We start from the raw sequence: 142,139 nt of genomic DNA on the forward strand, positions 1-142,139 counted from the left end.
AGCATCCTACTAAAGAATGAATGGGTCAACTAGGAAAATAAAAAAGAATTTAGAAAGTTCGTGGAAACAATGAAAATGAAAACACAACTGTTCCAAACGTTTGGGATACAACAAAGGTGGTCCTAAGATGGAAATACACAGCAATACAAGACTCTCTCAAAATATTAGGAAAGTACACGAGTTAACCTTACACCTAAAGGAGCCAGAGACAGAACAGCAAATAAAGCTTAAACCAAGCAGGAGAAGGGAAATAATAAAGATTAGAGCAGAACTCAATGAAATAGAACCAGAAGAACAGTAGAACAGATAAATGAAACTAGAAGCTGATTCTTTGAAAGAATTAGTAAGATCAATAACCCCCTAGACAGACTTTAAAAAGGAAAAGAGAAAAGACTCAAATTAATAGGATCATAAATGAAAGAGGAGTGATCACTACCAACACCAAGGAAATACAGGGAATTTTTAGAACATATTATGAGCAACTATATGCCAGTAAATCAGGCAATCTGGAAGAAATGGATGCATTCCTGGAAACTTATAAACTACCAAAACTGAACTAAGAAGAAATGGAAAACATGGACAGACCCATAACCAACAAGGAAATTGAAACAGTAATCAAAAATCTCCCAACAAATAAGAGAACTTCCCTGGGGAATTCTACCAAATATTTAAAGAAGAACTAATACTTACTCTTCTGAAGCTGTTTCAAAAAATAGAAAGGGAAGGAAAACTTCCAAACTCCATCTCTGAGGCCAGCATTAATTACCTTGATCCCCAAAACTAAACAAAGACCCCATCAAGAAGGAGAATTATAGACCAATATCCCTGATGAACATGAATGGCAAAATTCTCACCAAGATACTAGCCAACAGGATCCAACAGTACATTAAAAGGATTATTCACCACAACTAAGTAGGATTTATTCCTGGGCTACAAGGGTGGCTCAGCATTCATGAATTCAACAATATAACACATCACATTAATAAAAGAAAGGACAAGAACCATATTATCCTCTTCATTGATGCAGAGAAAGCATTTGACAAAATACAGCATCCTTTCCTGATTAAAACTCTTCAAAGTACAGGGATAGAGGGAACATACCTCAACATCATAAAACCCATCTATGAAAATCCCACAGCCAATATTATTCTTAATGGGGAAAAACTGAGAGCTTTTCTCTAAGGTCAGGAATACAACACAGATGCCCAATCTCACCACTTTTGTTCAATATAGTACTGGATGTCCTAGATTCAACAATCAGACAATGAATAGAAATAAACGGCATTCAAATTGGCAAAGTAGAAGTAAAACTCTAATTCTTCACAGATAATATGATACTATATGTGGAAAAGCCAAAAGAGTCCATCCCCAAATTGCTAGAACTCATACAGGAATTCACCAACATGGCAGGATATAAAATTGATACAAAGAAATCAGTTGCATTTCTATACACTAATAATGAGACTGAAGAAACGGAAATTTAAGGAATCAATCCCATTTATAATAACACCAAAAACCATGAGATATCTAGGAATAAACCTAACCAAAGAGGTAAAGAATCTGTACTCTAAAAACTACAAAACACTTACTAAAGACACTGAGGAAGACATAATGAGATGGAAAAACATTCCATGCTCATTGGTTGGAAGAATGAATATCATTAAAAATGTCTATGCTACCCAGAGCAATCCATATATTCAATGAAACCATGCAATCCCTATCAAAATACCATTGACATTTTTCACAGAGCTGGAAGAAGCAATCCTAAAATGTTTATGGAACCAGAAAAAACCCAAATTACCAAGGGATGTTGAAAAAGAAAACCAAAACTGGGAGCATCACAATGACTAACTTTAAGCTACATTACAAAACTGTGATCATCAGGAAAACATGGTACTGGTACAAAAACAGACACATAGACAAAAGGAACAGAATAGAGGCCCCACAAATGGACTCCAAATTCCATGGTCAACTAATTTTTTGATAAAGCAGGAAAGAGTATCTAATGGGAAAAGGACAGTCTCTTTAATAAATGGTGCTGGGAAAATTGGACAGCCATATGCAGCAGAATGAAACTGGACCATTCTCTTACACCATACACGATAAACTCAAAATGGATGAAAAACCTAAATGTGAGACAGAAATCCATCAAAATCCTAGAGAAGAACACAGGTGGCATTTTCTTTGACCTTGGCCACAGCAAGTTCTTGCAAGACACATATCTAAAAGCAAGGAAACAAAAGTGAAAATGAACTATTGGGATTTCATCAAGATAAAAAGCATCTGCACAGCAAAGGAAACAGTCAACAAAACAAAGAGACAACCCACAGAATGGGAGAAGATATTTGCAAATGACACTAAAGATAAAGGGCTGGATATTCAAGATCCATAAAGAACTTATCAAACTCAACACCCAAAAAAACAATCCAGTCAAGAAATGGGTAAAAGACATGAACAGACATTTCTCCAAAGAAGACATACAAATGGCCAAGAGACACATGAGAAAATTCTTCACATCACTTTGCATCAGGGAAATACAGATCAAAACCACAATGAGATACCTTACACCAGTCATAATGGCTAAAATTAACAAGACAGGAAACAACAAATATTGGCAAGGATCTGGGGGAAGGGGAACACTCTTACACTGTTGGTGGGAATGCAAGCTGGTATAGCCACTCTGGAAAAGAGTATGGAGGTTCCTCCAGAAGTTAAAAATAGAGCTAGCTATGACCAGTAACTGCACTACTGGGTATTTACCCCACAGACATAAATGTAGTGAAAAGAATAGGCACATGCACCCCAATGTTCATAGCAGTAATGTCCACAATAGCCAAACTGTGGAGGGAGCTGAGATGTCCATCAACAGATGAATGGATAAAGAAGATTTGGTATATATATGTATGTATAGATATGTATATATGTGTATGTTTATATAGATATCTATCTATACAAACATATATGTGTGTGTGTGTGTGTGTGTGTGTGTATCTATAATGGAATATAGATTTCTGAGCCATCAGAAAGGATGAATACCTACCATTTGCATTGACTTGGATGGGATTGGAGGGTATTATGCTGAGGGAAATAAGTCAATCAGAGAAAGACAATCATATGGTTTCACTCATATGGGGACTGTAAGAAACAGCACAGAGGATCATAGGGGAAAGGAAGGAAAAATGAATTGGAAGTCATCAGAGAGGGAGAAAAACCATGAGAGACTCTAAACTGCAGGAAACAAACTGAGAACTGTTGGAGGGGAGGTGCCTGGGGGGATGGGTTAATTGGGTGATGGGCATTAAGTATGGCATGTGATGTGATGAGCACTGGGTGCTATATGCAACTGATAAATTGTTGAACACTACATCTCAGACTAATAATGTACTATAAGGTGACTAATTGAATTTAAAATTTTTTAAAAAGAAAGAAAATCTGGGAAGACTATGACAAGTAAATAAATTAAATTAGTAACTTTAAATTTTGCCACAAAGAAAAGCCCAGGCTATATACTTTTACTGGTCAATTGCATTGAACATTTAAAGAAAAAGTAATGCCAATACTCCCAAAGCCCAGAACAGGTAGTGGGTATTAAGGAGGGCAACTATTGTATGGAGCACTGGGTGTTGTACATAAACAATGAATCTTGGAACACTGCATCAAAAACTAATGTTGTGGTGATGAGCATAATACATTAAAAAAAAAAAACAGACCAATACTCATGCTAGCATGACCTTCTGATTATTGACAAAGGTAAGAAAACAATTCAGTGGAGTGAAGATAGACTTTCAATATCTGCTGGATTCATTGGATATCCAGAGCCACATACAAACAAATCAGCAAAACAACTCAACCTAGATTTCACACAATATGTAAAAATTAGCACAAATGGATCCTGAGCCTAAATGGAAAACTTAGAATTATAAAACCCTCTGTATTATTTCTTATTTCTTACAGCAACGTGAAAATCTACAGTTATCTCAAGATAAAAATGTAATTGAAAACACTCCTCAGCAGAGCTTGAGGACAAAACAAAACCTAAGTGAACAAAGCCTTAGAAAGTGCCAAACATTTAATAGAATAAAAAAATTCCACAGCTGTTTCCATCTTTGGCATAACTCTGTAAGGAAAAGAAATCCATTGTAGAGGGGGAAGGAAGATACAGACAAGCTTTCCCTGAATTTTAGTCATCTCATCTTGCTGGCATGGGAAATGGAACCTAAAAGAGTCCCAGCCATGAGTGGAATTGCAGCCATCTGGAAACTTACAATCATGTCTTCACCTAATACAGGGGGTAGAATGCCAAGGGGCGAGGGGTGGGCAGAGAATGAGTTGGGAGACATCCGTCCTGCAAAGGCATACACATGTGTGGGGTGGTGCCGTGTTGTTAGAGAAACCCATCAGAGGCACTCATGGCTTTAGGCTACAGAAGCTCAGAGCATACAGCTTAATTGAGAACTCTGCAGATTCTTTTGTGTTCCTGCTAGGAGAGGCCAAGGGCGAAGCAGGGAGACTGAGAGAAGCTCCTCGACGTCATTGCCGGCATTCCCAGAATTGACCCATGGTGTCCACAGCACTCTGCCCACACACAGAGCACCTTGGCTCATTAAATATCCTAAACTGAGGGGTGCCTGGGTGGCTCAGTTGGTTAAGTGTCTCTCTTTGGCTCAGGTCAGGATCCCAGCATCCTGGGATTCAGCCCGGGTGATGGGCAACCTGCTCAGCAGGGAGTCTGCATCTTCCTTTCCCTCTGCCCCTCCCCTGTGCTCTCTCTCTCTCTCTTTCTCTCAAATAAATAAATAAAATCTTTATAAAAAATAGCCTGAGCTGAAGGAATTTATTTATTTATTTAGATTATGTTATGTTAGTCATCATACAGTACATCATTCGTTTTTTAAAAAATTAATTTATTTATTTTCAGCATAACAGTATTCATTATTTTTTCACCATACCCAGTGCTCCATGTAATCCGTGCCCTCTATAATACCCACCACCTGGTACCCCAACCTCCCACCTCCTGCCTCTTCAAAACCCTCAGATTGTTTTTTAGAGTCCATAGTCTCTCATGGTTCACATCCCCTTCCAATTTCCCCCAACTCCCTTCTCTTCTCTAACTCCCCATGTCCTCCATGCTATTTGTTATGCTCCACAAATAAGTGAAACCTTATGATAATTGACTCTCTCTGCTTGACTTATTTTGTTCAGCATAATCTCTTCCAGTCCCGTCCATGTTGCTACAAAAGTTGGGTATTCATCCTTTTGGATGGAGGCACAATAATCCATAGTGTATATGGACCACATCTTCCTTATCCATTCGTCTGTTGAAGGGCATCTTGGGTAAAGGATCTGTACTCGAGGTACTACAGAACACTCATGAAAGACACAAAAAGATGGAAGACCATTCCATGCTCTTGGATCGGAAGAATAAACATTGTTAAAATGTCTATACTGCCTAGAGCAATCTATACTTTTAATGCCATTCCGATCAAAATTCCACCAGTATTCTTCAGAGAGCTGGAGCAAATAATCCAAAAATTTGTATGAAATCAGAAGAGACCCCGAATCGCTAAGGAAATGTTGAAAAACATCATTAGTTTTTGATGTAGTGTTCCATGATTCATTGTTTGCATATAACACCCAGTGCTCTATGCAATCTATGCCTTCCTTAATACCCAGCACTGGGCTAACCCATCCCCCGCCCCACTCCCTTCTGAAACCCTTAGTTTGTTTCCTGAGTCCACAGTCTGTCATGGTTCATCTGTCCCTCTGATTCCCCCCTTCATTTTCCTCTTCCTTCTCCTAATGTTCTCTATGCTATTCCTTATATTTCACATGTGAGTAAAAACATGTGATAATTGATGTTTTCTGCTTGACTTATTTCATTAAATATAATCCCCTCCATCTCCATCCATGTCGATGCAAATGGTGGGTATTAATCCTTTCTGATGGCTGAGTTCTGTTGTATATATGGACCACATCTTCTTTATCCATTCACCTGTTGAAGGGCATCTCAGTTCCTTCCACATTTTGGCTATTGTGGACATTGCTGCTATGAACATTGAGGTGCATGTGCCCCTTCTTTACACTACATCTGTATCTTTGTGGTAAATACTCAGTAGTGCAATTGCAGAGTCATGGGGTAGCTCTATTTTTAATTTCTTAAGGAATCTCTACACTGTTTTCCAAAGTGGCTGTACAAACTTGCAGTCCCACCAACAGTGTAAGAAGGTTGCCCTTCTTACACTACATCCTTTCCAACATTTGTTGCTTCCCGCCTTGTTAATTTTAGCCATTCTGACTGGTATAATGTGGTATCTCAATGTGTTTTTCTTTTCTTTATTATGTTATGTTTGAATTTCCCTGGATGGCTAATTGTGTTGAACAGTTTTTCATGTGTCTGCTAGCCATTCATATGTCTTCTTTGGAGAAGCATCTGTTCATGTCTTCTGGCCATTCTTTAATTGATTACTTGATTTTGGGGTATTGATTTTTGAGAGTGGAACAGAATAAAGAGGCCAGATAAGGACCCTCAATTCTATGGCCAACTAATCTTAGACAACGCAGGAAAGAATATCCAATGGAAAAAAGACAGTCTCTTCAATAAATGGTGCTGGGGAAACTGGGCAACCACATGCAGAAAAATGAAACTAGACCATTCTCTTACACCATACACAAAGATAAACTCAAAATGGGTGAAAGACCCAAATGTGAGACAGGAAGCCATCAAAATCCCAGAGGCAGTAACTTCTTTGACATTGGCCACAGCTACTTCTTTAAAGACAAGTCTCAAAAGGCAAGGGAAACAAAAGTGAAAAATGAACTTTTGGGACTTCATCGAGATAAAAAAAGCTTCTGCACAGCAAAGGAAACAGTCAACAAAACAAAAAGACAACCCACGGAATGAGAGAAGATATTTGCAAATGCCAAATACTTTACTGCAGATAAAAGGCTGGTATACAAGATATATAACGGAATTTTTTTTAATGGCAGAAACAGGAAGGTCACTCCGACAACCCCTTCTCACAACTCTTCCCTGAAACGGGTCCTCAAATATCCATGCCCTCCTTGTACCAGGAGGTGGGAAGAGGTTCTTTTCACCAGAGATAGGTAGTTGGTGACCAAGAAATATGTACCAACAAACCTTGTTAAAAACACCCTGATCTTCCTATTTACTTTTCCACTATTGACCACCCCTAGCCCAAGCCCTTTTGTCAAATCTTCACAAATTTCCTGTGTCCTTTACCATGTAAATCTACAAAAGCTGCCTGATCTGGGCACTACTTTGTGTCTTCATTCTATCATGAAGTTTTCCATGTACATGTAAAAATTCTATAGAATTTGTGTGCTTTTCTCCTGTTAATCTTTGTCAGTTCACTTTTCAGGTCCAGCCAATGACCCTAACAGGGCTGAGGAACACTGAGACCAGTGGAAGGCAATGCTACTAAAGCAATCTCTTCTGGCACCGAAAACAGGTATGTGACTGGAGAACAAAGAGAAATTCCTCTGTGACCTGGAATCCTGGGTACTGTGGTATAAAGTGTGAGGATATTTCTCACAGTTTCTTAAGGAGGTACTCCAACTGCAGGTCCCTGGAAATCTCACTAATCACAGACCCTTGATGCCACTACCACCCTCAAAACATTTGATGCTCATGGTAAATTGAACCAAACTACAGGGGCCACACCTCACCCAGTTATAGCCAGACTGGCTCATGTCCCACTTTCATACACCCCAGTCAGGGTGCTGAAAAACTAAAACAAAGAGCAGATCTTCATAGCAACCTGAGAGAAAAGACACATTACATATACTAGAATAACAATAAAAATATTTCTGACTTATAAATGAGTCTGAGGACAGGGGAGTCTCACTTATAAATGAATCTGAGGGCAGTGGAACAGCCTCTTCAAGTTGTTGAAAGGAAAACACTGTCAAGGTAGAATTCTACATCCAGCAAAGATATTCTTGAAAATGAATGCAGAAATGAAGACATTATCAGGCAGAGAGAAGCTGAGATAACTTGGGGTCCACAGACCTGTACTATGAAACATTCTAAAAGAATATAGCTGCAATGTTTGCAAAACCCAAAGTATGGGAAAAGTTCAGATGTTCATCAACAGAAAAATGGATAAAGAAGATGTGGAATATATGAAATATATCAGCCATGAAAAAGAATGGAATCTTACCATTTGCAGCAACATGGATGGAACTACAGGGTATTATGCTAACCAAAATAAGTCAGTCAGAGAAAGACAAATGCCATACGATTTCACTTTTTTGATTTTGATTTGATTTAAAAAAACAAAACAGATAATGGGCACCTGGGTGGCTCAGTTGGTTAAGCATCTACCTTTACCTCAGGTCATGATCCTAGAGTCCCAGAATGGAGTCCCACATTGGGCTCCCTGCTGAGTGGGGGAGTCTGTCTACTTCTCCCTCTGACCCTCCCCTTCTTATGCTTTCGCTCTCTCTCACTCTCTTTTTCTCTCTCAAATAAATAAGTAAAATCTAAAAACAAACAAACAAACAAAAAAACCAAAACACACAGATGAACATAGGGGAAGGGAGGGAAAAGTAAAATAATATGACAACAGAGAGGGAGGAAAACCATAAGAGACCCTTAACTGAGGGTTGCTGGAGGGGAGGGGGAATGGAGTATCTGGGCATTAAGGAGGGCACTTGTTGGGATGAGCACTGGGTGTTATATGTAACAGATGAATGGTTAAGTTCTATCTGTGAAACGAATATCTCCTGGTAGAAAGAAAATGATATGAGATGGGATCCTGAATCTTCAGGAAGGAATAAAGAAGGCAAAGAGAATAAGGCTGAGCATATGGGAAATATAAAACCAAGTTTTAGAAAATATAAGATAATAAGAGCAAGCAGAATCAAGAGCAAGAAGTTCAGAAGGTAAATGAATGGAATCAGATGGATGGAATACTCACACTGCTTTTGTAATGGTGTAATATTAACTGGAGGTAGATATACTATATTAAAGATACATGTCTCAATTTCTAGAATAATCCCTGAAACTAACCATATTAGTTTCCTGTTACTGCTATAACAAATCAACACACCTTTTGTGGCTTGAACCAACATGAAACTATTATCTTGCAATTCTGGAAATCAGACATCCAAAAAATAGGTCTGATGGAGATAAAATCAGGGTATACAAAGGTTGTGATCCCTCTGGAGGCTCCAGGAAAGAATCAATGCCTTGCCTTTTCCTGCTTCTGGAGGCCACTGGCATTCATGGCTCATGGCTTGTGGCTTCTAGTGGTGGTACTCTGATCTATGCATCCATCAGCACTCTTCCTGCCCTTCCAGCCATCTTTTAAGGATCCTTGTGGTTGCATTGGACCCACCCAGATAATCCAGGATAATCTCCCTATCTAAAAAGATCCTTATCTTATTCATATCTTTGCAATGTAAAGTAACATTGACACATCCCAGGAGTTAGGATGTGGGCATAATAGGGGGACATCATGTGAAGTCATCATTGTTATTCTGTCTACCACTGTTATTATGCCTACTAAACAAAGAAATAGAGCCAAAATATCCATATGGACTATAAAGTGAAATTCTAAAAAATTCACAACTTACCCAAAAGAAGAGAAGAAGAGAGAAACAGAGAAACAAAGAACAAAGGGAGTAAATAGAAAACATGATACTAATGTGGGACACTTAGAACAGAACATGACCTTAATTACATTAAGTTTAAATGGAGTAAATGCTCAAAATAAAGGATAGAAGGTTGCCTTTGTTTTTAAAACACATGTTCTAATTTCTAAATCAATAACCTTACTTTAAAAAGGCAGATTGTTTTGAAATCACTGTTCACTCAGTTTCTCTGTGCTTGTCCAAGAATTGCAAGATGCCGGTCTCTTTTGCTTAGTGGTTTCCTGAGCTCTGGCATGTGCAGCCAGTATCTTTCTCCTCAAATAAATATCCACTGCAAAGGCTGACTAGCATTTAATTAGCATTTTCCCCTTTGCAGAAAGAAAGGGGAATGTAGGCCAAGTAAAGTAGAAGCTTTCTCCAAACATCCTTGACTGTGAAATTCTCAGCCCAACACAGGTTGAACTGCCAAAACAATTTTCATCCTACCATTAGTTTCCAAATTCAAAGACTTTGTAGACAAACCTAATGAAATATACGTGGTTAGTATTAGTAGCACATTGCTTAAAAAGGGAGCTGTTCCAGTAGGATTCTCTCTTCTTCTAAGTCCCAGAAACCTAACATGTAAAGTTGGCCAAAAACATTTCCCAAGGAAACTACCCTGGTCCTCTGTGGCACTCACCCATACTTCTCAGCTCAGTATGTCTTACCTTGCTGAACTTCCATGAGTGTGTGCTTTGAATGAATACTGTCACCTTCTTACATATTCAGAATCTTGGTGACTCTTGTTGTGAGAAGGCACCAAACAGAAGGTGGGACGATGAGAGGTCTTCCCACCAGAAATTTTAAAATGGGTGTAACTCACAATGCCCTAAAGAGGTGAAATAGGAGATGTGGAGCATGGAAACTGTTGGCAGCAGGTCTCTACTATGTAGACAAAGACTCTTTGGTCAAAAAAGTTCATGGGCAGAGGAAAGCAGAGTCTAGAAAGAGAGAAAACATCCCTGAGCCTGGGAAGCCCTGAGACCAGCTGGTCATGTGCTCTGCCGCCTCTTCCTTAAATCCATTCTTCAATGTCTTAGCTACCATTGAATTCTCGGCCTTTTCAAGATATGATCTCTCCTTCCACTTCTCCTTTTTCTTCATGGGGCAGTCTTCTCCAAGCCACCACCAAGTTCTCTCCAGCTAGGATATTCTCCTCCAAGGAGCTCAGTTATTCCAGTTAAAGCTGAAGTCCTCAAGCTTTAATTTGCCTTTCTGATGTAATACGAACTTTAAACCTTCTGAGTTTATAATCAGTGACATTGTTTTTATTTGCAGCAGAGTTTCTAGATGTGGCAAAAATTGCTATTTTTTTAAATTAAGGCAATTTTAGAAAGTAGAAGAAATATATATATTTTTCTCTATACCTAAATATATATATTTTTATCTAGCCATCTATTTTGCTGTATCAGTAACAGCTATTCTTGAAGATGTTTGGAATTGTAAGAATACTAGGCCAACAAATTTCACAATGTTGATGAGAAGTCCACAACTTTAACGATTCACCTTGTCAAATCTGACACAGGCACAAAAGAATATCTCAATAGCTATATTTCAATTAAATAAATAGAATTTGTAAATAAAATCTTCCATACAAAGAAAACCCTAGGTTCATATGATTTGACAGAAATTGCTATCAAAACATAAAGATATCAAAAGAAAAGAAGATTATAGACCAAACCCTCATCAACATACTCACAAAAGTTTCTAAAAATATTAGCCAAAAGGTCTAAAAATGCATAAAGAGTATCAAGTAATAATCAAGTAGGGTTTATTACATGAATTTGAGATTGCAGAACATTAAAAAAATTCATCATTGTAACTCACTATACTAACAGAATAAAAGAGAAAAAATATAATCTTTTAACAAGTGCAGAAAATAAATCTTTTGAAAAAAAAATCAATACCTGTTCAAAGTTAACAACTCAGAAATAGGAATATTCCCTTGAGCTGAGAAGGACATCTTCTCACTTATAGCTAATAAACATGACAGTAAAAAATGAAATGTTTTTCCCTAAGATCAGACATGAGGCAAGGATATCTGCTGTCATTTTTCTCATTAAACACTCTGCTAAAGGTTTTAACAAGGTGAAGAAGACAAGAAAAAGAAATAAAAGATACAGAATGAACAAAAAATAATTAAAATGTTTATTCACAAATAACATGAGTTTCTATGTATAAAATACTCGGGAATTTACAAACCAAAATTGTTCAATCTAATGAGTAAACTTGGTTAGGCCATAGGATTCAACTTACACAAAATTAACTGTTTTCCTATGTACTAGCAACAAATAAAAGGAAAATGAAAAAAATTTAAGTCATTTGTAATGCTATCACCAAAAATAAGGGGTAATCATTTAGTAAAAGCAGAAAATGTCAGCTAAAAAACAAGCAATAGATGTCAACAAAATTTTATCATCATTTACATTAAATGTTAGTGGACTAAATATTCTATTGAAAGGATTAGGGGGCGCCTGGGTGGCTCAGTGGGTTAAGCCGCTGCCTTCGGCTCAGGTCATGATCTCAGGGTCCTGGGATCGAGTCCCGCATCGGGCTCTCTGCTCGGCAGGGAGCCTGCTTCTCTCTCTCTCTCTCTCTGCCTGCCTCTCCATCTACTTGTGATTTCTCTCTGTCAAATAAATAAATAAAACCTTTAAAAAAAAAAAAAAAAAAAAAAAAAAAAAAAAAAAAGAAAGGATTAGGATTATTAGATTGGCTAAATAAAAACCCTATATGCTTCTTACAAGAGACCTACCATAAATATAAAGACCAAGAAAAAAATGCAAGTGGGAGTGAGGGGAAAATGTACATCATGTAAAGTTAAACAAAAGGAATTGTGTGTAGTTATATTAGTATCATATGAATGTACTTTAAAGCAAGAAGCAATTCAATAAATAGAGAAATTTTATAATGAAAAAGGCAGGTTTGTATTGTTCAGCCTGGGCAAGTTTATCCCCAGCTCCTTATGAAAGATTGGGATCTTAGGAGTTTCTTGGTTGCAGTGCAAACTCACTCTGTATGCAATATCTACCGGGGCACTCAACATCATCCCTGTGGTACTGGAGAGTGGGCAAGAGGAAACTGATGGAATTAGGAAAATCATTCTGCCCGCTGTGTCAAGAGTAATGAAATCCTTTGTCTCTGATCTAGGAGATTTATGTGTTCTACCAGCCTCCATGAAGCCATGGCAGACCTAACTGTTAGTGGGTAAAATCTCAGCTCCTCCAGTTCTTGACACATATGGGTTGCCAATGAGTGCATAAAACATGTTCAACATTATCAGTAATTAGAGGAATTAGTATGCAGAGCAACAAAACCCTCAAACATTGCTCTTTGCCCTCACTTAGATAGAGTAATGCCATTCTTTTAAATATTACCCTTCTAGTGACTGTGTGGGGCATTTTTGTGGTTTTAATTTACATTTCTCTAATTATTCATAATGTTGTACACCTTTTCATGTGCTTATTGGAAGTTCATATGTTTTTACAATCCATCATGTTATTACATTGAGAATGTAAAATAGTACAGCCACTATGAAAATTATTTGCCAGTTTCTTATACAGCTGAACATACATTTTCTATATAACCCAGGATTTGCACTTCTTAAGTGTTTATGCAAAAGAAATAAAAACCTCTGTACCCAAAACAATACGTACACAAATTTATAACTGCATTGTTCATAATAGTCAAAACAGAAACAACTTGAATGCCAATTAACAGGTAAACATATAAAAATGTATGGTATATCCATAAGATGAGATACTCTTCAGCAATAAAAAAAGAATGAATTGCTTATGTACCCAACTATACAGATGATTCTCAAAATGTCATCCTACTCAATGGGAGCCATACTGCATGATTCCATTTACATAACATTCTAGAAAAGACAAATCTAATCTATAGTGACCAAAAACAGATAAATAGTTTCCTGTGACAATGTGTGGGATCATTTTCTGCAAATGAACTTATAAGAATTCTATAGAATGATGGGATTTGTAATGTTACACAACTATATACATTTCATAGAACTTTACATTTAAAATGGGTGTATTTTAATAAATAAACTAAAGCTCAATTAGGTTATATTAAAAGGAATATTCTAATAAGAAAAATCCACAGCAGACATTATATTTCATAAAATATTAAAAGTTTCCCCCCAAATAAATGTATATTTACCTTAAGAATTTCTTTTTATTTCCACCGTTTGGGGATCATTTGTTGAAGTCTGTACTTTCCCTACCTTGGCACTTTTCTCAAAGACCAGTTTATCATTTTATATGTAGTTAATTTATGGGTTATAGTATATTCTGTTCCAGTGGACTATACATCTATCTTTACACCAATCTCACATTGATTAGATTGCTGTAACTTTATAGTAGATCTTAAAATCAGCTAGGAGACATCTTACAATGTTTTTTCTTTTTCAAAAATGGTTGTGACCCCTTTTTTAAAATTTTTATGTTTAGTTAGTCAACATACAGTACCTCATTAGTTTTTGATGTAATGTTCAATGATTTATTAGTTGCATATAAAACCCAGGGCTCATCACAACACATGTTCTCCTTAATACCCATCACCCAGTTACCCCATCCTCCCACCTACCCCTCCTCTGTAACCTTCGGTTTGTTTCCTGGAGTCCTGAGTCTCTCCTGGTTTGTCTGCCTCTCTGCTTTCTTCTCTTTCAGTTTTCCCTCCCCTCCCCTGTGCTATTCCTTATGTTCCACATATGAATGAAACCGTGTGATAATTATCTTTCTCTGCTTGACTTATTTTGACTCTTGTATGACTTTTTCTTTTCTGTAAAAATTATAGAGTAAAAGAACTCCTCAAACTCAACTTACACAAAACAGATAATCGCGTCAAAAATGGGCAGAGGACATGAACAGACACTTCTCCAAAGAAGACATATACAAATGGCTAACTGATACATGAATAAATGTTCATCATCATTAGCCATCAGGGAGATTCAAATGAAAACCACATGGAGATACCACCTTACACCAGTTAAAATGGCCAAAATCAACAAGACAGTAAAGTGTTGGAGAGGATGTGGAGAAAGGGGAACCGTCTTATACTGTTGGTGGGAATGCAAGTTGGTGCAGCCACTTTAGAGAAGAGTGTGGAGATTCCTTAAGAAATTAAAAATAGAACTTCCCTATGACCCTGCAATTGCACTACTGGGTATTTACCCCAAAGATACAGATGCAGTGAAAATAAGGGCCATCTGTACCCCAATGATCATAGCAGCAGTGGCCACAATTGCCAAACTGTGGAAAGAGCCAAGATGCCCTTTAACAAATAAATGGATAAAGAAGATAAGGTCCATATATACAATGGAATATTATGCCTCCATCAGAAAGGATGAATACCCAACATTTTTGTCAACATGGATGGGACTGGGAGAGATTATGTTGAGTGAAATAAGACAAGCAGAGAGAGTCAATTATATGGTTTCACTTACTTGTGGAGCAAAAGGAATAACACGGAGGACATTGGGAGATGAAGAGAAGAAATAAGTTGGGGAAAACCGGAGAGGGAGACAAACCATGAGAGACTGTGGACCCTGAGAAACAAACTGAGGGTTTTGGGGAGGTGAGGTGGGGTAAGCTTGGTGGTGGGTATCATGGAGGGCATGTATTGCATGGAGCACTGGGTGTGGTGCATAAACAATGAATTTTGGAAGACTGAAAAAAAATAAAATAACATAAAATTTTTTAAAAAGTATATAGTAAGATTTTCAATTTCTAAGGCCTGATGGCATTTTGATTTTGAATGTGTTATTGAATAAATAAATCAAGTTGGGGAGAATTAACATCTTCACAATATTGAAAATTTTAATCCATGAATATGGTATATCTCTCCATTTAATTTTAGGTCTTTGTTATTTCCTTTCAGAAATGTGTTGTGGTATTTGACTTTATCAATATTTTTCATTCTTTAGTATAAGGGCTAACAAATGGTCAGGGTTTTCTGGCTCAACCATTAGTTGGGGCCCCAAAGCCATATGTATTTGTGGGCAAAATGGCCAGAGGGTAGAGAAAAAATTTGAAGGGACTCTGGGACATGAAGCTTAAAGCACTATGCTTCCAAAACTCTTGGTAAATAGCTGTGTCTCCCTTATACGAAAATATTATTGGCATAAATATTATGTCCAACTAGGGAGCACTCCCCCTACCTAGTTTTATAAAAGAGAGAGCAGCAGTGTTGGGGTGGCTCTGTGGGTTAAGTGTATGACTCTTGATTTTGACTCAGGTCATGATTTCAGGGTCATGAGATTGAGCCCTGCATTGGGCTCCATGCTCAGCAGGGAATCTGCTTCTCTCTCTCTCTCTCTCTCTTTCTCTCTCTCTGTGTGTGTGTGTGTGTGTGTGTGTGTGTGTGTGTCCCTCCTCTCTCTCTTTTTATCTCTCAAATAAATGAATCTTTAAAAATAAAACAAAATAAAAGAGAAGGCATATAAACTCACCCTTCAGACAGTACTCATTGGAAGTACTACATGAGAATCCATAGAATTGTCTGAACCCATTCAGGTTGCTAATTTCAAGCAGTGTAGAATACCTAGTGCACAGAAAGAGACTGCCACTTTCATTAACAACATGTTAGAAGCTAGAACTTCTGTAAATAAATTGTGTGTACTAGTCCTATATGGTGTGTGAGAAAGGCAGATGGCTCATGGAGGCTGACAGTAGACCAACCAGGCCTGATAAAGAAGTACCACCAGTAGCACCAGCAGCTCTTTTTGTGGTTTCAATAGTGCAAAAAATACTGCAAGCTGAAAGAGACATGTATTCTGGGATGTGTCTTTTTTTATGTCTATTTTTTAAAATTTAAATTCAATTAACAAACATGTAGTATATAATTAGCTTCAGATGTAGAGTTCAATAATTCATCAGTTGTATATAGCACCCAGTGCTCATCACATCACTTATCCTCCTTAATGCTCATCACCCAGTTACCCCACTCCCTGCCCACCTCCCATTCAATAACCCTCAGTTTGTTTCCTAGAGTTAAGAGTCTCTCATGGTTTCTCTCCCTTTCTGATTGCTTCTCATTCAGTTTTTCCTCCCTTCCCCTAGGATCCTCCTTGCTATTTCTTATATCATCTACAACGATGTTCATTGTATGCATTTGTCCTTTCTGATGGCTGAATAATATTCCATTGTATATATAAACCACATCTTCTCTAGCCATTCATCTGTCAATGAACATCTGTCCTTGGGCTCTTTCCACAGTTTGGCTTTGTGGGCATTGCTGCTATGAACATTGGGGCGCAGGTGTCCCTTCAGATGACTACATTTGTATCTTTGGGGTAAACAGCCAGTAGTGCAATTACTGAGTCATAAGGTAGCTCTATTTTCAACTTTCTGAGGAACCTCCATGCTGTTTTCCAGAGTAGCTACACCAGCTTGCATTCCCACCAACTGTGTAGGGGGGTTCCCCTTTCTCTGTATCCTCACTGACATTTATTTCTCCTGACTTGCTAATTTTAGCCATTCTGACTTCTGTGAGGTCATTGTGGTTTTGATTTGGATTTCCCTGATGCCCAGTGATGTGGATCTTTTTTCATGTGTCTGTTGGCCATTTGTGTGTCTTCTTTGGAGAAATGTCTGTTCATGTTTTCTCCCATTTCTTAACTGATGTGTCTTGCAAATGCTCTTTTCTCAGTCTCAGTCTTGATTTCAGATAGGAGTCAGCTGCAGTCTGCCTTCATGTGAAAGGATCCCAATACAAACAGCCATGGGTTCTCTGAATTCACCAGCTCACTGTCATAATTTGGTTAGAAAGAACATGGACTTGGTGCACTCTGAATGTAAGAAAACACTCAGTTGATACCGCGATGATATCGGAAACTGAGGAGCCAGCTGGGACTGCCGGAGTGTGGTGCTGATATGCGCGACTCACTGAGGCTGTAAGACAGATCCTGCACAGACGGCAGGGCACACGCAAATGGTGAGACTTTTAGGAATAACACAGTCAGAATCACCCCCGTGACGTCCCATGGGTGACTGAAAATAAGCTGCAGCCACTGCCTGTCCCTGGAACTAAGGAGGAAGCCAGTGCGTGATGGCACTGTTTGGATTTGCGGGGCTGCACTTTCCACGTCCCGGTGTATTGCTAACTTCTAACTGCACCCCAAAGGAGATCATATTTGAATGGGGGTCTGGGCAACAGCAGGCTGTGTCTGAACTGCAGAAAGCAGTCTCCCTATGGCAGCTCTTGGCCCTGATGATTCATTCACACATGATTGTGTTAGGATTTACAGCTCACACTTCACAAACTGAAGTTCAGGGTTGAAGCCCGTGAGTGCCGCCTAGTGGCCAACACTGGGATTTTGGACCAGAATGCTTCTTGCCGCAGCCATAGGGTGTATGACCTCCGACAGAAAATTGCTAGGTTCTCGACTCACCTTTTCCCTATGATTGGTTCTCCTGGGTACAGGGCTGTGGCCAGAGGTGCGGACAATTGCTCAGCAAGCACTAACTACACTTTAAGTCTTTATGTCAACACTTCCTGAGGGTTGATGGGGAGGAGCATGCCTACTTCCTATCTGGAAAACTTGGAGCTGACAGACAGGGCAGCTGTTCCGCCTGGTGGTTGAGATGGTCCCCTGGCTCCACTCCTATGTGGCCTCACTCCGCATAAAGGGGAGGCACTTGTCAGACTGGTCCTGTTACCAGCAGTCAGAGGAGCTCAGAGGCCCAACGTACTGTCCCTTCCCAGGGTAGAAAACTTTATGCTAAAATCAGTGACAGATGGAAAGAAACAGCAATAAGCCTGAAGCTAAAGGAGTGAGTGGTTTGCCACAAAGGAGATCCAAACAGCCTTCAGAACAAGACGCGGCAGGTGTCTTTACGACTCCAGAGAAAGCAGACATTTCTAAATAGGTTGTTAAGAATTAGTGCCAACCTAAAGGAACAAATGAACTAATGAAACTGTTAATGGAATAAGAAATAGCATCTTCCCATCAGGGCCAGCGTAGGTCCGACGTCTACCCAAAACTGTGAACTGTTTCCAAGGCAATTCCATGAGCTGATTTTCTAAATCTGGATTCCTATAGATCTGTCAGGGTAAAAGGATGTGATAACCACCCGTGGTTTAGAGGCTTGAGTTAGTTCATTCTTCTCCCAGGATGGGGGGGAGTCGCTAGCCTTGGCCCACATCCCATGGGCTGGGTCGGGGAGACTGGTCACCCAGACCGGCTGTGGCCCAGTGTTTCTTCTGGGCATCACGAGAAATTAGAAAGGGGATCAAGAGGCAAGACACAGAATGGGAGAACATGTAATTCATGTAAAATTCCAAAAATATATCTAAAGATACGAATGAGGCGAAGAATTCCTACAGATTGATGAGAGAAATACAGAGCACCCAACGGAAAGAAGAAATGAGGGAAGCACTTGCTTCTGAAAGTGGGCAGCCAGCTGGCCGATAAGCGTATGTACATACAGATGGGGCCTAATTTTATCAGCAATTAGGGAAATGCGCATTGAAACCTCTGATATGCAGATGGACAGCAGACAAGTGCGAATGTGGGTTCCATCCATGCTGCTGGAGGGCTGTTTGTGTCTGTGGTACTGTGCATTGCACTTGGGTGTGGACGGGCCACCCCGGCTTGTCTGTTCACCTGCTGACAGGCGTCCTGGTCCTTTCCAGCTTCTGGCAATTATGAACAGAGCTGCTGTGGACGTTTGTGCCCAGGTCTCTGTGTGAGCAAACATTCAATTTTATAAGAAACTGTTAAGCTACTTTCCAGACTGGCAGGACCTCTAGCACCTGTACAGACACTGCCCACTGCCCGCTGCCCGAACGACCCTGGCACTTGGTGCCATCTCTGCTTTATTTCCACAACACTGACTGGTGTCCACATGGCTTTGATTTGCGTTCCGCTCACAGCTGTGTTGTGCATTTTCCAAGTGCTTCTTTGCAGCCTCTTCTCGTTCTTGAAGTGTCTGCTCGCCCACCTGCCCTGTAGCCGGGACCATCCTTTTCTGTTTCCATTGGCTGCTCTCCGGAGAGGAGGAAAGATGCTGGTGAGCTGGAGTATTCATTTATAAGAATGACAACCATCCCCACTGCATCCTTCCCTGTGCCTGAGCTCCGTGGCTGTCAAAGTGTGGCCCCTAGACCCCTTGGCCAGAAGGCTTTAGGCTGCTCTTGTCTTCTGCCAACTTGGGAAACATTTACAAGATGGACCTCTTTTGGCTTAGACACATCAGTGGTTTTTAGGTTGATTATAATTGTGGGGAAAGTTCTTACCTTATGCCAGAAACTCGCATTTCCCTATCCCTTTGTGAATAATAATATTCGTGAACTCTGAGGTAAAGAAGCATTGCTCTGAGTCCATCTCCCCGGACCAGGCCATGGTCACCGCCCCCCAAAACGCCCTCTGTTCCTGAGCCAGAGTCATCCCCCTCCCCAGCCCTGAAGGGAAGTGTACTAGAGGTCCTTGTGCGGACAGTGCTGTGTGCCCAGAGATCTAGCGGACAAGGGAGGCTATTTGCTCAGGGGGTCTGGACCCTGGATGGGGCATGGGAGCTGGCCAGCAGAGAAGCCAGACAGGGCTCGGCCCCCAGCCAGCTGCTGTCACCAGGGCCAGAGGCCTGCGGACATGAGATTCTGGGCTAATTGGCAGTGTGGGGTAGTTACTTCTCAATAGCGGGGTAATTGGACCCTGGGGTCTGCACCTCTGTGCATGATGGGGAAGGGAGCCAACAGTCCCTTCTCTCTGGTGCCTCCTTTAAACCAGAAGTTGCTCTGGGGGCTGGCCAGGCCTTGCCAGGGGCTGCCCACTCAGGGTGTCAGAGAGAAGGGCGGCCAGTGACGCCTGCAGTTGTCCCAGGTAGGTCCCCATGGCGTCCTTCCTCTCAGCGAGGTAGTGGTCTGGGTAGCGTCTGGACCTAGTCTTTTAAGGAAATGGCAGGAGTGAGGTGGTGAGTCACCTCTCACCGGCACTGGCCTCTGGTCCCAAGTGGGCGGTGTGGGAACTTCCTCCCCACCCTGCACCCCTGCATGTCAACGCTTCACTCCCGTCCTCATCGGTATCTCCAGCGTCCTCCTCTCCCTCTGAGCTCTGAAATCTTCCCCCGAGGGGAACAGCCCCTCCTCTCATTGCCCACTTCGTCCACCACCTGCTTTGCTTTGTCCACACCCTGCAGTGGTGCCCACCTCCCCCTCCAGGACCTGGAGGGACCACCCAGGTCTGCCCGGCCCGCGCCTGCTCTCTGCTCCCCTGTCCCTTGGCCCGACCTGCCTGTCCCCTCTTGTCCCCTTTGTTCTCACAAGGGACGGCAGTCCACGCTGCCCTCCATGCACCCCTGACACGGCTCCCGTGTCCCCACGATAGCCCCGTAGCTAACACGCAACTCTGCCTCTGAGTCGCCTTCTTATGACCCTCGCTCGGGCCCCCAGCACCCCAGCTGTGCCACCTGGACCACTCTCCGCCCTGTGCTTTCCTGCATACTAAGCAGTTACTTCTCTACAGTGAGTGTTACTTGTGGCCCGTCTTCTCTGCCTCTACTAGAATGTACTTTCTACGAAGGCTGAAGCCTAAGACTGCTTTCTCTCCTGATTTATCCCCATTGCCTTGATGCCATGACTGCCGCATAGTAGGCGCTTAGCAAATCTGGGCAGGTGAATAAGTGGGAAGCTCCAGGTGACAGCCTGCCCTGTCTCTCTGTGGGCTCAGACACCCTGGGCTGGTGTGGGAGGCCCCCATGTCTGGCCCCCGCAAACCTCTGCTCCCAGCACACCAGAAACCATGCTCCTCACCATCCTGTCTTTCCTAATGCGTGCTTTTTCCCTCTGCACCCAAATGCTAATGGAGGCAGATGCCTGGGAGACACTGTAGCATTCTCCACTTCTGGGGGGCATTGAGTGGCAGTGCTGGGGGCTCATGGGAGCCCGTCAGGAAGAAGCTGTGTCTGGACTGAGTTTGGCCCAGGGTGGGGCCATAGGGCACTGAGCGAGCTGCTTTCAGGACCAGCTGGGATCTCCCAGGCAGGACACTGTGGCTCACGAGGGACAGGAGCACAGGGCATGACATTTATGCTAAGGACACTTGACGGATGTGGTGGGGGCAGTGTCTCACATGCCACTCTCTGCCACACAGACCCCAGAGCAGGGGGAGGAAGGAAAGACTGGAGGAGTGCCATCTGAGGCAGTGGCAGTCATCCAGGGTGGGGACGATGGAAGCTGGATGGGGGGCATGGTGTGGAGGCAAGAGAACTGGTTCTGGAGACATTTAGGAAGTGCTGTGGGCAGGACTCCATGCCTGCAGAGCTGTGCGAGCGGGGAAGAGGGGAGAGAGGAGCAGAAGCTGGGTTTCTGGCCTGGACAGGTGATGCCATTTCCACAGATGAAGAGCCCAAGAAGGGTGTGAACTCTGTGGCCAGGGGAGGTCTCCTGTCGTTGGCTGGATGCCCCAGTGGAGTTCGTAGGGAAATCAGGGAGGACCTGGGGTAGTCATCCGGGCACAACCATGAAAGACACCAGGCAGGTGTTTGCACTCCGTGAGGACAGTGTGAACAGAAGCCTGGGGCCACACTCCCAAGGGCAGAAACGGTGGGGAGTGACACACGTACCCGGAAACTAGCGACAGGTTGGTCCCAGGCATCTGCAAGATGGCCAGGCTGGGGTGTGTGGGGACAGAAGCCAGCTGGTGGTGGAGGAAGGCAGGGACCAAACCATGGCTGCAGGTGAGCATATATGTGAGAGAGGAGACTTCTTTTCTCCTCTAAGAGGTGCAAAGCCCCAGCAGAGCCAGCTCGAAGGAGAGAAGAGTGCCTGGAAAGCGGGGCGAGCAGCAGCAGCTCCGCAGCTGGGCCAGCAGCTGAGGGGCTGGCAGGTGCTGCCCACAGTGCGGAGGGTCTTGTACGTGGTGGGTGTGTAGCAAGGAGGGGCCACATTGCCCCCGACCTCCCAATTGTTCAAGAGAAGCCAGAAATCTGTGTTTCAACAAGAATGTTCTGGTTTTCCAAAATGATCGTTACAGTGAAAATGTCCAGATTTCTGAAAGAAAGTGAAGGACAGAGTGGAAACATGGTAGCACAGTGGTGTCTGGGACCCGATGGTACAGATGTCGCTCAGATTCTCATTGCGCCCACAGTAGATCCCCCAACTCCCGATGTGCATCTGAAATGTCAGTAATCATCTTGGATTGAGTTCTAACTAGTGGGTCCCCTGTAAGTGGACACCACCTGCGGGGGCCGGTCTGTGCTCGCGTCCCCTGTGTCCATGGGAAGGGAGCCCGGGGCTGTAGGACCGGCAGTCACGCCCCCGATGCGGCAGCCGTCAGTAGCTCAGCTCCTGATGTAAAGGGGAGAAGAGGTCCTGCTGTGTCTCTGGGCAGATATGGAGTCCAGCACCTCAGCCTTAAGTCACTTACTAAGCCATCCACCCTTACCTTGCTGATTACATGCCTGGATACCCTCAGCTGCGTTTTTAGTGCTTTCTTATTGTTCCTATATTGTGTTTCTGTATGGGTCACTGTTCTTAATATTTCTTTCATTAAAGCAGTATCTTCGTTTTTATGCTCGATCCAGCATAGGAAGTCCCTTTCATTAGTCTCCTTTTTTTCCTGCATGTTCATGGCTTTTCCTAGGTGTTCACATTTTCAGATGGTTTTAAGAATTATTTCTTCATGTTTTTGAGAAAAATAAGGTTTGATGAGATTTCAACAGTAATTGAGTGAATTTTTGAAATCAGTTTGGCGATATTGATCTTGCAATATTATGTTTTTTTCATCATGGAGCATTCTTATTCATAATTGCTGGTATACGAGATGACTGCATGTTTAATACTCACTTTGAGATCCCTTAATCAATTGTAATAATGTTCTGGGCTTTCTAGATTAAAAGCCAGGTTATGTGGAAACAAGGACAATTTTGTATATTTATTTTTATTTTTATTATTATGTTTGTCACCATATAGTACATCATTAGTTTTTGATGCAGTGATCTATGATTCATTGTTTACATATAATACCCAGTGCTCCATGCAATCCGTGCCCTCCTTAATACCCAACACCAGTCTCACCTAACCCCCCATCCCTCCACTCCAAAACCCTTAGTTTGTTTCCCAGAGTCCACAGTCTCTCATGGTTTGTCTCCCCCTCCGATTTCCCCCAACTCCCTTCTCTCCTTTTCCCAATGTCCTCCGTGTTATTCCTTATGTTCCACAAGTAAGTGAGACCGTATGATAATTGACTCTCTCTGCTTGACTTATTTCACTCAGCATAATCTCCTCCAGTCCCGTCCATGTTGATACAAAAGTTGGGTATTCATCCTTTCTGATGGAGGCATAATATTCTATTGTATATATGGACCTCATCTTTTTTATCCATTTGTCTGTTGAAGTGCATCTTGGTTCCTTCCACAGTTCGGGGGTTGTGGCTGTTGTTGCTATGAACATTGGGGTGCATGTGCCCCTTCTTGTCTCTACATCTGTATCTTTAGGGTAAATACCCAGTAGTGCAATTGCAGGGTCATATGGTAGCTCTATTTTTAACTTTTTGAGGAACCTCCATACTGTTTTCCAAAGTGGCTGCACTAGCTTGCATTCCCATCAACAGTGTAAGAGGATTCCACATTATACCAGTTAGAATGGCAAAAATTAACAAGGTAAGAAACAACGAATGTTGGAGAGAATTTGGTCTATTTCTTTACCCCCTATGTAGTGGGTCCCAGCATGTTTTCACAAGGACCTGTCTCTGTACTGATCTCAGAAGAATGGGAGGGACACTCATATTCAGCTCTGGGGATGCTGTAGGCTGCGGGCTGAGGCAGTGTTTATTTATCCTATTAATCTAAGCCATTTCTCCTAGGTGAAAAATGTATAAAACATTGGCATAGTTTTCAGTCAAAGCTTTTCAGCATCAGCTAGGCAGTCACTGTGATCATTTGAATGGATTTGTTAATTGTGAGCTCTCTGTGCAGCCCTGAAATAGATCAAGATGGTGGGTGACAGGTGCCTTTTTAATATATTGCCCTATTTGCTAGCAAAACAAGCTGGGCGGTCGGCATGTAGCTTTCCTTTTGTGCAGTGCCTGCGGGTTTCTGTGCTGTTAGGAATCTGCAGTGAGATGCACTTCACCTTCCCTGCAATAGTTTAGAGAGCGCGGGGAAGCCAACCCCGGGAAATGGGAGGTACGGGCGGGGGAGGAAGCATCTGAGTTCCTCTGCAAAGACTCCAGCAATCCCCAGATTTCTATCGTGATGATGCTGGTGGGCTTTCTGTTTCTACTTGTCAGTCTCTCAGAAAGTCATCCCTCTGCCCCAGACCCTAAGCTTTGCATTCTACAGCTGCTTTCGGGACACGGGGACGCTCATGGATAGTGACACTGCAGGACGGCCACTCAAGGACACATAGTAGGTGCTTTATAGATGCTGCTGAACCTTCTTCTATCCCTTGGTGAATCTCTCTCTGTAGCTGGTACCTTCTTTCATCATTAAAATGATGCCTGCATGCTCCCTATTTTCACATTTGTTGGACCAGCTGGGCTTTGTCTGTGTTACTGCTCCCCACTCCGAGGCTTCCTCTAAGCCCATTGTTTCCTCTATTGATCCATAGAGGCAAATTGATCAAATAGAAGCAAATCCTATTCTTTTACCTAATTAAAATATATTTTTTCCCTTTTCTTTCCTCTGTTTGTCCTCAGATTGGCTTAATACATTTTCTGACTTTTTAAAAATTTTATTTATTTATTTGACAGAAAGAGAGATCACAAGTAGGCAGAGCAGCAGGCAGAGAGAGAGGGGGAAGCAGACTCTCCGCTGACCAGAGACCCCTATGTAGGACTTGATCCCAGGACCCTGAGATCATAACATGAGCCGAAGGCAAAGGTTTAACCCACTGACCCACCCAGGTACCCCCATTTTCTAACTTTTTGAATGGAATACTTATTTATTTTTTCCCCTCCTTTCTGGCTAAACAGTAAAAGCCATTAGAAGCACAGACCCGCACACCGACACCTGTCTGGCCAAGTCACACGTAAGTGTTGCTGTGTCACGTCCTACTCGGTCTGTGACTGTGGTTCTGATTTCCTCGCAGACATGGGAACTCATTAGCAGAAGCTGTCTTCTTTTCCACATGCTTAGCTGTTGTGTTTAGTCTGATGTTAACTGGTTTAGATTTTTTTGTTCCATCGCTTTTAAGAAATTGGGGGATCTGTGATGTCTACTTTGGAAATCTGGTGGACTTTTTATGCTGCTGCAGAGAATTTTTTCCAGATTTTCTGTGGGCACTTCCCTTTTTTCAAGGTACTGAGTTAATAGCCCTCCAATCAACCTGTAAGCCCTGTTACTCTGACACTCCACATCCTCACCCATTCTTGCCATGGGGGTTTGTCGCGGCCCGAGCGATGCGTGCCCATCTGTGGCCTCCTTCCTTCTGGATGCTTCTCCTCACAGCAAAGCCACTGTGGACTGGGTGGTGGTCGTGCCAGGGACCAGAAGGTTCATAAAGTAGACTGACCATTTGAGGCCTTGAGTGTTACCTGATCCAATATTAATTCTGAAATCAGGCTTTCTTGTTGTGTGTTGGACACACCCAGCTAAGCCTATAACGTCACCCTCCCCGAGTGTTTCATTCCGCAGACCACCCATATTCTGTAATGACACATATTCTGTAAAGACACATATTGTCGTAGATCTCTCTCACACGCTGAGAGTCTTCTCCTTTTGCCAAATTTTATTCTGTTTACATTTATTGTCATGGCCAAAGCATTTCTTTTCCTGTGACTGTCCCACCTTATTTACACACTCTCTTGATGTTTCCCTTACTTCTACATTCTGGAGTTGTCCTTTCAGGCTTTATAGGGTCCACGTCCTTTTGGGTACTATTGTTTACTTCAAAAATGTTAAGTGGGGGGAGGGGGGTTGGGAGAAGGGGGGAGGGGTTATGGACATTGGGGAGGGTATGTGCTTTGGTGAGTGCTGTGAAGTGTGTAAACCTGGTGATTCACAGACCTGTACCCCTGGGGATAAAAATATATGTTTATAAAAAATAAAAAATTTTAAAAAATGTTAAGAATTGATGTCACTCTCATTATAAACTCCAAGAACAAGACATAACCCTTTGATGTCCTCCTCTGAGAAATGAGGCAACAGACACAGATTTTCCTCATTATAATCATTGCATGTCCCAGGTTTTCCCTGATGTCTGTAAACCCAGTTTCTGTCTCCAAACCCAATTTCTGTCTCCTTTTTTTTCCCCATTGAATTCTCATTATTATTATTTTGCATTATCTATCTTCTCGAGCCACAAGGACTGACATTCCCATTTTGTTCTGTAAGTCTAGTGACAACAGTTGGAGAATTGCTGTGTTGGTTGTGTTCACTTTCCCTCCTCATTCCTCTCTGTGTGCTGATAGCCTGGGCTGGGACTTTCCCTTCTGAAGCTAATCGCTGTGATGTTTGAGTTTCCCATGGAGGAAGCGTTGATCAGCCCCATGTTCAGAACAGGTTGTGTGGAAAGCATCTCATGTAATGGGTCTGGACACTGTATTCTTGCCCACAGCCTTCATCCCTCTACTGGATCGGCCATCTGTCCATCCCAGAAGTGTGTAAAGGTTTCTCTGTTGTTTTCTGGGCCCTAAAGATTTGTGAAAAGTAAAGCTAATTCCACTGATATTCCATTTTATAAAATATATTTTATTCTGTCTAGATGCCCTTAGCATTTTGAAGTTCCAATATTGGTCTCCCCTGGGACCTTGAGTTGCTGGCGACCTACCCCTTTACAACCTTCTGAGCCTGGGGCCAGCCACCAGCACCCCTGTAAGTCCCACTTATTTGCAGTGACAAACAGTTCTCCATGAGTCATACAGCTTCCTCCACTGGGCTCTCGTACTTGGAGAACTTGGGTCAAATTCCCACTTTGTGTCCCCTGAGCCACAGCACTCCTGCACGATTGCAGGTAGGTTGGATTCATTAGTATTTCTTCTCTTCCACGTCCAGAAGTCTGGTGACATCCTATGGGTGCTGGGTGCATGGCCCACTGTCCTCCCTAGCTTCCTGCATCATGAGGGTTTCCCTCTATTTTTGTATTTTCTAGGAAAGTTCTCTGGGACTTGAGGACTAGGAGAAGAGGGAAGAGGGAGCAACTGTGTGCTGGTACCATATCTCCTTTGGCATCTTTGGCTCAGTCACATTATCATCTGCAACTCTTTTTTTCCATGCTTCACATCCCGTTCACTCCCCTTAGGGTTCATGGAGCTCGTCTTGTGTATTGACAATCATGCTTGGTGCCCGGCCCATTGCACCTGGTCTTGGTGAATAATCCTTTTAATATACCATTGGATCCTCTTGGCTAGGATCTTGTTGAATATTTTGGCATCTGTGTTCATCAGGGATATTGGTCTGTAATTCCCCTTTTTGATGGTAGACCTCTCTGATCTTGTTGCCCCAGCCACCTTTCTGCCATCTGCTTTCTTTCCCCCAGAATTGGTTCAAAGTCCTCCCCTTGCTGATATTCCCCCCTCCTGGTCTCTTTTGATATTTTGATGTTATGGCTTTTTATCTTTTTTTGAAGATTTTTTTTTTTAATTTATTTGAGAGAGAGGGAGAGGTCGAGCACACACAAGCAGAGGAGGGGCAGAGGAAGGAGCAAGCCCTGTGGGGAACCCCATACATACCAGACTCCAGACTCGGTCCCAGGACCCCAGGATCACGACCTGAACTGAAGGCAGACACTTAACCAGCTGAGCCACCCGGGCGCCCCTGGGTTTTTATCATTTTACTCCTTTGTCATATTTTCAGGGGTTTTGAGATGGCACAAAGATAGGTATGTGACCGCTCTTCCCCCTTGGCCTGGGAGATTGCTACTGCTCCCCAAAACCCCAGCCTTGTGAGTGTGTCTGGGTCCAGGGTCTGACTAAACTAGGACACCATATCCCACCCCCATGAGCTGGGGGTGGGATATGGTGCTATCCCTTCCTCTTACAAAATCAACTCTGAAACCAGGCAGAAAAGTCAGTATCCACTGATTTAGAAAGAGCTTGCCAGATGACCACCAAAAGGCCCAAGCAAGGCTGGCTGCAGAACTAATTGTCTTTAGAATCTTAGGAGACCTCCAGCCTGTAGGAAAATAGGATTATCATGGGATATGTTGGGGAGGATGTGGCAGGCATTCCCAGAGCCCCTGTTCTTAGCATGACCTGCCACAGACACTAAGAAACTCCTGATGGGAAAAGCTTCACTTGAGACAGTTTCTGCTCCCTCTGCTGCTCATGGAGTCAAGCGTCCAATCTCTGGGTCAAAACTCTCCTGCAGGGTGAGCTTGGCCTTCTCCCCCAAGGACCCACAGCCCCTCACTCTGGAATGATGGTGTTTTGCAGGCTCCTAGCACACAAGGATGAGGGGAGAGAATGTCACCAAGGTCAGCGCGTTCATCCTACTGGGCTTCCCCACGGCCCCTTGGCTGCAGTACGTGCTCTTCCTCCTCTTCCTGCTCACCTACCTCTTTGTGCTGGTGGAGAACTTGGCCATCATCCTCACCGTCCAGACCAGTTCCTCCCTCCATAGGCCCATGTACTACTTTCTGGGCATTATGTCTTCCCTGGAAATCTGGTACGTCTCTGACATCATCCCCAAGATGCTGGGCGGTTTCCTCCTGCAGCAGAAACACATCTCGTTTATTGGCTGCATGACCCAGCTGTACTTCTTCAGCTCCTTGGTGTGCACTGAGTGCGTGCTCCTGGCCTCCATGGCCTACGATCGCTACGTGGCCATCTGCCACCCCCTGCGCTACCAGGTCATCATGACCTGGGGGCTCTGCGTGCAGCTGGTGGTCTTCTCCTTTGTGAGCGGCTTCTCCATCTCCGCCATCAAGGTATACTTCATCTCCTGTGCCACGTTCTGTGGCTCCAACGTCCTGAACCACTTCTTCTGTGACATTTCTCCCATTCTCAAACTGGCCTGCACAGACTTCTCCACAGCAGAGCTGGTGGACTTCATCTTGGCCTTCATCATCCTGGTGTTTCCCCTCGTGGCCACCGTGCTCTCCTACGGGCACATCTCCGTGGCTGTCCTGCGCATCCCTTCTGCCACTGGCCGCTGGAAGGCCTTCTCCACTTGTGCCTCCCACCTCACCGTGGTCACCATCTTCTATACGGCCTTGCTTTTCATGTATGTCCGGCCCCAGGCCATCGATTCCCGGAGCTCCAACAAGCTCATTTCTGTTCTGTACACCGTCCTCACCCCAATCATCAACCCACTGATCTACTGTCTTCGGAACAAAGAATTTAAGGCCGCCTTGAAAAAGGCTCTGGGCTTTGGTCAAGTTCCAGTGTAGGAGGGCATGCCTTGGCATTCTACTCTTCTAGAACATAATCTGAAAATACATATCCTCTCTGATGGGGCCATTTAATTTGTAATAATAGAAATTCCTCCCATCATTGTAAAGATTATTCCCACCTCTATGTTTCTCCCAGCTCATGGAGGACGTCAGTATCATAGGTGGTGGTCTACTTAGGCCCCTAGTGTCTTCATTTTGTATCTGAGCAAAGTGGAACTCGTGATTTTTTCTCATCCGTAAAATTGCTCTGCACATTTCAGGAAAGAACATAATACACTAGGTCATCTGAAGTATTAAACTCTTAAATAATTACAATATTTTAAACTACCTGGTGAAATGAGCCCCAAGTGTCTCCAAGTGTCCCCATGCAAGCCACATCCTGGGCTGGCCACCAGTGCATAAGCACTTACCCCTCGCCCATCAGCTGCTCAAAGAATAAGACATGATCTTGGGTGACCTGTAAAAATCTCAGATGCCCAGGCAGGCAGGGACTGCATTTAGGAACCCTCGCAGCTCAGCCCAGTGCCTGGTGGGCAGTCCACAAACATTTGTCAAGTTAATGCCCCGAGGTACAAAAAGGACCTTCTTGTCTGCAGGGAACATTCTGGAGCTCTCTCAAGACCCCAGCCTCCTCCTTCACGGAGCCCTACCCAAAGGTCATGACTAGGACCTAGCACCCTTCAAATGAGTGTTCTATGGGGGCGGGCATGCCAGGGCCCGACCTGGGGACCCCCAGGTCAGAACCTCGGGATTCAGCTCAGCATGTGCTCAGACCCTTAAAACATTAGACAGCTCTCCAGATGACTCTGATTGTCTCCTGAGTTCAAAAGCCAGTCTGTTGGACAACTGGGAGTGATTAAGAAAACATGAGGGCAGACACCCCCACAACACGACAGGGTTTGGGGACACATGGAGAATGGAGGGGGCCGTGGAGACCAGCGGACAACCCCAGGGTCTGGGGGCTGCTTGGGCACAGAATACTTCTCTCTGACAGGGGGTGGGGGGTGCTTAAGCCCTGCGCCCCCTTGCTATTCCCCCCAAGGGTCTATAGCTGCCACCCCTCCTGATGCCCCATGAAGGTAATGATGCACATAGGTCCTTTGTCATCTGCTGGTCGTTATTAGGAATTCTGTAAGTCATCGTGTTCATAACAACGGGGTGCCAAGCCTGCGTCCTGGAGCCCGTCTCACAGATGGCCACGCTGCTCTCCATCTTGCTTGCTTCTTTGTTGGTTCAGCAGCCTGGTCTGTTCCCAGCTGCCCACCTGCCTGCATCAGGCCTGAGATCCATGTTGGAGGGACAGCGGATGGAGACTCGCCACCTGTGGCAGTCCTCAGTGCCCAGAGAGGCAAGGCAGGTGTGGCCACACTGGGGGTGACTGGAGTTCCACAGCCAAAGGGAAGAGGGTGAGCAGCCCATGGTGGGGGCAGAGGGAGGGTCTTCAGGGGGCCCCGTGGGGCTGGAAACAGGAGCAGGGCTGTTAAAGGTGGAGGATGCACAGGGCCTAGGCATGCTGGGCAGCCCCGGGTTGCCAAGGCCAGAGGTAGGGGCTGCACAGTGCACGGAGAGCTCAGAGAAGCTGGGGCAGCTGGTGCCCTGGGCTCATGGGGGGACACTCACGGGGCAGGTGGGGGCAATGCTATGAGCCCACGGGCTGTGGCAAGCAGCAAACAGACCACGTGCAAGGGTGGGGATGGTGGGGCTGGTGAGGCAGGGAAGCTGTGGTGGAGGTCGCTGGAGCTCCCCGGGAGGGGTGATACCACTTGGATGGTTGGGTGCCGTGGTGTGGTCTGCAGTCTCTTCAAGAACCTTCTGGGGGGCTCCACGAGGGCTTCCAGATTCCAGGCAACCAAATGGAAAAAAGAGCTTCTGAAGGAGGGCAGAGGACGGGGAGCTCGTCTGGAGGGAAGCAGACGTTTGCGTGGGGCCACACTGATGTGGGGACCATCTGGAAGCCCCACATTACAGGGAAATCCTACAACATGAGCAGGACTGGGGTCCAGGGCCCAAGCACTCACACTCGGGCCAGGGGAGCCAGGGGCCTCCCCAGGGCTCAGGACAGTGATAGCATTGGGGATTTGGGGTGTTTGGGTTAAGGGATCAGGAATTTGGGGTTCATATCTGAAAGAACACTGCAAACAGAGGCAGTGTGCAGGTAACTGGGCAGCTGGGGGGAGGGGGTGGCGGGCAGGCCTGTCCTGGGCAGCTGAGGGCGGGGGGCATGGGGCAGGATGGTCGGAGGAGCGGGGACTGGATGGGATTAGAGCAGAAAGGATGGGCAGGTCAGAAGTGAGGCACAGGGCTTCCCCATCTGAAAAGTCCTTCCCTGGCGTGTGTGGGTGGGCAGAGGTTCTGAGCTGGGGGCTGAGACCTGCCTCGTGTTCTGCTGGCCTCTGTGACAGTGGTGGGGCTCACCCAGGGACGGGGACAGCACGGCCAGCCATTGGCTCTGGCCCCCACCCCTCCCACTGCAGTGGCAGCCTACTCTCCCCCTTCCACCACCCTCTCGCAGAGCACAGGCTCCTCTCCGTGCAGACACATGAGCCGGAGCCTCTCTGAGTGTGAGACCCAGGGCTGACCCAGAAACAGTGGCTCTGCAGGTCAGGAAAGCAGGACATCACCACCAAGGTATTTGCAGATGTAGCTGAACAGGGGCCATGGGGCATGCGTCCACACATTTACCCAGGGGCCCTCAGGCTGGGGTGTGGGGGGGCAGACAGCCCCAGAGGCACAGAGACCCAGCTAATTGGCGATATAGATAACATTGTCGGCGTGGCGGGGGTAATTGGACCCTGGAGTCCCTGTGCTCCAGCAGAAAAGACCACGACCATTCCCCCCAGCTGCTCAGGCAGCTTGCTTCTCCAGAGTGTGTTCGAGCCACGGCCGGTCACCGTGGCCAGCCTGCGAGTCACTGGGCGAGGGGAGAAGCCACCCCTTCCCCAGCACGCAGGTGCAGGCATTCACAGTGAGGCTTCTGGAACCTGCAGGTAGGACCCAACGCCGTCCATGCTGATGCCCGGCTCATTTTACTGTGATTTTTAGAGCATGATGGCTGTGTGTGTGTGTGTACATGTGTGTGCATGCACAAGTGTGTGCACACGCCACCCCCTGCCACAGATATCCACACACCTGATCCAGGGCAGGGGCTGAGCAGGACCCCTCTGCAGGGTGGCTCGCGGGTGCTCCACAAATGGTCCTCAAACCTAGGGCAACCATGGCAAGCGCCCGGCTGCAGGTCCTGTGGGGCCTCGTTCTAACGTCACACGCAGCGGCCCATAGCCGCGTCACACAGACTGTGCAGAGCTGAGGACCCCTGCCCCCAGGCCACCTCAGGTCCCCTGCCGGCCATCTGCTGGTAGGAGAGCCCTTTGGGGCAGGCAAATCGGCCCCGTGCTCTTTGCCATCTTCCCGAGAGGCCTCGGGGTGAAAGCCTTCTGTCACCAGAACTGCAGAGAGGGGGCCCACGAGGATCCCCTCGCCTGCCCCACCTGGCCTTGCCGACCGTGTGCAGCCATTGTCCAAGCATCACGGGCCTGGAACAGGAGGAAGACGAGGGAAAAGGAGATGAAATCCAAGTGGGGGTTGGGGTCTAGCCGGCAGGGATGCTCCAAGTCAGTCTCAGTGGTTCGATAAGCGTCTGCTCCTCGTGTGAGACCCGGCCTCACAGCCACTGGGGGAAGGTCGGCAGGACCTCCACGCTCTCTTCACAACTTGTCTTGACGTCTAAAATTATTCCAAGATGAAAGTTTATTTAACAAGAAAATGCAGCCGTTGTCCAAAGTACAGAAGAGGGAGAGCATGCCTTAAAGGGTCCTGAATTTGTAAATAAACACAGTCTTTTATATAACTGATTGATCTGGTGTGAATTAGCCAACTCACTAGTGATCAGTTACGACTCCGATTGATCAGCACAAACTCTCGGGCGCCTTGCTGTGCGGGGATGAGTGTCAGAGTCTCGGAGCTCCGCCAGGCTCCCCTGGGGGTTGGGGAGACTGCTGGCTTCGAGGAGCCCAGGAGCCCTCCTTCTGGGCTGCAGGCCCTGGGGCTGCCTGGCTGGGCAACAGGCATGGGGTGCCCAGCCAGCATGCAGAGAGGCGGCCTTCAGGACAGGATGCTGGGGGCCCTCTCCTGGCGGCTGTCTTCCCTGCTCTTTCTATAAAGGACACGGTAGGTTTGGTGTGGAATCCTAGAGCAGACAGTAAGTCTTCTGAAGTTGGTCCTCAGTTCGGAACCTCTCGCTGGGACTTTAAGGCTGAGTCTGCTGTGCTGGCCGTGGGGGCAGACCTGGCCCCGTGCTGACATGGGAGGACAGACATGTCTCCCCCAGGGCATAGCTGCACCCTGGAACAATTCCTTTCCAGAAATTTCTTTGTCAGCCCAGCCCTCATCTCTCAACTTCAGATTTGTGTAGCCACCAGGATATCCAGCCAGTACCCCATATACTCCTAGGAGATCCCCAACGATGTGGCCCCTGTGTGGCCCTCTCCTGCTCTTCCTACCTGACCAAGAGCGGGTGTCCTGGGCCAGAAACCCGAGCCTCAGACTCAGCACCTGCTGCCAGCCCAGAGGCCTTCCTCCTGTCTGTGAACTGGCCACTCTCACCGTCTGGTTTTTGCACCTGCTGTTCCCTCTGACAGAAACACCGTTCCCTGGTTTCCCAGGGGCCTCCTCATCACCATGCTGAGACCTCAGGGTGAGCAGCGCCTGCTCTGAGAGGGCTGGCTCCCTCTGGCCCCCCACTTAAAGATGCAGGGTGGCTAGTCCTCCTCCACCCTCCCAGCCCTGGCTGGGCCTGAAGAATAAAGCCTCAGTCCAGTTAATAGGAGGAAGCTTGCCACTGTGCTGACTGTAGACCTCGGGGCCCTTTCCTAGGAACGGAAGGTGTGCTGAGGCTGCTGAGCGAGCATTTTCCTGTGAGATTTGGTGAAGGGCGGATGGGGGAGCCGCAGGGGGAGTAAGTGCAGGTGTGGGACCTGGGCTGCTGAGCAAGGTGTCCAGATCCTTTGTCTTCAGAGGCTAGGGCTCCGGGGGAAGGGGGAGCCCCTCGCTCCAAGGGGGTGACCTGCTGCAGGGGAGGTGGGGTCAGAGCGGTGACCTTCCTGATTCTGCCAGTTTCTCCAACTCCCTCTCAGGCCAAGGTGCCATATTTCAGGGTGCGGGTCCTGAACCTTGTCCGCAGCTTTACTGCCTTGTCACTCCATGTCCGTGTCTACTCACCTCCCCAGCAGAGACGTGAGTGTCAACACAACAGCCTCATCTCTCACGTGGACCCCAGTGTGTGATCAAACATGGGCCTCAAAGAAAAGAGAAAGAGGCCAGTGAGAAGGGGACTGGAGCTTATGAGGAGTCACTCTTATTGGAGCCTGGCAAGACAGTGTGGCTGGAGACAGAGGCCAGGTGATACCCATGGTTTGGGGGGTGTTGGCGTTACCGTGTCCCCCAGAGACTCTGCGGCTTCTCTGCAGGCTCATACCGCTGGCCTCTGCTGGGCATGCAGGTTCGGTCAACGCTGTCATCCTGTGCAAACCAGAATGTCCCCACAGGGCTCTCCCACCTTCTCCCATCCTATGGCCTCCTCGGGCCTTCATTGCGCTGGCAGTTCTGTACGCTGTGAGCTGTTTAGCCCTCTTGTGGCCTCCCGGTGGGTCTGCCCCAATGCCCTCTTCTCATCCCACCACCTTAGCACAGGTGCCCCCACCCCCAGCTCTGAGCAGACGGCCCAGGACATGCCCTGCACCTGCCAGGTAACCTAGATGACCCATCAGAGACTGTCCCCCAAGTTAGCAGGGGCCCAGGACCACAGCCCCTCCTGTGGATCTGGTCTCCTTCCCTTGAGCTTTCTCCATACACCTCCCCACTCCTATCCACATTGGGACTCTGCCCTGGTTGGCTGGTGGCCTCAGCTTCTCTCTGAATTCCTTCTGTTCTGCCCAGTGTCCACTGCACTAACTTGGAGGAAACTTCCAGATCTGTCATGGCTCAGGGAATCACCAGCGGCCCTACTCTGCAGGTGTCCACCCAGAGGGTCCCTATGTGAGACTCACCCAGGGCTCAGGGCTCTGAGTCCTGGTCCTGCACCTGCCCTGGGGCTCCTGGCCCTCTGTCTGCTGCCTGGACACCATCCCCATGCTCCCAGTGGGTGTCCTCCCACAGGCTGGCCACAGCAGGAGCGCGAGCGATGTCCATGAGTGCATCGTGGTGTGTGTGCACACACTGTGTATAGTGGTTTGTGTATACTGGTGTGTGTGCATAGTTGTGTATTGTGTGTGCACATGTGTGTTTAGTAGTGTATGCACACACATGTGTGAATATGGCCTGTGTGCACACATGGGTGTGAATAGAGGTGTGTGTGCACCCATGTGGCTAGTGTTTTGTGTAGTGTTGCATGAGGGTGCACGTGAGTGTGTGGCATGGGGTGAGGGAGGTCAGGACACAACCAGCGACCCGGGACCCCTCCCTCACTTGCAGCAGCTCACTCCTCTGGGGGAGAAATGGGCGTGACAGCACTTGGTTCCCTCCGTGGAGATTGTTCCAAGCCGTGGAGCGAGGTCCAGAGATCGAACAGCAGCCTTGGCTGTCTCTGAGACATAGGAAGAAAACAAAATAAAATAAGGCTCCGTCATGATCCGTCACAATGGAGGTCCTGGTGGGAATGGATGCCAGCGATGGCCAGGGAAGGCATGTGTTTGCCTGTAAGACAAGACCCCATACCAGAGAGCACAAATGAACCCACCCTTGCTCCCGGCTCTCCCTCCCAAAGAGCCAGGCAGGCAGGTCCTTGTTTCAGCCGTGCACAGCTGCCCCTGGGCACACCCCTCTCCCTGGCTCTGGCTGGGTTACAGCTTCGGGTTTTCCTACTCGAAGACATAACCACAGAGCTGACACTGCTTGTGGGGCCAAGGTGAGCTCGGTCTTCTCCCCTGAGGCCCCACAACCCCTCACTCTGGAATTACAGTGTTTTGCAGGCTCCCAGCACACAAGGATGAGGGGAGAGAATGTCACCAAGGTCAGCGCGTTCATCCTACTGGGCTTCCCCACAGCCCCTTGGCTGCAGTACGTGCTCTTCCTCCTCTTCCTGCTCACCTACCTCTTCGTGCTGGTGGAGAACTTGGCCATCATCCTCACTGTCCAGACCAGCTCCTCCCTCCATAGGCCCATGTACTACTTTCTGGGTTCCATGTCTTTCCTGGAAATCTGGTACGTCTCTGACATCATCCCCAAGATGCTGGGCGGTTTCCTCCTGCAGCAGAAACACATCTCGTTTATTGGCTGCATGACCCAGCTGTACTTCTTCAGCTCCTTGGTGTGCACTGAGTGCGTGCTCCTGGCCTCCATGGCCTACGATCGCTATGTGGCCATCTGCCACCCCCTGCGCTACCAGGTCATCATGACCTGGGGGCTCTGCGTGCAGCTGGTGGTCTTCTCCTTTGTGAGCGGCTTCTCCATCTCCGCCATCAAGGTATACTTCATCTCCTGTGCCACGTTCTGTGGCTCCAACGTCCTGAACCACTTCTTCTGTGACATTTCCCCCATCCTCAAACTGGCCTGCACAGACTTCTCCACGGCAGAGCTGGTGGACTTCATCTTGGCCTTCATCATCCTGGTGTTTCCCCTCGTGGCCACCGTGCTCTCCTACGGGCACATCTCCGTGGCTGTCCTGCGCATCCCTTCTGCCACTGGCCGCTGGAAGGCCTTCTCCACTTGTGCCTCCCACCTCACCGTGGTCACCATCTTCTACACGGCCATGATCTTCATGTATGTCCGGCCCCAGGCCATTGATTCCCGGAGCTCCAACAAGCTCATTTCTGCTGTCTACACTGTCCTCACCCCAATCATCAACCCACTGATCTACTGTCTTCGGAACAAAGAATTTAAGGCCGCCTTGAAAAAGGTTCTTGGGCTAGGTCAGTCTTCATAATAGGACAACCAAAACTTTTGGAAATCTGATTGGTAGGATAATAAAATGCTATCTTTTATTGTACTTTCCGCTTTTTTAAAGTAAATCTACAAATGAAACTTGGCAAATTATAGAACCACGCAGAAATCATAAGCCTTTATCTGCTTTTGTTTTCCCAAAGGGCAGCGGTCACTTTGGGTATATTTTGAGGTTTTTATGGTTGCAGTTGTGAAGATGCTTTTATGTTTCTTTCATTCGGCGTGATGCTTGAGTGACTCCTTCATGGTTCTGCATGTAGCAACGATTCACGCATATGGTGTATAATATTGCACCGTGTTGATATATCACAGTGTGCTATGCATTGACTGTGCCGACCGTGTTAGAGACGGAGCCTATCATCACTACGGTTAGTGTCACGGTAAACACTCAGACTCATTTGTTTTCACTAACGCACATTCACTACTGCTAGCTGTGTGCCTGGGTGGACTGAGATTCACGGAAGCGACACCAGTAAGTGCTGCCGTAGGAGGTATGTGTTTGGGCAGTTTTAGTAGGATATGCCAAACTGTTTTCCAGGGCAGGTACACCGGTTTTTCTCCCCCACGAGCAGTGTGTGAGGGTCCCAGCAGCCCAGAGCTGCCCCACCATTTGGTGTCCTTGTAGTTCCCCCAGGGACAAATGCTGAGTGCCCCAGTGACGTGAGGGTCCGCTGTCATGGGCGTTTGCCTTCTCAAGCGCCCATCACCACCACGTCCCCTAGTCTCAGATCTAGTTGCTGTTTCTTTTTAATATTTTTTTAATGGGCATTTTTAAAAAAAAAGTTTTATTTGTTTATTTGACAGCACAAGTAGGCAGAGAGGCAGGCAGAGTGAGAGAGGGGAGGAAGAGGCTCCCCGCTGAGCAGAGAGCCTGATGCGGGGCTCAATCCCAGGACCCTGAGAACATGACCTGAGTGGAATGCAGAGGCTTAGCCCACTGAGCCACCCAGGTGCCCCCAGGTGGGTATTTTTGCATGCCTCTGTGTTGCATTTACTGCAAAAATATCCTAGTTCCTGGGCGTGCCTTTTCTCTCCCGTAAGGGTGTCTTCCAATGAGGAGCACTGCTTGATGCTGACATCTAGTCTGTCCACTTTCTCCCATTATATTTGGTTTATTTTCCATTTAAAAGGAGGGCTTATCTAGGAGCACCACCTGAATGGCTCAGGGGTTAAGCCTCTGCCTTCAGCTTGAGTCATGATCTCAGGGTCCTGGGATTGAGTACCACATCAGGCTCTCTGCTCAGTAGGGAGCCTGCATCCCCCCCCCTCTGCCTACTTGGGATCTCTCTCTCTGTCAAATAAATAAATAAAATCTTAAAAAAAAAAAAGAATGGTTTGTCTATTCCAAGTCATAAAGACATTCTATTTAATTCTAGAAGCTTTAATATCTCTTTCTTCTGTCTTGCTGTTGGTGTAGAGAAATGCAACTGATTTCTGTGCATTGATTTTATATCCTGACACTTTACTGAATTCCTGTATAAGTTCTAGCAGTTTTGGAGTGCAGTCTTTTGGGTTTTCCACATATAGTATCATATCATCTGCGAAGAGTGATAATTTGACTTCTTCTTTGCCGATTTGGATGCCTTTAATTTCCTTTTGTTGTCTGATTGCTGAGGCTAGAAGCTTTATTGTTTTATCTTTCATGTTTAGATTTATAATCCATCTGAAACTGACTTTATTTTTTAGAGGTATGTGGTACAGGTTAAAGTTTATCCTTTTCTGTGTGGATAACAAATTGACCTGCACCCATCGTGTCTTGATATGACATGTCTTCCCTGCTGCAGCGTCGCCCTTTCTGTAAACCAAATTTCTATCTATCCACCCATCCTCCTCTTTTCAGACTCTGCATCCCATTCCATTTGTCTGTGTGTCAGCTCCCGCCCCAGTGCTGTGCTGTTGTAGTTACTATGGCTTTTTTATATACTGACATCTGGTATTAAATCCTCCATCCTTGTTCTTGTTTTTCAAGATTGCCTTGGTTATTCTTAGCCCTTCCCAAATGGGTCTTGGGGGATATAAATGTGAGCATCAGCTTGTTAATTTCAACACAAGAAAAATTTGCTGGATTTTTTTAAATTGGGATTGTAATGAACCTATAGATCATTCTGGAAAGAACTGTCATCTTTATAATTTTGAGACTCTTAATCTAAGAGCAAGAGACACATGCCTATATTCATTCACAGCTCCCTCAACTTCTTAATTCTGTTTCATGATTTCCAGCTTATTGATCTTTCACATTTTTCGGCATACACTTGAGTTTGGGGTGTTTTGTTGTTGTTTTTCTTTTTTTAACTAACACAAATGGTAACTTTTCTGTTTACATTTTTATTTCTTAAATTAAAAAAAAATACCTCTGTTCCTTTGTTGCTGGTCCATAGAACAAAATCTTTAAACTTTCTTTTTTGGAATAATTAGATTTACAGGACATTGTAGAAAAATATGGAGGGAGGCTCTCTGTGTGCTTTGCCCAGCCTTCCCCCATGACACCATCCTACATGATGAGCTTGGCATCAGGACCAGACAACGGACTTCAAGGCACTCCACACAACAGATTCCCGTCATCCCACCCGTTATACATGCAGTCATGTGTGTGTGTGTGTGTGTGTGTGCGTGCGTGTGTGCACGCGTGTGTGGACACACGTGTGGCTCTGTAGTTTACCACCTGCCTAGCTTGGGGAACTAGCTCCTTCAGGGCATGTGGAATGTTCCATCCCTTCAGGACTCACACTTGACCGCAATCTTTTGATATTGGTTCTTTCCATTCAAAGGCATCCTCTCGGGGTCCATCCAGCTGTGGTGCGTCAACAATCTGTTTTTTTGTTGCCACCACGAGTTCTGCCCCAGGACTGAGCCGTTCACCTGCTGAAGGACAGGCTGCCAGCTGTGAGGCATGACCGTGCAGGCAACACTCACTCCAGGTTTCTCCATGAAGCCAAGTTTTCGTGTCTCTGGGTAAGCGCCCAGGAGACCAGGTGCTCACTGGCATCGCTGTTGTGTTACAGCTCACTTTCAATGCTAAAGGGAACCACCAACCCTTGGGCAGAAAGGCTGTGCTGTTCTCTGCTCCTGCCAGCAGCGAGTGAGTGAATGGTTCCTGCATCTTGCCCCATCGGTGTCATCACCACATCTCCCTCAACCTTTCTGGAAAGTGTGCAGTGGCACCTCATTGCAGTTTAATCTGCATCCCTCTAACAATGATTTTGAGCCTCCTTCCTGTGCTCACTGGCTGCCTGCCCATCCCTGCAGCGAAGTCCGTTCACATCTCTATCCTGTTTTCTTTAAGATTTATTTATTTGAGAGAGAGAGGGAGAGAAAGGGAGAGCGAGCGCAAGAGTGAAGGGAGGGGCAGAGGGAGAGAGAGAATCTCAAACAGACTCCAAGCTAGTGGGAAGCCCAATGTAGGGCTTGATCACAAGACCCTGAGATCACGACCTGAGCCAAAACCAAGAGTTGGGCGCTCAGCTGCCTGAGCCATTCAGCCGTGCCTCCTGTTTTCTAAGTGGATTTTTAATGAACGTTTAGTTTTGAGAGTTCTTTCCATATTCTAACCGATGCGAGCCCTTTGTCAAATTGTACACCTTTTCTTCCCATCTGATGTCTGCCTTTCCATTTGTGTAAGGTCCCTCCCTGATGGAACAAACATTTAATTTTTGCTGAGTTCCCCCTTCTTTGTATCATGCTCTTGATGTCAAGTCCCCAAGAATTCTTTCCCTTATCCCAAGTGCTGGAAACTGTTTTCTGAAAGCTGTATAGTTTTACATTTACATTTAGGTCCATGATCTATTTTGAGTTAGTTTTTGCATGTGGTATGAAGGTCACATCAAGGTTAATTTGTGTGTGTGTGTGTGTGTGTGTGTGTGTGACCTTGGATGTCCAGTTTCTGCGATACCAGTGTGCAAGAAGCTGTTCTTCCTTTACTGAATCATGTTTGCACCTTTGTAAAACATCAGTGGAGGATGTTTTCGTTAGTTTGTTTCTGGTCCTCTATTCTGTTACATGGTCTATGTGTCTGCCCATCCCACCAGGACTATGCAGACTTGAGAAAGGTAGCTACCTGATAAATTCTTAACATTGCAAGAATGACTGATTCCCCTACTTTATTCTTCTTTTTCAAAATAATTATGGCCATTCTAGGGCCTGTATGTTTCCTTATAAATTTTATAATAAGCCTGTTCATGTGTACAAAAAAATTTTGATGGAGTTTTGACAGGAACTGCATTAAACCTACAGATCATTTTGAGAATGGCATTATTGTTCTGTCAACTCCTCCAATGCAGGGACACAGCAGGTCTCTCCGCTGATTGATGATTTCCTCTGACTTCTTTCCCCAGTGGTCTGTGGTCTCCAGCATACAGACCCCATAAATGCTTTGCTGGATCATACCTAACTATTACTTTTTTGGGGGGGAGCAATCATAAATAGTATTGCATTTTTAAATTTCAGCCTCCTCTTCTTGTTGGTAGTATACAGAAATGCAGATTTTTGTGTGTTGACCTTGTAACATGCAAGCCCACAGACCTCATTTATTAGTTCTAAGGGTTTTTCTGGGTATATTGCTTTGGATTTGCTACATAGTCAGTCATGTATTCTATGAATAAAGGCAGTCTGATTTCTTCCTTTCATATGCTTTTTATTCCTGCCTTACTGTACTGTTCAGGATTCCAAGGATCTGTTGAATGAGAGCAGGGACAGTGGTTATCTTTGCTGTCTCCTCTCGTATAAGGGTTAGAAGGGAAGCATCACACTTTCACCATGCAGTGTGACATCAGCCGTGGCTCTTTGCAGACGTCCTTTACCAAGTTGAAGCAGCTACCCCTCTATTCTTTGCATGTCAGGGTTTGTTTTGTTTTGTTTTTAAGTGAATGAGTGTTGTGGTTTGCCAAATGTTTTTTCTACTGGCAGGTGTTCTGATCACTGATTCTTCTTCTTTACCTGTTAAGGTGGATTGCAGTGACTGACTCTTGAATATCAAGTCAGACTTGAAACCTTTAAACAAATTCCATTTGGCAGTAGGGTGGTCTTCATTTTCTATTCATTGCTGGTTTCAATCTCTTAATGTTTCGTGGAGAATTTTTGTGCCTAAGTTCACGAGATAAATTGGTCCATAATGTCCTTTCCATTTTTTTGATACTATCTTTGTCTGTCTGGGAACCATGAAATGGGCTTGGGGACATTCCCTCTTCTTCTATTTTTCAGAGAAGACTGTATAGAGTTAAATCTTTAAGTGTTTGGCAAAATTCCCCAGTGAAATCATCTGGGCTGGAAATTTCTTTTTTGAGGGGGGTGGGCAAATTTTAAAATAACAAATTCAATTTGGGTAATTCAGGTTATCAAATAATTGTTAGGGCTTACATCTGTTTTCCTTTGTATTTCTTTCCTCTGCTTCTTTCCTCTTACCTTCTGGTTGGAAACCTTTACATTTTTTAGAGATCCATCTTGATTTAGTTATAGAGTCATAATAATAATTCAACTTGCGTAGGAGGTGGTATTTGGGCAGTGCCATTCTGTATGGCATGGTCTCCCTCATGGTTGCTCAATCACAACCTGTCTTCACTGCTTCGCCACTTCGGGCTAATAGTCAACCTTCGTTGACATCCTTGGACCCTCCCTACTTTCTCAATGTGATTGCTCCACCTCCTCCACATACATTAGACATGCTTCAGCCATCCGATGTGATCTGAGCAGCTCACGAAGGAAGGTCTATTCTGTTCACGCCCCCAACACAGTTCTCCCTTCATTCAGAATTTCTCAGGGTCTTCTCGCTACATCTTCTCTGCTTTGGAAACTCCTGTAACTACGCATAAGGGGTGGTTTCTGCTGGAAACATCCCTCAGTGTTCCTTCTCCTCAGAATGTCTTTGTTTCCCCCTTTACACCTGAAGGACAGCTGTGCTGGGTGCAGGAGTCCCAGCCCAGGGACTCTTTCTTCCTGTGTGTGGATGGACAGTCCCCCCAGTGCCACAGGCTGAGCCCAGAATCACTGGCAAAGGGGGTAGTCTGGAGTCCACCGACAGGAAGTGGTTGGAGAAAGTTAAAAAGGAGTACTTCCCAGGTAATGTTATTAATTCAGTGTTATTCTGATAGCGTGACCTTAAAGATGGTCCAAAGTGAAAACTACAGCCCATCTCTATCATGAATATACATAAAAAATTCTTTAATATTTGCAAATAGGACTCAGCAATATACAAAAATCATGACAGTATGACCATGGGGGATTATTCCAGGGATACAAGGCTGGTTCAGTGTTCAAAAACCAGTCACTGAGATCCACCATATTAACAGGAAAGTCACATGCTTCTATCAATAGATGTGGGGAAATTGCTTAACAGAGTCTAATGTCATTCATGGCAACAATTCTCAGGAAGCAAAGAACTGAAGGAGCTTCAACTTCCTAAAGCACATTTATAAATTTCCTGGAGTTAGCATCACACTTCGCTGAAACCTGAGTGTTTGTCCCTAAGAAGGCAAGGAATTCAGCTCTTGCCACCACCGTCCATCACGGAACTGGGAAGTTCCAGACGGGAAAAGAAGTGAAGGGCATCCGGGCTGGAAAGAAGGAAATAAAGCCGCTCTTTTCTACAGATGACATGACCATTTGAAAGGACTAAACAGTTTTAAGTACTTAGGTGTAGATCTAACAAAACTGAGAACCTCCATGCTGGAAAATGTGTGGTGTTGGTGGCAGGAGTTAGGGAGCAAAGAAATGGGGGGGGGGTCTGCTGTGCATGGGTGGGAGGAGTCAGCACAGCAAAGGGGCTCATGCTCCCCAAACGGATACGCAGGTTTAACACAATTACTGCCAAAATCGCAGCAAGAGTTTCCATACATGCAGAGAAGATGATCCTAAAATTTACACTAAGAGGCAAAAGAAGTGGAACAGCTAAACCAATTTTGAAGGAGAATAAAGTTGGCGGAATTAGCCTGTTGATGCTGAGACTACTCTATAGCTAGTTGTCAATCTGGGGTATTGTTGAGAGACACACAGATGATGATGGGACAGAAGAGAGAAGCCCCATGTAAATACCACCGTCTTTAATCAAAGACTTTCCTGAGATAATTGCATATTCACATGCAGTTGTAAGAAATAAGAGAGATCCGGGGGCACCTGGGTGGCTCAGTGGGTTAAAGCCTCTGCCTTCAGCTCAGGTCATGATCCCAGGGTCCTGGGATCGAGCCCCACATCGGGCTCTCTGCTCAGCGGGGAGCCTGCTTCCTCCTCTCTCTCTCTGCCTGCCTCTCTGCCTACTTGTGATCTCTGTCTGTCAAATAAATAAATAAAATCTTAAAAAAAAAAAAAAAGAAATAAGAGAGATCCTTTGTGAAGTTTGCCCCATTTCTCCCAATGATCACACTTGCATAACTAAGGTTACGCAAGGATGCGGATGCTGATTCTGTCCATCCGCTTTGTTCAGGCTTCCCGCATTTCCCATACTTCTTTGTGTCGACCTCGGTGTGTGTGCTGTTTTAGAGAACACTTTCATCTGTGCAGGTTTTGGGTCCACCACCACACTCAAGACACTGCCCCACCCACCACTATGTGGATTCCTTGAGCTGGTCTTTTATACACACCACCTTCCTCCCACTGACTGCAAACCTACCCCCATTGCTAACCCCTGCAGCAACTAGTGTCCTCTGTCTCCAAAATGGCATTTCAAGGTGTTGTGTAAATGGAGTCACACCACCTCAGAAGTCATTCTCCATGAAGTGCGGGTCCTGTTTGTTCTTCTTTCCCCCTTCAGTGTTGCCCGCACTCCATGGTGTGCACCTGTCAGTCTGCTCGCCACCCCCCTCTGAAGGACATCCCGCCTGACTCCAGTGTCTCCCTATTATAATACAGCTGCCACAAACATCTATGGATGGGGTTTTGTGGGGGACCCAAGTTCTCAGGGAAGCAGAAGTCAGAGATGACATGGGGAGAATACGGCTCAAGACCTAGATCATGCTGTACCTGCAGCTGATGCTTGCACAGAACTGCCGGGGTCCAGTGAGGTTTCTGTCACATGCCTTGCATGGTGGGTCGGTGCTGACTGTCAGGGATTACACAGTATCTCAGATGGAGACTTGACAGGGTAGGATTTGGGGGCTAGTGTTCTACAGGTGTACACAACATAAACATGAATTTTATTAGTAAAGTCTCACAAGTCATGTGATCTCAGGATTGAGCAAGTATCTCCTATCAATCCAGAAACATCAACTTTTTCTTATGAACCGATACTGAATTTTCTCTCATTTGGTTTCACCATTATAGTGATTATACAATCATTCAAACTGCAGCTGGACAGAAGTGTAACTTGCAGGATATTTATAAACGAAGTTCATTTGGATGTGAATTTCCCAAGCTCACAACTTCCTTCTCCAGCGTTTCTGGACAGGGAAGGACAGTATTGGTTGGAGGTGGCTATGGAGGTCCCCTAACAGAGTGCTTATGAATGGTCTCACAAGGAGGAACAGTTGAAACATATTCTCTATTTCTGTGTACCAAGAGCTTAACTTACTCTAGTTACAAGATTCATGTCTTTAAATAAATGTTGGTTTACAAAAAGTAGTTGGGAAGCATTATACAGAACATCCCTTACTTCAATATTCATCATAAATGTTAGTGTTCAGAGCTGGGCCTCATGGACTCTGGCCCCTGTTGTTCTGTCTCAGGATCCATCCCTGGAGGAGGTACCAGGGGGGAGAGGAGCACAGGTCTGGAACAGGGAGGCAGCTCCCAAAACAGATGGTGGAGGGCCTGAGAGGCCTGACTGTGCCTCACCTGTCAGGGATTATGACTGTGGCCTCCATCCTTGTCTCTGTCTTCAGGACCTGTTGCTCACACAAAGACTTAAGTATTGGGTAAGAACATAAATGATGGGTCTTCATCCGGGGTACAGCTGGGAAAGAAAACAGGAGAGCCAGAGGCAGTATGTGAATGGGACAGATAACAAAGCAAGGTAAGAGGACAGGGAGCCCTTCCCTGAATTCTGACCCCAGAGACACGGGATGTGGAGGGAGGCCTTGGGTAGGTGGTGATCCCACGGGGGCTAGAGGACTTAGGGCTCCCTGGTCACACCTGCTTATTGGAGGTGCACCTGCAACGTGGCAGGAGCTTTGATTGGGGACACGGTGGGGCAGGACGTGAACAGAGCACCCGCTCTCCAGGAACGAAGAGTTTAGAACAGTGTTTCTTTCAGTGAGGACCATTTCCCTCGCAGTTCAGGACCCATACCAGATCTTCTACGTCGCCTGGCTCCGCGGACCGGCAGGAATTTTCTAATGAGAGAAATATCCGCTCAAAGACCTTCTTTCCAGAACCGCATTCCCACCCCACCGTACAATTCCACAGTCATTCCAAAAAGCTGAGAACCAAATGAAGTTAAACGACAGAAAACTTCGGGAGTTAAGAACCGTGAGCCCAACTTGGTGAGATGCTAAAACCCTTCCCAACGGCAGACTAGTAGGGAAAAAAAACCCCGCGTTAAAGTCCTGGAGGATTGCAGTGACGGAGAACCCACGGCGCGTGTGCGTCCGGACGCCTCCGAGGTGTTAATGCCCTACCAGGCCTGGGGCCCGTCGTCACGCGTCCGGGAGGACGGGGACCCCTGCCTAGCGCCCTGGGACGGAGAGGCAGTGTCCACCGTCGCGGCGGCTCCTCTCCCTGCCCCGCCCAGTCCGGAGCTGCTCTCCGGGCTCGGGCTGGCATCGGGCTACGGAGACGTCTCGCTGATCTTCAGGTCTGCACCAGCCCACCCAGGGGATGTGCCGGGTGCAGTAGCTGCCCGCCCGCGGGCGGTGTCGAGTCCGCACCCCGCACGACCTCGTGGCCCCCGCAGCTCCCCAGCGCCTCTGTCACGGCCCCAGGCCCAGGTCGGGCGGCCGAATCCTGAAAGGCCCGGGCAGACCTAGAGCCAGACCAAACCGCCAGCGGCTCCAACCCCAGACCAGCTGCTCTCAGCGCCTGCGCGCACTGCCCGGAAGCTCCCGACAGGCGCCGTACGGGCACCCGGTCCGTGACGTCACAGCGGAGCGCCGGGCGCGGAAGAGGGCCCCGTCGCGACCGCGTCCCCTCAGGTCCTTGAGCCGGTGCCGACAGAGGAGCGATGGCCTTGAGGTTGCTGAGAGTGGTCCCCGCGTCTGCGTCGGCTCGGGGCCTGGCAGCGGCCGCCCACCGCGTGGTGAGGCGGCGAGCGGGGAGCAGGCGGGCGGGCGGTGGGTGGTGCTGGCCTGCCCTCCCGGCGCCCACCCTTCCTCTACCCGGGCCTCTGGGCAGCGGCTCCCGGGGTCACTCCGGGGAGCTCCCCGTGCCCCCAGCGTTTTTGGTCCCGAGTCGCGGCAGAGCTCATAGGGGCCGGGAGCTTCTCCAGTCAGGACGCTGGGGACGGTGGTGAATCGGTGTCCCGGCTGCCTTGGTGTGGGAGGTCAACTTGGGGGTGCCTCGGTGCAGTTACGCGCCGGACGCACGAGCAGGTGTGGGTGAGCCGGGGGAGCCTGGGTGGTGTTTATCCACGGACGGTCCTAGTGGCACTGTCAAGCCCACTTACGTTTCGGCCCTTGCTAGGCCCACATCCAGGGGATGTGACCTGGAGCAAAACCCGAAGAGAAGGCGTTTCGGTTAGATCGGAAAGGCTTAGGGGACTTCCCAAGGTAGACCACCGGCAGGGTGACATCAAGGCAGAGGGAACACAAGAAACAAAAGAACTGAGGCCGGAAACCTAAGGAAACTTTATTTTATAACCGCGGTTGTAGAATCGCTTCTTTCCTTGCTAATGCCTCCCACTGCATCCGTGTCAGATTGATCATAAAGGGACTTGCTTGATCTGCGTGCTAAAGATTCTCATCAAAGGATTGTGAATAGAACAGTGTAATAGTCTTGCTAAAAAGCTATATATATGTGTTTTCAGAAGATGACTCAGGCCACCAAAGAGAAGAAATAGACAAGTGGTCACCTTTTTTAATATTCAGTGTCGTGGGAGTTGTGTCAGTGGAAGTGAGGGACCCAGAATTAAGGGGGTGCTACTCTGCTGCAATGTGAGTACTGGACAGACCCCCTTGTAACAGTTTGTTCCTGGTACCCTCTGCAGGGGATGTAGATGAACTTCAGTAAGTCCAAAGAAAAAGGAAGGAGATGGAAAGGGAATACACCTTGTTACTTAAATAATAAAAGGAATTGGAGATGTGTCATGAAAGATCTACTGTTCTGTGTGATTTTAGAGAGCAGTAAACGGGACCAAGGATGGGAAATTGTAGAGAACTGTATCATAACTCTATAAAAAAGCACTTTCTGAAGATTTTCAGTCAGTAAATGGCCGATGGCTTGATCACGCATTACTGTGCACCCGCTTTGTGCCTCATCTGTGCTATGATCAAGCTGTGGCCACACAGGGAAGCAGTTTGCACATGGCTCATAGGTAGCCTGGAGGAGAGAGTGGTTAATTTCTAGGATGCAGGGTATGATAAGATTAACACCCCCGTATGCCCCTCATGTGCTGTTCTCTAGTCCACTTGGCATACGTTTCACTGGACTTGCTGATCTTGCAGTGCTCTTGTCCTTGGACTTTTGTGCTTACTGTGTCCTCTGCCTGAAAGACCCTCTTCCAGATGTCCACTTGACCAGTTCCCTTGGCACTTTCTAGTCTTGGTCAAATGTCACTCTTCCTTCAAAGGCTCCTTGGCCTCCCAGTATAGCCTATGGCCGGTCCTATATACCGTGCTGCCCTCCACAGTGATTATTTAATATGCTGTGTATGGTGGATGCCTGAGCAACACAAATTTGAACACATGGGTCCACTTCTTTGCTGGTTTTTTTTTTTTTTTGGATAGGTACAGTGTTATAAATGTATTTTCTCTTTATGATTTTCTGAATGTTTTCTCTGGCTTACTTTACTTTAAGAAAACTGTATAATACATATATAAAATATGTGTTATTTGACTGTGTTATCAGTAAGGCTTCCGGTCAACAGTAGGGTATTAGTAAAGTTTTGGGGGAGTCAAAAGTTGTACGTGAATTTTCAAGTGCAGGGGGGTGGGGAGGTCAACACCCCAGTGCCTGCATTGTTCAGAGCTCAACTGTTATTAATTTTTGTTTTGTTGTCCCGTTGAATCCTTTGGCTCATTTCCATATCTACGTTGTCTAGAAAACATGCTTTGCATTGTGTAGGCTCTTAATAAGTACTTGTTGAATGATTAAATAGGTGAGTAAATGGTTTTTGGCTATTTTTAATACTTTGAAAATAAGCTGTGCACTCCTGTTTTTCCTTATTCTTTCAATAGTCCTCGCTGGTCCATACAACCTTTATGTATACTAAGGATTGTGCTGCTTGCCTTTTGATTGTGTTTCTTCCTTGATGTGTGTGTTTTGTGTGTGTGTTGGTGGGGGTAGATCATTTGGCCTTTGAGTAGAGAATAGACTGGATTTATTGGAGATAGGACATGAGGCAGGTATTGAACCATAGACGAGAGGCGTGAACATGTCTGCAAAAGCATTGCAGTGGGGATAAGGAGGAGACAGTTGGTTCCAGAGAGATTTCAGAGTTATCAGTAGGATTTTGTGAGTGATGATAGGGTTGGAGGAACGTTGAGGGTATCCAACATGATTCCCATGTGTGCTTGGATTTGCTTGGTAAATTGTAGATAGGGAGCTTGGGAGGGAGAGCAGATTGAGGTGTTAGGGTATGTTAAATTTCAGTTTTAAGCCTGTTAACTTTCAGGTATTTTCAGGACCACTAGATGGAGCTGTTTAAAGACAGGTAACCTGGTCCAGAGCTCAGGACAGAAGTCTGGCCTAGAAAAAGGCTCCATTCCCTTCCTCTCTATTGTCCCTGTCCTTCCTCCCTGCCTTTCTTCCTTCCATCCATCCATGCATCCATCCATCCATCCAACTTCTATCAAACGTGGTATGCATATTCTGTTCCAGGTACTGTTCTAGGCCCTGAGGATTTAGCCGTGAACAAAACAGACAGTCCCCCCATCCTTATGAAATTACACTGGGCTGGAGTAGGGATACCGGTAATTAAACAAGTAAATAGGTAATTAAAATGTAGATGTTGGCATTTTTATCACCAAGGGTCTTCTTGGCGTTTTTACCTAATAGCTGCTGTTTCCCACAGTAACCAGATGCTGTTGTGTTTTTCAGGGAGGAATTCATACAAGTGTACAGTGCAAACTACGGTATGGCCCTTTGGCCTACATACTTGGTGAAAGAACAACCAAAAGATTCACAGAACACAGCAAAGTGATAACTGTAGATGGCAATATATGTTCTGGAAAAGGCAAGCTCGCCAAAGAAATAGCAGAGAAATTAGGTATGGACTTCTGTCGCTGGAGTGCCTTCCTCCCAGCTGCACGGCTGCTTGTCTGAGTTTGATTTTACTTTAACATTGACTAGACAGAATTGGGCCCTGGGCAGGTGTTTCACGTTTTTAAAATGCATTAAAAGCTGTTTTAATGTATCAAGTTTAATGAAAAATTAAAAACCCATACTGGTTGTCAATTTGACTTGGAATTCTTTCTTGATAATTTGCTCTTACTTGAGCTTTGGAGCAGTCCTCTGAGTAGGGCAGTGATTACTGCTGTCACTCCCAGAGGATAAGAAGCTGCTGCTGAGGCTGGTTGGTGCAGAGCCAGGCTCTGAACCCTGTTTCCGTCGAGTACGACTGGCTGGTGCTCACTCATACATGTGGGGCTCCCACAGTGCTGGGCCACCCTCCTTTTCAGGAGGATCTCCCACGGGGGCGGGGAGGGTCTCTGGGGGACCTCTTCCTGCAGCTGTTCTGGACACATCATCTTCAGCGTCCTGTGCAAACACAGGTGTGAGGGTAACTTTGCCCAGGTTCTAAGCGACCAGCCTCTGCTATGTGTCTGGGTGGGGCTTGGTTTCTGTGAGACCCGGCTACCCATGGAGAGCAGGTGAGGCACTCATGTCTTGTTTCTTCTTCTCAGGCTTAAAGCACTTCCCAGAAGCGGGGGTGCATTATGCAGACAGCACCACGGGAGATGGGAGGGCCCTGGACATAGAGCTCAGTGGCAGCTGCAGCATAGAGAAGTTCTATGATGACCCGAAGAGTAACGACGGCAACAGCTACCGCCTGCAGTCCTGGCTGTACGCCAGCCGCCTGCTGCAGTACGCCGACGCTCTGGAGCACCTGCTGAGCACAGGTGGGCTCCCCGAGGCCGGTGGCCATGTGCTGTGCCCTAGCTCCCTTCTGGAGTCCTGCCATGTTCCATCGCCACTAAGTAGAGCTTTTCTTTGAGGGTGTTGAGTGAGGCAAGTTCTGTCTTCTTAATAAGATTATAAATTCCCCCACGATTCATGTCATTCCTGCTTCAGAGTGAAGTTTGCTTTCTGTTACTTCATTCCTGGGGACGGGGGTAGGATTGGTGGTTTTTGTAGGAAGTTTCCGTGCTGCTGCTCTAGGCTCCTGCAAAAGGTATCCACAGACGCAGGGAAGGAAGTGCCTGTAAGTGGCTGTGATGACTTGTAGTCCCAGGCATGCGGTGGTGCTATTGTCACACACAGATGGGACACACAAAACAGGCTTGTTTCTGAGGGCCAGGTGTGGCCTGGGTTCACCGTGCACCCATTGGGTAGTGCTCACCCTGGAGAAAGTGCAGAGGTGGGGCAGGCAAAGCACACAGGGCCCTGTGGGCCTGTGCAGTGTTTTAAGGGGGGTGTTTCTGGAACCCAGCAAGAAACAGACTAGGGCCATTTGGGGCAGGTGCTGCCGAGAGTCTGGGAGACAGGCAGTAGGAGTTAGTGCGTAAAGTTAGCGCCGAAAAGGGTCTGGTCCGGGGTGGTGTGGGGGGTGGCAGCATCCTGGGGACCAGCAGTGTGGGTTAAACTCGGCCCCTCCCCCAGAGCATGCTGGGGACAGCAGACACTACTGTGCTGTGCCAGAGAGCCCTGGCCTTGGATGTGCTGAACATGCAGCTGACAGCAGACAGTGTGTATGCGTGCCTGGGAGGAGGTGCAGATTGTCTAAGTGTTGTGTCTGCCTCCTCTGGCAGCGGTGGCCACACTGGGGCGGCTGTCTGTTAATGCAGTGAGCTCACTCACAGGCAGCTCAGCTGCCACCTGGGAGATGTGCCTCATGGGTGGGAGGACAAGAAGGTCTTGCAACAAGGGCCCCCAGTAATGGATGGGACTGATTCACAGACCTGCGTTTAGGACCTACTGGCTCACACTCCAGCAGGCTCCACGTGCACGGTGCATGCCCCAAGCTGCAGGACTCACTCTTCACCTAAATGTTTACACAGGAGTCTGGTTATTGTCTTGCTTTTCCAGAATTTTCTTAGTGATACTTTTCCTCAGGCAAAATAAGCCCTGATTTTGGTTATTGCCACTCCTGAGAAAAAAATGCGGTCTCCCTTGTGATGTTCTGTACCAGGACCTGGCTTACAGGAGCTGCTTTGGAAGCATACTTCAACCCTATCTTAGGGTGAAAAAAGAGCACTTTAAGTGAAGATTTGCTTCTTTTTGTGTTCCATGAACTGTTGCACATTGTATGAGTGCCTACCGTGGGCCAGGTACGTTCTAGGAGCCTGGGAGGAGGAAGCAAAGGCCGCTATCTCCTAGAACTGACACTGTGGTAGGGAGGGAAAGCCTAAACATGGGCATGTTCAGTGTCCTATCCAGTAGTGAGAGGCTCGAGGGCATTTGCTGTGGGCCCAGGGCCATGCTTCCTGGTGAGGAGGTGGGGGAGGCCTTCATGCTGACACAGCAGACCTGAGTGCAGGGACGCCAGCCGGAGTTGGTGGGGAAAGTGCACAGAGTCGCTAAGGTTACAGGAGGCTGCTGTGACGTGAGTGGGCTAGGAGTGGATGGGACAGGGTCAGAGAAGTGGCCTGGGCAAGATGGCTTTTCCTCTGGAGGGGAGAGGGAGCCATCAGGAGCTGTGAGCAGAGGAGTAACGGGATCGGGGTTCAGCTCTGAGAGTGCCCATCTGTTGTTGGGAGAGCTGCCGGGGTCAAGGGCAGAGGCTGGGCCTAGCTGGGGGCTGGGACTGGGACCTGGCCAACAGTCAGGAGGCCTTCAGTGGTTGGGGTCAAGATGTGGTTGGGAGGAAGCTGGTGGTTCACTGATGAGTGGGGCACGGGGAATGGGAGGAGAGTCTGGATGCTGCTGGGGTCTGGCTGAGAGATCAGGCCAGGGAGGGATTGGGGTGGGTAGACAGGATGGAAAAGGTATGGTTTCAGACAGAAATACCTTCCTCCTAACTCGATAGGTTATAGCCGACAGGATGAGACAGAATGTGACAGCACCAAAACCAGAAGTGTTCTCATTTTCTAAAACGATTTCCCACTTAGAAGAACACGTCTGTGCTTTTGAAATATTTGATATGCAGAGTGTACCGTAAATAACTTTTGCCTTTCTGAAATGGAGTTACTCGTTTCCAGTGCTTTGGTTTGTATCGGTCTGACTTTTGATTTTGCTTCCCTGTTTCTGACAGGACAAGGCGTTGTGTTGGAACGCTCCATCTTCAGTGACTTCGTGTTCTTGGAGGCGATGTACAACCAAGGCTTCATCCGAAAGCAGTGTGAGTTGGGGCTGTGGTCAGGCCTTCCTGGGTGTGTTGTGCCGCTGGCTGAGACTCTGGCAGACTCCCTTTACAGTTGGTGTGCACTTGGCACATGAATAAGTGCCTTTACTTGTTAAATTAACAGGAAAAAAGAGCGTTCTTTCCACCCTCTCTTCCTCCTAAATTCTTATCTCTGGGAAAGCAGACAGGATCCACCAAACACCTAAGCTACTTTCTCTGATCTAGTTTAATTTCGGTGAATTAACCAGTTTCTAGTGTGTGATTTTGTGTGTCATCAGGATGTCTGTGTTTTTTTGTGCCCGCACCTGCAGCCGGCATCATTGTCGTCTTTCCCTTCTGTCTGATACGGTGGTGTTCTGATTCCTCCCAGGACAGTGGCACCCTGTGGGGCTCATTGGAGGTCTGACAGGTGGACATGGACGAGGATGAGGTCTGGTCAGAGGTGGCCTGACTGAGGAGTTAGGGACACGTGTCTAAGGGGTGTCTAAGGAGGCATGTGCCAGGGCAGGGCTGTGGGGCCCTGTGCTCAGTCTGCTTATGAACTTGTTCATCTGAGTGCTCAGCTGGCTGGAGCCGGCGGCTGGCTCTCCCCACTCACTAACCAGCACTACGGGCTGGTTAGTGAGTGGGGAGAGCCAAGCCAGCCAGGAGACGATTTGGGGCTGAGGCACTCTGCTCTTGTCTGCTTCCATGTTCTGCTGTGAGAGCTGCTGGCTGCATGCTGGACTCAGTCCTAGGTGCCGGGGATATGATGATAGAAGACAAGGAAGGCTCTTGCGGTTCTGGCCGGGGTGAGGCAGGCACGGAAGCTGCATCGATGTTGGTTCCTCCTGGGGCTGCAGGAGCACACGGGAAGGCGCTAACTGGCGGGGGGAGACCGGGTGCTGTCAGCCACAGCGGCCTTGAGGAGGGAGCCTGGCAGCAGGGCAGCCGGTGAGTGGAGTGAAGCGTGGAGGAGGTTCCTGCGGTGTTGATGGTGGGGGCGGCCCAGGAGAGGCAGATGGGGAAAGCCCAGAGTGAGCTGAGAGCCCTGAGGCTGGGATCCTTGGGCTTTGGGTTTCTGCCTACTGGGTCATCCTGCTGCAGACCTGAAGCTGAGTGGGCTCAGCAAGGGTGGCAGGGGGACACCCGTAGAGTGCAGGGTCTTGTGGGACAGGAGCTGAGAAGGGCCCTCCGGGAGGCCAGAGGCTACTGAGTGGTGTTTCCAGGTTGGGTTAGGGGAAACAGAGGACTTGAGAGTAGAGGGCGCTGCGAGGTGGGAGGTGGTCTCCGAAGGGGAACTCCGCTCATAGGAGTCCGAGCAGCAGGAGACGGAAGGACAGATGCCTTTCCTGAGGGGAGGGCAGGGGAGACTGGCCTGGCTCCGTGTTGCCCAGGTGGGAAGCTGAGATGAGACTCGGGGTTTCTTCCATGGACAGGAGAACAATGCCCAAGGGAAACTTCAGTCACTCGCTGCGATGGTGTCACCTGTGTACCCGGATAGTCCTCCAGGTCAGACCTTTGCTGACGTGGGTCCAAGTTGTGCCCTGAATGGCCACTTAAAACCAGACTCACTGTAGTGGTCACCTGAACATTTCCTTTAGAGCAAAGTCGTTGCCTTTCTGTGGCTCTAGTGTGAGCCCCAAAGTTGATCTCTTCTGGAAGTTTCCACCATGTGAACCTCTGCAGAGATGGCAGTTTCTTGATGTTGCTCCTGTGGTAGGTGAAGGTGGTGGTTTCATTCCAGTGACCCACGGTGTGCTCTGCCTGACTTTCTAGTAATGTCCTTGTATGCCAGAGGACATCCAGGTGCAGAGTGTCCTCGAAACAGCACCCGTGTCCTTTAGAGCCGCAGGTTGTATGTGACTGTTCTGCACAATGGTGACCCAGGGAGAGTGAGCCCTCAGCCTTAACTTGCTTTCTGTTTTATGTTGTATTACTAAGTCTGCTACAGTACGTAGTTCTGTGTAGCTGATTAAATTTACTGAAACCAGGTAAACGTAGCTTCCTATTTTTCAGTTACTTGAAAAAGAAAGTGAATAACAAAGGTTTGTCCTCACTGGAGGAGATGGGACCGTGTCTGTTACTGCCAAGTACAGTGGGTGTGTAGGATGTGTCTCAGCCACAGGCCACCAAAGAGGACACTTGTGTGCCCTCTCCTGGCCTTCTTTGTGGCTAAGATGCCCTTAGAATCTGGCCTTTTGGATGACATGGAGACCAGTACACAAGTCCCAGCGTCCCGCCCTGTGGAGGTGACGTGTAGTCCCTGGGCCTAGGGCTTGCTGTCTGTGAGCAGGAGAAGCGCTGCAGGGCGGGGGCTGCCCCTGGCACCTGTCTCGGGGTCCCGTGTCGTGTGTGTGCTGCCGGTGCAGACACCTGTGCCTTCTGTGATTCATGGTTTGACATGTGGCTCTGGGCCCTGCAGTCTACCTTTGCCCTTTTATTGGAAAGGCGCATGTTGGGGGATCCTGTGGCGGCCCATCCATGACTAATGTTCCTCTCTCATGTGTGTAGGTGTGGACCACTACAACGAGGTGAAGAAGGTCACCATCAGCGAGTACCTGCCCCCTCATGTGGTCATCTACATCGACGTGCCCGTTCCAGAGATCCAGAGTCGGATTCAGAAGAAAGGAAATGTAACTCAGCTTTTCAGTTGCAGACCACGCTCTTTCTACTTGTCCTCGTTATCTTGACGTGTCCTCGTAGATCAGCACTTCCCAGTGGCAGTCACAGCAGTTTGCTGTCAGGTGCCGCTGGCCTTCACAAAGATAGGTGGTCCACATGGTGGCGGCACCTGAGTGTGGGCCCTCGTGTGGTGGCTGGAAGGGGCTGTGGTCAGTCAGTGCTCTCCGGCAGTGCTCTGCAGCCCGGAGCACCATCCCGCCGCCACACCTTGTCCCCTAAGCCACCCTGTGGGAATGGGTTAGTATGCTGGTGGCAGGCCCCTTGCCGTATTCTCTCCTATTCTTTCGTGGGGCTTCTGCACCCAATTTTCTGTTGGTCGATTGAATGTGATTTCTAGCATCCTTTCAGTTCTCCCTTCCTTTTTAACTCAGGTTGAGCCCCTCTCCCTCCTTTCCCCTTGTGGAGACTAGAGCACTGGGGCTGCGTTCCCCTGCTCAGGCAGCGCTGGCTGAGCCTGCATTAGGGAGCCGGAAGCTGCGGTTTGGTGCTACTCACTGGCTCGGGGCACAAAGCAGGACCTGGGGCACGAAGGTGTCACTGCTGCTCAGACTAGTTCTTGTCTGCAGACACCACTCTCACGTGGAGTAATTTTTCCTGGGACGGAACACGTCTTCTTTGCAATGCTGTGATGCAAGTATGGGGTTGCATGTGGGCAGGGTCCGCAGCAAACAGGGAAGCAAAGGAAGGTACTAGGTGGAGGTCAGTCAGTGCTACAAAGAAACACGAGGTGGAAGATAACATGACTTGCCTGTAGCATTGCTGAACTGTAAGAGGTTTTAGGTACTGAGACTGGCTGCTCAGATGTGGAGGTTTCGGTCTCTGAATTTGGTGGAGCACAGTTCAGGCGATAAGGGAGGTGAGTGGTGCAGGAAGTGGGAGAGGTGGTTGTGGTGTGCGAGTAGTGAAGGGAGAAGGCAGGAGGGAGTCTGGTGGAGAGGAGGGTGTGGGCTGGGGTGGGGGGGGGATGGGCCAGTCCCCTTGTTGTCATGGTCTTAGCTGCCAGGCTCTGGTATTTGTGCACATGAGTGCTTGTGTGTGTGCTCTGTGTGTGTGTGTGCACTACAGCCCATGCCAGGTGGAACGTGTATACTATAACAGATTCTTCCTGATCCCATTCTAAGTGTGTGTCTTAACCTTAGCGTGTGAAAGGTTAGGCCATGGGATCCCCTGGGCAAATGTGTGTGCCCTGCTGTGGTACAACGAGGTTGGCCCTGACCAATACTGAGGCCCCTTTCCTGTCATCTCTGCAATGCCCAGGAGGTGTTCCAAGAAAACCGTGTTTGTTGCTTGTTTCAGCTTTTACAGGTGTGCAAGTAAAAGAAAAAGTCAGAACATTCCACTTGTTTTTCTCTGCTTTTGTTTAGCCACATGAAATGAAGATCACCTCCGCCTATCTGCAGGACATCGAGAACTCCTACAAGAAGACCTTCCTGCCAGAGATGAGGTGAGCTAAGCGTGCGATTGAGTCCTGTGGTGCGGCATCCCCACACATGGTTCCCTGTGCCCAGCAGCCTGGGAGTTCGCTCCTATTTATTACAGCAGATGCTGTCTGCAGTATTTTAATCTCATGTTTATAAGCAGCAGTGACAGCACACATTTCAACTTGATTGGTGGGGATTTTTAGTTTCTTGGTTTGCTTAGTTTGCCCATACTTCTTTGTTTTATTTGTACAATCATTGGAGGCTAGAAGTAAAGCCATGCTGTATCCCACGCCAGGCAGTTAGCATCAGAGAACTCCTGTGTTTTAACCTGAGGTGGTAGCCAAGTATTCTTGGTTACCTAAAAGGCTTACTCGAAAGTGCTCCTTGAATCCATGCCGAGAATTCATGGAGGACAAGCAATTTCTGTAGATCCTTTTAAAAGTTACTCTTAATAGTCGTTTGGATTACATGAAATCCCACCAGGTCCTCCTGTTTCTTTCCTTTCTCCTGCTCACATTGTTTCTTTCCTGAAAACACAAAAGGAAATGTTCTCCCCTTGGTCTGCTCATCGTCCCTAGTACTTGGCTGCCAGTGTCTGAGAGGGAAGTCTAGGCCACTGTCCCTTGAGTCCCACTGGAAGGAGGTGTTTGATCTCTTCCTGAAGGTCTCTAGCAGCTTGTCTTAAATGGTGTTAAACTTAAACTCCTTGATGCCTAAAAATCTCATGCCTTTGCTTAAGATTTCAGTGTATGAAGGTGTGAGTAAAATCAAAGTAAGTTATGGTAACTTTGAAAGAAAAGTTTGATTTGTAAATTGAAAGTAATTTTTTTTAACCATAAGCATTGATGCATATGTTCTCGTGTCTGTTTTGTGCTAAGCTGTTTCCTAGCAGCAGGACAGAGCAGGATGAGCTGTAGGTCCCTGTCTTCCTTTTGGACTGCTCTGTTTTCAGGACTAGAGGTGCAGGAAAAAAGCAGGTTTCGTAATCTGTGCTCAGGAATGTATAGACATACGTGAATAAGCAGAAGAAATGGAGATAGTTGACCCTTGTATTGCAGTTCCAAAACTCTTGAAGATCTGACTCTAGAAACCTCAGCTGAGAGACAGCGTCCTGACAAATTCTCAAATGAAAATTTTAGCTAATAATGCCTGAGTCAGGCTCTCTGTGAGGGTGAAGTTTTCTTTTACTTTGTGGTGATTTTCAAGAACTTCTTCTAGAGGGCTTCCGGTAATGAAGTATGTTCAGCAGCCATCGTAAGCTCCCCTTGTGTCATCTCTGTTCTGGCCTGGATACCTGCCCTGGTTACATCCCTGCGCGCCCAGGGGGTCCTCTTGCTCTGGTGATCCTGTCTTGGGGGGAATCAGGTGAACAAGGTGAAGGGAAGGAGGGGCGCTTAGGGTAGGTGTGTGTTTCTCATGGAACATGTGTAGCACCTGGCCACTAACAGGACAGGCACGGGGTTGTGTGCTTGTCGCCATGAAGGAGAGGGTGCCGCTCATGACTGATGGTCGCTCTGCTGACTGTAGCATGCTCACCTGAAGACACCACACGTGTTGGGGACTGTCCCCTCCTCTGCTTTCAGGAGAGTCCGGTAGAGCCCAGCTCTCAGCAATTTGTATAATGAGAACAATAGACGGACAGGTGAATGTGTGGGAATTAATTTGATTTTTCCAAATGAATAGCATAGTAAAGATTTTTAAAAGTTGTAGGTCACGTGCTCTCCTGCCACAGAGACTTATTACACCACAGGCACTGGTCTCTCCCCTTGTGGTCCTGCTCTGTTCTCAGCTCTGTCTTCCAAACACACATGGTCTGTCCACTGTCATAGCTCAAGCTGTTCTGGGAGCCAATCACGTTGGCGGTCATTTGCCACATTTAAAAGACCACCTGTGTGAAAGTTTCTATGCAGCCCAATTTATGTAAGTGTTAGATCATAGACCAGGGTCCTGCCGTGGCTTGGTGACCTATTTGTGTCTCGAAGTTTTCTCTTGGGAATTCACTGTGCGATTTGACTAGAACTGCCAAATTGTACATGAAATTTTAAGAAACTATCATGACTAGGCTATCTGAAGTTTGTAAGTCTTTGTGTTTTAGAATTCAGGAGGTATTTCCCACAGAAACAATTTTAGGTTTCCTAGGTTTGGTTATTTAAAATCATTTAGTTAAATATTACATATTTATAGTACTAACCTTAGAAGGTAAAATTGTTAGAGTATTAGTAATTAATCAATAAAATCAAAATTGAGTAAGAGAAGTGTTTTTTAGCTTGAATGTCAGTATTTGAAGCAAAGTAGATTTACTGGGCTCAGTTAGTGTCGCTGGCACCTGAGCCAGTCTCTCCTATGTTAGCTCTTCTTTTGTGACCCGGACACTGTCATCTTATGTGTCCTGTCTGAAGGCATGAAGAATGGTGCAGCTTTGGTCAAAGTCGTATTGTGAGATTTTACGAGGCACAGTGAACTACCTTAGGAATATGTGTTTTCTGGCTTTGTCAACATTTATGCTGAAAATTGTTGGAGAACATGTTTTTTTATCCTCATTACCTTATATTGTGGAGCTGTAGCTGGGTTTAGCAAATATCCGTGTAAACAGTCGTGAAGAGACATTTACTCTACTCCATTTATAAATGTCATTGTTAGCCCTGCTGTTCGCAGGAGACCCAGGGGTTCCTGGGAGAGGTGTGCCTGGAGGAATCAGGCAGCTCACTCCTTAGGCCTTGATGGTGTCCCTGAATCTCTGAGACCCTTGTGGGCCACCCTCTTTGTTTCAGTCTCCCTTCACAAACAAGCCGGTGGGAATGGGGGGGTGGGTGGGGACCCAGCAGGAGGCTTTGATGTGTCCTCTGTCATTTTGTCACTGAGGCACTTGCTGTGGGTCTCTGCTTGTTACAGGCACCTGGGAAGCAAATGTTCATTGAACTGAGTCACACAAAGATGGAAATGTTAGGCTATGAAATTGGCTCTGTGAGTTGTTCTCAGTAGGTGGTCTGGAGTCTCACATTCTGTGAGGGCGAGGGCCCTGTCTTTGTCCCCTGGCCTATGCTGCGCAGTGCCTGCCACCTCCATGGGCTTTGAAAAGTGTGCTGTTTTGTGTGCCAGAGGTACCTGTCACTGCTTTCCTGACCTGTCATGCTCATGCCTCTGACAGCCACACCAGGGATGCCACATCCACAGTGAGCATTGACACGCCTGTGAGATAGACAATAAAGCTTCCGTGCTAGCTGCCCTTCCTTGATCATCACGAGTGTCCACGACTCTTCTCCTACACATATGGTTTAATTCTGACTCGTGTGGCTTGTGTAGGGAGATCACTACCCTTTGTGCCTTTCTCTTTCTAGTAACAGTGGGAGGCTGTGCGTGCTTGAGGAGGAAAGATGCTGAGTTCTCAAATGAGGAGTGGCTCTTGCTCTGGCCAGGAGGGCAGGTGCAGTGAGCTTCCATTTCTGGCTTTATGGGGCTGTCACCATTGTGCCTGTGGTTTCTGACCATTTTCTTTTATCTTTAGTGAGACAAAAAAATGCAGTGATTGGGCTGCACCGAGAAACTGTCATCTAGTCAAATGACTTTCTTTGACTGTAGAATGCAGGCTTCTCTGTAAGCACGGCGTCTAAGAAATTGGGGATTCGTAGGAGTCCGTAATAATTAGCTACTAACTGAGCTCCTTAAACCAGTGGCCCACTGAAAGTGGTTCCTGGTTGGTGAAGTTGGATACCATTGTGTGGGGCCAGATGTGTATTTCAGGTTGAGCATAGCTTGTAAGGTCTTGGACTGTCTGTGGATTTATCCCCCACCAGTAGGGGGGTGCTGTGTTATCGACTCCTAAATGAGAGGGTGTCCCTTGTGTAATCTCCTTGGGTGTGCCATGCAACTGATCTGGCGGAAGTAGTAGTCTGTCCTTGACATTCTTCTGTCCCCTTTGTGGGAAGGAGGTCAGACGTTTCTACAGTGATGGGCTTTCCAGCAGGCCTCCGGTCTGGGCGGCCTCACCATCTCTCCGGCCGGGGCTGTGGCTTCAAGTCTCCCACGGTTTGGTCTGGAGGTGGTGGCAGAGGCAGCCTCCTTCATCTGTCAGGTACAGACTTTCCCATCTGTTGGTTTGCAGTCATGTCCTGGATGGGCAGCCAGCCGTCTGCATAGTGGGGGCATGCGCAGAAGTGCTGGAAAGGGCATCCTGCCATCCCCTTCTTTTCAGGACCTAGCTGTGACTTTTCAGTGTTTAGATGAAGGGCTAAGGACTAATGGAACTGGGCTGTTGCCTTCCTGCTGCAGACTTGGGTTGTCTCCTAGATTTGAGCAGCTCAAGTACCCTGTCCTTCCTCCTCCACCACTTGGCTGTTCTCTGGGCCCACGTTCAGTGATGAACCTGTGGCAGCAGTGACCATGCACCCTGTCCCCTTCGGCCCCTGGTCTCTGGTGCTGGTGTGGTGGGGTGGGGTAGCCAGAAGGGAAGTCAGGAGATACAACTGCTGTTGTCACTGTCCTGCCAGGAGTTAGCAGGTCCTCCTCAGCCTCTCAGGCCCCGTGGGCCAGCACATGTCCAGCACACTGTTCTCTTCAGAACGGGTAGCTTTAACATTTGTAGCAGTAGACTTTAATGTTATATATTCATTTGTTTATAAGCTCAGAAGATTTACCGTGAATTTCTTCTTGCCTTTCCTTATAGTGAGAAATGTGAGGTGTTACAGTACAGTGCAAGGGAAGCTCAAGATGCAGAGAAGGTAAGAAATCGGCAGAGAAATTTATAATTATTCTTAAATTTGATTCATATGTAAAGTTCTTATAAATCAGATAATCAGTTCAGCTCCCACTGGTCTTAGAAATGTCTGCATTTCATAAGCTCAAGGAGGCACTAAGGCAGCCCATCACTCCCCTGGGCATAAGATTTTGATTTTCATTTAAATAATTCAGTTTCTAGGATCTTAAAATTGTAGAAGGTACATTAGTAAGTGCACTTTGTAAAATTCAAGTCAATCTCTATGCTATTTTCAAGAGAGCTTAATGAGTAATAGCCAGAAGAAATTGAAAAAGAATAATGCAGGAACATTTGCCTTCCCAAATACAAAAACATATTGCAAAATTATGGTGATGAAAGCACTGCAGTATTACTACAGGAATATGTGGTGTAATGGAACAGGAGCAGAGAGTGGAGAAATGGTTGTGTGTGTGTGTGTGTGAGAGAGAGACTTGACTTTGGTAAAGGTAGAGCTTTAAAGAGAAAGAAAAAATGAAGTAGAAGGAAATGGATTATTTTTTAAATGGTGTTGAGGCAGTGGATCATCAGTTACACACAAAAAAAGTCCCATATCTTATATATAAATTGTAAATTGTAAAAAGCAAAACAGAAGGTTTGAAAATTCTAGAAGAAAATGCCAGTGTTACCATGTGGAGTTGAGGTCTAGATGGTGACGAGGTCTAGAGCGCTGTGAAGTCGACGGCCTGGCCGGCTTCGGGTGTGGGAGCAGGAGAAAGCTCTGGCGGAAGGTCTTCTCCGTGGAGAGGAGCGCAGTCCCTGAGCACCCGAGACAGTGTCCCTTTGTGGTGCTGGGACAGTGCTGAGGACACCAGCAGCCCATTCTGCTCCAATGGATTACATCCCACGTGCTTTTGTTTCTGGGGACGTGGTTGTGTTTAGGAGATTTTCACACCTTGAGAGGTGTTCAGGTGCTGTGTCTGAGTAGGAGAATGCATTTGCTCTGTAACACTGTGTTGTGTTTTGAGTTCAGGCTCAAATTCTTGAAAGTTAGGAGAGGACCCTGAGTTTGGCATGTTTGGGGACAGAAAGCATCTGAAAAGATTGCCCCTCTGGGAGGTCAGACTGCAGGCTGTGGGTGTGGGGCTGGAAACAGTGTATTGGATCTCTCTAGGAAGTGGATTCATTTTCTTGTTCTCTTGTTGCTTTCAGAGGCTGGGTCTTGTGTTCAGGAATGAAGTCCCTAGGGAGGAAATGAGTAGTCTGTCCCTGACACTTGGTTCTCCGAGTCTTCATGATTTTTTCGTCCTATGCTGCTTCTCCCAGTCTCACACATAATCTCTCTGCCACCTGTGTGTTAGCTGGGTCAGGCGCCAATGCCGAGGGTCAGCTGCACCCCCCTGCCCCTGACCCCAGCGTCTGCCAGGCTGGGCACCCGCACTGAGAGTCAGTGCTCAATCCCATTTCCTCCCCGAAGGCCATCTGTCCGAATTCCTTTCTTTTTGATTTCTGTGCTGATTGTTCCTGCTAGATATTTGTGGCTTATACTGTATTAAAATGTTATCTCTCTTAAATTTTCAAAATGGGACTCTACATGAAATTGAAACTGTTTTTGTCTCAGGTGGTAGAGGACATCGAGTACCTCAAGTATGACAAAGGGCCGTGGCTTGAGCAGGACGACCGCACTCTTCACCATCTGCGGATGCTGTGAGTTCTGTGCCATGGGGAACCAGCCCAAGAGGACGAGGGGCTGGGTGTTGGAATGTGGGCCCTTGCCTGCTGTAGAGACGTGGAGAAGCTTGAAGGAATTCTGTTTCAAGAGATAATGAGGTGTACTTCCAGTTCCCTTCAAAGAGGCTGTTGCACTTCCCACTCTGACTACTGGTTAATTGGTCACCAGTATTAATTCAACAGATATTTTGCTTCTACCAAGAGCCAAGCACTGTACCAGATTTAGAGGATTTGGCATCAAATAAAACTCCTGCTTTCATCTCCTCTGGGCGCCTCCCGTCCCCAGGCCCAGGATGCTGGGGAGATGGGCATAAATCCTGTTGCTGGTTCGCTGACTGAGCAGCGCCCCGATTTGCAAACACAACAGATTGCTTTCCCCAGCTAGTGCCTCGACATCCCTCTGGGGACCATTCACTGTTCTGTGAGGCCAGTTGTGTCAGACAGTGAGTGTTTTATGCATGGAGCCACTGTCACACTTCCTGGGCCCTAACATGAGTTCCTTGGACAGGCTGCATCATGAGTGGGTGACGGCATGTGTGAGTGACCTGGGGCTGCTGTGGTGAGTGGCCACATACAGCGCTAGTCTCCTAGTTCTGGAGTCCAGAAGCCCAAAGTCAGGGTGTTGGTAGGGCCGCCTGCCTCTTCAGGATCGAGGAAGAACCTTTCCTGCCTCTTTTGGCTTCTGGTGGTTGCTGATGGTTCTCTGGTGGCCCCATCATTCCCACTCTGCCTCTGTCCTCATGGGGCCTTCTTCCCGGAGTGTCTGCATCTGTGTCTACATTTCTCTCTTGCTTTAAATTCACATGTCATGGGATTAGAACTCCTGCTGATCCCCTGTGATCACATTTTAACTTCTCTCTACAAAGACTCTGTTTCTAAAAGAGATCCTATTCACAGGTTCCGAGCAGACATGAATTTTGCAGGGACGTTATTCAACCCAGAACACCATGTGTTTTGAGGGGCCCTGAGCCCAATCCCACACTTGAGACTCACTGGAAGGACTCGGGAATCACAGCAGGTGGTTGTGCTCATGGCTAAGCTCTTCCCAGGGAATCAGCGAGGATTCCCAGCTGGTCAGTGAGGAGAAAGGCACACAAATGTGGAGCAGTCCAGGCACAGGTGCTCTCGGCTCCCTCCCATGAGGCATCCCTTGTTGCCATCTCAGTTCATTGCCAAATGAACTGCTTCGGGCCCAAGAAAAGCAGTAACATGCGCTTAGGCAGTCTTTTTGCCACAGAGCCCATTAGACACTCGGTGCCCAGGGTTTTGATTGGGTGCTGGTCATGTTGGTCTTAGCAGCTGCTCAAGTTCTGACCTCCAGAAAGAAGGCAGGTGTTCCCCATAAATCACGTTATACCTGGTGCCCCGTGTGTGGTACCCCCGCCTCGGGGCAGCATTTATTAGACACTGAGGCCTCAGACGCCAGCCAAGGGAGACTGCAGTCTCAGGCCTGCTCTGTTTCTGAGAGCTGCACTTGAAAGACAGGTCTTGGGAAGGAGGGCATATCTGAACCCAGGAAAGGAAGTTTCCTGTGAGGGTCAGTGGCTGCCCCCTCTACATAGGGTGGGGCCCTGTGTCACTGACTTACCCATTTGTCTCCAGCAACAGCCTGTGGTAGAGGCTCAGCATCAGCCTCTGTTCCGCCACGCTGGACACAAATTGGCTGCGCTGTGTCAGTTTTGGGGAGCATTGGTGTGAGTGTTGAGCCCATGGAGAGTGTCCATCCTGCGTGGTGACCACTCTCCCTGTGAGCCCATTGGCTAAGCTCTGCCTGAGCGGGTGCCCAGGGCCAGAGCTTCCCTGTTTGCTGGGGAGTTTGCAAGCTCATGGCGTTTCTTTTGATAACTGACATGCTCATTTCTCTGCACTTGGATGCACCCTAATGTCAGCATATCAGAGTTCATAGATTTCAGGAATTTCTCATGTTGAACCTGTTGATTTTGTTATTAAAAGTAGGACCTAAAATTTTAGTCATTTTAGCAGGGTTTTTTTGTTTTAGTGTTAAGATGGAAGAAATAGCACATGGGAAGGATCCTACAGTTGTGGGGTTGGGGGAAGGCTTGGAGTGGCCTCTGAAGACATGGCCTAGTGTTCTGTGGCAGCCCGTGCTTCTGACAGGACGGAGGGGTGTGGTCAGGGGTTGGGTGAGTGGGGCTGTGCCTTGGTTATGTGGGCATTCCCTGATGGTTGCTTTGTCTTCGTAGTGATGGGAAGTGGGTCATTAGCCACAGGTGGCAATGGGCGGGATGGGTGGGCTGAAGGTCTGAGGAGGGAAGAAAGGTAGAAAGTGTTGTCTGGATGTTGGAGTGGGGAGAATGGGCCGGGAGCGTGCTATGGACAGCAGGGTAGGGCGGCGGCACTAACATCCGGTGGAAGGGGGGCAGCCTCCCGCTGCTGCAGCTGCCCGAGTGTCTGCAGGGAAGAGGCAGAGCTCTGGAGCCCAGCAGGATCAGCAAGAAGAGTGTACAAAAGTGAGTGAGTGTGATGGTGAGAGATGTGATGTGGGTGAGGCGGCAGGGAGCATAGAAACGGCGGTGGAAGCCAGCGGACTAGCGATCAGAGTCCTACTAGCTCACTCTGGGGTCGGATCTGGTCCCCTGTGGTTCCAGCACGTCGCACCTGAGTTTGCTCCACATTGGGAGTGAAGCCGAGCTCACTGGGTGCGGGTGTGCAAACACACTGTACAGCTCTCCTTGCGTGAGCACTGTTCTTGGGAAAACACATGCTGGTCTGCCAGCTGGACCGCCTTCCCAAAGTCCTATGCAGACCATGAAGTTCGAACAAAAAGCAGACAGGCAGTTGTGATTTTGATGCCAAAGAAAAGTGTTTGCTTTACTTTACATTTTATAAACACTGAGCTTCAAATAGTTTGCTTTTATTGCTCATTTATTTGTCCTTCGTGAATTTTTCTTCACATTTATTGATGTTTTTTAAAAAACCAGCTTTTTGTTTTCTTGAATTTCTGTATTTTTCTTTTTCAGTCTGCTTCCTGTTCTAGTTTTTATCATTACTATTTTTCAGAGGCCTAGGTGCTCGATTTCAGGTCTTCTTCATACATGCCATCTGTAGGTGCTGTTGGTGTCCCTCCGGCTTAAGGGCGCTAATGATCTGAGAAGCAGCTGTGCTTGCCGTCTGCGTGTTTGCCTGGGCTCGGGGGCTTGACGTGCTCAGGCGTGCTTTCATCTAGAGTTATGCCCTGGTCGGGCAGGAGAAGAACTCGCCTCCTGCCATTGAGTGGAACATTCTGTCAGTGTCAGGAAACCAGGCTCTGTCGCGGGCGGGAGTGTTCTTCTCGTGCACGCCCCGCTCCCCCACAACTTCTTGGCCCGTGGGGTCTGTCCGCGAGCCGGGAGGTGGTGAGGTCTTAACTGTAGGAGCACGTGGCCCTGTCTCCACTGACTTGTATTGTTGCCTCATGTACTTTGATGCTGTGCTGTCGTATGTCTTCGTGGAGAACTGACCCCTTCCTTGCCACGGAGTGCTCTGCTGCCTCCCTGACGATGTTCCTGTTCTGCAGTCTGTCATGTCCGAATGGGTGCTGTCTGTTCCGGCTTGATTCGTGTGGGTGTCTTTCTCCATTCCTTCCCTTTGGACCCGAGTCTGCTTACCGTGGGTGTCTTGGAGCCACATAGATTCAAGGCCCGTGTTTTCTTCTTTTCTGACCGTCTGTGTGTCTTAATTGCCATGTGTGGACGGCTTACATTTAAAAGGAACGTTGATGTATGTGTATTAACATTCACTGTGTCTCTCAAGGAAGGTTTTTCGTTTGTTGCATTTGCTGTTTGTTTTCTTTCTCCCACCTTGTCTGGTTGGACCTGAGCCTCCGTCCGATTCCATCTTCTCCTCTCCTGGCAGAGCAGTTGCACTTCTCGCCATGTACTCGTCACAGCCCACGTCCCCCAGCTCTGTCACCTCCCAGGTGGAGCTGGGACCTCTGAGCAGAGTGCCCGTTTCCTCCCTCCATCTGCTTTTCTTCCGGGACCAGAAGTTGATTTGCAAGGATGTGTTCTTGTTGGAGGGACAGGAGTGATGACTTTCAAGCTCTTTCCTTATTGCACCTGAAACTGGAAGTCTCTGTTTTTGAAAGCTCTGGTTCACTTTTTTTGTCTAGATGCTGCTCTGTGCAAATATTTTCGTAAACTGACCTAAATGAGATATATATGGTGCATTCTGAACCTTGCTAGAGCCCCTTTCAGTAGCCATGTAGTGTCTGCCTCTAGGTCTGAAGGCTCAGGGTATTAGCCTGAAATGAATCATGGCTACAGTGTCAGCACTGTGTCCAGAAGACATTCCAGAAATGTTTCCTGATGCCACAGTGCCCCTGCCCTGTGGGGGCTCCCCTCACCTTACAGCTGGGGAAGCCGCGGCTCAGGAGTGCCGACCTGCTCCGTGAGGAGGGGCCACCATGACCCCCCTGCAGCCCAGCGTACAAACTTTGCTGTCTCCCCTCCTCCCAGCACCTCAGGCTTGGATCCTCGTGGGCTCATCACCTCCTTTGGCTGTCATGCTGCTAGGACCCTCCTTTCCCGGCCGGCCTTCTTACCCACACATCCTGAGTAACACTCTGAGGCCTGTGTGTTTGTCCCTGCTAGTTTCTCTCCCTCTCGTCTTCTTTCCTAACTTTTGTTGTCTTTGAGGTTTGGTCCTCTCATTCTTGATCTTTATCCTACCATTAATTATTTCTTCCTATTGCTCTTCCTATGTGCCACCAGGCTAATTTTCATAAAAATGTCACAGTGGCGCAGTTTTCCTTTCACTCTGGATCCTTCAGTGGCTTACCCTTGTTTAGTTATCAATCCAAATTTCATTTTTGCAAAGTAATTCAGAGTCCTGATCATCTGGTTCTCCCTCTTCCTGAATCTGTTCCCTCCCCTACCTGCTCAGTAATTGTCTAAAAATCCTAGCTTAAGTCTGGGTGTATTCACTACCCCCCCCCCCCCGCCCGCCGAATACCATCTCTTCACTTCACTAGGCTTTATATGTGATTCTTGTTCATGTCAGTGACTGCTGGACGCAGACATGAGGGAGTGTGTGAGAAGGTGGCTGTCCTCGTGCCAGGCTGTCCCACCAAGGCCAGGGGCCTGCTGACTTGTTCCACCGAAACAGATTCGAGTTCTAAACACAATCTGGAATGTGTGTTCATTTGATTCCAGACTATGTCCAAAATGATAATCTTGAGATCCTGATTTTAGTGGTTACTTAGTTGTATTGTTGTCAGATCACAGAGAAGGGTTCAGTACTTCCCTTGAAGATTATGGATTACAGCATTCAATTCACTGTTTTATTTTGCTGTAAACAGTCTGTCCGCTCTTTCCCATGATCCATCACTCCCCTGCCCCTGTGCCCCGGGTATTTCATAACCGTGTGCAGCAATAATTGTGTTTATTTTCATGTGAGTACCATTTCTTAATTTGGGGTACTCAAGTGAAAATTATGCCCAATTTTCTAAGATAATTACTGTAAACATGCCATTTACCAGTTATACTCATTTCGTCTAGAACCTGACCAAATTATTGGTTTCGAGCATTTTTGTTGCATCTCAGTTACGTATGCTGGTGTGTAATTACGTGTGCGCTTATGCTAAGAGACGGTAACAGTACCTGTCAGCCTGGATAGCATTTCGTGTTCCCGTGCGTATTCCCTAACTTACTGGCTGGTGCCCGCCTTGGTCCATTTCATTCCTGGGTTGGTGACTCTGGTCACCAAGCAGGGCTTCATGTGTGCGGGGCTCTAGGCCCCTTCCTCCCACTTCCCCAGAGCCTGGGCTGCCCTCCAACTCACTCTGTTTGCTTCATCATGGAGGCTTCTGTTTCTTGTGACTCTGGGACGAGGTCCTTATAGTAGGAAATCCCAAGGCTGCAGTTGGTGGGGTACGAATTTGGTATCAGAGTGTGGTGATCAAACAGAACTTTGCAGCTTGGGACAAGCTAACAGGTGGACCGTGGACATATTTTAGGAGCGAGGATAGACATTCTGTCAATTGGGAACCAGTGTGAGCCATAAGACATAATTTACTAGGTGTTTTTTCTGTCTTTTCCTGCCTCACTCTTTTAGAATATGGGGCCTACTGCCCTCTGTTGTGAACCAAGCCCCACTATAGTTCATCATCTTCAGGCACTTTGGCTTCTGATGTTAAGAGGATATGTTATTTTCAGCCAGTTTTGAATTCTCCTCAATTATATTTAAGTGCTTTGTGAAGAGAATGTTTTCTTTCTCTGTGTTTTGCTCCCTGGGTCATAGAATGCTTCCCTTTCATCTCTGTTCCTTACTTATCTTCAATCTCGAGTAATCAGGTTGATGGAAGATTAGCACTCTTGGCGTTTACAGGAGACAAGAAGCCATAGGCTCATCCCAGCAGTCACCGCTTGAGCTCATGGTGACACATTGCGACAGTGGTTTAGCCGAGTTTAAACAAGTTGTAGACAGTTGCAGCAGATTATTTTTTTAATGTTCGGAAACAGTTGGAAGAGTATTTGTTGAAAGAGACGGTCTATGGGGGGGGGGCATGTAAACTGTACTTCAGCCAGACGAGGCATAGAGGGCGCTATTGCTCTGTGTGTCGCCCACTGGCTCCCAGGCTAACAAGTTCTTAAGGGATTTTCCAGAATTTTGTAGGATTGTCAAACTACTGAAAAAACCAAATCATACTCCACCGTGACATCTGTTAACATTTAAAAACACTAATTTTCGCTTTTAGTGGAAATGGTTTACTGTGAGATCACTTTAAAAATTATCTCTGTAAAAAAAATAATTCTCTGTGTTAACAATAAAGGGATGCGTACTTATGTGTTCTCTGCATCTGCGTGCAAAAGTCTGTTGTGTGAACAGCTTACTGGGGGGCTGATAGGGAGCCCTGTTCTTGGTGTGCCCTAGTAAGCCCAGCTTATTAGGGCGGCTGACAGGTGAGCCCTGCTCTTGGTAGCTGGCTGTGTGCCTGTGGACGTCCGCAGAAATCCCTGGGCCACATTTCCTGTGAGGGTGATATTTGTTGCCAGATTATGAGTCCGTGTATGAGTGACATCTCATTTGTCCCGGTGACCCTCGGGATGTGCCTCTACCTGCTCTCCTCTCATCCCACCTGCCGCATGTTCTTAGGGCACCACGGTCCTCAGCAGGAGGGGTCTGGGGAGCACCGCCCCAGGATCAGATCGGGGTGTTCTGACCGTGGCTGCTAGCCCCAGCTGCCAGGGGTCTGGCCTTGGCCACCATGGGTCTGGACTCTTTATCACAAAATAGCTGAAAGCCAGATGCATTCAAAGAACTTCCATTTGGGCCATTATAAACAGAAACCTCTTTTGCCTTTGTAACTCATTAATGGGAAAAGTGGTCATTTAAAGTAATTATTTGATTTGTTTTGAGCCCTTAAGAGAGGAGACTTTATTTAAATGTTTTTCTTCTAAAAGCCCTAAAAATGCTTTTCATCTTCAAGTATAGCAGTCATATTCAGACTAAATTTGATTTAAAATAAGCAGTTATAATACAGTGTAAATATTTCAGCATTCAGCCAAAATAAAATGGTGAAACAAGGAGCATATCCTATGCTTTGTGTTTGTTGGTGCAAAGCAAGACGAGGGTGTGCCTGGCTGGCCTGTGTGGGCCTGCCACTTCTCCCCCCAACCCCAGGCTCCTGACTTTCCAGTGGCCCTTCTGCTCCTGGAACCTTTTGGGCAGGGCAGCAGGACACCGTGGGGTAAATCTGGAGGAACTGCAGTTATTTGCTGCCTTTCCCTCACGATTCATTAGTGAGTTGTTTTTTTGTTTTTTTTTTTTAATTATTTATTTATTTTTAAATTTTTACTTTTTAAATTTCTTTTCAGTGTTCCAGAATTCATTGTTTATGCACCACACCCAGTGCTGCATGTAATGCATGCACTCCGTAATACCCACCACCAGGCTCACCCAACCTCCCACCCCCTACCCTTCCGGAACCCTCATTGTTTTTCAGAGTCCATACCCTCGCATGGTTCGTCTTCCCCTCCGATTTCCCCCAACTCCCTTCTCCTCTCCATCTCCCCATGTCCTCCGTGTTATTCCTTATGCTCCACCAATAAGCGAAACCATATGATAATTGACTCTCTCTGCTTGACTTATTTCACCCAGCATAATCTTCTCCAGTCCTGTCCATGTTGATACAAAAGTTGGGTATTCATCCTTTCTGATAGAGACATAATACTCTATAGTATATATGGACCACATCTTCCTTATCCATTTGTCCACTGAAGGGCATCTTGGTTCTTCCACAGTTTGGCAGTTGTGGCCATTGCTGCTATGAACATTGGGGTACAGATGGCCCTTCTTTTCACTACATCTGTTTTTGGGGGGTAAATACCCAATAGTGCAATTGCAAGGTCATAGGGAAGCTCTATTTTTAATTTCTCAAGGAATCTCCACACTGTTTTCCAAAGTGGCTGCACCAACTTGCATTCCTACCAACAGTGTAAGAGAGTTCCCCTTTCTCCACATCCTCTCCAATACTTGTTATTTCCTATCTTGTTAATTTTGGCCATTCTAACTGGTGTAAGGTGGTATCTCAATGTGGTTTTGAACTTCTTTTTTTGTTGTTTTTTTTTTTAAGATTTTATTTATTTATTTGACAGAGATCACAAGTAGGCAGAGAGGCAGGTGGGGGATTGGGGGGTGGGAAGCAGGCTCCCTGCTGAGAAGAGAGCCCTTTTGGGGCTCGATCCCAGGACCCTGAGATTATGACCTGAGCTGAGGGCAGAGGCTTAACCCACTGAACCACCCAGGTGCCCCTTCAGTGTGGTTTTGATTTGAATCTCCCTGATGGCTAGTGATGATGAACATTTTTTCCATGTGTCTGTTAGCCATTTATATATCTTCATTGAAGAAGTGTCTGTTCATGTCTTCTGCCAATTTTTTGGAAAAAAAAAAAAGATTCAATAGTTTTGCATGTTTTAGTGAGGGCTCACATATCTCCCAAACTTCATCCATTCTGGAAAGGTGGTCCCCTGTGGCTGCTCAGGCTTTCGGGAGACTCCCCCTCCGGTTCTGAAGGTCACCTCAGAAAAATAGCTGCACACAGACCTCATGGTCTTTGGGGTAAAGGTTTGAGTCCAGAGGACCATCTGGGAATGAATGGCATTTATTTGGCTGTATGTACTTTTTAGAAAATCAGTCTTACAGCTTATTTTGTTGTGTTTCAATGGTTTAGCGTGGTCTCTATTTATTTTATTTTGTAGGGTTCAGAATAAGCTGGAGGTGCTGAATTATACAACCATTCCCATCTACCTCCCGGAAGTCACAATTGGAGCTCACCAGAGTGACCGTCTCTTCCAGAAATTCACAAAGGTGAGATTGGGAAACCAGGTGAGCGGTCTGCTATGAACCCTGCGACTGGCCCCAAGGTCACATCCCTGAAAAGGTTTTTGTTGTTTTTTGCCTGTTTGTTTTAGTGAAAGAGCTTCCTTTTCATTTAAGTAATTCTCCCTTCTTCACCTCCCCGTCCTGTCGCTGGTGCAGCTCCTCTCTCCACAGGGCCACATGCCACAGTGTGTTATCTTGATAGGGACACGCTGTCTGTTGTCTAGCTCTTGTCTGCAGAGCGCACTTGGGGTGTTGCTTGACTCCTTATGGTACCTGTGTCCACAGGGAATGAAGCCGTGCATCTGCGGTCGGGGAGAGCACAGGGCTGGGGTGCAGAGCCAGGTCAGGGGAAGTGGAGCTCAGCAGGCTCCGAATGTGTTACTGGTCTTCTCTGATTTCCATACATTTTTGTGAATTGCTTGTTTTCTGAATTGTTTGTGGATAGTCATTTCAGGCAGAATTCCATGAACTTCGAGGGCACATATAAGTTGTGTAGTAGAAGCTCGCAGATGAGGGAGAGACTTCTCTGGGAGTCCTTCTGTCAGTGGAAGGCTAAGGGCACGATCCATTTCTACACCAGCCATGGGTGGGGCTTGTTACTGGCAAATGTGTGGAAGGATCACACTTAGATTAGATCACCAAGCTGGGCAGCCAGCATTTAGATAAGTTTCAGCCTTAAATATTGTTGCGTTACCGTAATTCTCTGATGCTTGCAAGTTGCTTCAAGCACTGACTGGGTGTCCACAAGTATATCCCACTACATGCTATTTTACTGGAGATAACTTGGCATTTTCTTTAACAGGAGTTCTTCTGGTTGTTTTGGAAGTGATTGGATTCATTGTAGGAACTTGGGGAAGTACACAGAACTCTGAGGCCGTCCCTCAGCAGTACCCACAGATAGTGTATGTGCGCATCTCCTTTCTGACCACTGTTAGCATGTACATGTGTGGCGCTCGGCGGGATGGTGCTGCCTAGGGGCTGGGCTGGCTCCTCCCTGCCGCCGATGCCTTGTTTGCACCAGTGTCCTGCTGAGCTCAGTGCACAAGTGACCTCATTTTGTTCTGTGTCCTCAGGACTCCCACTCTGTCCAGGCAGCCGCCATGGTGCTTGGACTGGTGCTGTGGCTTCTTCTGTCTCCCCTGTGTCCCATGTGCAAGCACGCAAAACCCGTGGCCCGCCCTTCCGGCCTTGCCGCTGCTGTCCCTGCTGAGCCCTGGCCGGGCCCTGGGACATGGGCACTCTGGCTTGCACTGAGCCTCTTCTCCACCACAGCCACGAGGGCGTCCGCCACCGTCTCTCCGATGCAGTTTGCGCAGGTGCTGTGGGGGGCTTGAAAACATAAATACTCTATTACCTAGTGAGAAATTCTTGCCCTTTCAAATTTTTAAAAAATTCATCTGATTATGTCAGTGTGTTGATTTACTCATGATAGGTCTTTAACGTCTCTTAGTTTTGACGACCTCACTTTTAAACAAGGAAACAGTAGGCGGCATCTCAGAGACTTTGGAGTCACTGATGTGTGGGGCTGATGAGTAACTTTTCTAAGGCTCTCTCTCGTTTATGATGAGCGGCTCTGGCTTTCTGCTTGTCCCTCATGCGAGGTTTCCTCTAAACGTATTCGGTTTTTCCAAATGTAAGCAGGGGGTTTACGCAGCTGTCACCCCAAGTGGGGAGGGGGCCTCACATGAGTTGAGTGGCTGAGCTCTGCTCACTGACGGTTCAGCGGGCCTCAGGCCTTTTCATCTGGTCCTCCCACCCGCTCACTGCCTTTGTTCCATCAGTTCAGTCACTCTTTCCACTGAATGCTTTCCAAGTGTGTGCCAGGGACCATGCTTGTCCTAGCCACTGGAGGTGGAGATGTGGCTGCCCTCATGGTGTGTACGTCAGAGTGCAAGGAAGCAGTAAAACAGAATGTGTCAGATAATGGCGACAGGTGATGTGGAGAAAATTCCGTCCCCAGAAGAGGGCAGGGCAAAGCCTGGCAAGGCAGGGGCTGGATTTGAAAAGCTGGAGTCGTGCTTCCAGAGCCACCTGAAGAGCTGCGGGAGGTGAAGGGAGCAGGTGGAGTGTGGGGCAGAAAGGACCCAGGCAGGGAGATGGGCAGCGACAGAGGTGAGGCGCGGCATTATCAGCACAGACACAGGGAGGACGCCTCCTGGGCCAGTTGAGGGCTCTACAGGAGTGGAGGGAGAATGTGTGTGATGGGCTTTGTAGTGGGAACATTCTGGTTTCTAACCCGACACTGGGTGGAATAGGGGCACGAACGAGGCAAGGAGGCCAGTCGGGAGGCCTGATAGGAGTATCAGCCAAGGGGCAGTATGAGCTTGGACCGAGGTTCAAGAGATAGTCAGATGATGAGTACAAACAACAGAGTCTGTTAAAACTTCGTACTGGAAGAGAGAAGCAAGGAAGCTGTTTGCTGGGTTTTGGCCTCGGCAACCAGAACTGCAGTTGGAACTGGCAGGTGTTGCAAGACATAGAGACACAGGTTTCGGAGAGGGGTGCGGAATTTGTCAGTCATGTTTGAGATGTTCGTGATAACCACGAAGAGGTTTTGATCAGGTGGTTACATGTGCTGAGTTTGGGGTCTGCGTCCTCCTCCGCTCTGGAGGGAGCTTGTCATGCAAGGACCTGACTGGTGTCATATGGTACATATTCTTGCATGTTCTGGCTCACTGGTGACTGCTCTTTATTTTTTCTCTTTATTTGCTATTTTTCCATCTTCTTAAGATGAATAGAGACATCATTGATTTTTGATCTTGCTCTTGAATAGACGCATTTAAGGCTAGACACATTGCCCTTCAGGTCTGTCTTAATCTCCTAAGTCTTGATGTTGGGTTTTCCTTAGTCAACGCAGAATATTTTCTAGTTTCAATCTGATTTCTGTTTTGACCAGTATGCTAATTTGAATTATACTGGATAATTTAAAAGCAGTTGTGATCTTTCTAATTATCTTTTTGTTACTGATTTCTGGCTTAATTCTGCTCTAATCAGAAACATAATTTGTATAATTTCAATCCTTGCATGTGATTGAGACTCAGCATTTGGTCAATTTGGTGACATTTTGTGGTCTTGGAGGAGAGCACCCCTTCCGCTTATGCTGTGTGTGGCGTCCTGCTGGAGTCTTGAGGTGACATCTGTGGGGGCGTGACTCACATCACCTTCCCCCGGGCTGGTCTGGGTCCCCATGGGTCTGCTGGGTGGAACATGTGCAAGTCCGCCACTGTTGGTGGATTGGGGTGGATTGGTTCCTTCCCATGGTTCTCTGCCGTTGTGCTTTGCGCATGCCAAGGCCATGTCGTTGGGTGTGTGTGCCCTGAAGCCTCCCTTGTGGGTGGCGCTTGTCCCCAAAGTTTGCTTTCTTCACTAGCTATGTGGCGTCTTATGCCGTCTTCTGCCAGTGGCCTTTCCACATGTCCGTGTTGCCGGCGGGCGCTGTGCTCCCTGAGATGGTTGTGCCTCGCCTTTCGTCCCATCTGCGTTTTGAGACTGTCTCCCTCTTCACACTCAGTGCAGCTGCTGTTGCACTCCTGTCTCAGGAGCTCCTCCTACTCCATGTTTTGTGTGTTTCTTACCTGCTCTGTTTTTTTCCTTTCTGGCCCTCTTTTGCATTAAGGTGTTTTTTGTTTATTTTCATTCTGCTGCCTTCCTCTGTTCACTTCCTAGCTCTCATTCTCTTAGTAGTGTTTAGTAGCCAGTCAGGTAGTTAAATATCCATCCTCGATGTATTGCTGTCCACAGTGCGCTAGGTCTCTAGTTCCAGAACAGGGGTCTTGGGGCTTTCTCCTCGTTTGCCAGCTCCTGTCTTTTGTGCTGTTTTGTCATCTGTATCACTTCTCCAAGCACTGTGGGCCCTAGAGACAACAGTGTTCATCGTTGTCTGTGGTCCATGCCCCTGCAGCTTTGCCCCAGGCTCCCCTGCGCCCTGTTCCCTCCGCTCTCCATGCTCTCACTCTACAGCCTGAAGAATCCTGGCTGACAAAAAATAAGAATTCTTAAGTTTAAAAATGGTCTCTAGGATCCTTGTTTTATCTGTTTTTTTTATTTTGGAATGCTTCAAATTTACAGAATGAATGAGAGTAGAACATACCATCTGCCGAGCCATCGTGAGCTCTCCAGATGCCCTCTTAGCCACAGGCAGTGCAGAGGTGGTTCTTAGTGGGCCCCTGCAGCAGCCCCGCCTGGCCCTGTGGGGACGTAGGCTCTCGGGCCCCATGCCAGTCCTCCGGCACAGACCTCCTAGGGATGGGGCCCAGAATCTGGTTTAAGGAGAGAACTGTGGCTTTAAGGCATTCTCTTCCCACCCACAGCACAGCTGTCAAAGCCAGGAAGTTCATATTCCTATGTTCCTACCTCTAATCTATAGACCCTTCAAGGTCCCCCACCGTCCCAGAGCTGCTCTGGAGAGCAGGAAGACCAGATGTAGGAGAGCGGCCTGCATATGGCTGAGCCTGACCTGTCCCTCCGGCTTTCCTTGGCATTTCGGAGGAGGACAGGACAGGCTGTGTTCAAATGGCCCTCCGTTTGGTGGTGTTTGCTGTTTGCCGGGACCAGGCTTCAGATGCCTGCCTTTCTGAATCTCCTGGAATCCAACGTGTCAGCTCAGCCCAGGGCACCCGTGGGCCTGCGCTCAGACTGTGCTGACTCTGATCACTTGGCAGAGGGGCTGTCTTCACTGGCAGTTGCTCTTTTAGTCCTTGTAATGTAGCAATATTTCAGGGGGGGAGGACTGTCCATCTCCTCAGTGGGCTTGCACTCAGTGGCTCGGATATTAATGTAACGGTCGCCAGACTTTGCCTTCCTAGCTCTGTCACTGCTCCCCCAGTGCTGTTTCTTACCCCACTGGAAGCCAGCACTTTCTCTCCTCCCTGCACGTTCACTTACTTGGCTGTGTGGCCACGGACCCCCAGGCTCCTATCCTTCACCCACACGCCTGCATTTACCTCTGCCTCTCGTGGGCCAGCAACTCCGAGCTCATGGCAGTCCTGCAGTCCCCGGGGTGGCGTGACAGGGTCTGGCTTCCTTGTCCCCGACTCGTAGGCTTCTCATGTGGCGAGGGGCCTGGCATTCATGGCCTTGGGGTACGTGCTTCCTGGGGTAGCTGACGTGTGACCTGTTTCACACCACGTTCATATGTCTCAGTGAACATGTATATCCCAGCTCCTGCTGGTGCCCCCGCACACGCGTCTGTACTTTTGTCTCTGCTTGGGTTCCTAATGTTCTTTGGCTAACATTTGTCCCAGTTTCAGAAGACTTACTAGGACCTCTTGCTAGGTGTGGCCTGCACCCCTCTCCGAGTACTCCCATTCTTGGGCCCCAGTCAGCCATGGGGACCTTCGAGCACATTCTGTGCCCTGATGCTCTTCTGTTGTTTCCATCCTGTTTCTCCATGACCCTCAGCCGGGCGTGTTCTTCTTGTGGGGCTTCCAAGGTGCTCATCTTCCCAGCTCTTTCTCATTGGCTCCTAGATCTGCCGGTCCTTGTTTCCGTGTTTAATTGTAATCCTAGTCCTGTTTGTTTCTGGAATTTCCATTTTTTATTATGTCAAGTGACCTGCTGAAATTATTTTGTCCCCTCCTTACTTGAACACACTCATCACAAAGTTACCTCTTTTCAATTCATTTAAATTGCCCGGCTCTCTCCCAGTCCTTCCATGGTTGATCATTCAGTCCTGTTTTCCTGTGTGCTTTCTTTTTCTTTCCTTTAAGCGCCAGTTACCGTAAAGATAGCTGGACACTCTGGATGGCGTTTTCTTACCTTGAGAGGAGGCAGATGCTGTCTCTGGCAGGCATGAACTTCCAGCGGGTCACCGGAGCCCATCCACAGACCCAGCACCAGATGCCCAGTGTAGGATTGTGAGGCCTGCTTTGCTTGCCCTTTGCCCTTCCTGAGGAGGGCACACTCAGTGGGGCTTGCTGTGCAATGGGTTCTGACCTGTCCTTCTGTCTCCACCAACCCCTCCCCTGCGGCTTCTTGGGCTCGCAGCTACCCCTGCAGGGGTAGGCGGGCCCTGGGGAGGCATTTTTGCAGGCACACTGGCAGCTTGCCTCTTCTTCTTTCCTCCTGGGGACCTGGAACTTCCCTGCCTTCGTGCCTTTGCACAGATGTTTTCCCCGTCTCTCTTGGTGGCTCAGGAGGGACGTGTCGTCTGCACCGGTCCCCCAGAAGCTGAGTATGTTAGCCATTTGAATCATAGACATGCTGGGGGTATTTGGCAGTTTTCCATCATTATTATGTTCTGTGTGTTAATGTCTTACTTTTAAATTTGTGAGTATTTAGAGAATCTACTCTATTGAACTTAAAATTTTAATGAAATACTTAGAAATGCTGGAATTTTTAATTAATTTTTAAAATTTCTAAGCGTTAAAAAAAGAATTTTAAAAATGTCTAAGTATTCTAAAGAAGCACTTTTAGAACAGTGTTAGATTTGCAGGAAAGTTGTGCAGCTGCCGGAGTGTTCTCGTGTGCCCCACACCCCACTTCCCTTGCTGACGTCTTACGTGGGTGTGGTGTACTGTAGCAGGGGACTGACCGGCGTCTGTGCAGTACTGTTCACTGAGTCCATACCATGTTTGATGTCCTGAGTCTCCCTAGTGCTCTGTTTCTGTTCCAGGATCCCATCCAGGGGCTATCCATGGACCATCCAGGGACCACATGACACTGAGTTGTCACGTCTCCAGAAACTCCATTTGGCCATGACTATCTCATTTCCTTGTGTTTGGTCCTTAGGATAGTTGTAAGGAAGATGGTCAGGATTTTATAGACCGTTCCTCAGGTGGGGTTTGTCTGATGTTTTTCTCAGGATTAGCCCAGGTTTGTATTTGCCAAGAGGTGAAGCTCTGTTCCCACCACATCGCGGGCCACACACACACACACACCACGTCCCTGCTGGTGTCGGCCTTGACGCCCTGGCTGCGGCCATGTAGGTGCTGCTCCCTTTGCAGGAAGTGACCATGCACTCCGTAGGCTTTGCAGGTGCCCGCTGAGTGGGAATTGTGTGAACCTTTAGAAGAGTGCCGATGTTTTTAAAGGAAACTCAGTTACTTGATATTTAAGAAAAAAAAAAAAAGGTAAATTGGAATTAGATAGAATGTAAATCGTAGTGACCAATTGTCCTCATTCACAGAGTATTCTGTTTGGATGTCTGTTGTTACCAAGTGTCGCCTAGAGAGCCTATGGTGGGAGGTGTAGGGATGAATGATGAAGGCTTTGTGTCGATCTCACATGCAGCTGTTGGGGAGACCTGGGGAGATCTGCTCCCAGAAAGGGGTCCCTGGCCAGGCTGCAGAGCTCTTGTCTAGAGATGATCGAGGGAGCAGCGGGCACAGCTGGCCTGCCTCCGAGACACCTGATGCGCTCGTGGGTTTGCTGCTGGGAGACAAGTGAGCAGCGTGGGGATGTTTAAAAGAATTGTTTCTGCAAGAGGAGGAATTGTTTGATGCTGGAGCAGAGCATATTCTCTGGCTACTTGTTTCCTGGAACGCGTGGGGTGGTGGGTGCCCTTATGGCAGAGACCCTTGGAAGATGACTTTCCTGCTAGGCTGTTATTCATTTTCTAGGGGAAAAAAATGTGTTTTTAATGTTGAAAATGTGTTTTAGCCACACTCCACCAACAGCATGAGAAGTTTCTGTAAACCTGGCACATGTAATAAAGGTAATGAAATTACTACAGTTGCACCTCATGATTTCATGAGGAACTTAAAATGTATCTGCAGCATGCTTGTGGAGACACTGGGAAGCAGGAGGGTGGGCTCTGCACGGGGTAATACATCCATTACTTATGATGCATATTTTATGGTGGATCCTGAACTTGCTGGTACTTGTGGTTAGGAGTTACTGGATGGCACTTCTGAAGTGCCATCTTGGAAGCAGGAGCAGTGCGCGGACCTTTTGTTTTTAATTAAACGTCACAGTCTCCCTTTCTCTTCTAGGATCTTTCTGCTCCTTCTGTCTTTGCTATTTTGGGTCGGGGTATAAATTTGTTTTTTACTTACACCAGCACTTTTTTACTCTTGTGGATGGGATATTATTCTTGCTTATGTTTTCAATAGCTTCTCTTTCTTTAAGCATCTCAAATACAGTTTTTTCTCTTCTTTGTCTGGTAATACCAGGTTTGGAGGATCATCCAGACTTTATCATTTATCGTTTCCTCTGATTCTTACCTATAGGGGTGGTTTTTTCCCTTCTGTGTTTTGGAAACTGTGATACTAAGTTCATGCTTTGTGGGCCTCTATCCGTGGACACGTAATGAGAGTCCCTCCTAAATACAGGATCCCCAGTTAAATTTGAATTTGAAGAAATGATGATTCTCTTTTGGGGTGAGTGTGCCCCAGACGTTTCAGGAACTGGGGCATCTGACGCTGTTCACTAGCTCTGGCTGTCCTGATCCTGTAAGGACTGATTGCTGCTGCCAGCCCCCAGACTCACGACCAGCAGGGGCTCCAGGCCCCTGAGGTAGTGCAGCTGGAACCCTCAGACCCGTTTGAGGACAGATCGTGGCTGTAAATCCCCCAGATGGCAGCGGAGGTCTCTGCAGGGCCCGGGCTCTCTTCTGTTCTGCCTTCCACCGGAGCTGCTACCCTCCAGAGCTGTGCTTCAGTAAGGACTCCCCTCCCCGGGCCCTACCTCACCCTGACGGCAGCTCTGCCTTCTGGCTCCAGGCAGCTCTTCTCACGTCCCCAGGGCCACTGAGGCTTCAGCTTGCCACGCTGGTTTTCACCCTGCTCTTCATTTCTAACCTTTGTGATTTCTTGCAGAGCTCAGCAATGCATTTAAAAGCATTTCTAGATGTTTTATATCAAGAGCTCTTTCAGGGCTCTGGGGCTGTTGTTTGGCTGGAAGCAGAAAGCTGCTGTGATGTTCTCCATGCTCTGCAAGCTGGTTTGGGTGCTGGGTCTGCCTGTAGCCGCACTAGTGAGGGTCTGAGTTGGAAGCTCTGTCTCTCTAGGCTCAACAGGTGTTTGCTTGGTGAGCCCCTGGGACAGAGAATTCATTAAATCCCCGACTCTCAAGGCAAGAAAGGAGAGCTGACTGATGAAAGACTTTCTGTCTCCTGTTAGCATCAGAGAGTCCTGTCTAGAAGACATATTCAGGCGTTGTGTGGGCACTAAATTATTTCCGGGAGTGACAGTCTACCCTGAACACTTGCTGGTAAGCTTAACACTGCTGCCACCCCACAGAACTGTCACCTCCCCATTTTGCATTTACTCCCCTGTCCCTTGGCAAGTCTGTTGTTCCAGGCACTGTTGTCAGCATCGGGGCCACATTGGGGACTAAAACAGTGTTGTTCTCAAGGAGCTTGCATCCTGGTTGGGGAAGGAGGTCCAGCCAATAAGCTTACATGTAACAGGGCATTCAAGTGGGATGGGGCAGGAATAAGTTGATCTTGGGCAGAGGTGTGCTACAGAGAGGGGTGACCGAGCCGCACCTGCGGGCAGGGCTTTGGAGGTAGAGGCAGGCTGGGCCTGCTGTGGTGAAATGGGGGTGTGGGGGTGTAGGCAGGGCTAGAGGTGAACGTGGAAGTTAGCGGGGCATGATTGGGGATGGGGGCTGTAGGCAGTGCTGTGAAGCCTGGGGTGACATTTTCGTGAGACTATAAGCCAGTGCGCTGTTTTGAGAGTGATCGGGTCTGAATTATGTGCAGAGATTATGTGCTTGCCATGTTGGGTTCTAGGGTGGGGGCAGAGAAGCGGGGGGTGTTTGGGGAGTCTTGGTGAGAGATAAGGGGGACATGGCTGTGACTCCCGGGGTGAGCTACGTTCTGTTACCCGAGAGGCCCTGTTTGCAATGATGGGCTTGCCCTTTCCCAGGAGTTGGATCTGTTCCTATGTGTCAGGTTTATAGCTAAATAAGCTGTTGTGGAAAGGTTCCAACAGGGGGTGCTTGAGGGAGGGATGCAGTGTGGGAGTGGGTGTGCTGTTTGTCTCCCTACTTTCCTTCAAACCCTGGGGTGGGTGCGATGCTGGGAGCAAGTGCAGGCATACTAGGACCTGTCCCCTTCAGTGGCTGGATCATGAGGGGCGAGTTGAGCTGATGGGTCACAGGGTTTGTGAGAGCAGAAGCTGTTTGTCAGAACGGTGGTTTTGTTCATGGGGCCACAGGCACGCTTAGTCGTGGACACCTGTTAGCCTGATGCTCACTGAATTCGCTGATGAACTGGATGAACCCAGAAAGGGTGGCTCACTGGAGCCTTTCCAGGGGATAGCCTGTCACCCCAGATGCCTGTGTGCCCTGTCTGCACACTGGAGTGGTGCACACTGGAGTGGTGCTGTGGTCCAACCCGCGTGTCAGCCACATCCTCCTTGTCAGGGGCACTCGTGGCAGCGGCTGTCCCAAGCTTGAAGAGCATGAGGACTGCTGGGAACACAGGGTACCCCCCAGCCTTTTACAGTTGCTCCCTTACTGGGAGGATTGCAGCCTGGGCCTCCTTGTCAGACTCAGACTTCAATGTTTTCATGACACTTAAGTAGATTCTGCAGTGACAGTGACAGGTGCCATTGGCAGAGCTGTGACGGACGCATTCCATGCAGGGGGCGTGGCAGGGAGTAGAAGTGCCCTGGTCACAGAGGACCTGCCTCTTCCTCCCCAGATAGTGTGCTGGCCTGGGGCCTGGAAAGGTGGGATGTTAGGCTGGCAGCTGCCACCCTGCCACCCCCGCCACTGCTCCCCACCTCCACTGCTCCTCCATCCACCGTTGCTCTCCCCTCTTCCCCTGCTCTCCCCTCCTCCCCTACTCTCCCCTCCTCCGCTGCTCTCCCCTCCTCCCTGCCCCCACTCCCTGCCCCCGCTACCCCCAACCAACCCCTCTACGTCACTGCTACCAGCAGGGCAGGGCAGGCTGCTGGACCTCAGGAGGAGAGTTTGGATAGAATGGTAGAAGTAGGCTTTCCCATATTTTGTTGGCATGTTGTTTTATTTCTAAAGGCTGAGTCAGGTTCAGTCTGTTGCTGGGCTAAGGAGCGAGAGCACGTAGGGAGGGAGGGAGAGGGCGCAGGGCAGCTGGAGGTTGCGGAGGCGCGAAGGGGATCCCGGCTTGCAGGCAAGTATGGCTGCTCCCGGAGGACTCGGAGGACTTGGACAGTCTTTCCATAGAGCCCGCCCCGCTTTTGCGGGAGGAGCCACCCTGAGGGAGAGTGGAGCCCTGCTCTGTAGGACCCAGGCAGACCGGCTCTTGTTGCGCCAGAGACACGGCTGCTGGAGGGCCGGTTGGCCAGCGAGAGAAGCTACCTGTGGGGAGGTGTGGGGCTTAGCATGCTCAGGTCAGTGCGGGGCATGCACACCAGCCTGTACGCGGGCTGCTGCCTCAAAAGCCTCATGTTCCTGAGTTAACCTCACTGGAGCCCCTTCCAGCCCCAGGCTCAGAGGGTAGATTGTAGCAGTTAGACTTCCTGCATTTACGTTTGCATAACAGAAAGGTTTTTGTGTGTAGCATGGAGTCCATTGGTGCTTTGATGGCTAACGAGTCTGGGGGCAGGGGTATTGGTTCCCAGAAGAGGTCTGGACAGGTCAAACTCTGTAGCTACGGAATGTTCCTGGTGTCACATTTGCATGGTGGGTGGTGTGTCTCTGTGGATCCTGTTGCCTTTGTGGCTTCTCTTGGAAGCCAGTCAGTGGGGATGATGGGAGGGCAGTGCTCACACACACACACACAGTGGCAATGTGGGCTGTGGAGGTGAGCTCTCATGGACTCTGGACCCCTGCCCCTTAGCTGGCCTGCCTCAGTGGGTCCAGAGGGTCAGCCTAAAGGAAAGCCGGCTTTGGTGGTCCAAAGCCAGGGACCCCGCTGCTGTGTCCGGCTGCCTGGCTTGGGTCCCCCAACTGGAGCCTCGCTGCCTGCCTGAGCTGAGGGACACCCTTGGGGTGAAGATTCCACGTCCTCCCGTGGCTGGGCAGGCTCCATGGCACCGGGGCCCAAGTCTGGGCGGCGTGCGTCCAGGTCACGGGGTTCAACTGGCTCATTTTGCTTCCTGCAACGTTGTGATTTTTACTTCTGCTTGTCCTTGTGGGATTTGAGCTACCATTTATCCTGGGGCACAGCAGTCCTGTACCCCAGAAGTGGCCTGTGTCCCGGGAGCCAATGGGCTAAGGGTTTGGCTCTGTGTTTCCTTTTTGCTCTGATGGCCTGGAGTCAGGGGCCCAGTTTCAGGCTCTGCACCAAGGATGGAGTGTGTCACTGCAGAACTGCCTCTTCCTTGGAGCTGTCCTCTGCCAGTGTCAGCTGGTGCCCTTTCACTGCACAGCCCACCCAGACACCATGCAGAGGATGCGGGGACAGACCCAGTCCCTGTGCCCCACAGGCTCGCTGATCACTGGGCACCACACACATGAGCACAGTACATGGTGTAGTTCCTGGGCTCATGGTGGGAGTTCAGGTGTCAGGTGTCAAGAATCTCAAGATTATAAGGATGATGGTTTGCCAAGTAGACGAGGGCCCTCCCCAATTTGGGGGGAGAAGGAACAGCTTTGTGAAGGCTAGAGGCAGGGGATGGGTCATGTATTATGTGAAAGAAAGAAAAAGAGGTAGAAAGGACTTGTATCATTTCTAAATTGAAGGTGGTCTGTGGGCTTTATTTGGGATTACTCATTGACTACAAGAAGCTCTCTGCTGTGAATTTCAGAGCTAGGGAGACAGTGGGGCTCGGAGGTTGGTTAGCTCAGGGCAGCTCCCTAATATGGGAAGATGTGGAGGACAGAAGTTCAGGGTGATGGTTCGGAAGATGCTGTCCTGGCTGGCGAATGCATTCTGGTAGCGAGTGGCAGGTATGCAACACGGGCCAGATTCTTGTAGGGCCTTGATGCCCTCGTGCTTGTTGGCAGTAAGAAGAAGAGGCCTTCTGGAAGGCTGGCTAGGATGAAGGTGGGGTGTATGGGACGAGGGGACCTGGGGCAGGGGTGAGAGTAGAGAGGCCGGCCTGACCAGGAAGCCATGCACAAGGACAGCTAATTATGAGTAGCTATGTTCGGCCCCTAGCTGCTGTCTGGGAGGACAGGTTGTTACTCTTCCCAAGTGAATGGGCTGCAGAGAGGCTGTCTGAGCCGGAGGCTGGAAGGTTTCCTTCAGGGCACAGACCGGGCTCCATCCCGTCACATTGAGTCCCTGTGCACAGCTGGGTGGGGGAGTGCTGGGGAGGACGCCATGCACAGCTGGGCTTGGGGTCCCTGGGTGGGGGCGTGGGGGGTGTTGTGAGCATTTCCTGTTTGGCTGTATTGGTGGCCTAGGGGTGCAGACTAGTGAAGACAGACCTGTTGAGAACAGAAAGTTGCTAAGATTCCATATAAATGGGAATTTTAAATTTTGGTTTTGTGTTGTTGATCCTGTGACGCGGGTGTTAGTTCAGCTCTCTCATTGCTCCGGCTGGAGTCAGGGTGGTTTTCGGGCACCCATCCATCATACTCCAGGTGACTGCCTGGGCAATCTCAGGTTTCTCCTGAAGTGATGTATGCAGAGGGGCACGAGTGTCTGGAGTCTGAGTTTATTTATCCATATATTTCCCATTCACTCAGCCCCCATTCTTTTGTTGGCACAACCTGTGAACACTCATGTGAGTGCCGATGTATGCATAGCAGGCTACTAATTTTTTAAAGTCATTTTTCAAACCCTATACTGGGTTACTTCTTATTTCTGTGCAGTCCTTCCTTGGGGCAGAAAAGCTGTGAATTGGTTTCCGCTTTACTGGTTCAGTGTCTTTTCAATTTAGAGAGGCCAGATGCTATTAAGATACAGAGCTCCCTCCACAAATCTGATCATGTCCGAGACAGTTGCCAGGACGACAGAGTCTTCTGCTTTCTCTCCTGCTATTTTTATTTCTTTACTATCTCAAGTTGTTTTTGTCTCAGTCCCAAGTTAGCATTGTCTAGAAGAGTGGTACTTTGTCGCTGGACTATGTCAACACCGTGCGGTCTTGCCTCCGCGGGGCTTTCTTGGGTAAGGCCACACTCGCAGTAATGGGAGAGCCTTGGAGTCGTTGGCCTCAGCGAGCTGACGGAGAAAGCTTACTAGACTCCGCTCGACACCCGGGCCTCAGAACTTACCTGTTTTTTTGTGTTAAACTGCAGATTCTCTGTTTAGAAATTGTTCCGCTGAGTGAGAGTGAGTGCATGGTGTCTGCGGTTGCCCCTTGCTCGCAGGCTGGAGGACACGCTAACATGGCTGCTTGCTGAGCACGGGGCTGACACTCCTTGTCCGTCCGCATGCCCTGGCGCTTAGGTTCCCGCGTGTGGAAGATGACCTGCGTCCCTGGGGCAGGGCAATTCGTGTCAGACATGGACTTCTCACCTGGTGCTTCAGGTTGAGTGTGATTGCAGATGACCACATGCTGTCTGGGCTCTGCTGGCGCCGGGTCACAGGGTGACGTCCTCACATACAGCCTGGCAGACCACAGGTGCCCGGATGTCGCCGTGTGTGCCCTCTGTTCTGCTGTTGGAGAATTTCTAGCAAGAATATTGTTTTCAGGTCTTTAAACAGAGGTTTGAGTCAGAGCTTTCCCACTCGCAGCTAACATGAGTCATGCAAAGTGCATGGTGCTGTGATACTTAGGGCAGTGGGTTTGGCAGCTAAATACGGATGTGTTTGTAACAGGCTGTGGTGTTTATGCTAAAAATAGAAGACACTTATTCTTAAAGAGATGGCTTCTGAAAATTGTCTTTGGTAAAATAAGATTTTAGGGGATTGATTTCAGTGTTTTTAGACTGAATTTATGCTTAGCAATAAAGAAAAATTGGGGACATTGTATATCAAAGAAGTCACTTTAGTCACCTGTGGTCTGCCAGGCTGTATGTGAGGCGTTCTTCTTTAAAATTAATAAAACATTTTTATTTTTGGAACTCATTAGCATTTATATGTAATAATTGATAACAGAAGTTGAACATTGGAATCTCCAAGTCACTGCAGACTTTCTTAGCCATTTGAGCTCCTTAGAGTGTCTAGAAAAAGCAGAGACCGTCATACCTGTTACAGCCCACTTCCCACCCCAGGCAGGGCTTCATCTGATCCTTTTTTAAAAATTATCCTTTTTACAGTCCCACAACGAAGGACCTGGTGCCAGTATTAACACATCTAGTTTAGCTCTCCAGGAGGACTCAGCTGAAGAGCTGTGAGCATCTGTGAGTGCCCCTGACACGCCTGCCTGGAGCCAGAAGTTCCCCAACAGGACTTGCAGTAAACCTGAAAGGGGGTGGAGAAACCCTGAGAGCCCACACCTAGGCCAACGTAGATAGGGGCCGGGCGCTGATGCATGCCCAGGCCTGGCACAGCTAGAAACCGGAGCAGCAGAGCTCTACCCATACCAACTGGAGGGCGAACAGAACACTGGAGGGAAGGAATGGAATTCAGTAAAAACGAAGGCAGCACACGGGTGAGACAGACAACTAGCTGTTGCATCATTTCCCAAAGTTAGCGCATGCTAGGAGTTGCAGTTTAACTTAACGGATTCTTACACGCGGTCATGGAAGATATTCCTGGACTTGAGACTTGAGGGTCCAGCCTGCCGCCTGCAGTCAGGTGGCTTGGGCAGGTCACTTGACGCCTTTCCGAGGAGAGATAGTACCCACCTGCCCCTCATGGCATCAGAGCGCGTGAGACAGTGCTGGTTTTGGAATTCAGTGACTGCCTGCTTGCATCAAGCAGGTGAGTGACTGCCCTGGACACCAAGAGGAGAGACAGGGGAAGAGAGGACACAGTCACCCTGTCTGCGTCAGGTCACTCCTGGAGGAAGGGGCAGGAGCTGGGCAAGAAGAGCTAGTCGTGGGAAAGGACGAAGACGAGGCAGAGGCCGGGATAGCCGGTCACCTGCTTGCTCATGGAGAGCCACTTGGGAATGCCTGAGAACCCAACACTCACCGGATCAGGAGGTGCGTGTGCCAGAGCTAGGGCTGGCTTCCTTCTGGGGGCCTCCTGCTACCCTGTCATGGAGCCTCCGGACACTCCTCCCAGAGGTGTGATTCCTCACAAGGCAGCTATTTTTGCCGCACGTCTCCAGGAGAGGTGGTGCTTGAGGAGGACAGCGCTGGCTGGTGAGCAGGGCTGAGAGCCGGCAGCCTTCTTGGCCAGAACCGGAGCACCAGCCCCCAGGGGCCCTGCGGGAGCAAGTGACTCACCACTGCCCTCTGGCCTTGGGAGAGGGGCTGGGTAGAGGCGAGGTCTCCTCAAGCAGGGGACACTTCAGTCCCGTAGCAAGTGAGGTTCAAAGTTTGTATCTTACTTTTCTGTTTTCCTGGCTTCTTTTGGCTTGGTCAACCATCTTCCTCTTCTGTTTTATTTCTTCTGCTGACTCATCAACTACACCGTCTGGTTTCACATTCATTAACACTCCAGGCTGTTCTAGTGCATGTCTGTCCCTCACCAGCATCTGCTCACACGTGGCTGGTCAAATCCTGCCAGCCCACACACAGCAAGCTGACTTCTGTCCAGCTCCCCTGACCTCTGCCATGGTCAGTTATCTCTAGAGGAAGCTGTTCTCATGACCTTTCACCCTGGCTACTAGCTATGCTGTCCAGTGCACTCTGTGCAGGCCCCGGCCTCTGTGTGACACCTCTGCATAGCCCCAGTCCCCTCCTGCCTTCACTGTTCCCACCACCCAGGTCTGTTGGCAACGAGTCGTTAGCTCTTGCTCAAAAAAGTCTCCCGCACTTGCGTTTCATTTTTATAGATGGCGGCACTCAGCACGGACTTCTGCATTGGCCACTTGTTTCCTCTGACACCCTGAGACTGCCCCCTGGACCCCTGGCCACACGGCTTCTGTGGATAAGTCTGAAGTCCTGCCGTGTGCCATCCCGTACCTGAGGGACCTGTTCTCTCTGGCTGCTTCTGAGACCCTCTTTTCATCTCTTTATCACTACTTCCAGCCACCTGGTAACCACGTGCTTCCGGGTGATTTTCTTTGTGCTTATCCTCCTGGGGTTCATGGAGCATCTCGGGTATGAGCAGTTCATTGTTCACGTATCATTTGTAACACGTTTAGTCATGATTTCTCTGGATGTTTCTTATTCTCTTCTGGGGACTCTTGACAGTTCATGACCCATAGGTTGCTGAGGCTCTGTCCAGTTGTTTTTGGCCTTTTTCTCAGTGCCTCATCTTGGATAGTTTCTGTTGTCCTGTCTTCAAGTTCACTGGGGTTTTCTCATGTTTATATAATATGCTATTAATTCCATTGTGCTAGGTTGGGTTCTCCAAGGAGCAGCAGCCAAGATAGGATCAGGTAGATATTGATGAGAGTTTTGGGGAAACACCTATGAAGGGTCAAGGGGAGAGAAGATATAAGGTGCAGGGAAGCCCTTAGTCCTTGGTGCCATGTGATGCCTGGGACAGGAGAGGGAGGGAGGCGTATCAGCGGTGAGGTGGATCTGGCCAGGCTGATAGGGTGGCCCAGGGCCAGCGATACCTGTCAGCAGAGTCCCATGTCCTGAAGAAATAGGAGGGCCTAGAGCCTCTGCTGCTCCCGGCCAGGCTGAGTGGGCACCTTCTGTGGGGACATGGCCCAGTGTGACCGTGGTGGTAGACACGGGCAGCAGCTGACGCTGTAGGCACATTGGAGCAGCACACCCAACCAGTGGAATTTTATTTCAGATATCCTTTTTTTTTTAACCCTAGAAGTTTATTTATTTCTTTTTATGTTTTCTGGTTTTCTCATTACTTTCACTTCTCACTTAATTCCTTGAGCATAGAGTATTTTTATAATAGCTGTTTCAGTGGTCTTTTCTGATTTTCCATCTTTGTTACCTCAGAGTTGGCTTGATCTGTTCTCCCCTAGTTATGGGTTACATCTTCCTTTTCCAGGGTTAGAGACTTCCACGTTCAACATCCGTTGTGAGGTCTCTGCTTATGAGTCCTTGATTTTGTTTCAACCCTTGAGGAGTGTTTGACTATGTACCCAGCAGGCAGTTGACACACTTGCAAATCAGCTTAAGCTTCTGGGGTTTGATGTCTTAGCTTTGTGGTCAGTCTTGAGCAGTCTGGCTCATAGGGGAGGGTTAGCCTGGTAGCCAGGTGTGTGGTGAGCCCCGGGTGCTGGGAGCTCAGTCCCTCAGCCCCAGGAGTCTTGGCAGCCCCCAGGAGTGCCCTTTCCCCACGGGGCTTCTGCCGGCCTTTGGGACCATCACCCCACATGTGCAGGGACATGCGCAGCCACAAACCAGGTCCATCCCCATCAGTATGTCAGGCCTTCTTTTCTGCCCACAGCCCTCCCCTCTAGCTCTCTGCCTGCAGATGCTAACCAGCCCGACCTCTGTTTCTGGTGTCCAGATGGTGGGGGAAGCTGTGGCCATCAGGAGGCATGGGTTTGTCTGGTGTCCTCACATGGTCTGTCCCGAGCAGCAGAGCCGCGGCCAAGGCTGCAGGGGGTCCAGGTGGACCGTGGCCACTGTGGCTGCTCCCGTGGGCCATGCCTTGCACTGTCTGGTTGCTGCCTGGCCTGCTGCCGAAGCTGTTTCCTCCTCTCTGCCAACCAGGTCCCGTCTGTTCCTGAAGCCTCCGATCCCATGAGTCAGACCTGGTTCCTCCATCCTCAGGCACCTCCATTCTGACAAGCTGTACGTGTTCTGTGTATTTCATGAGGTTAGAGAAAATGGGATTTATTCATGCCACTCAGGACACTAGGACACAGTGTGCTTTATATGCAGAGGGAATTGAGATTTTTCCCAGGAGAATGAGTGAATAAAGGTAACTGCTCTCAGCTGGGTTCTGAGGGAAGCAGCTGGGAGAAGTCTCCCTGTGCGACCTCTGATCTCATCAGCCACCTCTCGGCACAAATCCCAGCCTGGCTTGTGGCGTTTCATGACGGGCGACGTTCCCTGGAGTCAGACTCTCCCGCAGTCCCACTCTGTATAGCATCACCTTGCAAACAAAACGTATCTGTCTCAGCCGCCTCTCCTTGAGCTACCCGGCTCCCTTGTCCCTCGATCCCGTCATCACCTTGTTCACTTTCTCTTAGGGCAGCGGGTAGCAGTTTTTTTGAGACAAGCCAGAGAGTAAACAGTTGAACTCTGTAGGTCCTGCTCCTGCTGTCCCCAGGACTTGTTTCTGCCACGGGACTGAGCACCCGTGAACCTTGTTTCTACAGGACAGTCATCAGCCAGGTTTGGCCTGCAGGCCATAGTTTGCCAATCCTACACAAGGCCATAAATTCACATGGGGATGTGGGAGCCCTGACTCCCCTGCACGGTGTGAACAGAGCGTCGTCATCTGGACCAGAGTCTTGTGCGCATTAAGCGAGAACCTGTTCTGGTTGCTTGTGTCAGCATCTGTTTATTTTTTCCTGCAGTAAGCAGTTACACATAGAGAATTTCACATCAAGCACAGAAGTCTGGAAGGGCACATCGAAGGGTCGTTTCTCACCAGGAACGCTCCACAGAGCAGGGGCTGGCCGCCCAGGGCGGGTGATAGGCCCAGGGGCCAGAGGGGCTGGCTGCCTTGTAGTGGGGGCAGACTGAGCCAGAGGACGTGGACTTGGAGTCTAGTTCCATGGACAAGCTCCTGAGCCTTCCTTTGAGGGAAAAAGACAAAACAGAATAGCAGTGTGTGTGCCTGGGTCTTGCCTTTTGTTTTCCTTTTGGATTCCCCGAATGCTCTTGGCATGTGAGTGGCTCTGTTAATGGGGTACCCCAGGCCTAAAAAGCAGAGCCAGCCTATGCTGGTCTCCTGCTCCGAAATGCATGGGCTCAGCCCTCCCTCCCGTCTTCCCGGCAGTCCCCAGCAACACAAGTGCCTCTGCAGACTGCAGAACCCCTACAAACCCGCGTGACCTGCACAGGCGACAGCGTGGGAGCAGGGCCTCAGAGCACACCTGCCGTCAGCTCTGTTTGGCTCGGCAATGGCCTTTGGAGCCCCCATTAGTGGCTCCCATTGCTGTGGCTGAGGTTGGATGCCTGGTGCTGATGATGAGAGGGAAACTGATTAATTTTTTCAAATACTTTAATACTTAAGGGCAGAATGAAGGGTTTTTTTATGTAGTATGTACGAATCTGTTTATCCACATTGACTTGTAAATACGAGAAAGTAAATGCAATGTTTTGTTCCCACATATGTAACTTGGCAAACCTAGTGTGCTCCAGTGTTTCCCTGGCCAGGCGTGGCTCCGTTGCAGGCCCACCCTGCGCTGTGGGGCACTGCCTTCCATAGCCACCTGGAACCCACCGCCCCTGACTCTTGCTGCAGACTCCTTTGCCCGAGGGAGTAGGCTTGTGACCATATGGTGTGGTCTCTCTGGATGCCATGAGGGCTGGCAGGAGACCTCTGCCCTCTCAGTCTCAATGCTGCCCCGACAGACAGCCCTCCCGTGTCTAGTCCAGTCTGCTTCCTCCCCCTGCTCCTGGGAGCTGCCACTGAGGTGGGGCCCGATATTTGACACCCCCCTTTGTCCGCTTCCCTAACCTGCCCTGTAGATGGTAAAGGGCGGAGGGCCCATGGTAAGCTCACCTGAGTGCTCCTGAGACTGCTGTTCCAGCCAGAGTGCCGGCCAAAGCAGTGCCCTCTGGAGGTGCAAGTGGGTTGTTTGAATGACCACCCTCAGAGCCTGAGAACAGACGTGCTGCTTCCCAGGCCAGAGGCCACACTCCATGCCTGCATGCTATGGGCGCACAGAGGCTGGCGGGGCTCTATTCCCGTGGAGCAACTGCATCGAGCTGGGGCTCGTGGGCCTGTGAACCCTTGTGACTGTGGCCTTCCCTCCCACAGCTGCCGGGCCGCAGGTACTGCCCTGGATACAATGCAGATGTGGGCGACAAGTGGATCTGGCTGAAGTGACGGGTCATCCTCCACGCTCTACGCTGTGACAACGAAGAGGTTTCCAGTCTGACCCGCTCCTATGGACTCCATGTGGCTTTAGAGTTGGGGGGGGGGGATAGTCAATGTCCTGAAAATGTCACCAGGGGAGAAACGGCCTGGCCAGAAGCAGGCTTCCCTGAGAAGTGTCTGGGCGCAGGATGGGCCTCTTGCTTTAGGAGGTTTCACGGTCTGCTGGCTCTGTTGGGCAATGATCCATAGTTACCACAGGGAAGAAAAATCTGCTATTAAAGACCAGACGTGAGTAGAATTTCGTTACAGTTGTGTTCTGTGTCGTGCTGAGTTGATACTCGGTTTCTTCAGACTTCCAGAAATAAAGCCGATTCCACAGCGTTTTCCCTCCATCATCTGTCCACACCCGCACCCGCCCCGTGTGTGCACACGTGTTTGCTCATGCGTCACTGACCATGTGCTGTGGTGGGTCTGGTTTATTGAGACAGAGGCCAGGACTCAGGGGGTTTCTGTATGGAGAGGGAGAATCACATTTCCTTACATAGAAAGCAAAAAGAAAACTTGCCTGCTCGTTGAGCATTTCAGGGGCCTGCCCTGTTGAATGGGAGAGCTGTCCCCCAGAGCTGTGCCCCTGGCCATGTGTAGACCCCTGGACACCTGTCCCTGTTGAGATTTGGGTGCTTGAAGTTCAGTGTCGCATAGAGGTCAGTTCCTTGGCCACACAGGTGCACTGGCAGCTGCGCAGGCTCCTGCTCCCGCACCTGCTCCCATACTCTGGGCTCACTGGGATGCTTCATGGGCATCCCAGTAGTGCCCAGTGCGAAGGAGGCCCAGACCGCTCTCTCCTCCCTCCCCTTCCCCAGCTTCCCTACTCTCCTCCCCATCCCTTCCTCTCCCCTCCCTGCCATCCCCTCCCCTGCTCCCCTCCTTTTTTTCTTGTTTTCTTCCCTTCCTTCTCCTCCACTTCCCTCCTCCGCCCCCTCCCCTCCCTGCTCCCCTCTTTTCTCTCTGCTGACTTCCCCTCCCTCCCTTTGCTCTCCTCCCCTGCGTTGTCCTCCCCCTGCGCTCCTCTCCCCTCCCCTCCCACCCTTCTTGTCTTGCCTTCCTTTCCTCTTCCCTCCTTCCTTTTTGGGCAGGGGCTGTTCAACAGTTGAAAGTCTCCCAGCAGCGTCTAAGTTGGATGCCCTGCTTTCATCAGGACCTGGGAGTGCACTTGGCACCTGGCCAGCTGTGGAGTGTCTTTTGGACTAAGTGCCTCACAAACCATTAAGGAGAGGAGGAAGGAAAAGAAAAACATCTTTAATTATCCTGGCTGTCCCTGATGTCCCAGCCATAATGAGCTCTTTCTCCGCGGCAGCATCCCCCACGGGTGGCAGGTCTGCCGTGTGGTCAGGACACGTGGGTGGGAGCCGGTTCACTCTGCAGGCAGACTCATCCCACCCAGCCTGTGTGCACCGCACCCAGGGGACACGGTGGAGGCCGAATGTCAGCGCTGGGGTGCACACTCCCTGCTGGCCGCGCACGTGGTGGCTCGTAGATGCCGAGAAAGGCTGGGTCACTTCTCGGTGCTTCTCCTGTGAGTGCCGGGCAGAGAAGAGTGAATGAACAGTGATCCGGCCTTCTCTGCAGCTGGGGACCCGGAGGGTTGGGTGGATGCCCGCTTCGGATCTCCTGACTTGAGAGCAGCCATGATCCATTTTCACAAAAATGCTACAACCCCTCAAAGCCCCGGAGCTAAAATCACCCCGCATGTATTTAAATACTCCATTTTGGAACATTCAGCACTTTGAGGACCGGGAGCGGTGTTGGCATGGCCAGTCAGTGGCTCACATCCTCCTCACAAGCGGGCCTCACCGGGTGCTCCGGCCGCCGGGCTCCTTCTCTGCGACCACCTCACTCTGCCAACCACTCTCCTGCACACAAGGTGCATGGCCAGAGCCTCGGGTAAGGAGGCCACCCCCTCACGGGGCAGGTGTGGCCACAGACTCTGGTGATGCTGGTGCTGGGCTGCGGCAGAGACGAAGCAAGCTCCTGGCCTGCTTGCCGGAACCCATCTCGTCTGTCAGCAGCCAGTCTTTTCAACAGCCTGCCGGCTGCTCATTGGCCTTGGGATCTTCCTGCGTCCTGTTCAGCAGCTCCCATTTGTGGATGAGCTGTTCGTAGCCATGCATGTGTCCGAGCAAAGAGGTGGGCAGGCAGCTGCTTTCTCGTAGGAAGCGCGGTCCATGCCCACCTTGGATGCCAACCTGCAGGATCTGGGGGGACTGGCAGAGTTGGGGTGGGGAGAAGGCTGCAGCTGCCACACATTTGGGCTTTCAGGGGGAAAGATGTGCAGGCAACAGTCCCTGGCTGCTCAGGACACGGAGAATGGAAGTACGGCCCCAGTAATTCTAGGTCTTACATCTGGGCAGAAATCAAAGCTGCGAACCGGAGGCTTTGCTTTAGGAAAATCAGAGCCCGAAAAAGAGGCAGAGACTCTCAGTCGCTATCCCGTCAAGAGGGATCATCTAATATCTCGGATTTCATAAAGGAAAGGGCACAGTGATGTGACGTGTCCACCCTTGAACAGGGAGATAGCCTCAGGGAAAGGCCGCCCCTCTGTCCTCCCTGATGCCCGCCTGGGTTTGTTCTGATGCCTCGTGTTGGCACCCCCCGACTGTGGAGCCGCATTAGAAACCCATCCCTGGGGGCACCAGGGTGGCTCAGTCGCTGAAGCTTCCGGCCCCCAATATGGCTCAGGTGTGACCTCAGGGTCCTGGGATCAAGCTCCGTGGCGGGCTCCAAGCTCCTTACCCCATCTGCTTGCGAGTCTCCCTCTTCCTCTGCCCCTCCCACTCTGCTCAAAGGCTCACCCTCTCTCTCTCTGAAAAAAGTAAATCTTTAAAAAGAAGCAACCTCCTCCCCCAAAGAGCCTGAACTTCCCCACCGGTGTATGTGGTCATTTGTGTGGTCGCTGCCACCCGGCCCGCGGTCTCTGAAGGCAGCTTACATGAAGGTTCTTCCAATGGGAAGCTGGGTGAAACAGTAAAATTTTGTCATTAAATGTGAGTCCATTTTGTTTGTCCATCCTACTGAAATTTTTAAATTGTTGTGATCAGAACAGTACCTGTTTTCATCGGTGAGGCTTCCTAAGTGCCAGGAAACCCCGTGGTTAGACCTGGCCGTTGGCTGCACTCTGGAAGCGCTCCATTCGGTGCTGTCATTTCCCGGACTTGGCCTTTGTGCACCTTCGGCGCAGTCATGAGCGCTCCTGCATGGTTGCTCAATGGAACCTCCCGTGTCCCCAGGCCTCACAGGGGCAGTGCACACAGCACAGGCACAGACTTGCGGGGGCTGCCTCCACTGGCCCCATGGCCCATGTGCTGAAGCCGTGATCTCTGTGAGGCCCCGAGACCCAGCAGCAGGGGGAGCAGGTCAGGCCTGAGCCAGGACCAACACAGAAGAGCAGAGTGGCTGTTCCTGGAGGGTCCAGACAGGGGACCCACAATGACGCAGCTGCAGCTCTAGCTGCAGCAAGAGGTGGGTGGAGATAGGGCCGTGGGGGCTCAGGCAGGGACTGCAGCATGAATGAACGGACGGAGGGAGAGCAGGGTCCTTTCCAGCCAGGAGTCCAGCATCACCCCGTGCCGGAAGCATGTCCCCCATTCGGGTTGAGCCCTGTCCTGTCAGGGTGTGCAGGGGGGATGCTGGCTGTGCTGCCCACCTCCGGGGGGGGGGCGCAGTCACGGCTGCAGTCACCTGCACCCCCAGACTCCACAAAGCCTCTGCCAAAGGCACAACGTTTCTCCAAACATTGCAGTGTCAAGTGCAGGACTTGGACCCTTCTGCAAAAAGCCGGGGGCTCCAGGATTGTTTCAGTCTTCAAATGAGGTGAAGCCAGGGGCCCCAGCCCCTGCAGGGGTGTAAGGACGGGCACCTGGGGGATGTGGTAGGGCCCAAGGCTCACCCCTGGGGTGTGAATTCCCTGCCGGCCTGCACCTTTCCTGGTTTGTAGGTGCTGAGAAAGGCTCTGTGTCCCTTCCGAGTGCTTCACCCAGCCTTCTTTCCAGAGGGAGACTTGGAGGGTTTTGTGGACACCCATGTTGATCTCCTGGCTTCAGGGTAGCCGTGACTGATGTTCACATCAGCGCTGCACATGGCCAGGCCTCCAGCTTACGGACTCTTATAGAGAAGCTGCCGCCACACATGATGGACACGCCAGTGTCTCTGAGTGTTGTACCCCTCGCACACAACGCTGTGGGTGAGGCATCCAGCCTCTGAGCATGGTCAGGGGTCTCCTGGGGCTCAGGGGGCTGTGCGTCCGCAGCTGGGCCCCAGGACCAGTCTGAGCGTGGGGGGCCACTGACCAGGGTGTGCCCCTCCACGGGGGGTTGCAGACCCTGACTGGAGATCCAGTCTCTCCTGTCCCCATGCCTGGACAGCTGGCCTGCCACCGGAGTCCCTGCAGTGTCAGCCCCTGGATTCTGCCTCCCGCCCTTCACTGGGGTCAGGGACTCACACTGTCCACAAGGCAGAGTGATAGTGGTGTCCGAAGTCAAAGGCTGTTTATCTGGTCCTTAATTCAGAGCTGTGGCTGACCCCTCCCTAATAACCCATCGAGTCCCTGGACAGCTGCCCGGAGGCCCTGGTGTCCGGGAGCCCCAGTCCAGGCATGGGGTTTTGACTGCTTTGCTCAAGAACACGGTGGAGCCTATCAGAAAATCCCTGCACGACTGGTGGCTTGGGGAAGTCACTACCCCCAGGTGACCTCAGCAGAAAGGGGCTGGGTGTCGTCGAGGTAGTGCTTCCGGGTGGGGTGGGATGTGCCTGTGCGGAAGCGTGTGTGCGTACGTGTGGTCTGTGCACATGTGTGTATGTGACGGGATCTGTCAGTGTTGGTCTCTTGTTTCATGTCGGGATTTTCAGATGAAAGGTACAGACTGTTGTGCCAAGATCGTTCAAGCTGGGAAAACCCCCAGCTTCCCCTGCGCGTCCTGACGTTAGGTGACATTAAACAGAGCGTGAAGAAGGAGCATCTGTGTAAGGCCTAGCCTTGACCCCACTTGAACACGCACAGAAGTGTCCTGTCATCCCTTACATGGACGGTGGAGACTGACGTGATGTTCTCTTGTGTTGCGGTTTTTCTGAAGAGAGGAACTCACTCCTGAAACCTCCCCCACCCCCGTTGTTGCTGCTTGGACGAGCAGGGGTCTCTGCGTGTAGGCACGAGGTCACAGGAGGGGGCGAGGTCACAGCGGGGAGGGTGGGGCAAGGTCACAGGGCCCCGAGGTCCTGGTGCACAGTCAGAGCCAGGCTGTGCTTACCCCTTGCTCGTGTGTCTGCCGAGGTGTTCCGCGTGCCATCCGTGCTCACGCCCACGGCAGGCAGCCATCCTGCAGGTCGGCTGACTTCTCACCGGAACTCCGTGGGCCCCACACTGCCCTCTGCTCCCTGTGTTTTTCTTCTTGACGCTGTTCATGAGGCCGGGGCAGCTAGTGGGTTGTGTCCAGCTGCTCCGTGGGGTCCCCGACAGGTCTTGTGTGACTCATGCCCTCTGCCCTGTGGACACGTAGACTGCCTCCATGGCAGGGCTGGCCCCCCAGTGTGGACTCTACTGTGTTTCCACATTAACTCCTGCTGTGTCTGCATAACACGCTCCAATTCACTGGATTCCAGTCTGTCACTGCTTTGGAACTATTGCAGAGCCCTGTGAGGCTTGGGGACCCCAAGGGGACTCCTGCAGATGTGCAGGTCCTGCCCTATCTACGCACCGACTGTCCTACCCACTGACTGTCCACTGGGGACACCCACTGACTCCGTCCCCCTGGGGACACCCACGGACACCGTCCACTGGGAGGATACTCACTGACTCCATCCTCGAGGGGGACACATGTCTCCTTGCGGAGCTGTGGGAGCATTTCTTAGGGAAACACATCAAGGAACGACCTTGCTGGTGGCCAGTTTCCTCCTTCCGGGCCCTTGGAGGCTGTCTCCCCTCCCCTCTAGCTGGCAGGACCCCGCACCCCACTCAGGTCCCTGGACCATGCGCACGGGGGACTCCGCATATCCATGCCACTGCAGGGGAGCCCCGGGTGAGATCCTGATGACTCACAGTCTTGCCCCCCTGGCTGTGGACACTGCAGCCCAACCACGGCCCCTGAGCCCCCTCACCACCTGCTTTCCTAAGTGAGGCTTTTGGGGAACATAGCCTCTCGGGCTGGTTTAGGCATCATCTGTGGCCTTTCTTCTCCTTAAGGGCCGACCTGAAGACCAGCCCAAGGGGTCGTACGACTCTAGTACTTACTGCCTGGCCCTGATGGGAGAAGCTTGCAGACTACTGCTCTAGGTGGTGCAGCCTCCATCAGCTTCCCCCTTTGGGCACTTTCAGGAGCAGAGCCCACTCCTAGTCCCTGTGGGATACCTGAGCCCAAGACAGCCTGTAGCTGGACGAGCCGCTATGATCAGGGATCTGCTCATCAGCAGCCCCCCACCGGCTCCGACTGCAGACAGCTCACCCACCAGCCCCGTGAGGCTCCCGCTGCCCACGCCCCTAGCCGCCTGTGCCCACCAGCTCCCTGATTGCTGCCAGGGGAGGGGGCAAGGAACAGTCCCGGTTTTGATTCATGATTTCCTCTTCAGCGATCATTTGAGCCTCGTGTCATGAACTTGGGTCTAGGATTTCTTCCATGAGTTGCCGGCTGCATCTTTTGCCTCTTTCTGGGGCAGAGACCTGTCCCTTTCTTGTTGACCTGGCGAAATCCCTTTTCTCTTCTGGAAATTGTAGACATTACAAATATCTTTTACCATTTCTTGAATTTTTCTGCGTAGCTCTCATCCTTTATAATGGACTCGTGCAACTTTTACCCTGAAAAAATGTGATTTTTCTTAGAAATACAAAAATAGAAGTGTGGCAAGCACAGCAGCGCTTTAAGCAGTGGCAGAAACATGGGAATGAGTGAGCAGACAGCCCAGGGAAATTCGTCTGAATGAAACAGCATCACTTCCTCTGATAGAAGCATCACTAGTCTGTACACATACATTTCCATTCCATTGAGTTCTGCTGGGCTTGTCCCCCTGAACCCGCACACAGGAGCAGTGGAATAGATCACCTCCTCGGTAAGGGGCCAGAGGGTGGCCTGGGGGGCCTGGGGCCCACTGAAGCTGAGAGGCTAGGCACTCCAATCAGCCGCCCTGTCCCCACTGTGCTGGGAGCCAGTGAGACCCTGAGGCTCCCCCAGGGAAAACATAAGGCTGTCAGCCGGGGTCCCTGCTGCCCACCAGTCCCCTGGCCCCCGTCTGATACTAGGTGTCCAAATTGCAATTACCCATGCTCTCAAAACACAAGACATGTGCCTGGCAAAGCCTTTCTAGCTTTATGGCGGAACTAGGAGACAGAGACCCCCCCCATTATACCGTTTGTGAGTGTAAGCGGTTTGCACACTTTCAGTCTGGTGCTCGGAAGCGTGCCTGCCCTTCTGTCTCCTTGGCGCTGCTTGGACAATCCTCATCTCTCCTGGCCGCCCTGTGGGCAGAACTGATGTAAGTGGGGTGGCACCCCGTGGGGACCAGGGCTGGGACAGCACCCCATGCTAGGATGGCCCTGCCAAGCGGCTCCTGAGCAGGAGGTGTCCAGACATTGCTAGTAGGGACATGTCCTCCAGCTGCACACAGTGGGGCACTCCCACCGTGTCCCTAGTCCCTCTGCTCTGCGCAGCCACAGAGAACTGGAAGCAAGAGCTCTGTGACAAGTTCCTGAGACACGCACGGTTCCCCGCGTGCTCCAGAATGTCTGGCCTGCGGCGGGTGTGGTGCATCCGTGGGGGTGGGGGGCCAGGGTCAGGTGCTGCTGGGCTGTTCGCAGTGTCACAGCCACGGCGGCCTCACCGGCTGGGGGTTCTAAGCCTGCCCTCTGCGCACTTCACACCAGCCTTGGAAGAATGAGCCGTTCCTGCCTCCCCTCTCCAAGTGAGGAAGGCGAGGCCCGAGTGCAGCAGGGTGGGGGCTGCTGGCCATGGGGCACTGTTCCCATCCCTGCAGTAACCATGGCCCCACGGGGATGGCACACAGGAAGAGCAAGCCATTGAGGCATCTCTGGGGACCTGGCTTGGAAGGTTGGGAATGAAGGAGAAAGCAGGGAAGCCCTTCAAGGCTGCACTCCAGATGCTGACCACAACTCCGAGGGCCACCCCCGGGACCACAGGGTGAATTGGGTACTGGAGCATCTTCCAGCCATGTCACAAATTGGTTCTTACAGTCACAGTGAAGGGGCTTGTGCCAGAAGGTGACCAGTGTCAGGGGCACATGGGGGCATGTGGGGACACCAGCGTCCCCCTGTACCGTTCGCAGGAATGCAGACGGTGCGGCTGCTCTGGAAACAGAGTGGAGTGTCCTCTGGAGGCTGGCCTGGAACTGCCACGTGACAACGTGCCACGCCCACGTGTCTGCCCAAGAGCATCGAGAACACGTGTCCACACGAAACTCATCCACACATGTCCACAGCGGTGCCATTCAGGGTGGGCAAAAGCAGGGACAGCCCAGACGTCTGTCCTCAGATGAGCGGACAGATGAAACGTGACAGACAGGGATCGTTGCGAAGCCACCGCAAGGACAGGAGCGCCGGAAGCTGCCACAGCGTGGACAGCCCTGGAAGGTGGCGCTCAGGGAACGCAGCCAGTCCAAACAGACCACGCATCACATGGTCCCATCGGTCTGAAATGTATGGACACTCACCACCACGGGCGGGAATGAGGGGCCCTGCGGGGTGACGGAAATGGGACGACCCCTGCCCTGCCCGTCCATCAAAGACTGTTATGGGGTGCCGTAGAATGGCGATTTAGGATGTGTGAGTTGTGCATCTATGAAGTTGTTAAGGATGGAGTTGCAGAAAGATAAAGTGGAGGGCTCCATGTGTGTCACTGCTGCTTTCGTCAGTCACGGCGACAGTGGGAGGCGGACACGCCTGCATTCGGCCCCTGCTGTCCCCTGACTGTGGGTGGCCAAACCGGGGGGCCATCCTCTGTGTTCCAGAGTTGTCCAGAGGGGCATGAGGGCATGACTGGCTCTTCTTCCCAGAAGGAGGCCCCAGACAAGACGCGCCTGTCTGGCTCTGGATGCCCTTGCGTCTCCACGCAGCCGTCTTGCGACCGTGAGGAAAGCCGGCAGAGACACGGGCGGACCCTGGGCTCTGGAAACGTCCCCCTTTGGTGGGTGTGTGCAGGAGAATTCTGCTCTTGCAGCTAAAATCATCCTGCCGTGTTGATTTGCTCCCTCCCTTCCTCTCCCTCCCGCCTCCTCACGAAAGCACGAGCTTGAGCAGAAGGAGGAGGGCTAGAGCCCCAGTCAGCATTTTCACGAGCACGCAGACCCGCTGCCTCGTCAGCTCCTCGGAGCCCGGCGTCAGCAGGTGTTCACGTTTCCCTTCCTCACAGGGCCATTTCCAGTTACTGCCGTCCAGGCCATTTCTGAGAAGAGCAGGGGCGCCCTCCGGGTCAGGATCGCAGGGGGTGGGGGACATTTGTGCGACGTCATCTGGGACTCTAGCTGGTGCAGACGCACATGGGGATTGGGAGCAAGTCAGGTAAGACACAGCAACACATGGAGGGCAGAGCAGCCACCAGTGGGACCCTGTGGGCATTGGGGTCCAGGGACACCGGAAACTCTGTCACTGCCCCCAGCTCACCCTCTCCCTCCCGATGCCACAGACCAACTCCATGCAAGCACCACATTCTTTCACTGTGATCCGCAGAGTGCCTGCACGGCTTTGGACCCCTGCTGGGGGACACCTGGCTCCCAGGGAGAGCACCCAAGGGCAGGGTCAGAGGACAGGCGTGAGGAGGAGGAGGGCGCTCCGAGGAAGGGGGGTGGTATGCAAGAGCCACTCAGAGGATGCTCTGAGCCCAGGTTCACAGGTGGGAGCCCAGTGGCCTCAGGGAGATGGTCTCAAGAAGGCAAGGTCCAGGGGATGCCATGGGGACAAGGGTCTGGAGCCAGGAGACAGTGCCAAAGGAGACTCTGGCTCCCGGGCTATCAGTTCTGTCTTCCCTGCGTTGCTGACATTCAGGACGCATCCAATGTCGCGTTCCATAAAGCATGAAACACCTGCTCCCAGGAGAGTATCTTCACGGGGGCCTGTGGGAAATCCCGCCAGCATTGGGAGCCCCTATGGGGACTGGGGGTTGAGGGCTCAGTGGCTGGAGCGACCCTAAGTCCCCAGGCACATGCAGCCTCTTTCCCTGGTGAAGACTGTTTATATGGCCCCGAGCCCCCACCCCCCCACCGGGAGGTGGTGGACAGTGGGGTAGCTAGAGCTTGGAAGGGACATGGATGGTGTGGGAAGCTACTTCCTGATGTGTTGTTGGCCCCAGAGAGTGTGGGCACGAGGCAGGGAGCTGCCAGTTCTCACCCTCCCAGCCCCGCACCACAGGTGCCGTGGACCCTCCCACCCCTGTGTGACCCTGTCAGACCCCCAGACCCCATGAGAAGCCGTGGCCCCCAGGCCTGTCCTTCTCACCGAGGGAAGCTTCTAGAGCATAGGGTGGGGTCACTCATGGTGTAGACTGTTGGATCAATGGGATCAACGGATCAATGAAATCCATCGCAGGCTCTGACAGAGTCTCCCATTTGGAAACAGACCCCAAGGAAAGACCTTCTTACCAAAGGGAGTGGTCCTCACAGCAATTTGGGTTTGGACTCGTGTCCTCCAGCCTGTGAGCACGTGCGTGCAGTCTGAGGCTGGCTCATGGGGCCTCGTGGGGATGCAGGAGACCCTCGTGGCGCAGAGAGAATGTGCCCCTGTGCCGCTGGTGGTGAGCTCAGGAAGAAGTCACACGGGGCTTGGCGGCAGGCGATGGGGGCTCTCCAGTGCGGATAGGGGCCAGAGCTCCTGGGCGAGGCCACCGGACAAGGAACATCGGGCCCAGAGGCCTGGGTTGGAACAGGCGTGCATACTCACTGAGCGCAGAGGTCATGGCAGCAGCTGGGCCTCGAGGGCCACATGTTCGGGCTGCAGGTGTTGCAGGAGCCAGTAGGGCCCACGGAGGCCGACCCTGAGGGGAGGTCAGAGCGCTGGGGCCACACCCCAGGTTACAGTGAGAGACGGGAGAGAAGTGATGGCCAGAGTGAGACAGAAGTCACCTGCTGGGCCATGAGCCCATGCTGCCCGACATCCGCAGCCCCAGGAGACTGACAGCGGCTGCCCCTCAAGGAGTGCGGGGTCCCGGGTCCTTGGCACATCGGGTTTGGGTCTTCCGCCACACACTGTAGAGAGGCGGCACTCTGCCCCCAACGTGGGAGGCTCATGTGGCTAGGGTCCCCAGGCTGGTCACACGTGCTTTGTGGCGACAGGACATTGGGTCCCTGAGTAAGCATGAGGGATGTGTTTACCCAGCTTGAAAGAACACGGCATTATTGTGTTTGAGGAAGGAGCAAATAACCAGGTTCACAGAGGCGGCCGCCCACCAGTGCCACTTACTCAAACTGCTCCTTCGAGATCCGCCCAGACCGACTAATCCCTTTGAAGCTGGAATCGCCTGTCTCCAGCAGGTCAGGGCACCAGATCTTGGCTTTTGCGGCAAATGAGGACTTCTTCGTGGGCCTCCTGCAGCTGCCGCGGGCTTACGTTGTTCCGCAAGCCCGGTCTCAGAGGGTCTGTCCTGTGGGTGGGTGTGACACTCAGGGGGACGCACATCAAACCCCTGGTGTCAGGAAAGGAAGGGATGGCCCCCAGGCCCAGCTGAGGCGGGTGGAAGGCCAGAGAGATTGAGATTTTAAGGAACTGGCTCACAGGGTTGTGGAGCTGTCCAGGCTCAAATCCAGGAGGCAGGCTGGGCTGGAAATTCAGGCAGGACTTGATGCCACTGTTTTGAGGCAGGCTTCCCCTTTCTCTGGAGAACCTCTGCGTTGTTCATAAGGCCTTCCACTGATTGGATGGGGCCCACCCACATTGAGGAACATGATCTTGACTCAAAGGCTGTGGACGGTGGGTGCAAACCATAGCCTCCAGATGCCTTCGCAGCCGCACCAGGATCAGCGTTTGCTTGGACTGTGGGCGCCGTAGCCTGGCTGGCGTGGCACGTGAGCAGACTGTCTGGAGATTTACATAAGGTCCCTGGCATGGGAGTTGGAGACCCTGGCCTGTCCTGGGAAGCAAGGAAGCTTCTACAAGGCACAAACTTGGAAGCAGAGGCTCTGATGCTTAGGCCCCCATATACACACCTCCAGCCCCCTCCCCACACTGGTTAGACCCCTTCACCTGGCAGAGGGAGGCCGTGCTGCATGTAATCAGGTGGGGGCCGGGCCCCTGGGGCCTCTCTTCCTCCTACAGGAAAGAACCCAGGCTGTTTTCACCAGGGAACGGACAGTGAGGACCTTCCCTCCAGCACGGACTGGGGACACGGGCTAGCCTGTAGCCATGGCAAACGGCTGGTGAGAGAGGACTGAGGCCCCAGTGGGGAGTCAGGCGAGAAAGGGCCTTGAAGGAGCTGTGCCCACCGGACCCTGGATGCTCTAGGGGAGCGGGAGTGGGGAGGAGTTGGCCAGGATGCCTGGGGTCTTCCCCATGGGTGTGGCTGGGGTCAACACAGAGGGAAAGGTGGAGCCTCCAGCACATCCTGACATCCTGGAGGGGTGTCCATGAGTCCCTGGGGGTGGGAGGCTGGACTAGCGGTGGAAGGGGGCGAGAATCCAAGGGCATGGCCATGGCCTGGAAGGCAAAGGGCACAGAGCAGCAGGGCAGAGCACAGCCACCCTCCAGTCCCTGACCTCGAGGCTAGGGATCCAGGCAGCAGCTTGAGGGGCAGGCCAGACGGGTCCCTCCTGTGGTCAGCAGGAAGGGCCCAGAAGCAGCAGGTTAACAGGAATGTTGGAGGGTTCTGTGTGGAGGTGTGTCTCCCCAGAATGCGTCTGGATGGAGAGCCACTGCTAGGCCTGCTCCAAGGGGAAGAGGAGTGAGCAGTGACAGAGTGCGCTGAGAACCTACTGTGTGCCAGGTTCTGGTGGGCAGCAGGGACAGCACAGCCCTGCAGACCACTGTGGAGTGGGTGTAAACTTGCGGGTTCTCTCTGCAAGGTGGGGGCAGGTGGAGGACTGGGAGAGCCTTCCAGAAGGTGGGGAGGGGTCTGGCACTGAGCTCTGGAGATAGGTGCGTTAGCGACCCTGCCACAGCCCCCGGGCAGATGCACTGAGCGAGGAGTACCTCCCAACATGAAGGAAAATCACGATCAGTTAATTGAGGTTTCCAGACATGAACTGGTGTGCTCACACTTTGCTTTTCTGCAGGCCCTGGGGAAAGGGATGCCCGAGAGCAGGTCCAGGGGACCGTGCGCCCTGACAGGTGCCCTCTTCATGCTCGGAGTCTCCCGAGTCACCTCTGAGCATGGTGTCCAGGGGCGGGCAGAGGTAGGGGTACAAAGTGTCTGGAGGCATGGTTCGCAGAGCTCACAGGGTGAGGACCCAGGCTGGGGCTCAGAACCCAGGGTGCAGCTGCTGGTCGGGGCCCAGAAGCTGCAGAACACAGAGGGTCCAGTGCTCTGAGCGGCAGATGGATGAGAAGAGAGGCACCTGGACGGATGGGCACACCTGCTGCTGCAGTGACTCACAGTTAATCTCATAAAAGAAACAGCATTGCAGCCAGATCCCTGGATACGGCCCCCTGGGGAGCATGTTGGAAGCCAGCCGCCCACTTTCACAGCTGCCCGGGGTTGGTGGGGATAAGCAGAGGTGCCGCTAGCCGGAGCCCCATGCCCCGCTGCACCTGCGCTGCCTCTCCAGCGGGTAGATGGGGAACATCCCTGAAAGCCAAGCACTGTCCCCTCGATGGGTACCGTCAGCCTGGGCCTGCCGCCCTTGGGGAGAGGACGTCCTGGGGTCATGGGGTGGGGTGCGCACAGAGGAGTGGTCCTTGAATGGAATTACTGGGCCCTGTGCGGAGCTGAATGAGCTTTCCTTTTCTGTCTTTATTTTCTTGTCTTTTCCAGCCCTATGCCCTCGCTTTGTCTTCTCTTGGCTCTCATGATGCATGCGGTTCACTTGCTCTTTGATTTCTTTGCAACATGGAAGCACCTTGGGTATAATTCTTCTTCTGTTTCTGGAATAACTATGTCTTCAAAATGGCATTCTTACCTGCCTTTTTCCCTGTTACACTTGTTGGCTTTTTTTGCTATTTGGTTTAGACACCCTTCTGCCCGTCGGGGGACTGACACCGGCGGCTGAGCAGGGAGGCAGCTTCCCCAGACTGCGGGGGTGGGCCTTCTTGGCTTCTGGCCCTGCTAACCTGGGTACTGGTGTTTCATTTGCTTTAATTTTAGAATGACTGTAGCTGCACAGGAAATGGCACAATCAGCACATCTGCCCTCCCCTAGTTGCCGTGAACATTTGTGCACAAAGTTTTGGGTGGGCGTGGTGTTCTTTCCTCTGGGTGTGTGCCCAGGAATGAGACTGCTGGATCCTGGCCTATGACTGTAGAAACTCCAAAGCGTTGCCCAGACGGCCCGGCCGTCCTCCCCACATTCCCGCCATCCTGCAAGGGGGGACTTTATCAGCCCCTCACCAGCACCGGCTGGGTCCCGGTCTTCCCTGCACCCCTGCCCCGCCCCAGCTCTCGGCACGTGTAGACGTGAGTCCTTGGTCACCTGGCCCACACCAGGGACTCCTGAAGGGGCTGCATGGAGCGGAAGTTTGCAGGTTTCACCAAGTCCGATATTCTCATTTTTCCTCTTATAGGTGTGCTTTGGGGTCAAGTCTAAGAACGCTTCCCCTCGCCTCCATCCCCAGGGGTTTCTTCTGTGCTCGGTTTTTGCTTTGTTTTTTGTGGTTTTTTTTTGATAGTCCAGGTTTCTTTTTACTCATTTTTTGTTTGTTTTTGTTGTGTTTTTCATTTCAAGGGAGAATTTAGTGATTCATCAGTTGGTATAACACCCAGCACTCATCCCGTCATGTGACCGCCCCAGGGTCGCCCCATCCCCCCAGTTCCTCCTATCAGCAACACTCAGGTTTGCCTCCCTCTCTGTTTTCATCTTAGTTTTCCCTCCCTTCCCCTATGCTCATCTGTTTTGTTTCTTAAATTCCACATATAAGTAAGATCATATGGTCTTTGTCTTTCCCTGACTGACTTATTCCATTCAGCCTAATACCTTCCAGTTCCTTCCACGTCCTTGCAAATGACAAGAGTTCATCCTTGCTGATGGCTGCGTGATAGGCCGTTGTGTGTATGAACCACACCGTCCTTCTCCGTTTATCTGTCGATGAACCTCTGGTCTGTTTTCTAAGTGTTTCCTAGATTTGCATTTTACATCTGAGTCTGTGGCTGGTTTTGGGTTCATGTTTATGAGCCGTGGACGATTCCCATCGTGTGTCCCCTCTTCTGCCCACGGATGTCCACTTGCTCTGCATGGTGACGCGTTCTCTTACTTCCCCTTTATCGTGGAATCCCTTCATTTCTGCTTTCTTTCTGCAGGATACCCTGACTGGACAGAGGGGCAGGGACTGGTAATTCTTTGGGAAATAGGATGCTAGTTCTTTCTGGCCTCCGTGCTTTCCGAGGACAAGCCGGCCGTGATTAAAGTCATCCCCCTCCAGGGAATGTCTCATCCCACCAATTCAGGCTTGAGTAATATTTGAGTATTAAAAAAGAGATTTTTACCGGGTTAGTAAAGGCGCACAATGACAAAAGAGCTTCTCTGTGACTTACGCTAGGTCATCTTTGCTTGCTAATGGTAAAGGACAAATGTCGCAATGCAATGTTGTTTATTTTCAGCATATAAGTCATTTCCTCTCAAACTTGTGATTGTTAATGAATGTCCCTAAATAAAGTCTCATCTAAACAGCCACTGATGCGTGGGCATGCCCCAAGACTCCTGCATGCTATCTGTCCTGGCTGCTGTCCTGCCCCCCCACCACGCCCAGCTCGGGCCCAAGGGGTGCATCCTGTCGGCTGGATGGAGGCCTTCAGAAGCGGAGTCCTGGCTTCAGGAACCCCTGCGGCACCCCCCCAGGATGGATGCTCAGGGTTTGCACACACCAGGAGGCAAGGCAGGGGGTATATAGACTGTAGGATGAGAGCCTTCCCAGCCCCAGGTCCCCAAGCCCCAGAGTAGCTCACGTGACTAAAGGGGCCACGGCAATCCCCACCCTCTGGTTCCCAAGGCCCCGTGTCCTCTGCGGATCCCGTGCCCTCCAAGAGGACCATGGACTCTGGCTAAGGAAGTCTCCAGTGTGGGGTAAATTTCTCCATGCCGCTATCCCGGGGGTGGAAGTAGAGAGGTCCGAGCGTTCCCCTCCGTCCTGTGTGTCCAGCTGCCTGCCATCTGGGCTCAGCTAGCAACCAGACTCCAGGGGCTACCCTCTGGGCCCTGGGCTGCCTCTCAGCATGGCTTGGAGTTGTTCAAAGACGCGGGCCCCTCCGGAGCACAGATGGGGGGTCAGAGAAGGTGGGGAACTGGCACGCTCAGCAGTGAGTCACAGCTGCCTCGGCGAGGAGCCCCCATCTACAATTGTGGGAAAGGAGGAGGGAGAAAGACAAGGAGGAGAGCGGAAGGAGGAGGGAGGGAAAGCAGAGGGAGAGGGAGGGAGGCAGGGGGAGGGAGACAGACAGACAGACAGACAGAAGGGAGAGAGGAGGGAGACCGGAGCAACGCGCGGAGCTGCTGCTGGATCTCTCCTGCCCTGTAGTCAGGCGGGTCCTGGCTTCCTGAGCCCCACCTGGAAAGCAAGACCCCCACCTGCTGGGTGTACCTGGGACCCCAGGAGTGTCCGACGCAGCCTCTTGCAGACGGCATCTGCAGGATCCCGACCCTGAGCTCGGCGGCCAGTCACCCATCCCGGGGCGGGAATTCCATCCCTCGGACGCTCCTGGGGACTCTGGTGTCCGTGTGTCCACGGAGAAACCCCTTGACTCAGTGAGGCCGACTCACGTGCGTGGCCGCAGGAAAGCAGTCTCACGGGGGTGAGGGGGGGAGGCTCGCTCTGGGGTGACAAGGGGCCACTCACAGGGCCACCGGTTCCATGCTCCCGCACAAAGGATGCCTCTGCTTTAGAGCCCGTGGTCCGGGGCTGCAAGGAGGCTGTCTGGGCCCCGGCAGAGGACGCTCGTGGGTGGACCCCCCACAGAGCACGGAGCAGGCCTTGGCAGTGCAGCGGAAGGCTTGTGGTCTGAGCGGCTCCCCCATAATGTGCATTTTGAGGAGGCAAGGACCCCCGGTGCCCAGAGCAGGCCTGGAGGGTGGCTGTCCATGATTCAGGCCCAGGTAGCCAGGCAGACACCATTCCCCTGAGGCCATGAGGAGCAGACGCACTTGGAACATTCCACATCTCCCCACTTGGCATCCCAGGTCCCCCTGCCCTGCAGACCCTGAGCGGACAGCCAGCCTGCTGCAGTGTCCTGAGGCTGCCCGTCCCGTCCTGTCTCCCCAGGGAGGCTCTGCGCTGTCCCCCACCCCTGACTGCCCTCCGTACCCACAGCTGGCTCCTCTCATCCACAACCCTACGATGCCATCTGTGGTGCTTAGTGGAGAGCCCGGGTCCTCCACTGGTGGTGGCTGTGGCAGGAGCCAGCCAGCGGGCCTGTTCCAGGCTGAACCCTGTCCTATGGCCAGGGCTGACCTCAGTTTCCACTCCTGTCAAGACTGTAACCGGACTCACACTGGCATGTGTAGGGCCTGCCTAACACAGATGGCGTGTGAGGCCAGCAAGGGGTGGGAGGCCTAAGCCCCTCAGGGATCGGTGATAACAGGTGGGGGTCCCTGCTCCACCCCCCACAAAGCATAACTGGGAATTAGTGGTCTGCTGTGACCCCCAGATTCGTTCCGACGAGAGCCACAGATACCTGTCTTAGGAACAGGATGACTTCCCCCCAAACTGTGAGGATTGGCAGGTGGCAGGATGCTAGGAGGGCTGGAGACTTATAGTTCACAACCAGCTTTTGGGATCCCACTGTGTTTGCAGTCGGGAAGGCAGCGGAGGCTCCCAGGCCCCGTGGAGACGCTGGCCCGAGGTGTCTTCCAGAGAGAAGAGCTGGTGTTCCCCAAGGCTGCTGCACATGCTGGTGACAGCTGCTGCTTTCTCGATAGTGGAGGGGGGACTGGGTCCTGGATGGAGACCCTGCCCTCCAGAACAGACCGCGTCAGCCTCTCTGGTCCTTGGGAGGCCCGTTCTACCCCTGACCTGCACGGGAGACATGTGTGAGCTCAGGACCCATTCGGGTGGCCCAGTCTGGCCCCATCTTACTGGCAGTCACGTGGAGAAGCATTTTGGGAGGGACCAGCTGTTCCTGGTCCTGCCTGCCTCTGACTGCACAGCATGGAGAGAAGCAAGCCCAGCAAGGAGACCTCACTGCTGAGAAGAGGGGTCGGCGCCGGTATCAGCGTGAGGGAGAGGGCAGCTGGCAGGAGGGGGGGCACACAGAGAACGGGGTGCATGGAGGCTCCCTCCGCCCCAGTGTGGGCCCGTCTTCCCGTCTGTCGTTACCACTTTGTACGCGCAGCTCTGGGCCCTGCTGGACGTGTTCAGGCCTGCTCCTGGACATGCTCCTCGGGCGGCCCCAACTCTCTGGACAGCCTGGCTCTCGGCGATGAGCAGATGCCCTATTACAAATGGGTGGCACTGTGCTGCCCGCTGCCACAGGCTCTCTGTGGTCCCACACACACCTCTCTTGTGTGCCGGAAAGGCGACCCTGGTTTGCCCAGGATTGAAATGCCACCAAGTTCCTCCCCTCCGCCCACCCCAGCTCCCCCAGCACCTAGAAGAGCTCCCAGGCTTCCCCACCGCCTCCTTACTCCAGTGATCCTGTTTCCACCGGACCTTGTCTGCACCAACAGCAGCCAACGAGCACAGAGCCGTCTGTGAGCCAGGGAGAGATGGCGGGGAAGGAGACTGCAAAAAATGGCAGGCCCTGCACACAACTTCCAAACTGCAGAAATTTTCTGACCTACCTGTAACACATATACATTCCATGCTCTTCCTTATCAAGTTCTTCCAGATCAGCTCTCTCTGTAAACACGGCTGTGTTTGGCTCTCTTGGGAAGAGGTGCTTCTTATCTGCGGCCTTAAAGAGAAGCACACCTTCAATCTGGGAGTCTCGATCCAGAAGGATCTAGAGCTGCCCAGTCCTGTCACAGACCGTCACAGGGCGTGCTGGACTACAGTGGCCAACGCCCTTCCCGGTCATCTCCAGACAAGTTTCTCAGGTGTCTCCCTGCTTTGGACTGAATGCAAAAGAAGTCGTATGGCGTCCCTAGTGATCATGGTCGTATTCCTGGAAAATGCCTTGTGGGGTTCAAGTCATCCTCAAGAAGCCTGCTTTTCTCAAGAAATCCATCAGAGCCTCAGTGAGATCCTAGAGTGGGCTGGCTCAGCCAGGAAGATGCTCTTGAATTCCTCTGCTTGTCGCTCAGCACGCCTCTCAACTCTGGGCTTCCGGCTCCCCCTCTATAAAACAGGCCCGTGACCAATCCAAAAGGGTGTTGTTTAGATGAACAAAAAGAATAAACGAAAAGAATAAATGCAACCCAAATGTTGGGTGGGCTGTGCTGTCCCTGCCCGTGAAGCTGATGAGGGAGGACACATGTCCCCTCCCTGGTTCCCCGCCTGCCAGTCCTGTCCATGCAAGATGTCCCAATAGGCCCCAGCCTAAATTTGCTTTCCTGCTTGAAGCATCCTTGTCCTACTATTACGTGCAACTAGACGTCAGCCTCTCATATATCACCGTGCACCATAAAATCCTGCAATTGCTTCAGACTACTTTTTTTTTCCTTAAAGATTATTTATTTATTTATTTGACAGAGAGAGATGACAAGCAGGCAGAGAGGCAGGCAGAGAGAGAGAGGAGGAAGCAGGCTCCCCGCTGAGCAGAGAGCCCAATGCGGGGCTCGATCCCAGGATCCTAGGATCTTGACCCGAGCCGAAGGCAGCAGCCTAACCCACTGAGCCACCCAGGCGCCCCCAGACTTCTTTTAAAACAAAAACAGAAGCATTCCTGCCCTCTATCTATTAACTCTCCCTCAAATCTAACATGATAAAGTATTGATGACAGGTTGGAGGAAGGTAACCACCTTTAGTTAGTGGAACCAAGCCAGGATGACTCAGGCCACTGGAGAAGGACGTCCCGTGACAGAATGCGGGCATAGCAATGGTGGCAAACTGGGGGGAAAGCTGACTATGCTGGGGTTGGGATAGGATGCTTCTCAGCTGAATTTCTGGGGCCCCCTGCCTCCTTCCTCCTGCGCCTTCCAACCACTTGACTATCTGCGCACACATCCTGGACCCTGCTGACCTCTGAATTGGCCCCCGTTGTTGTGTCTAGTGCTGTAACCAGAGGGGAGGACATGGGGGCATGAGCTCTTCCTGCAGGGTGGCTTGGATCTGAAAGGTCCATGTCATAATGTGTGACATCCAACCTGGACAGTGAACAATTTAATACAAAGTGTGATGCATTTGGCTTTTGGTTTCCTCTTGGCCCAGCTTAGTTTTTTTCAGGTATACAAAAGACCATAGGGAACGCTGCGTAGCTGGAGTTACGACGATTCTTGTGAAGAGGCAACAAAGCAATGTTGACACAGACATTTGTGCCCGGTCCCAGGAATTCAGGACCATCCCTGAGAGCCCCATTTGGATCAGAATGTCTGCCCGTGAGGGCTGAGCGAGGAGGGATGTCTTTCCTCAGCCACATGCTATGTCAGATGGAGGAGATCTCTTAAAATATTGAGTATGTATTTATAAGCAATAATCAGGCTTAGGAGCGCTACTGCTTTTCTCAAACGTGAAACGGAAACTTAAAATCTGTCCATGTGAATGTGTTCCGGACCAGCTTAGGAATCTGTAAAAGCTCTGCCCTAATGAGACACTTGCAGCCGGCGGGGACAGGTGTGGCCGCATGCCAGCCAGCGAGGCCATTTGGGAGATCCAGGGACTGCCACGGGGCAGCCCCTTGGTTTCCCTACCCCTTTCTCTCCTTCATGTAAGTGCGGCGGTGTGTGGTGGTAGGTGGCACTGGAAACTGACTGATGTGACCTTGTCCCCACCAGCTTTCTTTCCGGCTCTCCCTTGCACAGCCCCCGTGTGATTCTCGGCCAGCTCCAACACCTTTGTGCTGTGGGTTTGCTGACGTTACAGGACCTGTCTACTGTCCAGGTCAACACACTGTCCTACCAAGAGGTGCCTTCATTCCACTTGTACAAATGGAATGGCATCTTGGCCACTTTCCCAACAGTGACAGCAATTAATTCTCTCCTGAGTTAGCTCTTGGCAGTGATGGGAAGTTACCTGCTTTGCTTTCTGTCCTAGTGCTGTGCTTGTGGCCTCGGACCATTGGTGGGCAGCAACACCAGGCCTTCCTGATTCATCCTGGGTGGGAGTCCTCCCTCTGCCCGCCATCTCCAGGCTGCCCTCGGGCTCTGTCCAGGGTTAGCAGGTGCCTCAGAACCCAGGGCCGGCCCACAGCAGGCCTTCCCATCCACCTCAGCAGGGCCTACACTGGCCGGGGCATGGGACCCTCTGACCTTGGGGTGTCATTCACAAGGTCTCCGTGGTGTGGGCCCACCACTGCTGTTAGGGACATACTCTGCTCCTGCTTCGGTGAGAGTCCGTTGGAGAGAGTCACACTTAAGAGTATTTGAGGGATGGAACTGGGACCCTGGGACAGGACCCTGGGGTCCTGTCCTGAGTTGCTCAGGGCCAGGTCTGCAAGGCCAGTGTGAGCCTGAGTCACACATTAGTGGGGTCCCATGAAGCAGGACCTCGGAGCGCGATGGGACCACTCGCAGTCCCACAGTTAGTGTTCACTGTCTCTGTCACGTTGGAGGACTCCCAGCATGGTTTTCTCGTTTTTAAAGGCATGACCGATTTTCCTACTTGTCTTTTACTATGTCCATTTGGCTAATGCCTTTGCATGTTTTAAGGTATTATTCAGTGGTTTTTAATGCATTCACAGATACGTGTAACAGTCACCATAGTTGATTTTAAAACCTCTCATGACCTCAGGAAGAAACCACAGGCCTGTGGCGCTCACCATCAACATTACTGTCCTCCAACATGCCCTCCCAACCCCTGCCCCCTGTCCACACCCCCACTGAGTGGCCACTGGTCTACTTGGTGTCCATGTGCTTCTGCCTGTTCTGGACCTTTCTTCCGTGTCTTGTTCTTCCACTCAGCATGTTTTCCAGGTTTAGCCATGATGTGACGGGGGTCAGTCTTTCTTCCCCTTTTAGGGCTGAATCACACCCTGCTGTGTGGGTATGGCATGCTTTGCTCACACTTCCTAGGTGATGGGCATGTGGGGCAGTCTCTGCCTGGCCTTGTGGACGCTCGTGTGCACGTTTTGGCATGGACGTGTGTTTTCATTCTCCTGAGTGTCCCCCGGGAGCGAAGCTGCTGTGTTGTGTGGGAACTGAGTTCCTGTGGCACTGCCCGGCCAGTCTCTGTGCCCCCCACGCCCGTCTGGCCCACACGCCTTGCCTTTACCATCCGTTCTACTTCTGGAAGCTCCACAGTCATGTCTCCTCTCCTCCTCTCTGGTTTCAGTAGCTTGGAGTCATCTCTCTTTTCTTCTTGTTCAGTCTGGCTAACGCTTTATCATTTTATTCAACTTTTCAAGGAACTGAGGCTTTGGTTTCACGGATTTTTCTGTCCTTTTTTTTTTTATTCTCTGTTTCATTAACTTCCATTCTAGTTTCTGTGCTCTCCTTCCTCTGCTTCCTTCATGTTGTCTAAGCTTTCTTTCTCCAGCATCATCAGATGGGACACAGACAGATTGGACATGGTCTTTTCGAATGCTGTCCTTCGGAGTGTGCGTGTCCCTCCGGTGCCGCCCAGTCAGTACATGTGCGTGGCCTCTTCATTTTTGTGTATCTTTAGCCATTTAGAGACTCGCCTTTCGGTTTATCTTTTGACCTGTTAGCTGCTGAGGGAGTGTTGTCTGACACATGGTTGCCAGCATCCCGATTTCCCCATTTCTTCAGTCACAGGATGCAGCGCGGTCTCTGGCCTGGCTCGTTGGCAAGTTTATTTGTGGCCAGGCACGTGGTCTGTGCTGGAGAATGTTCCATGTGTCTCCCGTGGTTGGGGCAGCACTCGATAGAAGGCTGGTCGGTCTGGGTGGTTTTCCATGTGTTGGGGTCATTGCCTTGTCCTCTTGTCACACCTGCTGTGGGCCACAGGGTGTCCACTGTCTCCGGAAATTCTTCATTCCTGCTGTGTCTGTGGATGGATATAAGGTGTCCCTGATGACCCCAGCAGTATTTTTGTTTCAAGTCTATTTTGTTTGTTCTGAGTAAGGCCACTGCAGCTTTCTGGAGGCTGCTGTTGGCTGTTAATGTGATACATCTGTTCCCAGCCTTTTACTTTCAACTCATTTGTGTCTTTGATCTTAAGTGTCTGTCCGGGGACATCCGGGGGGCTCAGTGGGTGAAGAAGCCTCTACTACTTTGGCTCAGGTCATGATCCCAGGGTCCTGGGATTGAGCTCCGCATCAGGTTCCCTGCTCAGCGGGGAGTGTGCTTCTCCCTCCGACCCTCCCCCTACTCGTGCTCTCTCTCTCTCTATAAATAAATAAATTATTTTTTAAAATACTAAGTGTGGCTCGTGAACACAGAGCTGTGTTCTGAGGTGGGTATCTGATCATCCCCATTCAGGGAGGGGTTCACTGGCACTTGGAGGGACAGCCAGGTCGTCCTGCCTCCTGGGTGGTTTTCCCTGACTCTGAATCCGCACTTGGAAAACCCCTAAACTCACCTGCGAGCCTGCTGATGTTGTGGGGGATGTGTCTGGCTCCTTTGCAGACCTTTCCTCTGTTGGTTTTCCTGCTGCTCAGTGGACGGGGCTTCACTGCCTCCCTTAGCAGAAGCAGTGGCTGAGGCTCATGGAGACAAGACACTTGGTCAGTGGGAAGAGGGACATGCATGGGGACCGGGTAGTCTGACTCAAGCCCCTCACCTGCCCTGGTGCTGCCCCCCTGGGCTGGGCTCGGCTCACGTGGCTCAGCACAGGTCCATTGTTCACTGCCGGTGGTGCCCACCCTGCGGGGCCCCTGTCCCTGCATAGAAGCCCAACAAGGCTGTGGCCTGGCCGCCTCAGTCTCGGGCAGCTCCTCCCCTTGCCGCGGGTACACAGTGCTGGAGGTGGGGCACCGGCTCCCCTGTGCGGCTACATGCAAGTCCTGGCACCTCTTCTGTCCAGGGCCCAAGAGCCAGAGTCACAGATGTGGCAGCATCACGCACAACGTGTGCCCCAAGGAAGGAGCACCGGGTCCTCGAGTGTTGGCCATGCCCCCTGTGTGTGGCAGGGCACCTTGTCTGGAGGCAGTGGTTTTAAATGGACTTTCTTCCAATCTGATGAGGAAACATGGCCATGTCTTCCATTCCCCATGCTGGGGACAGGCATGCTCAGTGGGATGGAGAGCAGCAGCTGCGGGTTTTTGGCGAACGCCTCTGCTGACCGTGGCAGTGGGGTTCACAGCCTGGCCGGGCGGGGGGCGCACCACCATCTCAGAAACCGCCTTGTGGGAACTCCTGCTGATTAGCACCCCTCCCCTCCTGACGCTAATGTCTGGAACCTCCTGTCCTTTGATGTTGACCTGTGGGGGCTGGTGGCACTGAGTGGGTCCCCCCCACACCCAACTCAGAGGAGGGCAGGAAAGGAAGGACCCTCCAGGAGATAAGGTCTCCTGAAAACAGTAGGGAACACAGGGGTGGGGAGGCCCCTTGCCCTCAGACACTCTGGCCCTGAGGCTGGTGGCCAGACATGATTGCCCTACGGGGAGCTGCCTTAGGCAGGTGTCTGTCATGCCCCGCTGGCCCTGCACCCTGGGGAGGGCGGGGGCCTTGGTCCCCAGAGCTCTGGGCCTGTGCGCTACTGGTCACCCAAGCAGGGATGTCCAGGAGGAGATTGGCCCGCCACACTGAGCGCGTTGTCGTCCCCACGTCTGGTATACATGAGTCACACCTGTGTCTTGTGTGTCATATATATGTATTACTTGTGTCACACATGAAATCACAGCCTGGGAGGGGAGGGTCCTAGACATCTTCTCATCTCTCCACCTCTTTTGCAGAGAAGGAAACTGAGGATTGGCACACAGACTCACAGAGAAGGTGCTTGAGAGAGGGGAGTTGGTGTCTGGTTCCTGGGCACATTGTTTTCCAGGTATAGGATCCGTAGCTGAGCACAGTCAGTGCCCCCGCTGGTGGACGTCACTGTTGCCCCTTGTCTTGTCCAGCCCCTCTCCACCCCTCAGCGCTGCTCAGAGGCGCGTGGCCTGGACCTCAGGCTCCCAGGACAGCAGAGCCACTGCCCTGTCTTCTGGTTTACCCTGAGCTTTGCTTAAATCCCGCAGGTGCCAGAGACTTCTCAGGCTCTCCAGTCACCATGCATCTGCTGGAAAACGCCAAGACCTTGCTCCCCCATGGAGCTGTTCTGTGAGAAAGGCCGTGAGTACTTCTCTGAGTAAGGCCATGAGTAAGATGCCGGTCTCGGCTTTCCCAATGGAGAAACTGGACGATGAGTGCTGGGGGGCGGGGCTTTGTCCCTGTGCCTGCCCCCCCCCCAGCACTGGAATGAATGGTACCTGGGTCAGGGCCTGCCCTGCCCTCAGGGAGCACTGGCTGAATGAATGAACTCAGGGAGGAAGTGCAAGTTTACACTAAACCATTATCATGCATCTGCTGGGAGGGCTCCCTTCCAGACAGGACTGGCTGTTGTTTATCTGTGTCCTTCCTGTAAAGGCTGTGCACGTGTACCCCTGCCACCAGGACCTGGGGATATCCCTGAGGCCGGGGCTAGAAGTGAGCACCTGCTGAAGCCTTAGGCATCCCCCACCGTCCAGTCCCCATGCTTTTGGTCAGCAGTGATCTCAGCACAGATATGATTATGAAGAAGGGGACCCATTACATGGACTGTTGAGCTCCAAAGATCACAGACATCATTTCCTTTCCAGTTCCAAAGTATTTCACACACAGCTGGGAACAGTACCATGACATGACCCTCCCTGCGTGCCCTGTACCCAAATCAGCCAGACTCGCAGTGGAGGGAACAGCTCAGCCACCCCGTGTCAGGAGGTGTTGCGGCCTTCTCGGGGGTGCTGGGCTGACAGGTTGCAGAGTGACTGCAGGAGCGTCCCCTCTCAGTCTGTGTGGGCTCCAGGGCCAGTCGTCAGGTGGGACACTGGGCTCCCCATCTCTGGGCAGAGTCACCCTCATGGATCACAGGGACTTTGACCCTGTGTGCCTCCAGCCTCTCGGTCTGGTGCTTCAGAGAGCTCTGAACTCCTGCACCGGTGGGCATGGCCTCTCCTTTGGTTTTCGCTGTATTGCTGCAGTGTGCTTGGCTGTTGAGAGTGAGAATGTTGGCATTCGCTCCAGGAAGCTCACTCTGGGATTGAAGCACTTCTTTACCCAGGGGGCTGGGTTTAGGGAAGTCCTGTCTGGTCATGACTGATGGAAATAAATCTGCCCAAGAGAAGCTAAATTTAGCAGAAACTTCAGCCCTCTGCCTCTGCACTCCACCCTTGGCCGCGGCAGACGGCATGTTTCTGTTGGCCAGTGCCCAGACACCATTGAGACCTGGAAAACAATCCCCAGAAATCTGAAACATGTTGAACAAGGAAAGAAAATGTTCAATCAACCAAAAGAAACAGAGGTCCAGTCTCCCCGGCACCCCTGAGTTTTGCACCGCTGGGTCTGGGAGGGAAAAAAATGAGAAACTATAGGAGAGAAATGTGCTTTGAAAACCCACAGCCCGTGAAGACCAGAACGGAGAGCATTCGTCCCGGAATCGCAGCCCCAGACAGACCCTGGGAGCCCTGGGATGCCCCCCACCCCATGAGGAGGGACCTGCCAGAGTGGGGCAGGGCTCTCCCCTGGGGCTCCTGGCTGATGGGAGAGCCACAGCGTCCTCTCTGTCTGCACTGTGGATACCACAGTGTGCAGGTGCAATGCAAGCACTTTTCTGCATGTCCTGTTTCCACTCACTGACAAAGATGCGCTGCCAGGGCTGCAGGCAGGCTGGGACACAGGGTGCCCCGGGAGATGCCCAGGCGGAGGTGGAGGGTGGGGGAGCCTGGGGAGGGGCAGTGACACTGCTCCCAGGGTCTCTGGGGGCTCCTGGCCACAGAACATGAAGAGCAGGTGCTGGAAGCCCACACGAAGTAACAGAACAAGAGAGCTGCTGGCTCGCTGCCCTGGGAGGCCATGTTTCTGGCGGGCTCCATGTCTGGTTGAATGGGGGGTCGTGGGAAGAGCACCATGGCCCACATTTCTGGCCCTTCTGGTTTTTCTGGGAGGAAGGAGTGCTAAACCAGGTTCCAAATGTGCTCGCTCTTCCTGGTGTGGGTGCCGGGGACTGACCGTGGGCAGCAGGGGGACAGTGTGGTCACTGGCAATGACTTGCCCTTGTAGGGTGCCCCTCCTCACCGGCACTGGGGTGCCGCCGTGCAGCAGTTCCCAGGGCCATGGGTGTGCACCCTGGGTGGGCTGGGGGGAGGCTTCTGAGGGCATCCCAGGGCCGCTGTGGGCAGACCGCCCCGGGACACTATCCTAACAAATGGGCATGTGGCAAAGTTATGGCTTCAGGGGCTGCCAGGGACCCAGTTTTGGATGGACTGGGTTTTGAGGGGCCGGGACAAGGTCTGAGAGAGCCATGCTGCTGCTCTAAGACTTGCATGGGGGGCCAGGGCTTAGGCCTCCAGGGGTGACCCAGGCCCAGAGGGATGTGCTCTGCACTCCCAGGGTGCCAGGGAAACTACTCGGCTAGCTGACAGCACAGTGCCAGGCCACACGTACCCTCTCTGTGCCCAGCACCCTGAGCCACATGTCTCCGTGAGTGCTTCACAAGGCAAAGAGGACTTTATGTCATTCCAGTGGCTGGCCAGTGTGCTCGTGGAGATCCCTTGGGCAGGCCCAGCCCAGCTACCTGAGCCAGATTCAGAGAGCAGGGTGCTCTGCTGGCCTGTAGAAGCCTGCATGACCCCGCCAGCCTGAGGGCCACCAAGCAGGGTGGTGCATGCGGCCTCCCCAGGCCAAGAGCCTCCCTAGGCAGGACCTCTGGAAGGGGACAGAGCCTGGTCATGCCATGCCAGCTGCTGCCCCCTGGGACCGGGGCTGGTGAAGCCAGTCCAGCCATGCTATGATTACTTGTCACGCAGCAACAGCTGACTGCTACGGAAAGCAGTGCAGACGCACGGTTGCAAAATTAGCAAAACCACATCACAAAAAGAAGGGACTGAAAACCGCTGATGACGAGTCCATTGAGATGGGACTCTGCATCATCTCTTAAATATTTCCTCTGCTTCTCTTGTGTGTTTAGCAGCTTAATTGAGCTATACTTGATGTATAAAGTGCTATGTGCTTTCAGACAGTATGGTTTGGTCAGTTGGACGTGTCCTTATTTCCATGAAGCCTGAGCCACAATCTCAATATTGAACCTGACTGACTCCCCAAAAGTCCCTTGTGCTCGCCCCTTCTGCCCGCCCCTGACCACCCACACCACCCCCAGGTGCATGATGACAACTTTCGGCCCCCATCTAATGCAGGAGCTCCCTCCACCTGTGGTTCCACTTTCCGTGGTCTTGGTGACCCACGCTCAGCCGTGGTCCTGAAGCAGGTGACCCTGGAGCGCTTACATTACTCCCCTCCCCTCCCCACCTGGGCATTCTGTCCTCTTCTATCCTGGCCGGCGTCTCCAAGCAAGCCCTTTCCCGTTTTCTCCAGCATTGCCTTGGTTCAGACCAGAGGGTAATTCTACTTCCTGTTGCCTCATTGCAGCCAGAAGCAGAAAGAGCAAGGTGTATTTGGAAGAAGATCGAATCAAACCAGATTTGGTCTTTGGAAACCTGATCACTGTGCTTGGGAATTGAACATTCGGTCCTAAAGGGCAGTAAGTTCAAGTTCAGGAGCCCATGGTCCCTGCAGAGCTCTACCATCACCAGTGGCCCAGGGGTGAGGCAGAAACAGACCCACAGGCCCTCGGTACACTCAGAGTTGCAGCTGCGGGGGAAGCATGCCTGAGCTCTCCGTGTTTACAGCAGAGCCCGGACTGGTTTTCATTCCCAGCTGGAGTGTCTGTGACGGTGACACTCCCGTGTCCTCCCCGTGCAGTGAGCCTGCAATGCCCCCACTATGCCCCCAGCCCTCCCCCTGAGCTGCTCCCATCCTGTGACACTCCTCACCACACACCCCTTTGGGTGTGTGGTGCCCTCACGGGGCCCCTGCCCACACTTGTACATGCAGGCCAGGGACCCCCTAAGTGAATGGCTCCATTTCCCTCCATGGAAGGTCCTCGTACCCTCAACACTTTGAAGCCAAGGGAAATCAACTGTGGGAGAATACAAGGGAGCCCTGCAGGTGTCTGACTGAAGGACTGCTGGACACCCAGCACTGGGTCCCTGGCCCACGCCACACCTCCTTGGCCTGATGACCATGCTGGTGGGGAGCTGAGCCGAGCAGGGGCCATGGTGGCCAAGGGCAAGTGTGCAAGCAGGGCCTCCACATGGTCTGCGTCCCCAGGCCCTGCACTGCTCTGCCAATAGTCATCAGGTCCACCCCTGTCGCTGGGGCTGGCCAGGCTGTGGCTGAGGTCAGAGGGGGCTGGGGAGGGGCTGAGGATGCCATTGACCTCCGAGGTCCTTTCCCAACCAAGCACCAGGCCTGAGAGCAGGGAAAGGGGCCGGGGGTCCAGGAAAATCTTGGCAGCCTTCAAAATTTGCCTGAGTTGGGCTTGGCTGAAGAGGGGGCAGGTTTGACCTGTGACCTCTGTTCAGGGCCTGGGGCACTTCTCTGGTGAGGCTAGGACTGTGTCCCCATAGGACGCTCAAGAAGGTGGACTGGAGGAGAGCGAGCCCACTCATTCCCTTGGGGTTGCGGCAGACCTCAGGTCCCCATTGGACACCCTCAGGGCCCCCTCATTCCTGTGGGAACCCCCAAGTGTGCTCTGGGACACTGGGTTCCGTCTGAGTGGGGTGGGGAAAGAGTCCCCCCAGGAACAAGGGTGGAGGGGGCTGCCCATGGAGGACAAGACTCACCAGGAGCTGGATCCTGGGGCTAAGGGGGGAGGTGGCCGGGCCGCGGGGCAGGCCTCCCACAGCTGCGTATATGCTCGCGCCAGGAGGGCTGAGGGTGAGGATGACCCACTCTGACAGTGTTTCCCCAGCTTTTTCACTGAAATTTAGTTGGTGGAACCTGTCAGTCTCCTGACTGGAGCAAACGCACCCATCAGTCCACATCCAAGTTTCTGTCCGCGGCCTTGAGGGCCGGGCACCCCCAGGTACTGTCTATGGGCCCAGGACTGTGGGAAGGGACAGGGCGCCCCGCGTGCACACCACTGTCCCCAGAATTCCAGTTCTGTCCAGCCTCCGCTCGAGCCATCGCAGAGTCCCTTCACCACAGCAGTGAGTCCGAATGAGAGACGACCAGACGTGCTTTGCCTGGGAACCACGTATCACAGATTCTGGATCAGTGTGAGACACCACGGAACAGCAGTGAGAGCAGGTTCTGGTGTCGTCTGGAAACCACCCAAGGTGGAGACTATTCACTAAGATTCACGCGTGTAGAACACACATTTATAAAACACCACCTTGGAATTATCATCTTATCAGGTCTCTGAGACATTGTACAAACACTTAATAACAGCAATAAAACCGAAAAAGAAAAAAAAATTGGATTTAGTTTAGAAGATAAAAATCTGGCTGTGTTTCTGGGTTACTTTAGTGAATTTATTAGCAATAATAAAGATGGTGTAATTACACTACTTATAAATAGGATAAAATGTAAGAAACTAATGGGTGAGTTACTTAAATACTCTACATTTGTAGAACATTATCTAAGAATTATAATCTAAGAGGTCTGAGATGCTGATTAATCGCTTCGCGGCGGTGAAACTAAGAGACAAACCGGAATTGCTCGAGCAGAGGCGAGAGCGTCGGGCTGTGGCTCTGATCTTGAGAAGCAGCCTCCTTGGAAGTCAGGGAGGACTTGGAGCAACCCGCTTGTGGTCTGAGGCTGTGTGGACAGTGCTTGGTGTAGACATCTCTCTGGGTGCCTCAGCGGGGCCCTGGGTGCGGAGATCCCGAGGCAGTTTCCTCCTCTCTTTCCTTCTGGAACCCCAGAAAGGACCATCCCTGCCAGGGAGCAGGGGTGAGGGAAGGAGGGTGCCAGGTCTGCGGCACCCCGTTCCCTGGGCAGCGACTTCCCTTGTGATCTTTAAGGGCACAGACTGTTCTGCCATTCGTGCTGATCCAGTGACATGTGGATTCGTTCTCTGTGTTCAATCCAGCCACCTCTGTGTGTCCCTGGGACTCTGCTGGCTCACCGTCCAGGGACTCCTCCAGGGGTCCCCACTCTCTCTAGGTCCCCGAGCCTCCTGCTGCCACAGAACAAGATGACCAGGCTCCCCTGAGAAAGCAGAGACGCCAGTGTCCTGTTGGAGCATCTCTGAGAGCCCCGGATGCTGTCCCCACCTCCCCACCCTACTTTACCCTCCACCCCCCCACGCCTCCCCGGCCCCCCCCACCCTGCCTCCTGCTCCCCCGCCCCCAACCCCTGGGCTCCTGAGGGATCAAGGACACTGGGAGGGCAGCACCTCCCTCCGGGGGATGTTGATGTGCCTTTTCCGACAGGATCCACCTGGGAATGTAGAGTGTTGTCCTCTTTTGTTCTTTCCGGGGAGCCGCAGAAGAGAGTTATCTTCCTAGTTCCTGGACGGTGGCTCATTTCCCACTTTCTGATCCGGACTCTCTCTCTCTCACACTTCCAGAAGGTCCCACAGGTTGGCTGCCAATGTGGCTGAGCTTTTCCAGAATGCCCGGTCTTCCCTCCAGGCAGCCAGACACTCCAGTGGTCGGTTTGTGGGAACCAGGTCAGAGCTCAGTAACGAACAGGCCGGCGAGAGCCACGGGTGCCACCATCTCCACCAGCAATCCAGGTGTCCTGCCTGGCACCCCAGCTCCAGGAGTCATGTGACTCACAGCAGTGGGGACATTGCTGAAGCTCCCAGAGTCCCCCCACCCCACCCCAACTCCAGGACCCATCAGCCATAGCAGAGAGCTGGAACAGAAGCATTCCCCCAGGACCGAGAAGGCACCCTGCAGCCAGGAGACTAGGTGAGGCCAGGGAGTTGGTGACATAACCTTAGAAATGCAATTTTTAGAAAAGCTGTATCGTAGAGTTCATCCTTTCCAAGCGAGCGATCTAATGGTTTCTCCTCATTGGATTGTGTGGTGCGACTGTGGCCATAACCATGTGGAGCTGAAGGGTCTTTTCAACATCCCACTAAGACCGCTCATGGCTGGAGTCTTGGATAAGTTGACAGTATGTTCTTGGTTTTCTTCCTGACTCTGGAGACACCATCTCCAGCCGCTGGGAACTCTGAGACCCTCTCTAGGGACTCAGGCAGCCATGGTAAGTTTGGGAAAGTCCAGAGGAGGCTGTCCTGTGCCCACAAAGCTGCTGCCGGAATGGGAGCTGCTAGCAAACTGACCCCGAGGACTGTGTCTCAGGACTTGGTGATGTTCTCTGGAACCTAGTTCCAGAAGTGCGGAGGGAGTGCCTCAGGTCCTGGCTAGGGCTGAACACACCCCCTCGCAGCCTGCCTCCCCCGCCCTGCCGTCCTGCACACTTGAGCTCCCGCATGCTGGCCCCTTGTCCTTGAGGCAGACGTGTGCTCAGCATTTGCTTCATGTCACTTCCAGACTACATGGCGCAGAGCAACACATCACAGGACCCCCCTCCTCCCTCGGATGCGGCAGAATTCAGTGGCTGGAGTTTTGCTTTGGCTTCTAAACAACTGCCCCTTCTTGGAAAAGGGTGGGGGCGGTTTTCAGGGCCACGGTGTGTAAAAGGGCTCTGCTAAGACTTGGTGCATTCACGCTGTTTGGTGATGTGATTGACGTGAACCCCACCATTGCCACAAAGTTGAGGCAGTGTTGGTGGATTCAGGTACCGTGTGATCAGGGCCTCTGGTGCTGACAACTGGCCCTGCCTCTTCTGGGCCACCTGTCACTCTGCTTCCCTGGATGCCTCTTCGTTCTTCCCAAGGGTCTCCAGTAGAAGAAATATGGTGGCCGGCAACGTCCAGCCCACACTGTGGGGGCTCTGGATCCATAAATGTCCATCTCTGTCTCCCTTTCACCGTGACCCCATCTCAGAGCAAGCTGAATCAAGTTCAGTCAAGGAGAGTCTTTGCCAGTGGATGTGTGTGTGTGTGTGTGTGTGTGTGTGTGTGTGATGGGAGCAAGGGCTCCCCATACTCCTGGTCCCACAGGAGTAGGGACAAGGAACTTCAAACAGTATTTAATTTTATTTAAAACAAGAAAGAACTGTGACATTTTTTGCAACTCAAGGGTCATGAAACTACCATATTTATTACATAAGGAACAAGGCAACAAGGCCCCATGGTGGCCATTGGACTGCATCACTGGAGAGCTGTTTGGGCCCAGAATCCAGGACATTCAGGCACCAGTGGCAATACCACACCAGTGTCCTGGGCCATGGTGTTGAGAAGGCGAACACTCCTCCTTTTGCCTGGACATTGGGCCACCATCAAGCTGGCTGCAGTGGACCATCCCCACTCCGGGTGGCCACTATCTCAGGCTTGGCCCGTTTCCAGGCTCTCCTGGCTTGCTGGGACCCCCAGGGCCCAGGAACTCCCCATGCACCCTCCAGTCCAGACAGACAGCAGCATGCCCCCTCCACGTCACACATCCCACTCCCTCACTCACCAGCTACATGTCTGGACCAAAGATGTACCTAGCCAGCCACGTGGCAGTTGGTGTCTGGTTCCATGCACAATTGTCCTTATTTGTCCTTGTTCTGTGCTACTAGTTTTTAAATAGGAACCAGGTGGGAAAGTTACACTTACTCACAGATGGACCGGTCCCCCCAAGCCGGAAGGTACGGTCCTTGGGAGTTGCATGTTGTCCTGTGTCCTCCAGCCGTGTCTGGCACACAGTGAGTACAGGATACAGACTTGCTAAATGAATGAATGACTCAGTGATTTCTTAAAAGGATGGCAAACCCTAATTGAGGGTCCTGGTGTGTTCTGAGTCTCACCTGTTGTCATCGACCGTTGAACAACATGGATTTGACCTGCACGGGTCCACTTCTGTGTGGGTTTTTTACAGTACAGACTGTAAATGTATTTTCTGCCTTCTGTGATTTCCTTAATAATGTTTTCTTTTCTGTAGTTTACTGTGTTGTGAGAATACAGTTCGTAACGTATACAACACACAAAATATGGATTAATTAACTGTTATCCGTAAGCCTTCTGGTCAACAGTAGACTCTTAGTAGTTAAGTTTCTGGCAGAGTCAGAAGTTTTATGTGGATTCTCGGCTGTCCAGGGTGTTGTTTGGGTCAATTATACTTTGTCACTGTCCTGAGAGAAGGCTCTCTGTGCTTCTCTGAAACTCGTATTTAAGGACTGCTCTGCTCTGCTGCTGGCTGGTTTTCAGTCATGGATATGACTGGTGTGACAAGGGAAGGATGAGGCCCCCCCACTCAGAAGGTGTCAACAACCCAGAAAGGATGAAATCCGTGGCCCCAAAGTTGCAGAGCAGCAGCAGGAGCAGTGTGGGAAGGGGCTGGGACCCATGATGCCCAGAGAGGGGCTGGGGCCACAGTGGATGTCCTGTGCTCTTGCTGGGAGCACGCTGCCCACTCCCTCTGCCCCCACACCCCTTTCCAGGGTGTTTTTCATTTGATGTTGAGTGAACACTTGTTCATGCTTACTTGAAAGTTAGCAGGATATCTTTTCTCTCTTTTCTTGCCTTCATTGATAATATTTTTTCAAATGAAATTCATTCCCCAAAGTGCATTTCTTTCCATTTCCTCTCCTTCCCTTCCTCTTATTTGTTTTGCATCCAAGAAATATTCATCAAGCCTTTTCTCTTTGGCTGGTTGATAGAAATTATTAAGGCAATGTCATGGTTTCCAGAAATACATGTGTTATCGGGGGTGGAGGGAACAGATTAAACCTCTCTGAATTAACTCATGGTAAATAAATCCCATGTAGATTACTTTCTCCTTTCTGCCCAGTGTAGCTCCCTGAGGTCCACATAACCCTTGGGTATGAGATACATTTGGTGAAAGAATGAATATTATGTGCCAAGTGCTATGCCTTGTGGCATTTTTACTTTATATTATTAGATTCTTGCAACCATCCCAAGGCAGTAATACCATGCAACAAGGGGCCATGGGATGATTAACAAGTGACCACGTGGAGGTATAGTTAAAGAAAAGGAGCAGAGAGAAGACATTTGAGCAAGAACTTGAAGGGTGTAAAAGCAGGATCTGGGCAAGGGATAAGAGTCACCCAGAATTACTTGCAGGGTTAGATGCCCTGCAGAGTGATAGACACATTTGCCATCCTATCACTTCTGCCCTCACACCAGGAGGACTTTTGGGTCACTGATGGGCTGGACCACCCAGAGAAAGGATCTGAGCTCCTGAGAGTATAGGCGAGGACTGAAGCATATGACAAATTACAGTCAAATTAAGAATGAGACATGGGCACTTTTTGGTACCATTTCAGAGAGGAAGCCAGTATCAGCCTTGAGAGTTGTGTGAGTTTCTAGAACCTATGGGTTTGTCCAAACATGATTATTTAAACACCTCTGTTTTCCTCAAGGTTAGGAGAATATTCCCAAAACATGAGGGACTCCTGACCTCGCATCTTGAACAACAGGGCAGGAGGAGGGGGTGGACAGGCGCTGGGTGCTGAGAGGTTAAAATTTCTGGACAAGTGGCTTAAGTAGAGGGGAGCACCAGTGAAAAACAGGGCACCACAGCTCCAGAGGGGAGGGCACCATACTGGCCTCCCTGAAGCCTGCGGGATTAAGACATGATAGGAAGGAAGGAAGTTCTCATCAAATTGAGATATAGGACTATTGGTATTATATATTTCTTCTTGAGTAAGCTTTGGTAGTTTGTGTCTTTCAAGGATTTTTCCCATTTCCTCAAAGTTATCAAATATATTGGCATAAAGTTGTTCATAGTATTATTCATTTCAGTGTCTGAAGAGTATATAGTGATGTCTCCCCATTCATTCCCCATATAAACAACTTGTGACTTCCCTTTTTTCCCCGATGATCTGAATAGATTTTTACCACGTTTACCATGCTTATTCATGTTTCATAGAATCAACTTTTTGATTTATTTATTGTTGTCATTTTTTATTATATTTTGTGGATTGCACAGATTACTGATTTTATCTTTATTTTCTTCTTTATGCTTCCTTTAGGATTAGTTTTGCTCCTTTAGAAGTTCTTCAGAATGGAAGCTTTGATCATTAATTGAGGGCCTTTTTCTTTACTAATATGTACATTTAATGGTACAAATTTCCTTCTAAGTGCTGCTTCAGCTATGCTCCATAAATGTTGACATTTTGTGTTTTCATTTTTTTTTTAAAGATTTTATTTATTTATTTGACAGACAGAGATCACAAGTAGGCAGAGAGGCAGACAGAGAGAGAGAGGGAAGCAGGCTCCCCGCTGAGCAGAGAGCCCGATGTGGGACTCGATCCCAGGACCCTGGGATCATGACCTGAGCCAAAGGCAGCGGCTTAACCCACTGAGCCACCCAGGCGCCCCGTGTGTTTTCATTTTTATCCAGTTCACAATATTTTCTAATTTTCCTTGTGATCTTTTTCTTTGACCCAGTGGTTATTGAAAAGTTTGTGTTTTATTCCAAATATTTGGGGGATTTTCCAGATTTTGCGGGGGAGGGTGTAGCATTCTGGTTTAAGTCTGTTGTAGTCAGAAATCATACTTGAATGATTTGACTATTTTTTACTCAATAAACAAGTTTTGACTAGAAAGGAATATGAGCTTTGTTCAGAAGTCCAGCTACCTGGGGAGAAGGCAGACTCTTGTCCAAAGGCCAACTCCCAGGTTTCAGCCTGGCCCAGAGATTTTTAAAGGGTCTTAATTAATTAAGAGTGTGGTGGTCTGTAACATTTCTTGATTACATGCAGTGTTGATGATGCCAACTACAGAGTTATCTCCGTGGTCGGAGGTTGTGTACGAAGTTCTAGTTCCTTGGTGTCCAGAGAAGATTGTGTAACATGGTCTGGTTCCTTGGTGTGCAAGGGTGGTTGTGCAAGAGTACTCTGTTCTTTCTGTGAAGGAGGGAAAGGTCTATAGATGTGCAAAGTGAGGTCAGTAAATTCATTTGTGTGAACTTAAAAAAAAAAAAAAACTGCTGAAAGATTGCTGAGCTAATCAGAAAGATAAGGGGTCTTCAACAGACCTGCTGGCCTCTATGGCCTGGGGATGCTCTGGTCCTTTATTCCCCAAGGCCAGTGGTCTGCAAATCTCCAAGTAACTTACTCCTGTTACAGACCAAGGACCTTAGGTAAGCAAGCTAGGAGTGTGTTAACTCAAAGCAAGTTAATACCCTTAAGACCAGCTGGAGTGCTGTCATGATTGCTCTATACATTATTGGGAGAGGAGTGTTGAAGTCTTGGACTGAAATGATGGATTTGTCTATTTTCCTTTTAGTTTGAACAGGTTTTGTTTTATGAATTTAGAAGCTCTGTTATTAGATATATTTAAGATTTGGGGGGTCACCTGGGTGTCTCAGTGGGTTAAGCCTCTGCCTTTGGCTGAGGTCATGATCTCAGGATCCTGGGATTGAGGACGGCATCGGGCTCTCTGCTCAGTGGGGAGCCTGCTTCCCACTCCCCACACCTGTCTTTCTGCCTGATTGTGATCTCTTGCTCTCTGTCAAATAAATAAAATATTTTTTGAAAAAAGTTTAAATTTATAAAAAATATTTTTCTCTCCTTTTGATGATTTAATTGGGGGAAATTGTGATTGTGAAATGTTTTTCTTTTTCACTGATAATTTCCTGTGCTCTAAAAATCTTTATTGTGTTATATTAATATAGTCAGTCTAGTTTTCTTTGGAATGTTATATACTTGATGTATATTTCCTATCCCTTTTAAGGTTATCTGTTAGCAACCTTAGTTCTATCAGCAAACTTAATTCCTCTTTGTCACGTAAGCTAGTGTATTCATAAGCTCTGAGGATTAGAAAGTGGAAATCTTTGGGAGATGACCATTATTCTATATACCACAGTCAGTCTTCCCAAAGATGTGTCACATTTTTGTCTTTCAAAAAGTTTTATTTTTTTCTATTGTTTTCTGGTTTTAATTTTATTGATTTCTGCATTTCATTATTTCCTTCCTTTTGCTTGCTGTGAGGTTCATTTTGCTCTCTATTTTATAGGTTCTTGAGATGGGAAGTCAGGTTACTGACTTGAGACTTCTTTTCTTTTCTTTTTTTTTTTTTTGAGACTTCTTTTCTAATGTATACAGTTATAGCTATAAATTTCCCTCTCAGTAATGCTTTAGCTCTGTCCCCCATATTTTGATATGTTGTATTTAATTTTCATTCAGGTCAATGTAACTATTTTAAAATTTCCCTTGAGATTCCATTTTAGGCCCATGGGTTATCTTGGAGTGTGTTGTTTAGCTTCCAATATAGCCCTGCTCTGGGTGCATGCACATTGAATATACCTATGTCTTTGTGATGGATTGGCCTTTTATTATTTGATGTTCCTCTCTGTTTCTGGTATTTTTCTTTGCTCTGAAATACACTTTATCTAATATTGACAGAGCAACTCCTGCTTACCTTTGATTAATGTTTGGATGATATATAATGTTTTCATTATTTTACTTTCAACCTTTCTATATCATTATATTGAAGTGAATTTCTTAGAATCAGCTTGTAGTTGGGTCATGATTTTTTTAATCCACTCTTCCAAACTCAGTCTTTTAATTGGTGCATTGAGACCATTTGCGTTTAATGTAATTATTGATATGTGAAGGCTATTGTTTCCATTTAGTTTTTGGTTTTTGTCTGTTTCAGCTTTTATTTTAGTTTCTCCTGTGTTTCTGTGGGTTACTTGACATTTTTAGCATCCCATTTTGATTTATCTATAGGGTTTTCAGTGTATATGTTTGTATAGCTTTTTTAGTGGTTGTTTGATGCACACATAACTTGCCGCAGTCTGGTGGTGTTAGTTTGCCTGTCTGAGTTAAATGCAGAAAACTCATCTCCCTTTACATCCCTTTGTCCTCCCCACTTATAATATAGTTGTCATAAATATTTCCTCTGTATAAATTTAGAACCATATCAGACAGATATAACTTTTGCTTAAATTGCCAGTCTTAATTTAGAAAACTCAAAGGGAATTATATTTACTCTTTTTTTTACTCATCTGTTCTCCCTTCCTTCCTGATTTCCTTTTTTCATCTTTTCCTTTCTGTTTAGAGGATTTTGTTTAGCCATTCTTTCTGGGTACGTCTGCTGCGGATAAACTCCCATAGTTTCTCTTCCTCTAAGAATATCTTGATTTCCCTTTCATCTCTGAAGGTTATTTTTTCTGGTTATAGGACTCTGGGTTGACAATTGTTTTCTTTCAGTGCATGAAAAATGTTTTACCACATTTTTTTCCTGGTCTCCAGTGGTTTCTAATGAGAAATTCACCATCATTTGGAGGTTTTCCCCTATAGATAATGACTCTTTTCTGTCTGGCAGCTTTCACATTTATTTTGTAATGTGTCTTTAGTTTTTATAAGTTTGATTATGATGTGTCCTTTTATGGATTATTTGTGGTTTATTCTCTTTGGGACTTGTTCAGCCTCTTGAATCTGGTTTGTATCCTTTGCTGAATTTGGGAAGTTTTTGGAATTATTTCCTCAAGTTTTTTTGTTTTGTTTTTGTTTTTGTTGTGTGGCATTGTTGTTGCTGTTGTTAGTTTTTGTCCCACCATCTTTCTTTTCTCTTTCTGGGACTCTGATGGCACAAATATTAGATCTTTTGTTATGGTCTCACAGGTCCCTGAGGCTCTGGTTTTTTGTTTTGTTTTGTTTTTTTTCATTCCATTTTCTTCCTATTGTTCAGATAAGGTTATTCCTATTATTCTGTTTTCCAGTTCACTTATTTTTCCTGTCTCCCTTATTCTTCTGTTGAGCCCATTACTGATTTCTAAATTTAGTTATTAGAAACACCTGGGTGGCTCAGTGGGTTAAGCCGCTGCCTTTGGCTCAGGTCATGATCCCAGGGTCCTGGGATTGAGCCCCACATTGGGTTCTCTGCTCAGCGGGGAGCCTGCTTCCCTTCCTCTCTCTCTGCCTACTTGTACTCTCTGTCAAATAAATAAATAAAATCTTAAAAAAAATTTTTGTTATTATATTTTTAATTTCTAAAATTTACATTTGGTCCTTCTTTAGATCTTATATTTTATTGTTGGTACTTCCTGTTTTGCTTGCTGAAACTTTCTATTCTTTCATTATTTCAAGCATATTTAATTGCTTATTGAAGTATTTTCATGATTGCTGCTTTGAAATCCTTATCAAATTATTTTGATTACTCTCTCATTGTTGGCATATTTTCATTTTCCTGTTTCATTCAGTTTTAGATGTTCCTGGGTCTTAGTATGACAAGTGATTGTCTATTGAAATCTGGGCAGTTTGTACACTATGTTATGAAACTCTGGATCTTATTTAAATCTTTCATTTTAGCTGACTTCCTGTAACACTGCTCCTGAGAGGAAGTGGGGGCGCTGCCTCAAACTTCCAGGTGGGGGTAGAAGTCCAGGTTCCCTACATGTCCCCTGTTGACACTTGCAAGGGGAGGTCCTGTGACTGAAGGGCAGGGATAGGAGTTCTGGCTCCCCAGTGGGTCTCTACTGATTCCTCCCTATATCAATAGTGGTACCTGTACAGAAATTTCTCTTATAAACAAGACATCAGCTAAGATATTTACAGCTACAAGTAATAGAAAATCCAACATCATGATGTGAATCATCAGGATATTTATCATGATGTTAACAAGAGTCCCAAGGTTAGGTAGTTTCAAGATTAGTCTGGCAACTCAGTGATGTCATCAAGGATCCAGAATTTTTCTATCTTCCGGCTATGCAAGCTTCTCAACCTCATGCCTTTGTCACATATTTGCAAGGTGGCTTCCACTGGTCCAGGAATCCCATATACATTTCAAGGCAGACCAAAGGAAAAGAGTAGGACCAGGGAACTTCGTGCATCTGTACTTCCTATTAAGAGGGAGAAGCTTTCCCAAAAGTCTCCCTACAGTCTTCTGCTTACATCTTGTTTGGCCCATCCCTTGCTGCAAAAGAGGCTAGGAGAATGAGTATTTAGAAAAGGGGATTAGGATTTTTTTTTAAAGATTTTATTTATTTGACAGACAGAGATCACAGTAGGCAGAGAGGCAGGCAGAGAGAGAGGAAAGGAAGCAGGCTCCCTGCTGAGCAGAGAGCCCAATGCAGGATGCAGGGCTGGATCACAGGACCCTGGGATCATGACCCGAGCTGAAGGCAGAGGCTTTAACCCACTGAGCCACCCAGGCGCCCAGAGGGGATTAGGATTTTTGAGATTAGCTAGGAAGTAGGATCAGAGTATACTCCTTCTAAAAATATGGGATCTCACTGGCCTCCTGACCCAGAGAGGATCTCTTTGTGGAAGAACACATGGGGTTGGGGACCCTGCTGAGCCTCTGCAGCAACGTATTCATTCTCCTTTTGGAGTAATTTCTCTGTCTATTATCTGTTCTCCAAAATTAAAAGGTAACTGTGTCTCCCTAACCCTTTCCGCATTGTGGTGCTGGAGCATGGTGTATGCACAAAAGAGCATATCTGTTTTGGTCATGGCTGACTGCCAGCTCAGGTGGGCTCAGGTGGTCTGTTGTGTGGATGTAGGTGTAGAGGGGCAGAGACCCCTCCTTCCCGCAGACTCATACTGACTTTCTGCTCTTGGGCTAGTCGGAAACGTACTACCCCACGTAGGTGTGCATGAGCCCTCGTTTGATCAGACAGATGGAGGAGTGCATTCCTCACTTCCCTCCTTGTTCACTTCCCTATCAAATCTGACAAGGGCAACTATTGTTTACCTTCTCCAGCTGTGTCCAGATGTCTCCAGAGTCAGGACTCAGTGAAAGAGGCAGACTAAGGCGCCCTCATCAGTCTTGTTGCTGATGCTGGAAGCAGGGCTGTCTTCATGGGCTTGTCAGCAAATCAGGGGCAGTAAGGACATGTGGGGCAGAGGAAACAGATAGGGCAGAAGAGATGCAGGGCACACCTGGAAAGGAGAGGTGGGGGACAGCAGAATACAGGTGCACCTGGGAAGGAGGAGTGGGGGATGGCAGGTGCCATGTCGGCACCTGCCATCTGCATCTAATGATGTCACCAGGGGACCTATGTGCTCAGCCCCCAGTGAGGAGGGCTCTTCTTAAGGGCTGGCCCCAAGGGGTGTGGCTGGGGATGGGCTTGGCAGGGTGTGACCCTCCCCTCCCTGTGTCTCCCAGTCTGGGGTCCAGGAGGAAGATGTCGCTAGAGGATGGACAGAGGGAGGGGTCCCATTACCAGCAAGAACTGCCGATCCAGGGCATCTAATCCGTCTAATCGCCTTCTTCCTGTGGGCCATTGATCCCCTAACGGCCTTCCAGCTTGAGGCCAGCTGTCTGCCCTTCCAGGCACTCCTCGCTCCCTATCCCCACCCCCCCAACCCCAAACCCCGCGGGGAAATTTCGCATTTTCCTGGTATCAGCGGGAAACTAGGAAATGCTTCGGAAAGCAGGGCTGCATAAAACAATGGTTTAAGGGGCCGAGGTCTGGATAAACAGCCTCGTTGCCCTTTGGAATCTGGGGATTTAAAGCGCACTCAGGAATGTGTGTTCTGGGTGGGAAGAGATAAAACCAACAACGCCAGCAATTCTGCTCTGGGGCCGAGGCAGCCTGACACAGGAGGGAGGCGGGAGGGGGGCGAGCGGGGTCCCCCTGCTGCTCTGGAACGCCAAGACCCGGCCTGCGGCCTCAGCAGTGCAGCCTGGCTCCCCGTCACGGGGCGCTGCTCAGCGCGCACCCGGCAGTGCGGCTGCCAAGGTCCCTGCTAGGTGGACCCGGGTCTGGTGTCCGGGGGGCGGGGCCTCACTGCTGGAGGCGGGTCTGCATCGTGGCCCGCGCGTTGCTATGACCCCTCTGCGGGCAACCAGTCTCTGGGATTTGCTTGGGGGTGGGGGGGAGGTCCGGGGGTGGGGCGGGTGCTGCTGTGATTTTCTATAGAATTGGGGGATGTTAGAGTTGGTTGTATCCAAGGAGTGATATGCCCTGGAATCAGCACGATGGCTCTTGCCGGGACCATTAACCAGGGCTGGCTCAGCCTGAGCGAACAGTGACCTGCATACTCCTCCAGTTCCTGAGAAGTCGGTCCTCATCCTGCATGGATGGGACCCTTAGGTCAGCCCCTCGTGGTGGGGAGAGGCAGTGCAGCTCCTCCCCTCCTGAGATGAAGGGGAAGTTAGCCTAGGGAGTGAGGGCGCTGCTCTGGGCGGCTTGGATTCTTGCGGTGGAGCTCGGCTAAGAATGGGGTGTTTGGCTCTCCCTCTCAGCTTAGTCATCTGCCCACCTCTGCCCCGTGGTGGCTCCAGGCTGACAAGCTCCAGGGGTGTCTTGTCCAGCCAGAAAGCTGCTATCTGAGCTCTGCCACTTAGCCTCAAACTGCAAAGCCTAGCAGGAGACAACACCAAGCCTCATTTCTGCAGAGAGGGCGGGTCTCCTTACCCTGGAATATGCTAGGGCAAATTCTGGCCCTCAGCCTGTCCTCCACCACGTGTGCCCACCTGGTGGCTCAAGGGCTGGTCTGCCTTCCCAGTTCTCATCCAGGAACATTGTGGGGAGAAATGTGCCTGTAATAACACACGCGGGGCTTTTCTTAAGTTCACAGTGGTGTGCAAACGCAGCTTTGTTTGTTCTAAAGATGGTGGGTGGCCCTGAGGACCTGACTCCTTGAGCCTGTCTGAGCTTAGACTCAGTTGGCTTCTACCCAGACCTGGGCCAACCACCCTCAGGCCTGCAGCCTCTTCTGTTCTGAGAGCAAGGAGCAGGGATTCTCAGATCGTGGAGAAAGACAAACCAAGACGGATTAAGAAAAGGAAAGAGGGATGTGTTGATAATGGCTTTTTAAAAGAAGTAGGGATGGGAAGCTGTTGTTTTGCACTTGTGGGCCTGGGTGCTTGGTGGCCCGTAGGTCTCTTCCACAGCATGAGAGCCCGGCTTCACTCTGGGAGAATCTGTGTGTTGGTGGTGATTTCTTATGGAGACTCAGACTAGCTCTCTGTCACGGTTTCCCCCACTTCCCTTTGGATTTGCAAACCAGGGTGCCCTTGGAAGCAGGTGCTCCTGATGGAGCCCCTCAGTCACACAGTCAAGCTGCTTCAGATTTTCAAATACTTGAAGATGCACATGCTTTCGAGTTTCCTTTCTCAAAATGAGTGTCCTGGGTCCTCTCATGAAGTCCCTATACAGCAGAGCTTCTGGGCCTTCTCCCCTTCCCATTGCCAGGTGGTCCATTCTGGGAGAGTGATGACAGCAGCTCTGCAGCCCCAACTCACAGCTGGACTACACTTCCCTGCATCCCATGCTGTTAGGGACTACACTTCCCAGCAGTCTGTGCTGTAAGGGACTACACTTCCCAGCAGCCCAGGATGCTAGGGACTACACTTCCCAAAAGTCTATGTTGCTAGGGACTACACATCCCAGCAGCCTGTGCTGTTAGGGACTACATCTACCAGCAGCCTATGCTGCTAGGGACTACACTTCCCAGCAGCCTGTTCTGTTAGGAACTACACTTCCCAGTAGCCTGTGCTCTTAGGGACTGCCGTGTCACCAAGTTCTGGCCAATGGAATGTATGGGAGCGGTTTGGGTTTCTTCCAGACCTGGCCTGGGGAGACACTACTACTGTACCCTTTCTCCCTCCCTTCCTGCTGACGGGAACAGCAAACCAGGGTGCCCTTGGAAGCAGGTGCTCCTGATGGAGCCCCTCAGCCAGATACCCCAGTGACCCGGTGCAGCTGGCCCTGACCTGGAGCGTCCCCCTCGCTGTGACCTCGCTAGAACGGGACTGGTTCGGGCCTGGGTCCTCCTGGCGGTGCAGCCTGGTCTAATCCAGCAAACATAGTCACGTGGCCTGGAGTTGGCAGTGGGAGGCTCTGTCACCTCCGTTTAGACCTCAGGGCACTCCCAGGATCACACCCTAGAGGCCAGCAGTACCCTGGGGCCCCCGCAGCGCTCCCAGCCTGGAGCCTCCCGGGCTCACCTGTGCGTGGACTGGGGGCCGGAGCAGCTCCCACGCGTTGGGCGGCTGGTGCCCGGCTGCGGGCGCCCGTGGGGAGATGGAGATTGTCAAAACCAGCCGGAGGTCGGGGCCTCGGGCAGGGGCGAGCTGACGGGCTCGGGTCTCAGGCGCTCGGTAGAAACAGCTCCGCACACTTTCCCTAAAGGAACCATGTCTCCTCTCTGGGTTTTCTCTGGCGTGAAAAGGGAGGAGAAGTTTGCCAGCAGCGCCAATCACAAGCAGTACAGCACAGACCCTCCTGTCCCCTCACCCCGCGCGACATTAGTCCAAGCGCACAGCCGGTGACTTGGGGACACCTGTTATCTCTGGCTAAATGAAAACGCGAGTTGTCGCGAGGGATGAGCTGCCCGGGCAATCCTGCCAGCAGCGAAGTTCGCTCAGGTTCCAAAATTAAATACAGCGCGCGTGTCCCCGGGCGTGGGCGGCCCGCGACAGCTCTCCATCCTGGCCTGGTTCCCGGGGCCACGGGTGTGGCGACAAGGACAAGGGACCCAGGCCTCCCCGACAGTGCAGACCAAGGAGGGCGGGGGGTGGGGAGCTGGAGAGCCGGGTGGGGGGGGGCAAGAGAGATCTGAACCCCTTTCAGCTTCCCGGGCTCGCCCTTGTATGTGCCGGGAGCCCGCAGCTTGGCCGCGCCCCGCAGGAAACAGCTACGACCCGGACCAGAGCCGGTGCGGTACACCGGCACGCAGGGCGGGGCGGGCGGTGGGGCTCCGGGGCGCAGAAAACTGACCTCAGCTCTCTGTTCCACTGAGGAAGCTGCCACCTCAGAGCCCCTGAGTGATTTGTCTAGAGCTGCAGGGACCCACAGGGGCAACTCTAGCAGGGGAAGCGCCGGGCGGGGCGGGGAGGGGCCGAGTGGGCGGTAACCAAGGGGCGGGGCCAAATGGGCGGCAACCGAGGGGTAGCGGCTTGGGGAGTCTTGGCTCTGTTCTGAGCTGGAGGCATGGAAAGGTTCTAGGGGCATGGGCCGCACATGGCGTGCCCCCAGGAGGGGTGGGGACGGGACCCCCCCAGAGGTGCACAGGAGAGGGTTCATGGTCACTGACTGAGTCCTGTGCTGTGGGTCCCTGGCTCCCTTTCCCTCTTCCCCCTCTGCCTCTGCTTCTTTCTTGCCCCGCCTCAACCCCATCCCAACAGGTTGTGAGTCTCCCCTTTCCACACACCCTCATCCCCACAGGTGTCGGGGGTGGGAACCCAGGATGCCCAATGGAGGGGGGATGAGGGGCTGAGAACCAGGGTCAGGAAGGCAGGAGCCGGGAGCTGGATGGTGCCCCAGCGAGGCTCCTGCACCCCATCAGACTTCACAGCAAAATGCAAAGCCCAACATCAAGTTGTTAAGAACTTTGAGACGATAACCACAGAGCATTAACTCGGAGCTCGGGCAAGCAACCACACTGCTCCCTTGCCTAGCAGTGTTCGGCCACCATCCTCTCCCACCGGGCACAGCTATGGCTTCATGGATTCCCTTCCTCATGGGCTACTGCCTCAGCTCTGGCCAGAGTGCCTCGAAGACTGTGAATGCCACTGAGCCCCTACTCGTCCTCAGTTCTCCTGCTTAGACAGTCGCTGCAAGGCCCCTGTCCCCTCCACTGGCTTTCCCTCTGCCCCCTGCCCTCACAGCACTCGCCTCTGCTCCCGGGACATCGCCCCCGGGCAGCTCCTCTCCAATCCTGCCTCCTGGAAGAGCCTCCCCGGGGTCAGGGACGCCAGCGGCTCCTCCCTGCCCCCTTCCCGTGGCCATGGGACTTTCCTTCCTGACCTGAACACAGCTTTTGGCATATTGGTCACGTGTTTCTCTCCAGTTATCTGCCTGGAGTGTAAGATGCAAGTTCCTTCACGGCATACAGGTATTTTTAAGCCGAGGAAACCGGCTGACAGTGGGTTGGTGTTCCCCATCCTGGCTTCTGGCTCTGAGAGCTGGGATGCTTCTCGGCCTGTATCTCAGTGACTTGTTCCTTTTCACAGGAGGGTGGCAGGCCACCGTGTGAACCTACCATTGGCTGGTCTGTGCGTTTGTTTCAGGATGTTTGGTTTGTTCCCAGTGTGGTGGATATGAACATTTGCACAAGCATCTTTGCGTGGACACAT

The 142,139-nt window shown here is 50.3% G+C and overlaps 3 protein-coding genes across 3 annotated transcripts; all 3 read left to right on the forward strand.

Annotated features, from left to right (window-relative positions):
* Positions 1-28,998: 28,998 nt before the first annotated feature.
* LOC101693889 (olfactory receptor 6B2-like) lies at positions 28,999-29,937 on the forward strand. The gene has a single exon (XM_004743743.1). The coding sequence runs from the start codon at positions 28,999-29,001 to the stop codon at positions 29,935-29,937; it is 939 nt and encodes a 312-aa protein (XP_004743800.1).
* A 6,985-nt stretch (positions 29,938-36,922) lies between these two features.
* On the forward strand, positions 36,923-37,858 carry LOC101684859 (olfactory receptor 6B2). Its single transcript, XM_045066926.1, has one exon. It carries the CDS (start codon positions 36,923-36,925, stop codon positions 37,856-37,858), a length of 936 nt encoding a protein of 311 aa, XP_044922861.1.
* A 10,011-nt stretch (positions 37,859-47,869) lies between these two features.
* NDUFA10 (NADH:ubiquinone oxidoreductase subunit A10) lies at positions 47,870-95,247 on the forward strand. Its single transcript, XM_004743742.3, has 10 exons — positions 47,870-48,031; positions 50,989-51,157; positions 51,795-52,010; positions 54,302-54,388; positions 56,885-57,006; positions 58,420-58,499; positions 63,140-63,194; positions 64,788-64,873; positions 74,098-74,206; positions 94,890-95,247. The coding sequence occupies exons 1-10, from the start codon at positions 47,957-47,959 to the stop codon at positions 94,956-94,958; spliced, it is 1,068 nt and encodes a 355-aa protein (XP_004743799.1). The 5' UTR covers positions 47,870-47,956; the 3' UTR covers positions 94,959-95,247.
* Positions 95,248-142,139: the final 46,892 nt, after the last annotated feature.

The sequence above is a fragment of the Mustela putorius genome, unplaced genomic scaffold (assembly GCF_011764305.1).
Source record: "Mustela putorius furo isolate JIRA1106 unplaced genomic scaffold, ASM1176430v1.1 tig00003869_pilon_pilon_pilon, whole genome shotgun sequence".
NCBI lineage: Eukaryota > Metazoa > Chordata > Mammalia > Carnivora > Mustelidae > Mustela > Mustela putorius.

Coding starts and splice junctions, on each gene's coding strand:
- LOC101693889 (XM_004743743.1), top strand. CDS start 28,999: ATGAGGGGAGAGAATGTCACCAAGGTCAGCGCGTTCATCCTACTGGGC.
- NDUFA10 (XM_004743742.3), top strand. CDS start 47,957: ATGGCCTTGAGGTTGCTGAGAGTGGTCCCCGCGTCTGCGTCGGCTCGG. Junction 54,389..56,884: donor AGGCTTCATCCGAAAGCAGT/GTGAGTTGGGGC, acceptor TCATGTGTGTAG/GTGTGGACCACTACAACGAG. Junction 57,007..58,419: donor GGATTCAGAAGAAAGGAAAT/GTAACTCAGCTT, acceptor GCTTTTGTTTAG/CCACATGAAATGAAGATCAC.
- LOC101684859 (XM_045066926.1), top strand. CDS start 36,923: ATGAGGGGAGAGAATGTCACCAAGGTCAGCGCGTTCATCCTACTGGGC.